The sequence below is a fragment of the Sorex fumeus genome, unplaced genomic scaffold (genome assembly GCF_029834395.1).
Source record: "Sorex fumeus unplaced genomic scaffold, SorFum_2.1 ptg000098l, whole genome shotgun sequence".
Lineage (NCBI taxonomy): Eukaryota > Metazoa > Chordata > Mammalia > Eulipotyphla > Soricidae > Sorex > Sorex fumeus.
Window position 1 is genome coordinate 21373582 of NW_026606155.1, and position 121896 is coordinate 21495477.

General features: G+C 44.4%; 2 protein-coding genes, 1 non-coding gene and 1 pseudogene across 3 annotated transcripts; 3 read left to right on the plus strand and 1 right to left on the minus strand.

Moving 5' to 3' along the window:
* Positions 1-8484: 8484 nt before the first annotated feature.
* Positions 8485-15587, plus strand: PROX2 (prospero homeobox 2). Its single transcript, XM_056133338.1, has 4 exons — positions 8485-9684; positions 12625-12732; positions 13475-13669; positions 15323-15587. The coding sequence occupies exons 1-4, from the start codon at positions 8485-8487 to the stop codon at positions 15506-15508; spliced, it is 1689 nt and encodes a 562-aa protein (XP_055989313.1). The 3' UTR covers positions 15509-15587.
* Positions 15588-40028: 24441 nt separating this feature from the next.
* On the minus strand, positions 40029-121214 carry YLPM1 (YLP motif containing 1). The gene is made up of 21 exons (XM_056133526.1): positions 119996-121214; positions 101193-101429; positions 99668-99847; positions 95774-96768; positions 73779-75884; positions 71064-71181; positions 68578-68995; positions 68161-68253; positions 67370-67565; positions 66353-66471; positions 64733-64887; positions 58391-58453; positions 57985-58104; positions 57571-57747; positions 57404-57487; positions 57039-57122; positions 56284-56364; positions 53143-53194; positions 46962-47092; positions 40407-40587; positions 40029-40136 (listed from the first exon to the last, which is right to left on the minus strand). The coding sequence occupies exons 1-20, from the start codon at positions 120863-120865 to the stop codon at positions 40441-40443; spliced, it is 6426 nt and encodes a 2141-aa protein (XP_055989501.1). The 5' UTR covers positions 120866-121214; the 3' UTR covers positions 40029-40136; positions 40407-40440.
* LOC130042228 (small nucleolar RNA SNORA61) lies at positions 41952-42084 on the plus strand. The gene has a single exon (XR_008795176.1). It is a non-coding gene; the product is annotated as a small nucleolar RNA SNORA61 (small nucleolar RNA).
* LOC130042204 (uncharacterized) lies at positions 115134-115262 on the plus strand (annotated as a pseudogene).
* Positions 121215-121896: the final 682 nt, after the last annotated feature.

Here is a 121896-nt window from a genome sequence, read left to right on the forward strand (position 1 = left end):
GAGGGGGCCTGCAGCCAACCAGCTGCGGCCTCTATCTGCATATTCATCAGCTCCACACAGTTGGCTGTCCCCAGTGCTGGTGACTGCAGCAGGGCTGGCCTGTCCTCTGCTGCCTCACACCCACCAAGAAGGAGGAGACAGCCAGGGCGAGAGGCTTCCCCCAGCCAGCCACCAGACCTCTTGAGGGGGAAGCAGGGAAACCAGAATCACTTCCTGGCCTGGTGAGGGCTGGGCAGTTCCATCTCCCACCTGGCCCCTAGCGGGACCGAGCCCCTGAGAGCAGCTTCTCCGTGAGTATCTCCATCCCCTTTTCTGTGAGTACCCCCATCCCCTACTCCATCCCCTTCTCCATGAGTACCTCCATTCCCTTCTTTGCCCTGATGAGAACACCTGGTTATTGCTGAGGGAATGTTTTTTAGGAACCTTTTCGAGGCTGTGGGAAGTGCTGAGACCAGCACGACCCCCTCTGTGCCTACCCCATCCCCTCAACCATTCTCATGGTGTGGCTGACTTTTCTGCCTCTGTTCCTGTTGGCTGAAAGACTTTTAAGGACATCATGGGCTAAGACCTGAAAACATTTCTCTTCGAATATGTCACTCTTTCAGACCCTGTTCTGCATCACTAGAGATCTTTGATTTGGGGAGGGTGGTTGGGTTCACCCTGGCTCTGTGCTCAGGAGTCGCTCCTGAGGGTGCACGGGGGGGCCTGGGAGGCCAGGACTCTCCTAGGCAAAGTCCTCCCTGCAGCCCTCCGGAGCCAACTCCTGGCCCTGGATCCCTTTGAGGCTCTACTTTTGTTGTTGAATTCTAACTTGTCTTGCATAAAGGGGTGATTCTCATTCACTCATTCCCTTTTATTTGTATTATTTAGTTTTGGTGGGGGGGGGGGGGCATACCTGGCAGTGACAAGGGCTGGCTCCTAGCCCTGTGCTCAGGAATCATTCCTGAAAGGGCTCAGGAGACCTCCTGGGATGCCGTGGATTGAACATCGGCTGGCAGAGCGCGAGCCGCACTGGCTGCTTTAAGGTCTCAGGCCACCTTTCCCCGCCATCCCCTGTTAGAAAAGGCAGAAAGTCTGACTGGGGGAATAACTGGTCAGTGGTAGAGCAAAGGCCTCTGAACTTCCAGTCTAGCCCCTGTCTCTGCCACAGGCAGGAGCCCTTGGTGTGGCCAAGGGCCTCGGTCAAGACCGTACTGAGATGCCCCCGCCACTGCTTGGCCTTGGGCTTGTCACTTCGTCTCTCTGCGCCAGGCTCACAGACCCAAGATTCTCTAACTTGGATATGTGAGATTTTCAGCAAAAGCTATGTGAAGAGTTTTATCCACAGAGCAAAACAGTTTTGGAATTTTTTTGTTTTTGTTCTTGGGTCACAAAGAGTGAATCTGAGTGCGGAGCCAGGAGTAAACCCTTAGCACTGCTGGGTGTGACCCCAAAACAAAACAAAATCACACCACCAACAACAAAGAGAGAACAGTTGGTTGAGTTTTATGGGGAGTTTTTGACTTGAGGGCCACACCCAGTGATGCTCAGAGTCTACATCCAGCTCACACTTGGGGGGTCATTTCCACGGTGCTTAGGGGACTGTGCAGGGCTGGGACTCAAACCCAAGCCTCTTAAAAGCAGAATGTGTGCTCTAGCCCGTTTAAAACTTTCCTTGGGGGGGGGGGGGATGGGGGGCATACCTAGCAATGCTCAGGGCTTAATTTTATAGCTCTGTACTCAGGGATTACTCTTGGCGGTGCTCAGGGAACCATATGTGGTGCCAGAGACCAATCCCAGGATCAGCTGCACGCAAGGCAAGCACCTTATTCACTGTACTATTCTTTGGTCCGACTTTTTTTCCTACAAAATAAAAATGATGGTAGATCAAAATAAAAAGGATGGTAGACCTATGCTATACTTATTTTTGTGCCCTTCAACTGCAAATCAGATGCCAGCAACCCATAAATCACTCTCTTTTTTTTTTTTTTGGCTGTTTTGGATCACACCCAGCAATGCTCAGGGGTCATTCCTGGCTTTGCACTCAGGTATTAGTCCTGGCAGTGCTCAGGGGACCATATGGGATACTGGGAATCGAACCCGGGTCGGCCGCATGCAAGGCAGACACCCTACCCACAGTACTATCACTCCAGCCTCCAAATCACTCATTTATTGTTATTATTATTATTTAAATATCTACAATTAAAATCTCAAAGTCTAGAACTAGCCACTGTGTCAGTGATCCCTCAGCCCCATCCAAAGCTTATGCACCTGCCTTCAGAGGGAGAAGGGAAGGAAATTTAAGAAGGGCCTGTGATCGGTTCTGGGGTGCAGCCACTTGGCATGGGATTCTCACCATAACCCTAGTAAATTCCAAATGGGGTTAGCGATTCCATTTAATTTTGTTTTTATTTGGTGGCCACGCCTGGCAGCACTCAGGGCTTACTCCTGGCTCTGCACTCAGGGATCATGGCTGGCAGGCTCAAGGACCAAACGGGGTGGCAGGGGTCGAACCTGGGTCTACCACGTGCAAGTTAAGAGCCCCACTGGCTGTACTCTCTCTCTAGACTCAGCAGCTCCGTTTGCTAGGAAAAGGGATGGGGAGTGAGGGGCTGTGAGTGAAAGTGAACGTCAGCAGGTCACATCAGAGCAGGTGAGCTGGATCCAGGCCCAGATCCTGGTGGATCCTCTCAGGGACAGCAGTGATGCCCATCAGCAGGGTTTCCGTGTCAGGTGGATCTCTGCCTGCCTGTCTGTCATTGCCCAGAGCTGAGTGGCTGGGCCATCAGTTCCAATCTCCTCTCCCCGTTTCTAGCATGGGCCAGTGCAGCGGGAGACCTGCTCGGGCGGGCTGCCCACAGCCACAGGGAGAGGAAGATGCAGAAGCCGCAGAGCCCCATCTCTGGCTCGCGCTGTGCATGCACACGACTTAGACAAGAATCAAAATGCGGCGGGACCTGGAACATGACACTAACCTGAACAAATCTTCCGTTGGCTGCTCATGTTGGCTGAGCTCGGGTGGGAGGCTCTACAGGAACCTGTGAGTCAGAACAGAAAGGTATTTATGGGGCCAGAGTGATAGTCCAGAGCAGGTAAGGCACTTGCCTTGCATGGAGGCGAACTGGGTTCGGTCCCTGATCCCTAGGAATGCATAAGGTTCTCCAAGGTCCTGCCAGGAGTGCAACTAAGTGTGGCCGCCAAACAAACAAAAAAAAAGGTGTTTGCATAGAAATGTGGGATTATGAGGCTGGAGAGAGAGTACAGTGGATAAAGTATTTGCCTTGCACACAGCTGACCTGGGTTTGATACCAGGTATCCCCTATAATCCCACACCAGGACAGATCCCTGAGCAAAGAGCCAGGAATAACCCCCCGAGTCTTGCTGGGTGTCACCCAAAAGGCAAAAAAAAAAAAAAAAGAAGAAGAAGAAATGCGGAATTATACGATTGCCAGTTTGAAACCCAGAGGGAACCCTTGGATTCTGTGACATCAGCAGAGGATGGTCTATCTGGGGACAAAGCACTACACTGTAGCACTGTCCTCCCATCCCATTACTCATCGATTTGCTTGAGCGGGCCCAGTAAGTTTCCATTGTGAGACTTGTTGTTACTGTGTAACTGGTGAATATGGTCTCTTGGGCTTTGCCTGGGGCATTTAAATAAATTTTTACTGACCTATTTCTTGAAAAAAAATTTTTTTTTGTTTGGTTGTGGGTTTTCTTTGTCTTTGGGTCCTAGACACTCACTCATTGGTGTTCTGGGCTTACTCCTAGTTCTCCACTCAGGGATCATTCCTGGTGGTGCTCAGGGACCCTATAGGATGTCAGGGATTGAACCTGGGTCAACCTTGTGCAAGGCAAGCATCCTCCCTGCTGTCCTGTCACACCAGCACCCTGTTTTTTTTTTTTTTTTTTTTTTTAGAATACTTGGCGATGCGCAGGGGCTACTCTGCTCTGTGCTTGGAAGTTGTTCCTGGTGGAGCTTGGGGGAGAAAGCGTGGTGCATTTTCTCCATGTTCTCCCCGTAACTCACCTTGCTTTGTTGACTGAGCATCAGTGTCTGACTGGTCAGTGGCAGAAGAACTTCTGTCTCTGCTGTCCCCTGGAAAGTGGTCATATCACCACTTGGGCGCTGCTGGTCTCACCTCTACTGACCCTGAGGGCCTTTGTCTCCTGGGATAGGGAGAGCCTCAGATAGATCCTGGCAAATCGGGGAGAAGGGCTCCCATGTTGGGGTGATCTTCGAAGTTGCTGATGAGACACAACTTTCCAGCTCATGCTTGTGACTTGGACCACTTTGGTTGCAAAGAGCAATGAAAGAATTGTATCTAGCTTTCACTGGAAATTCAAGGGCTATCTCATTAGATACTTTGTAGCCATGAAATCCTACCTAACTGAACTAATCTCAGAAGCCCTGTTTTCTGTGTTTATTCCTTTGTTTTGGGGCCACACCCAGCACTGCTTAGGAGCTTCTCCCAGCTCTGTGCTTGGGGGTCACTCTTGGTGGTGCTGACAGATTGTATGGTGCTGGGGATTGAATCCAGGTCTCCTGCATGCACAGTTGTAGCCTCGTCCTCATCTTTGAACTGTTAGCTTTCTTGGTGAAGCTTCTGATTTCTGAAGCCTGAGGGTATGTATCAACCTGAGAGAACTTAAACTTTACTTACTGGTTTTTAAGAGGCTTCACCTTTTAGAGCAGTTTTAGCTTCACAAGGAAACTGAACAGCAGAGAAATCTCCCACATCCTTGTCCCCCCTGGGCATAGCCTCCCCACATAAGTGCCTATTTTTAGTTATCAAAGGCATTTTTGAGTGACCAAAGTTAAAAACATACCCCTTAAAAATGAAGAAAAGTGAAAAGAATAAATAGGGGCTGAAGAGATGCACAGCAGGTAGGGTTCTTGCCTTGCACGCAACTGATCAAGATTTGATCCCCAGCATCCTATATGTTCCCCAGAGCCCTGCCAGGAGTGATCCCAGAGCACAGAGGCAGGAGTAAACCCCGAGCATCACCGTGTATGACCCACAAACAAAAGACGAAATAGAGAAAAAAATTATCCCGGTTCTCTCACCCACAAACAACTCTTGCTAACATTTTACTTGCTATCATTTTCCTTTCTTCATATATCATTTTCTCTTGACCACTTATTAAAAAAATAGTTTTCCATGAATTCCTCTTAAACATGATTTTTACATAAATAGCTGTATAATATAACATCCCACAGATGATACCTATTTCATGATTTTTTTTTAACCAATGTCTACTCTTTTTTTTTTTGCTTTTTGGGTCACACCCAGAAATGCACAGGGGTCACTCCTGGCTCTGTGCTCAGGAATCACCCCTGGCGGTGCTCAGGGGACCACATGGGATGCTGGGAATCGAACCTGGGTCGGCCGCGTGCAAGGCAAACGTCCTACCTGCTGTGCTATCGCTCCAGCCCACCAATGTCTATTCTTTTTTGTTTGTTTCACTTTTGGGCCATACCCAGCAATGCTTAGGGATTACTCCTGGCATCGCAATCAGGACTCACTCCTGGTGGGTTTGGAGGACCATATGGAATACTGAGAATTGAACCCCGGTTGGCTGTGTGCAAGGCAAGTGTCATACTTGCCATATTGTCTCTCTGCGCCCCCACCATGTCTACTCTTATAAATAGAACTCTTTGGGTGGTGATTTTGGGCCGCTCCCAACAGTGCTCAGGAACTATCCCTGGCTCTGTGCTCAAGAGTAACCCCTGACCATGCTCAGAGATCATACGTGGTTAGTTGGCCTGACTCCAAGGTCCTGCTCTCACTCTCCACAGTCTCTGCTGCTCCAGTTGTGATAACACAGGAATGAATATAATTACCTTTCAAAAGGAAATCAGCTGGGTCAGAGAGCTCAATGGGCTATAGTGCAGTGCATGCTTTACCTGCAAGAGGCCTACGTTCAGTGTCTGATGACACACAGTTCCCTGAGTACTGCTAGGAGCAATCCACAAGCACAGAGCAGAGCAGAGCAGAGCAGAGCCCCGTGAATACCACCAGGATTCACCCCCAAACAAAACCATCAACCAAGAAAGGGAATTTATTAACCACATTATGCTATATTCCTATAGCGGAATCTGATTCCACAGTGTAAGTGTAGATTAGTATGCACTGACAGGAGAAAAAAAGAAAAGCTATGAAACAACATACCTTAAGTTCCATTTCAAAAAAATTGTAGAATCAGGCTAAGGACACAGTCCAAAAGGCAGCATATATACCGGGCACATGTGAGGCCCTGATTTTGATCCTTGGCAGGCACTAAGAGACATGGGCCTGATTTCCCCGAGTATCACTGGGTATGGACTCTTTAAAATTATATTTTGAGGGGCTGGAACAATAGTACAGTGGGGAGGACATTGGCCTTGCATGAGGCTGAGCTGGTTTGATCCCAGTATCCCATTTGATCCCCCGAGTACTGCCAAGAGTGATTCTTGAGTGCAGAGCCAGGAGTCACCCTTGAGCATTGCCGGGTGTGACCCCAAAAAAACCAGACCTCCCAAAAATTATATTTTGAGGGCTGGAAAGAGAGCCTGCCCATGGCTGGTCCTGGTACTATGCCTCGCACCACACACAGGCCCCCAAATACCACCAGGAATGATCCTGCCCTGAGCACTGCAAGGTGTGCCCCAACCCTTCAGTGTGCTTCCCCCACAAAGTTAAGTTTTTCTTGGTCTTCCTACCATACCAGACAATGCTCAGGGTTAATTCCCAGCACACTTGGGGCTGTATGCAGTGCTGGGCTTTCTGCGTGTGAAACACAAGCTCCAACCCTTTGAGACATCACCCTGGCCTCAAATTTAAACAATTTATGTAACTATGGAAATTTATCTGCACAGAAAACAAAAAGGCTTGGAAAAAATGACGAATGCCAATATGTTAACTGATTTTTTTTTTCCTCTCTGGGTGGCAACATTCTCGGGGAGTCTTTCTTTGCCTTTGAATAACTCCCTAAATTGGGGGTGGGGGAGGAATGATCCTATCTTGCTTTAATCATTCAAGGAAAGCAGCAGAGTTAATGTGTTTTGGGAGGGGGGCCGTAAATGCTATTTTCCACATTGTGAGCATTGCCACATCTAGGATGAATGTGGAAGCCCGTGAGTTCATTTCTAAACCCAGCCCTGCAGCTTCCAGCCACACCCAGAGGGCAGGGCAGCCCGGGCTTCCTGTGGTTCCGTGGCTCCTGTGAAGAGGCCCGTTTCCTCCAGAGCTTAGGAGTGGGCAGTGTCGCTTTGGCCCCCATGACTAGGTCTGAGCTCTAGGGTCTAGAGCTCAATCTGACATTCCGTGGATTGCTGCTCTGTTAAGACACTGAGTCTGTCTCTTAGCCGCTTAGTTGCTCTCTCCAGAGCACAGACAGGAAGCTTCAGTGACCTAAAGGGAGATCCAGCAAAGTCAGAGGTTCCAGAAGCATCTTCCTATCTCCTTCCCCTCCCCCTCTCCCACTTCTTCCTTTCTCTCTTCCCCCATTCCTATCCATCCACTTTTCAATCTATGCTGTCTCTTTCTTGAATTATTTTTTTTGGGGGGGGGGAGGAGTGCCCCCAAGCAGTGCCTGGGGAGCCTGGAGCACTTCCTGGTAACCTTACCAGGGGGTTCAATGCTCTCTGGTCTGAAGATTCAGAGTTGCTTGGTCTTGGGGTGCTGGGAGCCCACTTTCCTGATTTTGTTTCATATAGGAGCTAGATCAGTATTTCCCAAAGTGGGTGGGTGATGCAGTCCCTCCAAGGCACTGGAATGGTTAGGAGGGAGGAGAGGGTAGAAAGCTCAGGGGCACCTGGAGGGGCCACTTCCACTTACTCTAACCATCCCCTCACATCATCTGGGATGGCCCTGAGGTCCCCCGGTGCCACTGGGCCTGAGGACTGAACCATCTAGTGACCTCTGCCTGGGCCCCCTGAACACTGCTTGGGAGGTTCCCCTCTCCCCCAGTACAGACTCCAGCCCGGGGATGTGGATCGGTGATAGAAAACACACAAGGCCCTGGGCGAGACCCTAGGACTGCATGCCTCCCCTTCTCCAAGTTCCAAGCACCTCTAGGGCTGAGCACTGCAGGGGAGTACCAAGCACTGCCAGGAGCACCCCCTCCCCACTCCAAAAGGAATCCTAGGTCTGCTCAACCCAATACTGCTCTTTTTTTCTGATTTTTTTCTTTCTTCCTTTAAAAAAAAATTCATTTTTGTTTTTTATATCACATTTGACTGTGCTATGGTTATTTCTGGCTCTGTGGCCAGGCCTGACCCCTAGTGGTGCTCGGAGGAATCACATGTGGTACCTGGGATAGAAGCAGGATGGGTGTAAGACCTACCAGCCCTATCCCAAACTTGCATTTGGAAAGCAACGCCCAAGTCATCCAACCTATGATTTTCTGATTTTGAGGTCTGTCCAGGAGACTCGCAAAACCTCCCTCCGTAGACACTGCTTTCACCTAAGGGCAGAGGAGAAATCCCAGCTGAGACCATCCTCAGCACGGTGGAGCCCAGGCATGGAGCCCGACTCCGGCTGGCACTCTCCGCCCTTGACTGAACCCTGCGTGGAAGCTGGAGGAAGCCCACAGGGCGGAGACCCCCGGATTCACTGGAGCCAAGGCCCCAGCTCTAGCCTCGCTGAACTGGACCGGGTCGGGGATGAGCACATCAAGGCAAAGAGGGCCAGAGTGGAGACCATCGTCCGTGGGATGGGCTTCCCTGCCAGCCCTTTGGTGGGGTCAGGCAGCAACCAGGCCGGTGCTGGCCCGTCCTGCGTGGAGAAGGTCCGGGAGCGGAAGAGGAAGCAGAGTGTCCCCATGCAGCAAGGCCATCTGCAGCCAGGCCCTGCGGGAGACCGGGGCAGCAGGAAGAGGGGCCCTCGGGTGAGGGAAGAACTGCAGCTGCTGAAGCAGCAGCTGAGATTAGTGCAGGAGCACCTTCTGCCGGTGGCCCAGCCCGTCAGGCAGACGAATGGCTACGGGCCACGGCCCTGGGCTCAGGGCAACCGTTGCTGGCAGGGTTCAAGCGAGAACCTCTCTAGGGCTGAAGACCGTGGAGACCGTGAGCTGGGTCCCCAGGCTGAGGAAGCCAGGCTCCCGCCCCCCGGGACACAGGCCCTGCTGGCGATCCTGAGCAAAGAGCTGAGCCGCGCCATGTCCCAGGCCGTGGACTCTGTGTTACAGAAGGTGCTGCTGGACCCGGCGGGCCACCTGGCTCGGCTGAGTGCGAGTTTCCAGGGCCCGGTGGCAGAGGGTGCAAGCCAGCCCTCCCCTCCGGAGCGGGGAGCCAGCAAAGACCCCCTTCCTTTGGCTGCCTGGCCCCGGAGGTCTCTGCCACTGACTGGGTCCCCCTTGGGAGACTTTTCCCTGGCCAAGCCTCTAGATGCTCGAAGAATGATCCCCAGCCTCTATCAGGGTCCCCCCGTGAGCCGAACCTTGGCTGTGCCTATTCACGTCCAGGAAAACCAGCTTATTCGCCAGTTACTCGGTAACCGACCCAAGGGCCCCTGGAGTGGTGGCATCCCCCAGGACTCAGCCCCCCAAAGTCATGCCTGCTCTGAGCCGGCCCTGAGGCCTTGGGGGGCACTCCGGCTGCGGCACCCCCTGTCTCTCACGACGCCCCCTGTGTTAGAAGGACTGCCCCTTCTCTCCTCGGTGAAAATGGAGGCGGGAGGTCTGGAGGCGGCAGCCGAGGCTCCCCCTTTTCCTCCGGTCCACATATCCTTTATGCGTGGCTGTGGTCCTCTGTGGCAGCCCAGAGAGATAGGAATTCTGGCAGATGAGGGTGCGGGGCTCCCCACACCAGCGTGGCCCCGGGAAGGGCCGTGTTCCTGTGGCCAGCTCCATGCCTTGCCCAAGAACTAGGTTCCTAAGAGAGTGGGGACCCCATCCGGGTACTGACAGAAGCTGGAGAAGCTTATTCATCTCTTTGGGACACACGAGGTTCTACCACTATGGTAGGAGGGCTCAGTTATTCAGGTCTGAAAGGGCTGCAGATATGAATGGGTAGGATGAACACCCCGTGGAAGGAAGATGCCCGGAACTTTGTTGTCCATTGCTCACAGACCCAAGTGGCAGGAGTGATCTGAGGCAGGGCCCCTCCCCCCTCTCGGCTCCTCCAAGTCCAGATCACTCATGGGGGACAGGGGTGAGGGGTCTGAGGGTCAGAAACCCCTGGGAAAGGAGGACAGGGCAGGGAGCATTTCTGAGAGCAGACCAGAGATCCTGGCAGGACAAGAGGCCTTGGGTTAAGGTATTGCTTCTAAGCAGCAGCTGAGGGGACAGCTGAGGGGAGGGGTGTGTGGTGGTTAGGTAAGGGGCTGGCACTTGGAGGGGGCGGGAGTCCCTTGGGGAAGACTGAGGAACCCAGGCTGGTCTGCAGGGGTTTGGATGTGCTCATCTTATTGTTCCAATCTTACAGTGGAGGCTCGAATGCAGTTAGGAGGCACTTTTCCCCCATTTAGGATAAATTTCCAGGGGTTGGGGGTGGGGGAGGCTGAGTAATTATTTTTTCTTTTTGGGTCACACCCGGCAATGCTTAGGGGCCACTCCTGGCTCTGCACTCAGGAATCACTCCTGGCGGTGCTCAGGGGACCATATGGGATGCTGGGAATTGAACCCGGGTCGCCGCAGGGCAAGGCAAACGCTCTACCCGCTGTGCTATTGCTCCAGCCCAGTGATTTTTTTTTCTTTCCAGAAAGGGGGCTGGTCAAGTAAGCTTGGTCTAAGAGAGGGAGGTTGCTCCAAAGCCCTGTTCCAGTGCGCATCTCTCCAATTCCTGAGAACATATTCGGGATCATGGTCTTTTTAGCTCATGTTATGTCCCTTGGATACTCCAGAGGTGGAGGTGTCTGTGGATTTCAGGGTCAGGCGTGAATGGAGGTGTTCCCTTTGCTGGCAGGACTGGGTGGCTCCTGCCCACAGCACGCCACAGGGACAGGTACCGCTTATTTGAAAACCGAAGAAACAGTGCCCCCTGCTGGCCGCGGGTGCGATGTTCACAACTCCCTCCAAAGCTTGCGCATCCTCCGGTGCTTTCCCGGCTGGCAGCACCAGCAAAGCCACGACTCAGAACTCCTCCCCAGTCACCACCACCTCTTCCGGCGGTAGTGAAGCTTCTCAGAGGTATAGCGATAGCAGCAAGGATGTACTTTCTTGCCATGTGACGATAAAAGGCTAGTGGGTGGGGGGCCCCTGAGGAAGGCCGACTTCCCAATAAAGTCAGACAGCGGCAGAAGAATGAAAACAACTCAGCCCCCAAAGGGTCTCTCCTCTACTTGCCTGGGGAGAGGCCAGCAGTTATCTCCCAGGAGCCCTGTGAAAGTCAGCGGGGCTATCCAGTGAGTCTTGGTTATCCTGTGGCCCTTGCAAGGCTCCTACGGAGAACACTTCCTTCCCAGCGCTCTGCTTTAAGGCTGAGGGGTGTTCCCAGAGCAAGGAACAAGCTGGAGAGGCACTTCTGGATCTGTGTGTGGATGAAGGTCATGCATCCCTGCTGCCAACAGGCATTTCTTGAGCACCTGCAGGGTCCTCAGCACTAGGGCAGGCACACGGCAAATGAAGATGAAAAGCAAATCCTTGTCCTCCAGAAAGTCAGTCTAGCTGGGGTGACAAACATACAGTCAAGGACTGGAGCAATAGCACAGCGGGTAAGGCGTTTGCCTTGCACTAGCCAACATGGCCAACACAGGTTCGATTCCTAGCATCCCATATGGTCCCCTGAGCACCGCCAGGGGCAATTCCTGAGTGCATGAGCCAGGAGTAACCCCTAAGCATCGCCGGGTGTGACCCAAAAAGCAAACAAAACAAAACAAAACATACAGTCGAGATTCTGGTAAAAGTCACAGCTACCATGGGGGGTGGGGTGGGGGAGGTTGAGCCAAGAAGCTTTGGCAGCAGGGGGCCAGGGAGGGCTCCCCAAGGAGAGAGGAGCAAGCAGGATCTGGGAGGGGGTGAGGGGGAGATCCGTCTGGTAGGGAAGACGCAGGTGTGGCCCAGTAGTGGAGCTGGTGGAGAGGGGACGGTGTGGTACCGGCCTCCATGCTGGTCAGCCTCACAGCGAAGGCTGGGGACCTCCTCTCGATTCATAGATGAGGAACCAGGCAGAAAACTGGAGTTCATCTCTGCCGGGGGGCGCTCAGAAGCTTCTCTTCCATCCCTACTCAGAGAGCACAAATTGGTCCTTGTTCTCCTAGATGCCACGGGGTCTCCACATACCAAATGTTTTAAGTTCTGCAACTTCACTGTACATTTGGCGATCTCCGCATCTAGGAGGAAAAACTCTTACCTGGTCAGATCGGCTACAGACAGAAATGGAGCAATTTCACCAGTGTGTGTGTGTGTGGGGGGGGGGGGGGGCGGGGGGAGGGTGAAGAAAAGCATAAGGTGGGGCCAGAGTGATAGCACAGCGGGTAGGGCATTTGCCTTGCACACGGCCAACTTGGGTCCTATCCTTGGCTCCCTACACGGTCCCCCGAACCCACCAGGACTGATCCCTGAATGCAGAGCCAGGAATTAGCCCTGAGCACTTCCAGGTATAGCCCCAAACAAACAAAAAACCCCTGAGATGTTCCCCAAAACATGACAAGGCCACTGTCCACTCGAACAAGTGGAGTTACCTGACAAACTTAGCATGTATTTCCCTTGACGCCGGGTCACATCCAGGAGGGCCTGAACCCTGGTCATCTGAAGAAAGCCAAACTCATGTTTTTCTTCACGCGCTATCCCAGTTCCAACCTCCTGAAGACTTACTTCCCTGACGTTCAGGTAACGATGTCTCAGAGTCAGCGGGGCGTGAGGCGGGCCCCACCGCGCATGCTCGCTCTTCCCCAGCACGTGGCCTCTGTGCAAACTCCCTCCTGGGCGGGGACTCTGCGGTGCCAGTGACCCTGCGGCCGCTGGAGTTTAGACCATCAGCTGGAGAGAAGCCCCTGCAACACGGCAGGGAGAGGGGTATCTGGGGGTGGGGGAAGGTACACGGAAAAGCTCGAACATGCCTCAAGTTTACAGTCATTTACTTTATCAGAATTTGTTTTGTTTTTGTTTGGGGGGACCCACACTCAGCGGTGCTAAGGACTTGCTCCTTGCTCAAGGATTACTCTTCTTGGGCCTCGAGGGACCTCGTGGGGTGCTGAGGAATCAAACTTAAGCTAGCCATGTGCAAGGCAAACGCCCTCCCCGCTGAACTATCCCTTGGCCCCCCTCTGTGGCTTCTTTAGTTTGTTTGTTTTTTTTTTTTTTGCTTTCTTTGGGTCACACCCAGTGATGCTCAGGGGTTACTCCTGGCTCTGCACTCAGGAATTACTCCTGGAGCGCTCGGGGGACCATATGGGATGCAAACACCCTACCCAAAGTACTATCGCTCTGGCCCACCGTGGCTTCTTTAAAGGAAGCCCTTTCGTATACTGGGGGAAGCTGTTCTTACTTATCCTGCTGCTGAACTGAACCCTGACGGTTCACAGCACCTCATGGCAAAACGTCTGACCCGATGGATCCTCTGTTTGTACAGTTCAACCGCTGCATTACCTCCCAGATGATCAAGTGGTTCAGCAACTTCCGTGAGTTTTATTACATCCAAATGGAGAAATCTGCCCGACAGGCAATCTCAGATGGCGTCACAAATGCCCAGACATTGGTGGTTCTCCGCGACTCGGATTTGTTCCGAACCCTGAATATGCACTATAACAAGGGGAATGACTTTGAGGTAAGCGCGCGCATTTAGGGGGATGGGGGGGGGGGGGACTGTGGTGCCCCTGGTCCAAGTGACTGGAGCTTTAGGTTCTGATCTCCTTCTGTGTGTAGCCTTATGCCTGCGACAGGCATGGTGGGTTGGGGCTGGCCTGCAGGCTATCACAAAGGCCACCATCTCAGCAGCTCCCCTTCAAGTGTGCGGGCAGTGCCCCGGAGGGCAAGCCCAGCCAGGCTCCTTCCTGAAACCCAAGCTGGGGTCTGCCAGGTGTGCAGCCACTGAGACTGATTAGTCAGTTACATGACTGTTGGCCCATTTGCCTCGGTGCCAGGAGGCCCACGACTCAATTCTGGGCTCCGCCATCACACCTTGTCTTGGCCAGGGTTTCCTTTACAATAGTATCTGTCCTTGATATCATTACATTCTTGATTTTCTTCTGAGGAGGACACACCTGGCAGTGCTCAAGGTGTACTCCTGGCTCTGTGCTCAGGGAACCACATACGGTGCTGTAGATGGAACCCGGGTCAGGTCCTACAAGGCCACATGCATCTTACCTGCTGCAAATAGCTCTCAGGCCTTCCCCTCACTGGGTTCTTACTTTTTATTCTCACGTGCACAGCTTCATTTGTGGGGCTTCCATGACAGATCCATCTCCGATGCTGGTTTTTTTTGTTTGTTTGTTTGCTTTGCTTTTTTTGGGTCACACCTGGTGATGCACAGAAGTTACTCCTGGCTCTGCACTCAGGAATTACTCCTGGTGGTGCTCAGGGGACCATATGGGATGCTGGGAATCAAACCCAGGTCAGCCCCGTGCAAGGCAAACGCCTTACCCGCTGTGCTATCGCTCCAGCCCCTCCAATGCTTTCTGGAGGTACCGAGTCAATGGTACTCGTGTTTTCCCGTCTGTGGGAGGCTCTTTGTGGAAGGCACCCAGGTTGCAGCTGTAGGGCAAGTCTGTGTGAGGGTCACTGGGGAGAACCCATGTTCCCTAGGGTGGGGTTTTGCCTCTTGTGCCAGGAGGTCGCCCACCACACTCTTCCTCTTGCCTGTCGCTTGACTGTTGACCCATACTCCCGAGAATGGGAAAAACTGCGGACATCCACCTGTGCCAGCAGAGGTCTGGAAGTACGCGGGTGGGCAGAGGGGCTTCACTTCCTCTCTGAGGCCAGGGGGCGGGCTGCCCTAGCACAGCTGCTCTCTGCGGTGCCCAGACCATACTGCAGCTGGAGGACCTGGTGTATGGTTCCCTCTAGCTGCCTCTGTGGGGCGCTGGGACATACACGTGAACCCTCCTCCCTGCCATTCCATTGAGTCCTTGGATCCAGCTCCCAAAGATGGCGAGATGCCACAGTCGCAAATCTCAGGGCACACCTTTCCATGTTAGACACCAAGGGGAAGAACAGAAAAACCTCACAGTGAGTGACACCGGCTCCTTCCATGCAGGGGATTTTTTTCCCCAGGCACTCAGCCAGGGCTGGCTCATCAGTGTCATCATCTGACAGTTGCCTTCTGATGGGGGTGGTGGGTTTGAGAGTGGCACCTCTGGTGGCCAGCTAGTACCGCTTCCTCTGGGGGTGTGTGGTGGCAGACACCACCTCCGGACGGGTCTGAGTGCTGGTCCCCCTGTCTCAGGGCTTCTCTCTCCCGGGGGTATTGTGGGGGATGCAGGTTCCGGAAAGCTTCTTGGAAATGGCCAGCTTGACGCTACAGGAGTTCTTCAAGGCAGTCTCCACGGGGAAAGATGCCGATCCTTCCTGGAAGAAACCCATTTACAAAATCATTTCGAAACTGGACAGTGACATCCCGGAGATTTTCAAGTCTTCTAACTATCCCCAGGAGCTGTTTCGAAATTAAGATCCCCCAAGTGAGACGGGACTGGCCAGGGTTTCCCTGGTTTGTCTTAAAGAGGAGTCAGAAAAACTGAAGTCTGCTTAAAAAAGCACCATGTGACACTCCCCAGGCACTCACACACAATGCTCACACACACCTCACGTACTAGCACCACTTTTGACCATTTATTCCTTTTTCTAGAATCATCAGAGGTTTGACCTATGTATGCATCAACCGTGTGTTTGGGTGTGTTGGCAGCAAGTGTAGAAGGAACTCAAAGGTTGAGAATCAGACTTAAATGTCCATGCCGCTGTTTCCAGAATCCTGACCTTGGAATCTGCAGCTCTCTGTATCTGGATATGAGGTGGTACATATTAAATGATGATGTGGGTCTGGAGAGCTAGTACAGGGGCTAAGGCGTTTGCCTCATATCAAATCCTCGGAACTGCATACCCCCCGAGCAGCACACAGAGCCCTGAGCAGCGCTGGGTGTGGCTCCTCCCAAAACAAAACAAACAGAAAGAACTTCAGCTGCCTGTGAAATTACTCATGACACAAATATTAGCTCCCACATCCCTCTTTGACTTTCAGGTAAGGTGATAGATAGTACTTGGGTTTTCCAGAAATTGCTATTTTCAATCATCCCCTATTTACCTAGTCCCACCAATCTGCTAGATATTTCCAAATGCATTTTTTGAAAATAAAAAATTTGAAGCACTATGATAAATACATTAGGCTAACTCTGAATATATACATTACTATTTTCATTTTCAGAAAAAAACAAAGTTTTAGCACTGTCAGGTGATTCTCTCAAGGTCAGGCTGGGTAGGGTGCTGGGGCTGGTGGGATGGTTAGGAGCTGGAGAGCATCAAGGCCTGCCGATGCCAGAGTGTATGTGGGAACCTCATGCTGCCCTCCAGGGTCTCAGCAGGCCTGGCGAGTGCTCAGCACCCCCTGTGACAATCCCTTCATCACCCAGACTATTTGCTGGAACGGACTGTTCCAGCAAACCCAACACAAACATGTTGCAGCAACTGAGTGCTTGTTCATCCACGTCTTGTCTGCCTGCCAGAGGAGTCTACTGGCTGGACAACACCAACAGTCCCTTGCTGCCCAGCGCAACGGATGCCCCAACCTCATATGCAAAATAAATGGAACTTCAGACCCTTATGGCTTTAGGAAGGACCTGAGGAGATCATCTGGTTCACTTGGGAGGAGGAAACTGAGGCCCGGAGAGCATGAATGGCCTGAGACAGAATCAATCACACACAGGAATGGACATTCTCCTGCTTCATCTTGGAAGCTCATCAAGCAGTCACAGGGGAAGGAATTCTGAATTCACTTCCCCCCCTCCCCTCCCCACACACACAAACTGAGCCTGCAACTGCGCATGACGGCAAGAAGCCTGTGCAGATGAGGTCAGCATCATCTTTATCAGTACTGCCAAAGAGCGCCAAGTTGAAGTAGGCTGGGGGGCGGGATGGTGGGGGTGGGAGAGGAGCAGGTAGGGGTGAAGATCCATGTTCACAGCCTGGACTCTGTCCTTCTTACAAAGGGTTACCTATGGCTCCATTTACCTACGTCTTTCCTTCCAACTAAGAGGAGTTTCCATGTTCCATATCAACGGTCCCACTTGGAACGTTTTTTTATTTATTTTTTTTAAATGAGAATTGGGTCAGATCAGATAAAATCCCTAAACTATTACTAGTTGTATCCACACCAAAAAGTATGACAAGTGATTTTTTTTTTTTTTTTGCCACACTCTGCAGTTCTCAGATCTCACTCCTGTGGAGCTCCCAGTATCACAGGCGGTGCTGGGGACTGGACCTGGGCCGGCTGTGTATAAGGCAAGCACCCTGCTTGCTGTACTATCTCCCCGGCCCATCTTGTGAAAATTTTATTGTATCTTTCTCCATTCCTGTTTTTGGGGGGAACTTTGGGGGTTGTGTCCCAGGGCCTCATACATATGAGGCATGTGTCCTTCCAACTTGAGCTACATTCCAACCTCTTTTTTCTTTAATTTCAAACAGTTCAGAGGAAAAAACAAATATACTCAGTCCAAACCAACCTTTTCAGTTTTTGGTTTTGGGTCACACCTGGTGGTACGTAGGAATCACTCCTAGTGATGCTTGGTGGTGGTGGTGGTGGGGGGGGGGACGACCATGCACTATTGCACTGCTGGGGATCAAACTTGGCTCCCAGCATGCAAGGAATGAGCAGTCCATTGCACTCTTTAGCTCTTAGGAATTTAAAAAATTTTGACCATACCTAACAATGCTTAGGGAGTCTGTGCTCCTGTGCAGAGATTGCTCCTGTTGGTGCTGCTGTAGCTGGAATTGAACCAAGGTCAAACCCATGCAGTGCTGAAATTGAGCCAAGGTCAGGTGCATGTAAGGCAGGCACCTTAAATGCTGCTCTATTTCTCTGGTCCCTTAATGTTATTTAATATTATTATTATTTCTTGGTTTGGGACTACACCCTGTGATGCTTAGGGGTTATTCCTGGCTCTGGACCGGGAATTACTTCTGGTGGGGCCAGGAGACCATACTGGATACCAGGAGTTGAACTGGGGTCAGCCACATGCAAGGCAAGCACGCTACCTGCTGTACTATCTCTCTACTCGCTCTTAATGTTATTTTTGTGTCCTTCAATACATCCAACAACACTCAGATGATCTCCACCCTATTTCCTCCAACAGTGTTCCCTTTACAAAAAGGAAGAAATCTTTCCAAATCAAAGCTGTGCTTTTTGTTTGGCTTGAAGGCCATACCTGGTGGCACTTGGGCTTACTCCTGGCTCTGTGCTAAAGGATCACTCCTGGTGTGGATCGGGGGACTGTATGCAGTGCCTGGGATTGAAACTGGGTCAACCAAATGCAAGGCAAGTGCTTTACCTACTGTACTATCTCTCTGGCCCCAACTCCAAGTTCTTTAAGTAGGCAAGCTCTGAGTACAAAGAACAAAGGCAATGCAATCTGTGTATCTGGAGACAGCAAAAACCCCACCATCCAGAGTAACACTGCTTAGCTATTTAAGACATTCATGGGAAACAATTACAAGTTCACATGATTGTCCAATACAGAGCAGCTGTTTTATGTTCCAAACCTGAAATTCATTAGTGTGGGCTTTAAAGATGGAGCCAAGCCACCTCCAGGGCAGTGAACCCTGTCCCAGGAACCAACCAGATGAAATGTGCAAGTTGAAATTAAAAACATTTGTGTACTGCAGCTTTTCCAGGAAGTGTTCGCTAACCATGGAGCTAAACACAGAAGAATGTATAAATATATGTGCTCTGCCAAAAGAAGAATTCTGTTCTTCTGTTTCTCCCAAATATCTCTCTCTTTCTGTTGGGAGCAACGTTCCCAGTGTGTAAGCTGAGTTGGTTATTATGCTGTTCAAGCTGTCATAATGTTGCCAAAGTCTGGTGAGTCTTTCCACTAAGGTATATCTGTGCACTGTTTTCTCTGAAATGAGGCATGTTCAGAATCCCATCGAAAACTGCCTACCCCTGCAGTGACACGAGAGCCTGGACCGTGGCTTAGGATGCACCGATGATGCGTTAATACTTAATTACTGGGAATGATAGTACAGCAGGTAGGGCTTTTGCCTTGCATGTGGCTGACCTGTGTTCGATCCCTGGCATCCCATATGTCCCCTGAGCACTGCCAGGAGTAATTCCTGAGTGCAGAGCCAGGAGTAACCCCTGAACATCGCCGGGTGTGACCCAAAAAGCCAGAAATAAATTTTTTTAAAAATACTCAATTACTGATTAAAAGCAGTTCACTGGTGTTCCATGCAGAAAAACAAAAAGGTTCATTAGAACCCTTTATTTAAAACATAATTTCCTAGCGCATGCACAGTTCTAAACTGGATTTATAGAGTGAAGAAGCAAAAGGCATCTCCCCGGTATTCTGGGATGCCTGAACCGTTTCCACTGGAGGGAAAGCACAGATGGCGTTTGACCCGAGCCCTGCTCTCCAGGCCCATCACTTTCTGCAAGTCCACTGGACCACTTGTATATATTATCACTGTTTCATGACAAAACACTGAACCTTCAGAAAAAATAATTTAGGACAAGACTTTCCCAACATAACTTTACACACTATTAGAATCCTGCCCTATAGGCCTTATAGAGATAGTACAGAAGGTAAGGCACTTACCTAGTCTGCAGCCCAGCCTGCTCGACCCCTAACAACACATATGGTGAACCAGGAGTGATGCTTGAGCACAGGGCCGAGAAAATGTCGGAGCACCATGGGGTGGGTCCCTGCCTATCCCCCCAAACACTCTTTCTTAGTGCCAGGGATTGAACCCTGGGCTTCATTGGACTCTGTGTATATATAAGCTTGCGCTAACCACTGTGCTATATCCTTAGGCCCTAATGCTTTTCCTTCTGGAAGGAAGTCTCCCAAGCAGGGCTAGGAGCCCTCAGGGCTACCCCCTGAAGTATGAGGCACCCTTTGCAGGCCACACAAGAGCTTCAGCATGCTGAACCAATGACCTGGCCCCATGATGCTTTTCTTCCAACGTTGACCCTTTGCTCTGTAGAGCAGATCAAAGTTTGATGATACATGCATTCAAAACAGAACAGAAACTTAAAAGAATACTTTGATGATTCTGGACAAACTGGGTTAGGCGTCTGCATAAATAGTCCATAGTGTAAGAACATGTAGTAAAGTTGAGTAGCACTGTAGCACTGTCCTCCCATTGTTCATAGATTTGCTCGAGGGGGCCCAGTAACATCTCCATCGTGAGACTGGTTGTTACTGTGTTTGGCATATCGAATACGTCACAGGTAGCTTGCCGGGCTCTCTGAGAGGGGCGGAGGAATCGAACTCAGGTTGGCTGCATGCAAGGCAAATGCCCTACCTGCTGTGCTATCGTTCCAGCCCTGTAGTAAAGTTATGGTAGAAAAGTGATCATGAACACATGAGTTAAACTAAGTTATAGTTTCATGACTGTGTACATTTGAATTTAAAAAGTTTTAAAAAAAAACCCGAGCACCACCACTGGATGTGGCCCCCAAATGGAGTAACACGTACAGCAGGTACAGTGCTTACCTTGCATATGGTCAACCTGGATTTGATCCCTGGCACCCTATATGGTCCCCTGAATACTTCCAGGAGTGATCTCTGGGTATATCATTGTATCACTCTCATCCCATTCATCGATTTCCTTGAGCAGGCACCAGTAACGTCTCCATTCGTCCGAGCCCTGAGATTTTAGCAAGTGCCACATTGGAGGTTCTTTCAGGGTCAGGGGAATGAGACCCATCATTGTTACTGCGTTTTGGCATATCGAATACGCCACGGGGAGCTTGCCAGACTCTGCCATGCGGGCAGGATACTCTCGGTACTCCGAGAGCGAGAACTAGAGGAGAAATCCCTGAGAATGCTAGGTGTGGCCCAAACAACAACAACAACAACAACAACAACAAACCAAAAATAAATAAAAAAATAAAGTGTTGAAAAAATTCTGAGCTACTTCTGAGTTTGATGCTTTGTTTTGGGGCAGTGTCCAGGGTTGCCCAGGGGCTGTTCCTGGACTGTGCAACGCCAGCAACAGAACCCAGGTGTCTCACATGCAATGGGCTTGATGCCTTGGGGAAAATAAAAGTCGCTTTTGGTGGGGTGCGGGTGGATATCTGGGTCATACCCAGCAGTGCTCAGAGCCTATTCCTGGCTCTGTTCAGGAGTCGCTCCTGGAAGTGCTGGGGGTACCATATGCAGTGCTAAAGATCAAACTGGGTGATGGAATGATAGTATAGCAGGAAGGGTGTTTGCCTTGTATGCAGCCGATTAAGGTTCAATCCCCGGCATCCCATATGATCCCCCAAGCACCGCCAGGGGTAATTCCTGAGTGGAGAGACAGGAGTAACCCCTGAGCAATGCTGGGTATGATGCAAAAAGAAGATCAAACTGGGACTGGCCATACACAAGCACCTTAATCCCTGTTACTATCTCTTTAGAACTTAAATATATTTTTGGGTGGGCCAGCAAGACAGTTCAACAGACTAGAGCCCATGCCTCATATACAGGACGCCCAGGTTCAATGATCAGCATCACTGATCCCTGAGCATCCTCCTTCTGCCAAAGAAAAAATACTCCAGAGATATCTTGGTTTTCAGGCTAAGGAGATAGTTCAAAAAGCAAAACAAAACAAACTCCCCAAAACAAAACAAAACAAAAAACCACTTCCTCTACCCTCTCCCCCGGCCCTGCAAACAAGCAAAAAAAAAAAAAAAAGCCCAGAGTTCATGCTTGGCATATACAAGGTACCAAGTTTAATTCCTGGCACTATGTAGTCCCTTGTGTACTCACTAGTGCACCTCTGGGCATGAGCATTGCTGGGCATGGCTCAAAGCCTCCTAAGTGCTGCTAGAGAGGCCCCCGCCTGGCAGCTACTCTTGGCCCGATTTAAGCATATAAATCACACATCCTGTAAAGACTAAGCTCTGATCACCCATTTGAGAATATTTTAACAACACAGATATCTCTAAGATAGTTCATGGCACATACTAAAAACATGTATTAAGCTCTTACCTATAGATAAAGATAATTCACAGAGTATTTTCAGGGGAGGTAATCCCTACAGACCAGCGTACCTCAACTGGGGAGTCAAATGGCTCTCTGGAGGTCCCCAGGATATTTCAAGAAGACCACAGGTGAAACTGCATAAATGGGGGGCATGACACAAGGTTAGGGGGCCAACTGACAGGGAGAGAGACCCGGAAAGGAAACAGCCAGGAGGTAGCCATGGCTGAAAAACAATTACTCTAAACAGTAATCAAATATTATTTCATGCTAAAAAATACAAAAATCTTAAGTCCATGAAGATGGCTCAGAGGGCTGAGCAAATGCTTTTTATATGAGTCCTGGGTTCGATTCCCTGGCACTGCATGGTCCCCCAGCACTGTCAGAAGAGAGCACCATGCTGAGAATAGTCCCTGAGCAATATCAGTTGTGGTCCCCAAAACAAACAAACTTATGGAAATGTTTTCTGAGGTGTGGCTAAAATCCTTGCATTATAAAGTCCACTTTCATCCCCTCATTTGTCCCTCATCCCTCCCCCGCCTGCTTTTTTAATAATTCCATGGTGACACGTTCCTATGACACATGACAATTATTGCCGTTTACTAAGACATGTTTTGGGCCTCACCCGAAGTGCTCAGGGCTTACTCCTGGTTCTGCACTCAGAGATCATCAGGGACCTAGTGGGGTACCAGGGATCAAACCCAAACAGGCCACGTGCAAGCCAAGTGCCTTACCCAGTGTACTCTCTGGCCCGTTTTACCTTTGACAGGACAGGACTTTGTTCTTTGACAACTTCTGAATTGTAAGTTTACTGATCAGTATGGTACTTCTAAAATTATTTTGCATGCCATTATACAACTGCTTTGCCTGTGTCCATGTCCCCTGGAAAGGCAGCCTCTGCCTTCTTGAGATGTTTTGAAATTTCTCTGCAGTTGTTCTGCTTGTTCAAAGAGACTGGTCATTGCTTTTTCATCACTATTGTTTTGGGGCCACACCCTGCGGTGCTTAAGGGTTACACCTGGCTCTGCACTCAGAAATCTCTTCTGGCAGTGCTTGGGGGATCATATGGGATGCCAGGGCTTGAACTCAGCATCCAAGGCAAGCACCTTTCCTGCTGTACTATCACTCCAGCCCAAGTCACTGCTTTTTTTTTTTTTTTTTGGCTTTTTGGGTCACATCTGGCGATTAACAGGGGTTAATCCTGGCTCTGCGCTCAGGAATTACCCCTGGTGGTGCTCAGGGGACCATATGGGGTGCTGGGAATTGAACCCAGGTTGGCCACGTGCAAGGCAAACGCCCTACCCGCTGTGCTATTGCTCCAGCCCCTCGAGTCACTGTTTTCTTGATTGGGTATGTGTGTGGCTTTGATGGGGGTAGAGGGGTATATACTGACACAATCTTCCTTTTCCTTTTTTAACATTTAAATATGTCCAGGATTATACTTCCATAAAATCAAGGTATGCTTTTAAAAAATTGAAACCAATCTGCCCTTTCCGGTTCTTTTCCTTTATAGTCATTAATTGTTATCTTCTTCCTCTGCTCTTCCAGGAGTTGGAATTGGAAGGTTGGTGATTACCCTTTTCAGAATATTTCAGACTCAAACTGTCTTTTTGTTACTTTCAATACACTGACTTCTTCAAAACAAACATATTGGCCAGTGGGATTATCAAGTTGATGCACTGGATTCTTTTTTTTTTTTTTGCTTTTTGGGTCACAACCAGCGATGCTCAGGGGTTACTCCTGGCTCATGCACTCAGGAATCACTCCTGGCGGTGCTCGGGGGACCATATGGGATGCTGGGAATCGAACCTGTATCGGCCATGTTGGCTGCGATGATGCACTGGATTCTTATATTAAATCCGTACCAACACCCCAACATTATCCCTGATAGACCATATTTTAAAGCTGCTTTTGCTGGATTACTGGGCTGAAGTTCCTATTTACTTATTCATTGTTTTTTGGGTCACACCTGAAAGTAGTTGGGTTTACTCCTAACTCCGTGCTCAGGGATCACTCCTGGTGGAGCTTGGGGATGAGGTGCTGGGGATCAAATCCGGGTCAGCTGCATTCACCTGCACTCATAGGCAAGCACCCTAGTCCCTGTCCTGAAGTATTTCAATGTCATTTTCCCTACTCATCAGATCTGAGTTTACTGATCACTGAGCCACTAGCACAATGTCCAGCACTCTTCTCTCATAGAATTCTGATCAGAGCAGAGTGAACATAGGTTTTCTGGATTGTAGATTAAGTGGAGTGCTTTGGACATTTAACTTTTTGTTTCCATCTTGTTTTGGGGCCACATCCAAGTAGTACTCAGAGGTGGTTCCTGGTGGCACTTGGGGTAAAAATCATGTGGTATCAGGGATTGAATTTGGACACAGCTGAGATTAAATTTGGGCTTCCTGCATGCAAAGCATGCGCTCAGACTGTTGAACTGTCTCTCTGGCACTTTGTTCTGTATTTCATTATTTTATGAGATGGGTGGGGGGACGTGGGGAGGAAACGTGTGGTGCTAGGGATCAAACCTAGGGACTTACACATTCCAGGTAAATGTTCTGACACTGAGCCTCATCTCTGGCCCTTTCATAATTATTCTAAGTACACAGAGTAGCCATATGTTGAAGTGCTCATGGGTTCTAAGCAATCATTTAACCAGAACCTTAACCTGTTCTTGGATTCAAGTCTCACCTGTCAACAGTCTTCCCTGAAAATAGTTTGGGAATACTTTTCAAATCCTGAAGAGGGATTTATGACACTCTCAGTTTCACATATACCAGAAGGCACAAATAAAAAAAAAAAATCCTCAAGGCCTGTTTTCTGGCATTATTTTTTGTTTTGGGGCTACATCTGGCAGTGTCCAGGGGATATACCTGGCACAGTGCTTCAAGGATAGTGTTGTGCTTGGGATTAAAAACTGTGGTTTACACATCAAATTATAAGCTCCGGCCCCTCAAGCTCTCCCCAGCCTTTTTGGTTTAAATAGTACAGGAGGTAAGGTGCATGCTTTGCATGAAGCTGCATTGGTCCACCCCGGTTCAGATGCATGGAACCCTGAGCACTGTGAGGAGTCACTCCTGACAAGAGCCAGGAATGGCTCGAGTACTGCCAGGTGTGTTCCAACCCCTTCCCCAATATTTTTGGGCTTTGGAGCCATGCACAGTGGTGCTCAGGGGAACATACAGTACCAGGTACCAAACCCAGGTGTGCAAAGCAGGTGCTCCACCACTGAGCCACATCCCCAGATCTGAAAGTACTTTTTGGGGTGGGGGAAGGTGTCTTCCAGGTAATGGCCCTCCTGGCGGATTTATTTTTTGGGGGGGGGGGTGGAATAATGAGTTGCTCCTGGCTCTGCACTCAGGAATTACTTCTGGCAGTGCTCTGGGGACCATATGGGGATGCCAGGGATCGCACTCGAGTTGGTTACATGCAAGGCAAATGCCTTCCCTGCTGTACTATTGCTTTGGCTCCCTCCTGCAGTTCTTGACCAACCTGGCCAGCTGTACTGTGTGAAGGCCGAGGATGTGGTACTACTTGGGCTGGCAGTGCTGGGGGTTACCATGGTCATCTTAGCCGTGTTTGGGGGCCTCTGGGTCCACATCTGGGTCCACACACTCTGGGGGCTCCAGGACTGCACCCAGTGATACTCAGGTGCTGTCGACCGAACCCAGGGTTGGTTCCATGCAAGGCACGCTCCTGTACTTTCTCTGCAGTTCCTAAAAAATAAAAAAAAATTTTGGGGGGCAGAGGGGTACTCAGGGGATGCTCTTCGCTTTATGCTTGGGGGCTGCACCTGGCAGTGCATGGGGGGCCATATTGAGGGCCGGGTATTGAACCAGGGGTTGGCTACATGCAAGGCAATGTCTTTTTTCTTTCTTTCTTTCTTTTTGGGTCACATCCGGCGATGCACAGGGGTTACTCCTGGCTTTGCACTCAGGAGTTGCTCCTGGCGGTGCTCAGGGGACCATATGGGATGCTGGGAATCGAACCCGGGTGGGCCGTGTGCAAGGCAAACGCCCTACCTGCTGTGCTATCTCTCCAGCCCCAAGGCAAGTGTCTTAATTGTTGTACTCACTCCAGCCCCCCTCATCTCATTTTTAATTTTAAATTAAAATTCTATCATATTCTTTTGTTTGGGAGCCACACTTGGTAGTGCTCAGAACACCCTCCTAGATCTGCATGGGAGACAATATGCAAAGCCAAGGCTTGAACCCACATCAGCCACGTGCAAGGCAAACACCCCACTGGCTCTATCACTCCAGCCGCTCACCTTCTTTTTGAAAGGTATCTTAGGTTCACAGAAAACTGAGTGGAAGGTACAGAAGTTTCCCAATGACCGCCTGCCTTCATAGAAGCAGAGAATCCCTGCTAGACTGTGTATAAAGACAATGCTTACTTGGAAAGACATGGTCAGCTGTCTCCAAAGTGGCTGTTCCATTCTCCATTTTCACCAGCAACTTATTTTTCTGATGCTCCACATTCTTGTCAGTTTTTACTGTCACTGTTTAAGATCTCGGCTTTCTTTATTTAGTTAGTTATCAGGCCATCCCAAGCAGTGCTGAGAGCTTACTCCCGACTCTATGCTCAGGGGACCATATGTAGTGCAGTGGATGCCCACCATGCAAGGCATGCACCTTAACCCTGTATGACATATCTCTCCGGCCCAGATTGTGGCCATTTTAATAGGCGTGTATTATTTTCACTTTCTGCATTTTCTGGATGACATATGATCTTTTAAAAAACTTATTTATCATCTACCTTCTTTGATGAGCTGTGTTACAGCTTTTAAAAACTTGGCTTGCTTTTTGTTTTGCTTTTTTTTTGGGGTCCTACCCGGCAATGCACAGGGGTTACTCCTGGCTCTGCACTCAGGAATCACTCCTGGTGGTACTCAGGTAACCATATGGGATGCTGGGAATTGAACCCGGGTTGGCTGTGTGCAAGGCAAACACCCTACCCATTATACTATTGCTCTAACCCTCAGACATTTTAATCTAAATAATGTCTTAAGTACAAATAATTTTTTTTCATGGACTGGCTTTTGTGATCAAAGTTATCACCAAACCCAAATCATCTGTATTTTCTCCCATGCTATCTTCTAGGATTATAGTTTTGGTTAGTTTTTGTTTTTGATCCACACTGGTCAGTGCTCACAAATTACTCTTGGTTCTGTGCTCAGAAAGCACTCCTGGAGGTACTTAGGAATTTGCAGAGTGAAGGACTGAACCAGAGTTGAAAGCATGCATGGCAAAAGCCTTAACCCCTGTAATGTCTGTCCGGCCCTTATAGTTTAATGGTGTGTGACATTAATGGTGTCTGACACATCATGTGTTAATTTTTATAAAGGTGTAAAGTCTATGTTTAGATTCACTTGCATATAAATGTCCAGTTGGTCCAACATTTGTTGAAAATATTGTCTTTACCTCACAGCATTCTACTGTTTGACAAAGAATAGCTGATTCCATATGTAGTTCTATTTTATGCTCTTGATTCTGTTCCACATGTTAATATGTATTTTTGCATGATTCCTGTTGTTCTACAGTAAATGTTGGCGTTAAGCAGCAGCCTTAGTCCTCCAATTGTGGTCTTTCTTCAGAATTTGTTGATTTTTTTGGATTCTCTGCATTCCAGATAAACTTCAGAGCCATCAGCATCCACACACAAAACGTTGTTTGTTGTTCTTTTGGCAGGGGGTTGAGAGGTCGTGGTGCCAGGGACTGAACCCAAAGTCTCATGCATGCAAGGAATGTCCTTAGGAGCTGCCCATACCCCAGCCCACTTGCTGGATTTCGGCTGGGATTACATGAAATCTATTTAATTTGAGAAAAACTGCTATCTTGACAGCATTAAATCCTCCTATCCATGGACATGCATATGCTATTAAAATATAATGTAACTTATAAAATATATTATAAATATATATTTAGTTCTGTATTCTTTCATCAGAGTTTCGTTGTTTCCCTTATATAAGCCTGGTGTGATTTAAAGCTCAGCATTTTTCATTTTTGGAAGTGCGAATGTAAATTGCTTTGCTTTTTAAATTTCCAGTTCCATTTATTTCTGGTACAGAGGAAAACAAATCAGTGTATAATGTTAGCCTTGGATTCTGAAACCTTCCTTGCTATAATTATCAGCAGTTCTCCAATTTGTTTGGATTCCTACAATCATGTCTGTTGTGATTCACTTCTCCTTAGTCTTTATACCTTTTGTTCACTTACTAACCGGGGCTTCCAAGACACTGTAAGAAAGCAGCAGTGAGGGGTGCTATTTTCACCTGTGCTCCTGACTGCTGAGGGAATGCTACAAGCTTCACCATTAAATATATTAGCCGCAGATTTTTTGTGGATATTCTTACCAAATTTAGGAAGTTCCCCTCTAATCCTAGTTTACCAAGAGTTTTGTTTTTGATTTTTTTTTTTTTTAATCATGAATGCGTGCTGAATTTCTTCAAAATCTTCTGTTCGGGGCTGGAGGATAGTACAGTGAATAGGGTATTTGCCTTGCATGCGACTGACCCAGGTTCAATCCCTGGCATCCCATCTGGTCCCCCAAGCATCACCTGGATTCTTTTTTCCCCCTTTTTGGGTCACACCCAGCAATGCTCAGGGGTTACTCCTGGCTCTGCACTCAGGAATTACTCTTGGCGGTGCATGGGGGATTGAACCCTGATCGGCAGTGTGCAAGGCAAAGGCCCTACCCGCTGTACTATCATTCTGGCCCCACAGAGTGATGCATCACTGGGTGTGACCCAAAAAACAAACAAACAAATCTATTAGTCTATGAATGGAATGCAAAGAAATCATCTTGTGTCCCACTCATCTTGTCACAGGCTAGATAATTAACATCAGATGAGAAAAATATACACATTTTTGTTTTATTTGGGAGCTACACCTAACCAGGGATGCTCAGTGGCTACTCCCAGCACTGTGCTCAGAGGGTCATGTAATGCTGGGTCTTGGGCTTTCTGACCATAAAGCATGTGTGCTCTGTGCTCCAGCCCACTGAGCTATCTCTCTAGCCCAAAAGAGAAATTAATGACATGTATAGTTCATATATAGATACACATGTCCAGAAAAACAAACTCGCCATATATGGTCTGAAATGCTATCTCTCTCTTTTGGTTTGTTTTTGAGCCTCACCCAGCAGTGCTCAGGGGGCAATATGGGATACCAGGAATCAAACCCGGATCAGCTGCATGCAAAGCAAGCGCCCTACCAGCTGTACTATCCTTTCAGGCCCCTCCACCCCCGCTCTCTAGAGGTGCTGGAACTTAAACCCAGGGACTCATTCATGCAAGGCAAGTGCTCTACTGTTGAGCTATACATGCTTCACATGCCTGAACCTGGACATGATTTCTATTTGTTTGGGGGTCACACCCAGCAGTGTTCAGGACTTACTTCTGGTTCTGTGCTCAGGGAATCACTCTTGGTGGGACTGAGGGACCACACGTGATGCTAGGAACTGAACCCAGGTTGGTCACAGGAAAGGCCAGAGCGAGTCCTACCCACTGTACTATTGCTCCAGCCCCTGACACCATCTTTAAATAGCTTAGCAAAACACAGGACATTTGGGGAAATGGGGAAGGTCAGTTAGGAAGGTTCTCCAAAAATTGGAAGAAAACAAAAGGCAACAACTGTAACTATATTCTCCCTTTCTATAGATGATGCTTTCCTTGGAGAGGTTCTTAAGGGATATTTTTAATGCTACGGTGCATCTCTTTCAAAGAATCTGTAAAAGGTAACCTTTTGCCAGACATATTTTGGAATATTTTGCTCCCCATACAATGATTATGCGATTTTACTTTAGATTGTTTAGGTAGATTTTTTAAAAAATTATTATTTTTGGTTTGGAGGCCACACCTGGTGGTGCTCAGTGCTTACTCCTGGCTCTGCGCTGAGCAACAAACCCTCCAGGGTGGCCACATGCAAGCCCAGCCCCCCACCCACTTGTACTATCTCCCTGGTGCTCCAAATCCTTATTTTTTAAATAGTATGTAAATTTATATTTTCTAGAATTATTTAAATAGAATTGAAGATAATGTGATGTGAGAATCTATTTGTGGATCCAATCATCATAATTCCAAAGGTGGGCAGAAAGGCTTGGTGAAAAGAATTTCATGATTCAAGGAGATCATCTTCTCACTTGACAATTTACCTTCGCCTGAAGCAAAATAACACTCACAAAAGCTTCACTGTACCATTTGGACTCTACTTCCTTATCCATCTCAATTCCAAATAACAGGAAAGGCAGAATGAGAGTACCATATAAAAAGTGAATCTCAAAATACCCAGTATTTCTTTTGATGCCTCGACATTAAATTAGCACTCTAAAACACACAAATTATCGCAAGAAAATAAAAGGACAAACTGTTTCTCTACAGTCAAGTAATATAACTCTTATGTATAAATTTTGAAAATATGCCCTAAAGAGGCACTGATAAGATTATTCAACAGTGTAATGGCTGTACACAGTGAACAACTGTCACAAATAAGGGGAAATACATATACACACGTGTGTACGTGTATATACATATGCACATATATGAACATGTGCACACGCACGCACACACACACACACACCCCCCTCTTACATAGTGGGTCTGGCTTTCTCTTCAAGCCCTGTTCTCTTGAATATGTACCTCACTAGATTCTACAGAAACCTGTGTTCTCTCTTGAATGTTATGTACTTCTCCGCCCTCTCTCTACCCTCATGTCTTCCTAAATAAATTTCAATACCTACCTTGCTTCATCCCTGCTCTGCTCCCCCCCCCCAAAAAAAAACACAGGGGTCTGCAGAACAAGTAAAAACTGTCACTCATATTAAAAACAAAACTATATCCTCACAGGTACACACACGTATAGAAAATGCAAAGGAAAGGGTCTGGAAAAGCACATTACAAAGTGTTAAAAATGTCATTCCAATATATGGAGTTTCCTGTTGCTTGGGGAGGGATGGAGAGCGAGAGTCTTATAGTATTTAAACTTTTTGAATCAAGAATTAATTTTTATTTCATGGCTGAACTTAAAAGACAATGCCCCAAGATATGTTATGAAATCAAACACAGCAAAAGCATACCCACCTTGACAATGCCGTAGGCCAACAAAACAGCTTCCGTGACTCTCATCCGTGTTCCCCAGTGGAAACAGCAGAAAGCAGTGGACAGTAAAGAGCAGAATATTCTGGTCAACTCCGCAGCTGGGCACGGCTGTTTGTTCAGATGCTGCACTTAACCAAAGGGCATTCCTGCTGTCTTCTTTCCCTGGGATCCGTGTGTGCTCATGATTTCACTGTACACACACACGGTGCTTACCTGGATCTTAATAAATGTTGATACTGGAAAGATATTACCCATAGAGAAGGGTAATATGCATGCTTTCTTGTGAAAGCAAACAGTGGACAGAAATAAACCCATGGCAAATTCAGAGTCAGCATGTTATGTATGTATCTCCATCTGGCTCCATGAAAACAGAACTGCTCATTCCAAAGCGGTGTCGTCAAAATATTTATACGCGATTTGTGTAATATATCCCAATGCTGCTTCTCCGTTCTGGTACAGGTCAGAACCCCCCCAATGCTGGCCTGAGGCAATGTGGCCTGCAGATAGGATTTGGTTTACTTGGTACTGACCCCAGAGTATTCCCAAATACTTTAGAATTTACCGAAATTTGAGATCCGTGACACTTTCAAATCCTGGGGTAACTCGGGCTCACCTTGCTTCACAGAGTGTCACCGGAAGATGGAAGCACAGAGCAGCACCCTGTTCCTCCCTCCTCCCCGATCGCCAACACTGAGGCTGAGTGTCAGCTGCCTCTATCGCTGCGTTTCTACCGCTGTTTTTCTTAGGACAGATTCAGAAAGAACACGAATACTTGTACACACATCTCTACCAAAGGTGGCAAAGCCAGACTGTGCCAAATGTCTTCAGGAAAAAAAAAAAAAGAATGTATGTTTTCCCAAAAGAATAAAGATTATTCCTACACAACTAAATAAAGTGTGTTTCTGGTGAAAGAACACAAACTAAACATGCCACAGGAAGCTATTAGCAAGTTCGTCTTCATGGTCATTGTAGGCATTTGGACTGGTGATGCCCGATTTATGTAAGACTTACGGATGTGCCTCTATATCAGAACACGGAGAGACACTGGAAAAGCAAATACAAGAACTGGAGTTTGGGGTCAGGGAAATGGTTCAAAGGCAGGAGCCCTGGGTTCCATGCCTGGAACCGAATGGCACAGAGCCCCATGCTAGCTGGGAGCGCATCCTATGTACCACTCGCAGCACCACTGGGTGTGGCCCACAACAAACAGTCACAACTGGAGATTTATGAATTACCCACAGACCATACATTTAAAAAAAAATCTACTGTCACAAATTTTAAATATGCTTGTTGGGCCAACAAGTGTATGTTAGCTATTATACGACCTTCCCTGTGAGGGCTGGGTAGATAGGCGAGTTCAGGAACAGCTTTGGGGAGAAGGAAGCATGTGAGCTGGGTGGTAAGGCGAACACAATTTCCAAAGGATGAGGTCACGGATATATGAAAACAAGTTTGTGCAGGATAGCGAACATATGGTGCCGGGACTAAAAGAGGAAGTAGCTGGCAATGAGAGATTTCATTGTCAAACTGTTCAATCTGTCCTTAAAGAGGTCGGTAACAGGAAAACCTCCAAGCGAAGCAAAGTGCCTGCCACTGCAATTCAGAACAAACAAGATGGTCACAAAAATAAGAAATGATTAACTTACTGAGCTAAGTGCTGTAAGGAAAATAAACATTAGACAGACCTCGTCAAGAAACAGTACCTGCCAGAAATGAATAGATTTGATGCCTTGAAGAGGTAATACATTGGACACGGCACTTGTCTTGTATGAGGCTGACCCAGGTTTGGTCCCTGGCACCACATACGGCCCTTTGAGTCCCATTAAGAGTGACCTCTGAGCACAGAACCAGGAGTAATCCCTGAGCACTGCCGAGTGTGGGGGAAAAAAATCTGAGTGAAGAGATAATGAATTATAGATTATTTTGTAAATTTTCTTGCACGCCTACCTGTGCTCAGGGATTACTCCTGGCAGACCATCTGGGATGCCCAAGACTGAACCTGGGCTGGCTGCCTGCAAGGCAAGCACCCTACCTACTGTACTACACCACAGCCCTGAACAACTGAATTCTTGTGGGGATGGGGTGATTTTAAATAAATATACAAATCTCTTGACTGAAAAAAATTGAGAATCACTGAGAGGGCCCTCTGGGCCAAGGTTGGGAAGCCTTCCTCTCTGTCCCCTCCAAAACACTTGGCAGAAAGTTCAAGCGTCTGAGGTTTTAGGTTTTTTTTTTTTTTTTAATTTTGGCAGAGGGTGCTTGGGCTATACCTGGCAGTTATTCTCATCATGGTTTATTCTTGGCTCTGTGCTCAGGGATCACTCCTGAGCTGGAGTTGTGTAATTACCAAACTATATAATAAAATCCCAGCTTTAATGCACAACACATTTGAGAAAGGGTTTATATCCAAGATATAAATAAAAGCATTAACTTATTAACAAAAAAACTGGGGTTGGAGTGATAGTACAGCAGGTAGGGCGTTTGCCTTGCACGAGGTCGACCCAGGTAGGGCGTTTGCCTTGCACGAGGTCGACCCAGGTTTGATTCCCAGCATCCCATATGGTCCCTGGGCACTGCCAGGAGTAATTCTTGAGTGCAGAGCCAAGAGTAACTCCTGTGCATCACCAGGTGTGACCAAAAAAGAAAAAAACAAACAAATAAAAAAAAACCCTTATTAACAAAAAAAACAAACAACCCCATCAAAAAAGAAAAGCCGAACACTAACTTTAAGAAGGCATAATGAATGGCCAATAGATGGAACCAGAGAGTATCAGGCTCGTGAAGCAAGAGGAAGAGGGACAAACAAGGATTTCTGTCATAAATGGAGAACAAAGCAACACAGCCAGGCACTAATAAAGACCAATGCTAAGAGACTGAGAGCTGGCCTATACACTGGATCTGCCAAGGGTATGGAGTGGAAGTGGTGCTTTGAGACACCAGTGGTGTTTGTGGTACTCTAATGTCATAGGCTGAATCTCTATGATGAACACATCTAAACCATAGTGCGTAAGTGAAAACTGAAAGGAAAGAAATACCCTAGCCAAACACCTGTTACATACGTGGCAGAGTTCAAAGGAGATGGTTTCAGAGGTCACTGAAGTACACTGCTCCTGCCAAATGCATTTATATCAGATAAAAGCTTGGGGAACATAAACGTGCACACACATACCAACAGTGGAGGGTTCGCTGACCTTTAAAAGGAGAGTGATGTTGTCAAGGAAAGAGAAAAAAAAAGTGCCTGATTATGGATCCAGAAACTCAATTCTAGACTTGTTCTGCCACTGAGTGACTGAGATATGGAGCATGTCGCTTTTCCTTCAGCCTCAGACCATGTGCAAAACAAGGGCACTTGACAGAAAGGAGCTCAAAGGTCTCCAGTTTGCATACAGGTAGACCTCAAGTTTGAAGCGGCAAGCAGACTACATTGCCTAAGCATCAGCCAGAAAATGCAAACAACACTGGAGGAAAAAAAGCTACTTTTGCTGACATCTTGAAGATCTTGCATTAAAACTCTACATTCATGCTGTAGAATCCCCAGACCCACATCCCCACAGCTGGTGCTGAGCACGAGCGGTTTCCCTGTTAACGGAACCTACCTTGCTCTCCAATTTGCTGCTCACCCTCTGCCTCTCTCATCTGTTACCTGCCTGAGTCTGAATGAATTCACGACCATTGCCATACACAGACAAGACATGCTTCTACTACAGTATGAGGCATGCGCTGAGCTAGAAGCTGTAAAAAGAAATCGACATTAGATGTACCCTGTCCAGGACCTTCACTTAAAAATAACAGGTTCTGCGAGTGGGATTTTGAGTTACAGTGGAGAAGATTTGCAGGCAAATCTGGATCGATACTGGCTCACAAAAACAAGTACATGGACAATTTGGTTGAACCTTCAAACGTCTTAAGTGAAAGACTCTAGTCTGTCCCTTAGAGAAAAATCTACATGGTATTCATGAGTTCGTAAACGCCAGGTCCTGGGGAAGGGAAGGCTGTTAATGACCACAGAAGCTTGGGCTGTGTCACGAGGATGTTCCCTGGTTGGGATAAAGTCAAGCCAGGGCTCCGGAGGACTGAGACCAGACCAATCTCTGCAGTGCGCGCTGTGAGACCTCCCGAAAGGGGATGGGAGGGAGAGGGCTGAACTCTCGGGCATGGCTGGTCAAGGAAAGTCAGCAGCGTCTGGCTACTCTTGTCCGCAAGACACACCATGGTTTTCTGCACTACTGGACTCATGTTTCCAGGAAACATAAACTGCCTTTGCCATCTTGTTACAGTCGTGTCATGTTCATCACCAGGTTGAACTGGCTTTTATATGTCTCTTGCTCTCTGCAGACATCTACAGAAGGGACCCCATGGGTATGGTGTTTCTTCACTGCGGAAAAAAATGAGGCTAGTATACAAAGGAACAGAGTAAAGGTGATAAACGGAATTCACAATTTGGAGCAAAGACGCACAGATACTCATTAAGATACACCTTACTGATTAACTTATGGTCAAGGCATAAAACGTTTGTAGCTGTTAAGAGAGCATGTTACTGAACAGTAGGAATGGACTATAGACACGCAAAACAACTTGAATATCAAGGAAATTACTGTCACTGTCGCTGTCCTCCCGTTGTTCATCGATTTTCTCGAGCGGACCCAGTAACGTCTCCATTGGAGACTTTGTTGTTACTGTGTTTGGCATAACGAATACGTCAAGGGTACCTTGCCAGGCTCTGCCGTGCGGGCGAGATACTCTCGGGAGCTTGCCGGGCTCTCTGAGAGGGGCGGAGGAATCAAACTCGGGTCGGCCATGTTGGCTGCGTGCAAGACAAACGCCCTACCTGCTGTGCTATCGCTCCAGCCCCATGTGTGTGTATATACATATATGCACATATTTTTCTTTCTTTTTTTTTTTTTTTTGGCAGGATGGATGGCTTCCCAAGCAGAGTTCAGGGGGCTGGAAAAAGTATAGTTGGTAAGGTGCTTGCCTTGTCAAGTTTGATCCTGAGCACCACCAGGAGTGTTCCCTGAGCGCAGAGCCAGGAGTTTGTCCTGAGCATTGCCAGACGTGGCCTCAAACGAAACAATACCCCCCCCCCCAAAAAAAAAAAAAACAAGCAGAGTTCAGAGGCGTGGGGCCACTCCTGATGATTTTAAGTCAACTGGGCTAGAGAATGCCAGCGTCTGAGGCCACAGTACTGTGTGGGCTCTGTCCCTGTAGTGCTAGAGATCACCCAGGGCCATGCCAGCTGTAGTGTTCAGGGGGCCCTTTTTAACTTTTTTTTGGTGTCAGATTGAACCCAGAGCCTCATCTAAGCAAAGCATGAGCTCCCCCGCTGAGCTCTATCACTGAGCCATATCCCTGCTCCATGGTTTTCTTTCTAAGTGAGTGGCAAGGCAAAACCAGTGCTTCCAATGCCCTCACCACTCTGCCCACCAAGGTCTGGAAACTGCCTTCTATCCTTGCCTTCTTACTGACCAACCTTTCTCTACTGCTATTGTTTTTGGGTCATACTCGGTTGGTACTTAGGGCTTACTCTGGGTCTGCACTAGGGACCATTTTTGGTAGACACAGGGACCGTATGGAGTGAAAGGGGTCACAACCGGGTCTGTGGAGTGCCAGGCAAGCACTCTGCTCACTGTACTATTGCTCTGGTCCCCCTAATCAAGCTCTGAACGGAAGACTCAAATAGTTTTGAAGATCAGTGCCACCGATTTCTCAAGAACGCTTTTGAATCATCACTCTTCCAACCTACATGATGCATGCACTATTTAAGATGGCATAGTTCAATCTATACAGTAGCTGGCTGTAACGGGCGACAATTACCTTCAATCAAGCAAACTAAAAACTTCACATTTCAAAAGCACAAAAATGAGAATAAATCAAAAAGAATGCTACTAACTTTTTGAGTTCTTACTGTGCGCTTTGTTCCTCTATAAAATAAAAATAAGTAAGTAAAGTAAGTAAAGGCCCTCCCGTTGATCATCGATTTGCTCGAGCGGGCCCAGTAACGTCTCCATTGGAGACTTTGTTGTTACTGTGTCTGGCATATCGAATACTCTCGGTAGCTTGCCGGGCTCTCCGAGAGGGGCGGAGGAATCGAACTCGGGTCGGCCATGTTGGCTGCGTGCAAGGCAGACGCCCTACCCGCTGTGCTATCGCTCCAGCCCCTGAAATAGAAATAAAAATAAAAATAAAAATAAAGGTAAATTCATTTCAGTTTTTGGTAGCTTTGGTCTTGAAAGTCTACCAGCAATAGGCGGAAGGTCTCTTTGCTGCTGATGTGTCACCTTCCCAGGGTGAGCAGGGAGGAAGGTTCCCAACGTACATCACCAAAAATACCTGCCACGTAGCGGGATCAAATGCTAACGAGCGGTAGCTTCCAAGGTAAGCAATCCTAGTCTTACATTGAAGAGATGGTGTTGACTTTGGCTGACCCAAACAAACAGCAGAATTCCTTCACAAGGAAACAAACCCAAACGAAAAATTTAAGCCTTTATCTTCGCCTATGAACTTCTGGAAAATTACGTGAATCAGATTCATGTTGACAGACTATAGTATTCATGACCCATGATGATGGAACACTGCATTTTTAAATAGGCCAAGTGAATCTGAAATTAGTCCCAGATAAGTTTCTAAATCTAAGCTACCATATTACTTGCACTGTCAGTTTATAACTAAAGCAAAATCACTTAAATAAAAAGTTTTACATTGAATTTATGAGACTGGAAACATTACAGATTATCAGGAAAGTTCCTAATGCCAGACTGTTTTATACTGACAAGACACCACAAACGTTTAAAACACATGATAAAGGTAAAAATTTAAAAACACATACCAGTTTTCTGAGATAAGGAAAACCATGTTAACAGCATAACAGAAAAATGCTAGCATATAAGTGGAACCCAAGTTTGCTCTTGTTTTCTATGAATATCTATCAATAATTTTAAATTATCAGCGTTATCAAAGGATTTCTTTTAACTCATGCCAAATTTCTCTTGAGATAGTCTTGGACTTTCTATCCTATTATGCTTCTAGTAATAATAAAAATTCAAGAATGTCTTAATACGTACCAAAATAGCAAGGTCAAGTTATCAGTTGATCATCTCTATTAATGCATTATGGTTACCAAACTCTAATTTATTTTTTTATTGAGGTTGTTTGTTGTACCAGTTTTCTAAAGTAGGAAATAGTCTGTGTTCATCCCATAAGGTCACATTAGTATTTATCTTTGAAAAACTGACAAGTCATTTGCTCTACTCCTTGGCAACGCTCTCACACACACAAAGCTTTGGCGGCAAGGCCGCATGAGGCAGAGGGGCAGTAACTCCTGGGTGGCTTACCGCTTACTCACTGGCACTCTGAATACTGTCAAGTGAGAACATGAAAAAGTTAAGACAAATGCAGTACAACAGCCTCAACGACAACAAATATGTCCTGTTTTCTTATGAATTAGAGAACATATTCTGGGTGCCTGGTTTCTGATGATGACATGTAGCAGATTCTCAGAAACAGTACGTGGGCTGTCGTACAAACAAAACTTCCATTAGCCAGTTTGTGATGCACTGTCACTCCACATAATAAAGGCGCCTCGCAAAAGATTACGTAAGAATGTAATGCAGGCCAACAGCAACTGAAGTAGCTTATTAAATATTACAGACAGTTGAAAGTTATCAAATTATACATTCAACAGGAACTGTTAACGAACTGAAAGCCTCACATTTAAACACTCAGAATTTCAAGGAAGATTTAAAAAAAGTATAGAACACTGTCAGGAGAATCTTCATTAGAATCTTCAGTTACTATACTTTCAAGTTCCTGAATCCAAAGTGATATTATTTCAATGTTAACAAATAGATGAACTCGGTCACGCAGTACTTAAAGGAGGTCATAAAATTAAAAGTTGCTTTGCCTGTAACCCAAAAGCGAACACTTCAAAATATTTAAGTATTTTGTGAGAAATTTTACAACTTGCTGAGGTGCCTTTTGACAAAGCAGGATGTCTGAGGATGAAGCTCTTCTCTAATGCTAGAAATTGTGTAGAATAAAAAAGAGAAGAGTTCCTTTGCTGTTTTTAAATGAAAATGGTAAATTTGAGTTTTAGCTTTGTACACTTCTAAATCCCACCTGCTAGAAATCTTGCTGGGGAAAAAAAAATCAAAAATTCAGCGATAAGCTAGCAAACTCTTGAGTTTCAGAGAGTCCATCTGTTCTATCCACCAGAAAGCAAAGCCATCATGGGAAAATATTCAAACATAATATAGCATGAAGGCAGAAAATGGAAATAGGAAGGAAAGTAGAAAGAACAGGGGATAAAAAAATGAAACAGTAAAAGAACGTGTTATAGAACGGACATGTACCATGGAACTGACTGATATTTGAGATAGTCTCCACTAGTCTTCAAAACACAGAACGGAGAAAGAAGCTATGAAATAAAGACCAGTGTTTTGAGTGCCATTCTACTTATGAGCTCTGCTATGAAATCATTAAGCTGTATAATGTCCAATGGAAAAGAGGTTCTGAACTGTTCAGGTCATGTGCGATCACAGCACACCACATTAAAAAAAAAGCATTATCATAAAAATAAAATTAAGAAAACAGAAAGGGGCCCATGCTGTATATAGCCCATGAATCTCATCGGCTTTATCGTGAAAGTTTATTGTTTTTTCATTCTAGTACAATCAGCTACCAGTTACATACAGTAAAAAACAAAAACAGCCACAAAGCAATAATGAGAGAGATCGTCTGTGACACTGTACAGTGGAGGAAACAATTCTGCTGGAACCCTCCAGCGGACCCCCACCTGGCGCCAGCCCTTCAGCTGCGCCTCCCTCCCTCCCCAAAAGAGTTTCTTTTAAAAAATTATGTCTTGCTTGGGTAGAGCAAGATTTTAATACCTCTTGGGGACACAGGAGAACTTTAAAAAAAAAAACAAACTAAAGCAGTAGAAACAAAATAGAAACTGAAACGTCGAAGCAAGGTGACACACAACGAAGCTCCAGGAGGCCTTGGCTTCAGATCACCTCCAAGCGAACCATCTGGAAAGAAAAGAGAAGGCTGTCAGGCTAGGAAGGAGGAGGCAGGACACTGAGCAGACGTCACGCCCACACCCCTTGCTCCTTCCCAGAGCCACCGAACTCAGGCAGGCTGCACGTGAACACGGCAGCGAGGCTGCAGGGAGCGACTCCTCCAGAACCACACAAGAACACAGGAGGAGGGGCATGTTTAGCTAGGCATGCGGTCTTCCCCCTCTCAAACCCTCTGCCACCACCACACAGTAAGTGACTTCCATGCCTGCGCAACCTTACCTTAGAGGAATTATGACTCCATTCAAAAACTAAGTCATATATATTTGGTTCGATTGAGGGCTTTTTCAGCCAGGTGACCACTTTCATCTGTGATCTTCTCCCAATCAGTCTGTCCGACCACAAAACCTATGGCCCTTTTCCTATCTGCATCCTTCTTCTCTTCCAGGTCTGCCCATCTCACCTAAAAAGAACACAGCATTAGGCGGGGCTTCAGGAAAAGCAGATATGCACATGGCCTCGTCCCTCTCTACTCAGTATAAGGAGGTTTGGAATCTGAAACCCAGCCAAAACTTTAGAATGACCTAGGAGAGTTGGAGAAAGGGAAACATCTTAAGTTACGGAAGGAAAACTCTGATCAGTTCTAACAAGCCCAGCTCCAGAACAGGGCTGTTCTCAGCCTTCGTTTCATCTGCCACCACACTTTGAAAGTTCTCTGACTTTATTCTTTACCAGAAATCGAGCACTAACCTCTACTCCACCGTTTCCTTTCTTCATTCTCCCTTGCATCTATTCTGCTAGAGTGACCTTCCTATAATACACTCGGCTGTATAGATTTCTCAAAAATGGATTCTTACGTATTATGTCAGTGTTTGCTTTTATTTTTGGGCCACACCCACCAACACTCAGATGTTTCTCCTGGCTCTGCAATCACGAGTTATTCCTCACAGTGGTTGGAGACCATATGGAATGCTGGGGATCGAACTCGGGTCAGCTGTGTGCCTTACCCACTGCACTACAGCTCTGGTCCCAGTAAATGCTTTATTTATTTTTAAAAAATCTGGGCCACAACTGGCAATGTTTAGGGGTTACTCCTGGCTCTGCACTTAAGAACCACTGCAGGTGGTGCCCAGAGGACCATATGGGATGCTGGAGATTGAACCTGGCATGTACTATCTGTCCAATCCCAGCAATGTTTTTTTTTAAATGTAAGCAGTACATCATAGTCTATAAACATTAAAATACTAAGAGACCATGAAATCATGGTTTGAAATATATAGTCCCAAGTCTTCAGAGAATGTAACTATGATTTGTAACTTACTATCTAGGAGAAGAAGGGAAGCAGAGCATGCAAATTCTATGATCTTCACACTAGACTTGAAAACACATTATTGCTTTTAGAGGCACAGTGACCCCAGTGATACGCCACTGCCATTTACAAAACTGCTGGTAAAATAACAAGGCTTTCCAAGCAGCAAGAGAAAGAATATACAGTATGTCACGGCCAAAGAAAAGATGAGCCACGGAGAAAAAGTTACACCATCATCTGATCCTTAAAATCCTTAGAATTTTAGTGTGTGGGAAACATATGGCTCAATTTATTTCATTCAAATTATTCACTGTTACAAGAGCTACATCATTATAACTCCGAGGAAGAGGCACTTATTTCTTCTTTATTTAATTTTTCGTTTCTGAGTCATACCTGACAGAATCCAGGGAGACCATATGGGATACCAGGGATCAAACCCGGGTCTGCTAAATGCAAGGCAAGTGCCCTGCCCACTGATCCAGCTATTTCTATTTCAGTCTTAAGACTGAATTACGATGTCCCTCCAATTCCCTTTCCTATTGGATCTGAACATCAGTTATGGTGGTCGTAAAAGGAGGAATAGTAACACTGAACTGGCCTCACAGGGCTCAGAGCCCACAACTGTAGCGCATGGGAGAGTTTCAAGCAAGTTTGGGGAAAAAAAACCAAAAACAATAAGTGGAGTAACCATATCAGTAGCTCCCAGCGGTGTTGCTGCAGGCTCTTCCCTATGCCCTCAAGAAACACAGCAAGGGCAGGGCCTGAGGAGCACCTGAACTATCTGAAGGTACCTAGAAGCTGGGTTCTTTGAAATAGTAGTACCTATAATTTTTACTGGCATTTTTAAATTTTTACTATATATACATTTTGTTTGTTTGGGGGCCACACTCTGTGGTGCTCAGGGGTAACTCCTAGCTCTGCACTCAGGAATTACTTCTGACGGTGTTCAGGGGACCATATGGGATACTGGGGATCAAACCCAGGACAGTCACGCAAGGCAAATGCCTAAGTGCTGTACGATCATTCCAGTCTGTTACAATGTATTTCTGGATAATATTCTATTAAGTGCTGAGGAAAGAGAAACCTGTGCAACAACAACAACCTTATTCTTAAGAAAAACAAATAAGATGGCTTCAGTCTCACCCCTAGGCCACCACCACCAGGCTGTTAAAATTTTTCTTTTCTTTTTTTTTGCTTTCTGGGTCACACCTGGCGATGCACAGGGGTTACTCCTGGCGGTGCTTGGGGGACCATATGGGATGGTGGGAATCGAACCTGGGTCAGCCACATGCAAGGCAAACGCCCTATCCGCTGTGCTATTGCTCCAGCCCCAGGCTGTTGAAAATTTAGAAGTTTGACAATAGTATCATAGGTGCAACTATTCCACCTAATAGAAAAGAGGCATTTATGTATATGATGGGTTAATAGGTGCAATTTTGGGGCAAAAGACTCTATATAGGGGGTGGGGGGTTGCTTGCCTTGCATGCAACTTGCATGCTCACTTGCATGCTCACTGTATATGGTCCCCTGAATAGGGCCAGGAGTAAGCCCAGAGCAAAGCAGGGGGTGGCACAAACACCATCCTTTGTTGATCTCGTAACAGGGCCAGAGAGAGCTCAACCAGCTGCCTGAAAGTGTGAAAGAGGCCCAGTTTATTCCCTACTGCATCCCTTTCTAAGTATCTGGGCATGACTCCCCAAGCAGAGAGACGCAAGTAGACCCCAAGCAATGGTGGATGTGGTTAAAAATAAAAAATAAAAAGAGGCTGGAGAACAAGGGCTTAATGCAGAACCCAGCAGCTTGGAGCAGAAAAGTGAAAGGACTATGCGTTAATCCAGGCCATCAAGTCTGCCCAGAGGGGAAAGGGTGTTGCTCCCTTCCGCCCTCCTCCCTCTGGAAAGAAAGATGGCGGCCACATGGGAGCCTTGCGGACAGCAGGTATGAGCCGGGGATGTGGGGGCGACTAAAACCTCATGGGAAGGGGGGCGTTCCGGTCCGTCCTTCACGCCCTACCGAGGTCACCAGTCACCCCCCACAAGCGGCTCTTCAGCTCAGCCACGGCCCCAGAAGCACAAGGACTTAATGCAGAACCCAGCAGCTTGGAGCAGAAAAGTGAACGGACTATGCGTTGACCCAGGCCATCAAGTCTGCCGGAGGGGGAAGGGTGTTGCCCCATTCGCCCTCTCCTCTCTGGAAAGAAAGATGGCGGCCACATGGGAGCCTTGTGGACAGCAGGTATGAGCCGGGGGAGTGGGGGTGACTAAAACCTCATGGGTCGGGGGGCGTTCTGGTCCGTCCTTCACGCCCTACCGAGGCCACAAGTCGCCCCCCGCGAGCGGCTCTCCAGCATGGCCATGGCCCCAGAAGCACAAGGACTTAATGCAGAACCCAGCAGCTTGGAGCAGAAAAGTGAACGGACTATGCGTTGATCCAGCCCATCAAGTCTGCCGGAGGGGAAAGGGTGTTGCCCCATTCGCCCTCTCCTCTCTGGAAAGAAAGATGGCGGCCACATGGGTGCCTTGTGGACAGCAGGTATGAGCCGGGAGTGTGGGGGCGACTAAAACCTCATGGGAAGGGGGGCGTTTCGCTCCGCCCTTCACGCCCTACCGAGGCCACCGGTTGCCCCCCGCGAGCGGCTCTCCAGCACGGCCAAGACTCCAGAACACAGAAACCAGTTTCTTAACTATCTGACTTTCAGTAGAAATACTTCCAGGGTCAATAGGTAAAATAGCAGAAATCCAAAACCAACATTTAATTCTTTAACCCAGCTCTAGAAAGCAAATCACTTCACAATGCTTTTTCAGCATGTCTGATCTGGGGGGGGGGGGGGTAAACTCTAAATAATAGTGGTGAATCTTTTATTGAAACAATGAATCTAATCAAAGCAGATAGAGTGTTAACTAGAATTCATCTGCCTCACAGGGACGGGGAGGGGTGGGGGGTGGGGTTTTATTGGGGTTCTTCATGGTAAAAAATAAGTATTGGTAAAGGGAAATGTGTTTGATATTTGCATGACTGAAACATAAACCTGAAAGCTTTGTAACCTTTCCCACAGTGATTAAATAAATAAAAAAAAAAAAAAAAAAAAAAAAGAGGCTGGAGAAACAGTCTCGCCTCAAACACAGCTGACCCAGGTTCCATCCCTGGCATCCCAAATGTCCCCCAAGCAATGCCAAGAGTGATTTCCTGATTGCAGATCCCTGAGCATTGCTGGATGGGGCCCTAAAACAACAACAAAAACAAATACAAAACCAAAACAAAAAGAATCTTAAATCTATCCATGATATATCACATTTTCTAATTTTATAGCTTTAGGGCTTAAAAATTCACCCTAAATAAACTTTCAAAGAGGATCAAGACTTAAGCACCTCAATCTTCACCATACTTTCACATTAGCAATACAAGTAAAATAGCACAAGCATACTTCAGTTGGGAACAGGATAAAGTCTTCTTGTGCAAATAAACTAAGCAGCTATTTAAACCAAATGGTAGCTTTATATATACTTATATTAAAAAGTTAAGCAAAAAATAGGCTGCAAAAAGTTTATGCAGATAATATATGTGAGCTTTTTTTCTTTTCATTTTTGGTTCATCTCTTTTGTTTTGTTTTTGTCACACCTAGAAGCATCCAGGGGACCATGTGGTGCAGGGGTCTGCACGCACTCCTGCCTGTGGATCCATCCTGCTGGCCTAGTGTTATTCTGCCCTTTTTTTTTTTTTTCTGGGTCACACCTGGCGATGCATAGGGGTTACTCCTGGCTCATGCATTCAGGAATAACTCCTGGTGGTGCCCGAGGGACCATATGGGATGCTGGGAATTGAATCCGGATCAGTCGCGTGCAAGGCAAATGCCCTACCCACTGTGCTATCGCTCCAGCCCTCTGTTATTCTGCTTTAAAGAAAATACACAACGCTTTTACTGAATTTGACATCTGTGTGGAAGACCTATTCAATGCCGTGTATTTCTCTTTCATAACAAAACTTCAAAAAGTCCATCAATTTTGTAATTTGATACTTAGTTTCCAATTCCTGCAGTTTGCTACAGACTCACTCTCATTCAAATGACTCAGAAACTTGACTGAGGATCCATCACTAGTGATTCTTTTATGCTGCCATGTTCGAAGGCTATTTCTCTGTTTCCTAAAAATTTACCGGTCTTCTTTGTATTGTTAAGCAATTGGCCCCTCCTTCCCTTCCTTCTCTTAAGTAAAACACTTTTCAGGGGGTATTTGGTTTTGTGGGCCATACCCAGTAGTGCTCAGCACTCCTGGCTTTATGCTCAGAGATCACTCCTTGCAGAGCTTAACGGGCCATTTAGGTGCAGGGGGTCAACCTGGACTGGCAAGGCAAGTGCCTTACCCACAATACTATCTTTCTGGCTCCAGGAAAATAGTTTTATTGAAAGAAATTTGCTTAGAGAAATGTGAAAGGAGAGAAAAAGAGTTCAAGAGAGAACACAGGTTTCCTCATGAGGGAATACAGCAATGGATTAACCTTTTCAACATTTACCTGCGTCTCATGGAAATTTTTTCTTTTTGAGATGCAGTTTTGGACCACACCAGCAATGTCCAAGGGATGGCAATGGACAAGGCAAGGGCCTTAACTGCTGTACTATCGCTCCGGTCCCTCAACTAAATTTGGGATTCTCAAGTCCTAGTATCATTTCTAATTTAACTGGTTCCCAATGAACTGACTTTTCATTCTCAAACTTCTGACTCACCACTTCTCCCTAACCCAGGAAATGGCACCACATATATGGAATGCTTATGGTTATCTGAAGAGTCATCCCTTCCTGGATTAAAACAAAAGGAAGAAATCTCAAATTCTCTTCAACAAGCACTCTTCACTTTCACACCTTAAACAGAATTACCGTAAGTGGTTACTTGCAAGTATTTTACCAGAGACACTGTTTTGGTTTTGGCCCAGGTAGGGTGTTTGCCTTGCACACGGTCAACCCGGGTTTGATTCCTCCGTCCCTCTCGGTGAGCCTGGCAAGCTACCAAGAGTATCCTGCCCACAAGGCAGAGCCTGGCAAGCTACCCATGTCGTATTTGATATGCCAAAAACAGTAACAACAAGTCTCACAATGGAGACATGACTGGTGCCCGCTCGAGCAAATCGATGAACAACAGGAGGACAGTGCGACAGTGCTACAGTGGTTTTGGCTCACTCCCAGTGGTGGTCAAGGCTCATTCCTGGTGCTTGCGCTCAGGGAGCACACCTGGGTGGTGCTGGGAATTGAATCTGAGGCCGCAGTGTGCAAGGCAGAAGTCTATCTCACCTCTGTACTATCACTCCAGCCCCCACAACAGACAACATTCTAGCAGTGTGAGGTTGTGGTCTCCAAGTATTAAGTTACTTGCATGTCTTAATCTACTAATTTGCAAGCTCTGCCTCATTTTCAATAAAATACAGTCTAAACAGAAACATTTCAGAAAACAGAATTCATACTATTATCTAACTTTCCTAAACCAGATGCCTAAAAGGCCCCTTTGCCTGCTAACAGTTACTGGAACAGTCTCTCTCACCCTCTTCTTCCCAGGCTCGGAAGCGCGAGTGTCATAGTCATCAGGGAGCTGAAGGTAATCCTCCATTCTGCTGGCGATCGCCTCCCAGTCACGTTTTCTTTTAGCGCCAGTTCTCAAGCCATCCAATTTGTCTGTGGGACAAACACAGAGCCGCAGCGTTAAGAAAGAGTGTGAGTCTGCACGCAACACACACACAAGGGCAAAGAAGGCTGGAACACTGTGGGGGTGGGGCGGGGATGGGGCACATCCACATTTCTGAAAGCAGCATCACTTGTAGACTCAAATAAATCGTCTAGGCCGAGATAATTAATACAATATTCCACGTTTACTTGAAACCTCAGTTGGCAGCCATTACCTTACGAAGTTAGTCTAAGGAACAGTAGGGGCAGAGCGCAAAAGGCAGCCTCCATGTTCCTTGTCCCCTCCACCCCCACAGTGACACATCAGTTTTCATGATCTGAAGGAAAATGCAAAGGTGTCTTTAGAAAAAGACACTTTCTTCTACTCTTTTTTTCCTCCCTTAATACAATATTAATGTCACTCATTTGATCTGCAATCATGTCGAATACAGCGTCGTGTAAAAAGCAGGTAATACCAGGAACTTAATGAGCCAAGCTAATGTTTAAAAGAGTTCTAGAGAGGTTTCTTGGAATTTTGACCACTGTGAGAGAATTCACCTTAATTTAAACACACTGATACCAGCACATACCACCAGTGGCTCATCCTTAAATGTAGGCTTAATTTACAGAAACTGCAGCCAAGGTGTAACACAAGACATATAAAGTGTTACTGTTTAAGAGTTAGCAGATTCTACAAATCACAAGAAAAGGCTGCCAATCATGGAGGCAGAGGCTCTTGTTAGTCAGCTAAAGTGACCAGGTTGCAATTTTCTTTCTGAATCCTCAATCCAAGGACAAAGAGGGCACAAAACTGAATTAAATGAACAGGGACTGATGATTCAGAAATTATGAGACAAGCATCTTGGAGACTTCAAGAACATGCAAGGAAACTGTGTGATCATTTTTAACTGGTTAATATGATTTTGAATTCTATGTGTGTGGAATACTCTGAGTTACATACAAATACTTTAAGCTACATTACAGCACTAATCTTATGGATCATTTGTAGTTATACAAACACTGTTACTAATCAGAAACACAATACACACACTTCAATGGATTCCACAGAGGGGGTGGAGTGCATATAATAAAAGTCTTTTAGACACCAAGCTGGAAAAAAACTTGGTATGAAAAGAAAAGTACAATGGAAGCAGTGGCCAGAAAGGAGGGTGAGAGTATGCTTCAAATGTAAAAGTTTCACACACAACTAACCACACCATACACGCGTCAGAAATCATAATATTTTGCATTTGTGTCAATGCTTTTATTTTCTAAGCCCATTCCCATAAGATAACATCGAAAAAATCATTAAGATAAACTAACAACACTGTACAATACTCAAGAATACTTGGAAAAAATTTTAACATAGATGAGTTTAACAGAAATGCCTAGTCACCTCTGCAAGTCGCATGTGATTTCAAATGGCTCTATGTAGATGTATATGATGGGTCAGATATAAAATCTTAAAGAAATGATTCCTTGATTGCACACGGGTGAATTAGAAAACCAACAGAGTCTCACAAACAATAAAACAGTCCAGTGGTGTACAGTCTTACCATAAGATGCTCATTTAAGGCCAATATGCTTATTAAATAAACCTCAACAGATTTCTAACTTAATCCTATCAACTTGGATATAAAAAAACAGTTGAAAGGGAAAGCTGCATCACTTCCATTCTAAGAATAGAGCACGGGCAGGCAGCAACGCAGATGGGCAATGTGAGAGTTGCAAGAACTTTTCCTTATACGCTGAGTATGCGACGGGAATTCCGGGCCAGAAGTCCCATATTTACAGAAGAGCATGTGTTTCTACTGAGCCCTCTTGAAGTAGGAGAAGAATCTGGGGTGGCAATTACACAAGACAACTGGTGATCAAAATGCTCATACAAATGATACCCCAAGGTTTGTGTTTTAAGACATGAATTTTTTAAGATGAAGATGAGGTTTAAATATTCAACTTGGGGGCTGGGATTATGTCTCAGCAGCAGACCAAATGCCTCACTTGCTTGAGGCGCTGGATTAAACCCCCAGCACCAAATAAGTAAATACTGGCTTCTCAGGACACAGAATTTTACTGCATCTTCAAAACAGTATATACGACAGCACAACAAAAATGTTTGGTTAACCTATGTTTTCTAAAAAATAAATTAGAAAATTTGTGGTGAACATACAAGGATAAGGTGTCCATAAGAAATGTTTCAACATGCATCAGGTTAATACACAGTAACTCTTAAGGAGGGGCAATGACACTGAGATGCCAAGAGCAGAAGTATATTGATACAGAGAAACTTAAGTTAGAATGATCACAGTCTTCTACATTCTTTTAGTTTATAGTTTGTAAAAACAAAATCCTAGCACTGGAATTTAAGTAGCTTCAATGCTGAGTCCAACGCCTGATGTGGCATTTAATGGCAGCCTGGAATGAGGGAAGGAGCTGTCAGGTAGGTATGAGTTGAAGGGGGTTCACATGCAGTCCTCAACAACACCCCAAGCCAGATGAAACTCAAACTAGTTCTGAAATTCTGTAACTTATATATGTCACTTGCGATTTAAGACGGAGACACAGTTCGAACTGTATAAGAAATTTAATGAATAAAAATTAAGAATCTGTAATGAGATTTAACAAGATGCTTCAAAGACTGCAGGTAAGTAATTCCTCACTGGTTGACTCATCTGTTAATAAAAATCCCTAATTTACAAATTCAGTTTTTTCTGGAGATGAAGAGAGAGTGAGTTTAGCAGGCAGGGAAATAGCCTTGCATCCAAGTAACCTGGGTTCAAGCCCTGGCATTCAATATGGCTCCCTGAGTCCTGCCAGGAGCGATCTCTGAGCTTGGAAAAGCCCCAGGCACCACCATGGGGTCCAAAATCAAAAACAAATAAGTGAACAATTCAATTTTTCTGGTTCAGTGTGTGAAACTGTTAAAGCCAAACATGTTTCTAACCTAGTATAGTCCTGTTATCAAGAATGTTCTCAATTTAAGAATGCCAGTAGATTATAAAAAAAAAAAAAGAAAACCACATCTAGTCATCAAATCTGTTGAATTTGTAATTCCTAAATTTCCTAAAGCAAAATTAAAAAACAGTGAATTGTATGATGAATATCCTTGTGTTTTAGAGAATTTTCTTCTCAATGGGCTCTGTGGACCCACTTCAGAGTAATAAGCACTCAATTATCTTTCTTCTACAGCTTGACTGGCACTCAGGATAACACAGTGGTACAAGATACAAGCTGCTGTGGGAAACATCACTGGCACTCATTAAAAACAAATACCAGGGGCTGCAGCAATAGCACAGTTGGGTAGGGCGTTTGCCTTGCACGCGGCTGACATGGGTTGGATTCCCAGCATCCCATATGGTCCCCTCAGCACCACCAGGGATTATTCCTGATTGCAGAGTAACCCCTGTGCATCGCTGGGTGTGACCCAAAAAGCAAAATCAAAACAAAACAAAACAAAACAAAAACACCAATTGAAAATATGTGGAACTTACTTTCTAGATTCATTCCTAGATATTCAGTGCTTTTAATTAAAAGGTTAATTAAAAGCAAACCCATTTCTGGAGTCCATTTTCTAACATTTGTCTTTAAAATCAACTCACTTTCTGATGAGCAAATGAGTGGTAGACAGGTCAGATTCCCCCCAGAAATTTGTACCAAAATTAGTATCATGTTTTCTTAAGCAATAACTAAATTCTATTTCCTTTCTAGAAAGACAAGGAGAAAACAGATAGACTCAAGTTTATCCTAGAGCCCGGCAAGCTCCCTGTGGAATATTCGATATGCCAAAAACAGTAACAAGTCTCACAATGGAGATGTTACTGGTGCCTGCCCAAGCAAATTGAAGAACAACAGGAGGACAGTGCTAAGTATTATACAAGTCCTCTGAATATTATACGCTTCACTATCTTTTTTTGGGGGGGGGCCTCCCCCCAGGGGCTACTCAAGGGTTACTCCTGACTGTACTTAGAATCACTCCTTTTGGTACTCAGAGGATCATATGTGATGCCACAGATTCAATCTGGGTCAGCTGCATGCAAGACAAGCACTCTACCCACTGTACTATCTCTGAGGCTCCAGTATTTTTTTTAAACAAATCTCTTTAATCTATATTTATGGTCTCTCTTTACCTCCAAAGATAAACACTATTAGAGAATAATAAAACAGGGAAAAGATCTTACAAAATTATAGGTTTTTCTAAAAACATATAACTTCAGAGTTAATCTAATGTCCAAATAAGCATATGTAAAGCATTACTGTTATAAAAGTAATTTGTAATTATTAATTTCCTATGTATTTACTTGTGTTTAACACTTAGAAATGTTTTAATGGTGTAGAGAAGGAGATACTTGATTATTATTATTTTCCACAGAAGAAAGACTAGTGGAAGAACAGGTAAGTAAACACAGTAAAAGAATTTTCATATGACATATACTAGGAAAAAAATCTACACTTCACAACAAAGCACCTATCCCAAAGCTATGGTAACACAACAGTTTATGGAACTATGTCTTTTAATACAGGACCCTGTCAACATAAATTGCTAACGTGATTGGCTGAGCAGAATAAAATGAAAGGCCTTATGTTTGCATAAAATGTACCTTCCCCACCCCGTGCCAAAAAAGCACAAATAATGTGTTTCAGACAGTGAAGCTGCTATATGACTCAAGTCTACTCTAAGAACCGAAGATTTTCAAATGTTTACTTCAGTTTTAGAGTAACAGAATGATAGTGGGAAGAGAAACACAGAAACCAATGATTATACCTCATACATCAGTAAAGTCAATCCTTTCCCCCAAGTCAATATCATGTTTCCTTGTATTTCTACAGCTTAATTAACATGTTAAATCATTTTCCTTGAGTCCAAATAACTGAAAACTTTTTGCAATACCACCACAAAACACTGAGGGAAAAAACCCTATTAGATATGCACGGTCTTTATTTTAGAAGATAAAGTAAAAAAGGCCCTCCCGTTGATCATCTATTTGCTCGAGCGGGCCCAGTAACGTCTCCATTGGAGACTTTGTTGTTACTATGTTTGGCATATCGAATACGTCACAGGGAGCTTGCCAGGCTCTGCCATGCGGGCGAGATACTCTCGGTAGCTTGCCGGGCTCTCCGCGAGGGGCGGAGGAATCGAACTCGGGTTGGCCATGTTGGCTGCGTGCAAGGCAAACACCCTACCGCTGTGCTATCGCTCCAGCCCTTTAGAAGATAAGGCACTTAAAAAAAAAAACTCCTATTTTTAGCAGTACTCCTACATTAAAAAAACAAACAAACAAAAAACTCCTATTTTTTATTTAGACCAAAGGGTCCCCAACTTGTCTGTCCTACTGCCACCCCCGAGTATCTACCTCCCTTACACGAAATGCTCCCAAGTCGTACCCAAGGCTTCTACGGTCCCCACCAGATCCTTCCTGTGCCCGGGGTGCAGGTGGATGTGGTATCACCCACTTTGCGAAACACCAATTTAGACAATCATTTCAACTATTTTACCTTGCAGTCTGGCACTAAAGACAAGTTGAAAGAAAATTTAAACAGAATCAAATAAAGCCGGCTTCTCAGAAACATGAAGTGTACATCTATCTCCCTATCCCCAAAACTAATTTAGAATAGTACCTGCTTTATCATTAGTTCTTAAATCAGTACTTATAACCCAAAGTATTCATAATCAGGTTCAACCATGTACTGCAGCTAATTATATACAAATATTACATTTTTTTTGTAAAGCAGAACTCTCACTGGCATCAACATATCTAGTTAAATATAAAAAATGGTCTTTAGAAACAATAGCACTTTATTACTAAACTTATCAAATTTCTGTTTTCTCAGAAAACTTGAAATGGTACTGAAGGTAGTGCTTTTAAAATACTATTCCTTTCACTCTATCAGAAGATATAACTAATTAAACAGAGAGCTAGCAAAATGGTATGGAAGATGCACTGTAGGCCAAAAATCTTGAATAATGAAGAAATTTTGGGAAGTCTGTTCTTCTCATGGATGAAAGCTCTATGACCATTACCATCAGGTATCACATATAAAAACAGGAAAAAGGAAATACCCACCTAGCTTTGCCTCAGATGTGTCCATCTCCCATTTGCTTTTCGGAATGTAACCCTAAATCGTACACAGAGAGAAGCTCGAAGGGTTAGAAAGAGACACATACATGCATATCACTTTTGAACTGGAAAGCATTAAAACTGGGAATGGATTCAGTTTCCACTCACTAGTAGCAAATATATCGTTAGGGAATACACAGTCTCATTATCTTTGAAGAAGCTGAATTACCAAATTCACCAACTCCACTGCCCAGATTTCAGAGTTGTCACTTCAGAATACTATCGTGAAAGTGTTTGTGGTAGCTATAATTCATGACACACACCTGTAGTTTGATCAATAACCGTAGAGCAAATATGGTAAGAAGGTATGGCAGTTACTATGCTAATATTAATATCATTCAGAGTGGCAGAGGAGTTGTAATAGGTTGTTTTCTGAATACAACTGCTATTCTCAAGTGATAATAATCCTGAGGTCCAGAGAGTGTGCATCAAAACAGTAACTTTACATTCCAATTTAATTTTAAATACACAAAAGAAAGGAAAAAAATATTGGTATCATTCAACAATACTTTAAAGTTCATCTTCATTAAAATAACTCAAACCATTTGCCAGTTATATCTTACAGAGACTAATTTTATTGAATCAATTTCAGAGCATTTCCTTTTCATTAGCTGGGAAATAGATTCTGCTTTCTGGTGTCTTTTAAAATTACACTTTCCTATTATATGTAAGCCCACAAGTCTCCACAGGCAATGTATATCTCATTCAATAATGTAACTGGGTGTTTTATTTCAGAATCCTGTAAGATTTTTCCAATTTCCTAATGTACCTATTAACTATGCAGTAAGCCTTTCAGTTTATTCACCTATAAAGTGTATGCTTGGTTACAAGTAATTTACCATGATTCCCACGCCGCCCCGCCCCTTTCCTTCATTTGAACTCTGTTCTCTATTCGTTACTAACATACAGAACTTGAACATCAGGACTTGTTATAAAAAGACAAATTCATCAAAGGTGTCAGCATCTTCTTTTAAAAGTCAGTATCTCTCACTTATTGGTAATGTCCAAATACACAGAACAGACTGACACATAGAAGATGGAAAAGATGTTGAACATTTCATGACAACAGCTTCTATGGAACCTCTTTTTAATCATCATCATTCTTCCAGGAAACCTACGGAGTTTATACATTTCTAATCCTCAAGCCAAATCAATAATTCAATTTCAGTTTTATAGGTAGTATTTCTAGGTTATAAATTATACCAGATTTCCAAATTCAGTCTGAGAACCAAGGCAAAACTATGCTGAAGTGATGGTGCTTAAAGTACAGATGAAATTTGTCTAAGTTAAAGGGAATTATGTGTTAGGCATCATTAGAATAATTTATTTATAAGTTCTAAGTCTTTTTATTTCTTTTTTTTTTTGGGTTCACCAAAGCACCAAAGAAGGCAAAAATATATATCAATGACATGCCCCTCCCCAAAGGATTCTCTTAACCAAGCAAAGTTTGAATTTTGTCCAGCATCAATACAGAAAAGGTAAAGTTTATTAAGAAGTTTGTTAAAATGGTCTGAATCACACAAGGTTTAGTTCTTAACCCTTTGGTTAAAATTCTCCAAGAAACTTTTACTCTTGGAATAAAATCCAACAATAAAAGTTCTAGATTCTGCCCTTTGGTGTGGGTTAAGAGAAGCTGTATAACATAAAGACAGGTAAAATGAGCATAATAATCCCCCAGCCCCTACTGAAACCACCTATCCTTCCTTGAAGCTTCACTGCCTGCAAGGTTAGACCCTTTGGAAGCCCCCTAGAGAAAGTCCAGGAGGATAGAGTTCTAACACTTCCTTCTCATGTTTCTGATATAAAAATACAAGGTGTTTCATTTTTTAAAATAGTAGTTCATTATATTAATAGTTTGAAGTTTTGACCTTCCCCTAGCAAGAGATGTCATAAACCATGCTCTGAACTGAAATCTTTAGGAAAGGAAGCGGGAAGTTTAGAAAGCTAACATTACAGACTTCTTCGTGATTATGCTCTGGTATACACGCTGCTAATAGCTTAAGAGGTCATTAGCCATGTTCTAGAACAGCGTGGATCTGTAAGTGAATGTCCTGCCTACATTTTAATCACTTAAGAAAAGTACCTTGTTTAAAGAAAAAAAAATACTGAGACTCAAATGCCATTAACTTGAAAGCTTATTTAATCCACATATGAAAACTAGCAATGTAGAGGTTGACACCATCTCTATATAAACACACGGTTTCTGTTCAGAATTCTCTATATACATGGATTTGATGCGACCACTCCTTAAGAGTCTGTATTCTCTAGGGGGTAGGAATAAGGGTTCTCGCTTTTGTACATTTTCAGAATAGTATGAGAAGCAGATTTAGCAAGGGCTTAATTATTAAATAAACCAAGTTATTCTGGGTTTTAAAAAAAGCAACACTATTTCATGGCATTGCTAATCTCTGTGCCTCATTAGCAAACACTAAAGAGTTACATAATTCTATAGGTCACACGTTCTAGAATAACAGGGATAGGAAAACATCTTGACAGAGGTGTGATCAAAAGCATTTACAGCAGGTACATGGGAACTTTGAACTCAGACTATGTCGGCCTCTCATCAGCCTAAGCAAATTGCATTTCCTACAAAGTCAAACCATTTCCCCCATCACTTAAATGAATAAAATGCAGAACAATTGAGAAGTAATGGCAACCCTCTACTTCCTCATCAGTATGTTCTTCTGCCTCGGTTGACAGAAACTCAATATTGAGATCTTGTAGCACAGAAAAGACAATTATGCATAAGTTGGACAGGCTGTATCTCATTATCTGCTGGAATGTAAGAATGCCCTTTCACATGTAATTGATTATCTTAAAAAATACTCCCTTAAAACCACCCAGAAGTAAAGAGAAAGTACACAGTAAGTTTCTTAGCATTCTTATTATGTTCTCGTAACAACACAGTAGAAGTTCTTTTGATCAGGGGAAAAAGTAAAACATACCCAAAAGTCTCCTTGAAGGTGGTAAAACTTTGACCATGAAGGTGCATATCAGTAGCAATAGCCTGACCACAGATTTGAATCTACGCCCTTAAGAATTTTAATAAAGAGACACTTTGTTCAAAGTGGTTGGTCTGTCTCCTACCAGTTCGCTTTCCTCTTCCTCTGCATCTTTTTTCTCGTCCTTCTGTTCTTCAATATTTGCATCAAAGTCTTCCATCTCTACCTACATTACCCCAATAACAATAATAACAGAAAGATGGAGTTAACATTAAGGAAAATGGCAAGTACTTACTGAAATATTTAAGTAATGCATGATTCCAACTTAAGCAATACATGATGCCAACTTTACTCTGAAAAAAAATTTTAATAGTTAAAACAAATTAGGGAGAGGGATACAGAGAGATAGCTGAATGTGCTGAGTGTATGCTTTGCATGTTAGAGGTCCAGGTATGTCCCCCTCCCCCGATACAAACACACTCACTCTTTCTGTTTGGTTTTTGGGGCCACTCTCTGTGTTGCTCAGGAAATGATTCCCATGCAGTGCTGGGAATCGAACCCTGGTCACCCTTATGCAGGGTACGCACTACTTAGTCATTTGAGCTATCTCTTCAGCCACAACACTGAAACATTTATCCTGGGCTGGAGAGATAATAGAAGGGTTAAGACACTTGCGGGTAATTGCATTCAGCTGATCCCAGTTCAATCCCCAGCACTGCACAGGTTCCCAAACACTGCCAGGAGTAACCCTTGAGCACAAAGCCTGGAATAGCCTCTCAAACAACAGTGGCTGTGACTCAATAACAATGCCTGCACCCCCCCCTCCCCAAACACCACTTTTTCTCCCCCTCAAAAAAACGGTTACCACTGTGCACTGCATTTTAGTCAAAGAACACTCACTTCTTCGATTGCAGCGTCTTGCAGCAAAGAACGAATGTCCAGACGCATCATGTGACGAGGGGCTGTTTCCCAGTGATCAGCCATCTATTGAGAGATTCATGAGGTCGAGTCATTCAAACCACTCAAAGACTAGGTGAGCAGCCAAGACAGATTTTAACTGATGGTGCGATACCTAAAACACTAGCTCCAAGAAGAGTTAGACCATTTCTTTCACTTACATACGAGGAGAAAAAACATTACTAAAGCAGGTAAACAAAGATATTCTGAAAGTGAAAAGATAGAGAAGAATTTCTAGACAATAGCTGTGATGGAAACAAGATGAAATTTAGAAAATAATACCTCCAATGCTTCAAAAAAAAAATCACCTTGTTTATTTCTTTAAGCTTCCTTCCATGAATATTTCTTTTGCCACAAGTTTGGTTATCTGCACTCATTTCAGCTAAATATACCTAAGACAGAACAAATAATGATTAGACTAAAGCAGCACTCATATGACGACACAAGGTACTCAAAAGTCCATCTAAGACTATACCTCAAATCCCTTGGTTTTTGCTGCACTCCAAAACTGGTCAAAATGTCTGACTCTGTCATTGATAGCGTCCAGGATGATGAAGGGGAAAAAACCATCATCCAGGGTCTTTTTGAAAGTTTTGAACATGCTGGTGCGGTAGGTCTCCTCCATCTCAGCCTCATACTCATATTCCATGACCTAAAACCCCCCCACCCAAGAGATAAAGGGTTAGAAAAAGCGAACACTCACCCTAACTTTCTGTCCTGGATATGGAAGACTCTGGATAGAAACGCTATGTTCTTTTCTTCTCACCTGAATACTCAAGTTTACATTCACAAAGAAATAGAAGTCTGTCTTCAGAAGAGCCACATTTCTCTCTGATTCTTTATAAACTATTAACCAATCAAGATGTAATCTGAGAGGAATACGCCATACCTTCTTTTTCACTTTCTTTCCAGAATCTGGATCTTTTTCTTCTTTTTCCACTTCAGTGATAAAGTAATCATCCAGGCTTAGCACTCTGGGTGCAGGTCCTCCAAATTCTACCTCCTTATCCTAATAATCATCGGCAAGAAAGTTAAAGAGAATTTATAAAATTTTTTAATGAACGGTCACATCACAGTTCTTTCTTGTGCTTGAATATATGATCTTGTGGTTGTTTCAAAACAAGTAGAAACAAAAATCTTTGTCTAAGCAGATAAAAATAATGCATATGGGATAACATCTATTACACAGGCCAATGAGTATGGATCAAAAGAAAATACCTGTATTGATATCACACCACTGCTAGAAGACAAGTGGATAACAAAAACAACTGATTCATTGGCTTTCTAATACTTACTCGAATAAGTTTTGCGACATGTGTCTTCCCACTGCCAGGCAATCCTCTCATTATGACAACAATCTGAAACACAATGGAAAAAATATCATGAGAACTATTATACATGGTATTTTATAGTTAATGAGACAGGGAAGTAGGGTCTGGGGGCATGCACAGAGACTTGAATTTGATCCCAAACACTGCATGGATCACTGATGTGTCCCTAGTGGCCCCCAAATATTACTGAAATGGCTCTGGTGACCTCCTACACTGCTGGCCCTGAGCACTGAACTGTCTAATCTGATTGGCTGAGTTTCACCAAGAGTGACCCTTGGACTCTGAGCATTGCTTGGAAGGTCCCTCCAAAAGAAAATAACGAGCCATCATTTTCCAGGATTGATCACATATAAGTAATGAAACAAACATTAATACATTTGAAAAGACAGAGCACTGTAGCACTGTCCTCCCATTGTTCATCGATTTGCTCGAGTGGGCACCAGTAACGTCTCCATTATGAGACTTGTTACTGTTTTTGGCATATCGAATAGGCCATGGGGAGCTTGCCAGGCTCCCTGAGAGGGACCGAGGAATCGAACCCAGGTTGGCCACATGCAAGGCAAATGCCCTACTCGCAGTGCTATCGCTCCAGCCCGGAAAAGACAGAAATAAGGCAAAAATATATTTTGGACCATAAAAGAATAAAGAAACGAACGCAGGGGCCAGAGTGACAGCACAGTGCGTAGGGTGCTTGTCTTGCACATGGCTAAGACAGGTTTGATCCCCAGCATTCCATATGGTCCTGAGTACCACCAGGAGTAATTCCTGAGTGCAGAGTCAGGAGTTATCCCTGAGCATCACCAAATGTGGCCCCCCAACAAAACACAACAAAAAATACCCAACATATAAATTCTGGGAAATTCACAAGTATGCAGAAATTGAACACCACTAAACACTCTAAACAATCAACAGATCAATGAAGAAATCCAAAGTTGAATCAGAAATATGCTTTTAAATAAAAAATGAAGCCACAACATACCCAAATTTATGAAATGCAACCTACTGAGTATGTATAAAAAATTTATGGCTGTGCCTATATCAAATAAAGAAAAAACGAATTGATGTGAATAATGAATAACTCCGCCATCCACCTTAAGACACCGGAAAAAGAAGAAATTAGGGACAGTGAGATAGCACAAAGAGCTGAAGCATGTGTTTTTGCATGTAGGAGTCCCAGGTTTTATTCCTGGCATTTACATGGTCCCTAAAGCGCAGCAAAGAGCAATGCCCTGAGCACTGTAAGGTACAGCTAGAAAACATAAGAAAAAGACAAAACTAAACATACAGCAACCAGAAGGAAAAAAAATATCACAAACACTAGAGCGTAGTGATAGCACAGCAGGTAGGGCGTTTGCCTTGCACGTGGCCGACCTGGGTTCGATTCCCAGCATCCCATATGGTCCCCTGAGCACTGTCAGGGTAATTTCTGAGAGCAGAGCCAGGAGTAACCCCTGAGCATCGCTGGGTGGGACAAATGTAATGGACTGGCCAGAGTGATACAGTGGGTAGAGCCGTGCTTTGCACGTGGCTGACCGGGTTCAATCCAGCTTCCCATACGGTTCCCTGACATCCCAACCAGGAGTAATCCCTGAGTGCAGATCCAGGAGTAAGCTCTGAACACCGCCAGATTTCACCCAAGCCCCAAACCCCAAAATAATAAAAATAATTTTGGGGGTCATACCGGCAATTCTCAGATATTCTCCTGGCTCTACATTCAGGAATTACTTCTGGCATTGCTTGGGGGATCACATGGAATGCCGGGCATCAAACCTGGGTCAGCTGCTTGCAAGGAAAATGTCCTATCCACTGTACTATTACCCTCGCCCCTAAAAAATATATATATATGTATGTATATATATATATATGTGTGTGTATATATATATATATATATATATATATTAGAAAAGGACAAACCATTATGTAGGTTAAGGGAGAAAGAGAAGACTCAAATTAGTATAATCAAAAATGAAAGAGTTGACATTAATGTCAATCTTTTTTAACAAGACAAATTACATTTTATTTATTGAATTTTTAAAATAGTTTTTTGGTCACTCCTGGCTCTGCAGTCAGGAATTATTCCAGTTGGTGCTAGGGGATGCCAGGGTTCAAGTGCACCACCTGCTATACTATCTTATCTTTCGAATCCCAATTGTCAATCTTACAAAAATAAAAAAGGTGATAAGGGAATACTAAGAACACTGTATACCAACAAATTAGATAACTTATTTCAAATGAACAAACGCCTGGAGAGAGAGTACAGAAACAGACTACTGAAAGTGACTCAAAAGAAACAGACTATCTAAGTCAACCTATGATAAGGAGATGGAATTAGTAATAATTTTATTTATTGGCTTTTTGGGTAACACACAGCGAATGCTCAGGGGTTACAACTGGCTTTGCACTCATGGAATCATATGGGAAGCTGTGGATCTAACCCATGCCAGCTGTGCTCAAGGAATACCCTATCAACTGTACTACAGCTTTGCCCCCCCAGTAATAATTTTTAAGACATTAACAAGTCTCAGCCCACCTAACATCACCACTGAATCATATAGCAAATAATTAAGGAAGTATTAATATCAATCTTTCACAATTCCCCCCAAATACAAGAGGAAGCAACAACCCCCCCCCCCGCTCCCTGTTACTTTAAGATGCCAGCATTTCAAATGAAGAAGCTACTGACATCAAAACCAGGCATCACAAAAAAAAAAAAAAAAACCTGAATACAGATGCAAAAATCCTTAACAAAATGCTAGCAAAATGTAAAAAGAATCATATATCAGAATCAAGAGGCATTTACCCAAGGATGCAAATATCAAAAATCAACTGATGTAAAATATCAACAGAATAAAACATAATCGTGTATAACAGGATATAATCCCACACAATAAAAAACCAAAAATCTGGGGGGGGGGGGGCGGGGGCGGTGGAGCAATAGTTCAGCAGGTAAGGTCGTTCACATGGCTGACTTGGGTTCCATCCCTGGCATCTCAAATGGTTCCCCGAACACCACCAGGAGTGATTCCTGAGTTCAGAGTCAGAAGTAACCCCCAAGCACTGCCACGTGTGGTCACCCACAAAATACCAAAAGAATATCTGCGCCATATGGTCTCCCAAGCCCTATCAGGAGAAAAGCAGAACCAGGATAATTCCTGAGCAAGCAGGTGTGCGACCCCCGCCCCCCAAAATCCCCACAGCAATCAGATAAAAAACAAAAAAAAAATCACAAAAATCTCAACTGATGCAGAATGCAGAGTAAGCATTCAATAAAACTCAACATTTTTTTTCATGATAAAGCCATCAAACTAGGAAAGGAAGAAAATATCTTCTACCCGATAAAGGACACGCACTGAAAATTCAGAGCTAACATCATGCTTAACGGTCAAAGACTACTTTCTATCTAAGATATGGAATAAGATAATGGTGTCTATTTGGCACCACTAGTAGGCACAGGCGCGCGCGCGCGCACACACACACACACACACACACACACACACACACTCACCCACCCTTATCAGATGTTATAAGATATAACATCAATTCAAATATATCATCTTTCTTTGTTTTTTTCTCCCTTCCTTTTCTTTGTTTTTGGGAAACACCGACCGGCAGTGCTCAAGGGACCACAGGGTACGCTGGGGATCGAACCCGGGTCAGCTGCATGAGAGGCAAGTGCCTTACCCGCTGTACTCTTTCTCTATCCTCCAAATTCAACTGCATTGATCCAAAAGTGAAACTCAGTCAACTATATCACAATAACATTATGAATAACATAATGAATTAAACAACCCAATTTAAACTTTTTGCCTAATACAGTAATATTTAAAAAAATTTTAAAAAAATTTTTTTAGGGGCTGGAGCAATAGCACAGCGGGTAGGGTGTTTGCCTTGCACGCGGCCAATCCGGGTTCGATTCCCAGGATCCCATATGGTCCCCTGAGCACTTCCAGGGGTGATTCCTGAGTGCAGAGCCAGGAGTAACCTCTGTGCATCGCTGGATATGACCCAAAAAAAACACAACTTTTATTTACCAGGGATTGAACTCAAGACCTCATACATGCAAGCCAAGTGTTTTACTGCTGAGCTATATCCCCAAGCAGGTCAGTTCAGCTCAATCTTTGGTTGCCCAGATGGAGAGATATAGGTCCAAGAAAGGAAAGGTGATTTTTCAAACGGCAAGTAAATGGCAGAGCTGGCATTCAAAAAGTTCAGTGTGCTAGTTCCGGCCCAATGCTTTTTGCCTTCCCTGATACTCTACAGATATTCACCTCATCTTCTGATCTGAGCTCTATTATTTCAGTTTGGGCTGGAGCGAGAGCACAGCGGGTAGGGCTGCGCATGCCTTGCATGCGGCTGACCCGGCTCACCTGGGTTCAATTCCTCCACCCCTCTCAGAGAGTCCGGCAAGCTACCAAGAGTATCCCGCCTTCATGGCAAAGCCTGGCAAGCTCCCTGTGACGTATTCAATATGCCAAAAACAGTAACAAGTCTCACAAGGGAGACACTACTGGGCCCACTCGAGCAAATCGATGAACCACGGGAGAACAGTGCTACAGTGCTATATCCCCTAACAACAATTCAATTTAAAGGAAAAATTAGAGACTACATAAAAACACTGACTACAGGTTATCTAACAGGACATATACTCTAGATTAAAAGAAATAATTAGAACAGAAGTAAAACAATGGGAAAAGAGGCTGCGAACAGTAACCTCAGGAAAGCTGGTATAGTTGAACTCTGAGTAGACAAAACAGGCTTTATTTTATAATTTTTTTGGAGGAGGGGGTGGGGTTTACCCCTCTGTTCAGTGCTTGAGGCTGCACTCAGGGATGACTCCTGGTAGGCTCAGGGGACCATATGTGGTGATGGAGAATGAACCTGTGTCGGCAACATGCAAGGGAAGCTCTATACAAAACAGTCTTCAAAACAGTGATTCATAGTGCCCGGGGAGATAATACAAGAGTTAAGGCTATTCCACTTGCATGAGTTCGATCCCTGGTATGACATGGTCCCCTGAATCCCAGAGCACCAGGGGGTGGCAGTGATACCAGTGTCAGCAGAAGCAGCAGGCATCCCTGGGACTTGCACTGAACCCCTGGCCTGATTATCTGAGAATCACTGGGAGAGCTCCCAACCCCCACACAAAAGAAGAAAAGAAAGCAATAATTTATATACATACAAGGAATCAAAATATCTGGTAGACCTCTCCAGTGCTGATTAACTGAAATCGATCTAATTATTTTATAATATAGGTACATTGCAGAATGTATACATTTAGGGTCAGGAAGGTAGTTCAAAGGACTAATGCCATATGCTCAGCCCGTGGGAGGCAGGGTTCAGTCCCAGGCACTACCTGGTGCAGGGCAGCTTGATAGAGGCTCCTGTGCACCTAGTGTAGGGCCCTTTGCCCCCTTAAAGGGGGAGGGAGGGAAATACACTTGAAACCAGTAGAAAAATAAGCCTAAATTAATCAAGCAGCTCAACTGTCCCAGTGTCACATACCATAAACCCAAATCTACTTTTGTCCTTTAGAAAGCACTTACAGGGGGCTGGAAGTATAGTACAGCAGGTAAGAGTGCTTGCTTTGCATGGGGCCAACTTGGGTCTGATTCCCGGCATCCTATGTGGTCCCCAGATGACTGCCAGGAGTGATTCCTGAGCACAGAGCCAGGAGTAACTCCTGAGCACTGCTAGGTGTGGCCCCCAAATAAAAAAAGCACTTCAGAATAAGGAAGATAGTTCAAAGTGCGGGGACATCACTTCTGACACAGACGGGGCCTGGGCTGGAATCCCTGGAGCCGCACAGCATCTTCAGCACTGCCAGGTGTAGTCCTGGTGGCCAGCCCCAGAACTGCTAAGGAGGCCCTCCAAAGCAAGAAAAACCAAAACGGTGCTCAGGGGACCACACAGGATGGATTGGGTCGGACACATCCAAGACAAACACCTTACTCACTGTACTATTGTTCCGGCCCCCATACTCAGGTATCTTCAATCTGGAATCAATCCTATCGCTATGAAAGCAAAGAATGTCTCTTCGGGATACTACGAAGATGTCTGGGAGCAGGAGGTAGCTTGAAGGGCTGGAGTCCATGTTTTGAACATGGAAGACCCAGGTTTCATACCCAGCACCATAAGGTCCCCAGAACATCTTGGGAAGTGTGCCCGAGCACTGAGGTAGGAGTAACTCCAATCCCAACCACTGGATGTACTCCCCCACCTCAACCCCCACTTCTCCCCCACTCCCGCCCCAAATTCTCTGATTAGCTTCTGATTAGCAAGTAAATGAGTAAACTCAATAAGCCTTACTCTCTCAGGTCTGCTCTCCCGACCAGGTGGTTTCAAAATATCATCCACATTCTTGGACTCGGGCTTCTTCTCAACCCGTGGCGCTGGAGGAGGCTGGTGGCTGAGTGAAGGAGCTGGCAAGGGCATCCGCTCCTCTGGGTAAGTTCTCCGTTCTCCTAGGAGCCCAGCAATTGAGCAAAATTATTATCTGTTTAGCAGTAATTTAAAATTTTATTCTTTCCACTCATCCCAGAGAAATAGAATTTGTAATTACTCAGGGCCATTTTAAATATTAAGTAGAGAAAGTTTAAGATAATGTAAAGTGAAATCAAAAAATAAAAAAGGACTGGAGCAACACTATAGCGGGTAGGGGGCTTGCCTTGTATGTGGCCCACCTGGGTTCAATCCCTAGCAACCTACATGGTCCTCTGAGCCCACCAGAAGTGATCCCTAAGAGCAGAGCCAGAAGTAAGACCTGAGCACCGCTGGGTATGGCCCTAAAATCTAAAAACAAACAAGATGAAACAAAAAAAACCCAAAAATACAAAACAAAAAAAGGCCAGAGAGATAGTACAGAGCCTCAGGAAGGGCACTTGCTGTGGGCGGCCAACCTGGGTTCAATCCCTGGCATCCCATATGGTCCCGAGCCCTACCAGGAGTGATCCCTGAGCACAGCCAGCGGTGGTTCCCCCAAAACACAAAAAAACGAAAAGTATTATTTTAGGTAAACATTGTTTTAAAATATAATTAAATAATTCCTGTTTGTATTAAATTTAGGGGGAAGGTTAAGCAATGAGAGAGAATACTGATAAATACTTTACTGGATAGTATGATTTATAGTTTGTTCTGTCCATAAAAAGAAATTTCTATCCTCAAAAGAAAACATGTTCTTATAATCTGATATGAGTTTCTAGATTATAAGTAATTTTCATCAGTAGAAAACTGAAAGCAAACAAAACAAATAAAAAAAAACCTGAAAGCAATTTAACGACCAATAAGAGTTGTATATCTTATCCACAACATGGAATTTCAGAATCCTTATATGAGGCTTATATATGAAAACATGTATATGGTACAAAATCAATGGGAATTAGCACAATAAAAAAAAATCACATTTAAACTTTGATTACAACTTCATTAATAGTGAAGGGGATGAGAAAAAAACCACAATTTAATAGTGATAGTATGGGTGGTAGGATTCTAACTGATTTTGTTTCTGGGGCTGGGGAAACAGCAAGGCTGGAGCGCATCCTCTGCACTGAGGAGGCCCGAGTTCGAGCTGAACAAGGAGCCGGGAGTAGGCCTGAGCCCAACAAGGTGAGGCCCAAAATGAAAACCAACAAGAAAAACTGATTCTGAGCCAAGGAGGTAGTTCAAAGCACTGAAGTACAGGCTTTGCATGCAGGGGTTCAATCCCTAGCACTGCCATGTCATCCAAGCACGCCAAGCATAAAAACTGGGGGGGAGAGCGGGGAAGGGGAGAAGCGCCGGATGTGATTTTTATTTCATCAATTACACTGACGTCCCTGAAAAATGTGTAAAGGCATTTTACTGTTAAGTTTAAATTCACAGAAGGAGGAAAAGCATCTCCCATTATTCACATTCGCAATCTCCTTGTAAGTCAACAAAGCTCTGCCCTACCTCCAAACATGGATGGTCCTTCGTAGGCTGGTCGGTCAGACTTCCGGTCATAGGACGGTCTCTCAAACCCCCCTCTTCTGGATGAGGAATGGTCTTTTTTGTCTCTATATGACTGAGCCCTGGAAGGAATAACAGGAGTGCGTTGGTAAATAAAAGGTATTTGGAGGTCTGCATTATAACACAACACCATTATCCACCCATTTTCTCTCTGGGCAGTTATTTTACATTAATGCTTCTCAACTGTTTTTGTGGTCCCACCTTCTGACCTTGTTTTCTTCCGATAGCTCTCCTGTCCTATCAGTTGGCCTCCTTGTCTTGTGCCATGGTCCCTCATTTATGCAATTTTCATCTGCAGCACCCCTCCTTGGAATATATTGGCTGAGAAATGCTGCTCTACTTAGAAATTAGGTATTTTTTGTTTTTCCGTTTAGATAAGCCTTGAATTTACAAATCTAAAGGACTCATGATTTATGTTTGGTGTGAACCTGCATTTTAAAAATACATACAGAATTGCAAACCCATGTTACCTCAATAAAAAATTTAAAAAAAGTTTTCCTGTGAATTAAGTAATGACGATACCTTTACTGACAATACCTTCCTCTTCTTTCTTGTTACCTCCATTTCCCACTTAATTCTTTAGAATTCAAGTAGTGAAAACTCAAGCAATTAATTTTCTAAAAATTGATATAGGACTATTCTTTTCCTTTCAAATCATATAGTTACATGCATGAGAAGATAGTCTCTTCTAAGTCCTTCAAACAGTGACTTTTGCATAAGAATATTGACATTTGGGGCGGGAGATTTAGTACAGCGAGCAGGGCTCTTGCTTTGCATGGATCTGAGCTAGGTTTGATCTCTGACACCACATTTGGGCCCCTAAGCATGGGCAGGAGCGTTTCCAAAGCATGGAGACAGGAATAAATGTTCAGCACTGCCAGGTGTGGTCCCCAAACCAAAACGAAACAAAAGGGAATCTGGACCTTTGCATATTCTGCAAAACTCCTCTTGATAGCGTACCTATCATCCCGCGGTCGACGGTCTCTGTCAAATCGGTCCCGGTCATAGTCAATGATGCCTCGGTCCCGGTCTCGGTCTCTGTGAACATCCCGATCCCTTTTGAAATCTCGATGATCTGACATGACATTACTCTGACGATCAAAATAAGGCTCACGGTCTCTATCTCTATCGTAACGGTCCCTTTGTCCTATATGATCTACAAAAAAAAAATAAATAAATAAAAAATTAAAACTCTAGGGCTGGGAAATATAGCTCAGTGAAATATAGCTCAGTGATATAGTGCATTCTTCACATGTTTGAGTCCCTAAGCTTTATCCCTGGCACCAAAACTAAGAAAAAAAAAGAAACAGAAAAGACACTGATGTCATCTTCTGAAATAAAAGCAGAAAACAATTTTACAAGTAGTAAAAACTGTTGCCCTAATTTTATAAACATGTTGCTGTTATTAAAAGGAGATCTGGGGCCATAGTCAGTAGCCATCGTACAGCAAGTAGGACATTTGTGTTGCACACAGCTGACAAGGGTTTGATCCCGTCTTCCCATGGGGTCCCCAAAGCCCACCAGGAGTAATTCTGAATGCAGAGCCAAAAGTAAGGCTGAGCACTGCTAGGTGTGCCCCCCCCCCAAAAAAAAAACAAAAACAAACAAAAAAATAGAGAAAATCCAAATAATCACACACACACACACACACACACACACACACACACACACCCCTCATCAAAAGGATAATCAATCATGTGATAACTGGGCTCTAAAGGGTTTAAAAATACTGATCTCTCTGGGACTCCTACCTGTTTCAAAAGTTGATCTTTCTGGTAATGGTTCTGGGCGCAGAGTAATTCTTTCTCCATAGGGTATCTGTTCAACTTTATTACTGGATATATCTGGTAAACCAATAAAGGACGAAACACTTTAAGCATAAAGCTTGAGGAAGCAGGTCAAAGCAAACAACTCCTTTAGATCAAGGTTTCTCAAGTTCTTCAGCTGTGTCCCCTTCCAACCTGGTTTCCTTCCGGTGGAACTGCTCTCCTCCCCATTGGTTCCTTGTGTCACGCTGCAGCCCCCCATTTTCGTGATTCTCACCCATAGCCCCTTAGAATATCCAGCGGATGGAGGTGGGGGGCTCGGGGAGGGGGTGTGCCGTTGGGCCACCAAGTGAAAAAGGCACTGCTTTAGATTTCCAAACACAGCCCGCCACCAGTACTTACCTCGGCCATGGCCATAATCAACAGTCTGCTGCACCGGTGGTGGTTTGGGCATTGGTGGCATGCCCATAGGCAGTGGGCCAGGAGGGGGAATGGAAGGGTGAACGGGTGGGGGTGGTAGCACTGGAGGAGTTGGAAGCGGTGCAGTTTCTGATTTATATTCTGAATTCAATCCTTGCTCATCGTTTGTATCCCAGAGGCCATAGAAAGAATCTTCATCCCAGCGTTCCTGCTCCACACCTGAAGCTTGTGGCTTTATCACGGGGGGAGGAGGTGGTGGTGGAGGAGGAGGAGGTGGGGGTGGCGGTATTGGGATGGGTGGCCGCGTCATAGGAACCGATGATCTTGGTGGAGCAGAGGGTCTTACAAGTGAACCTGGTGGTTTACCCAGAGGAGGTGGTGGCCTGTAGGACACTGGAGGCTGAAAAACAGAACAAACACTTAGCTGACAGATACACCGTGCTGCCATGTATCAAAAGAAGTTCAAAGCTGATTCTCACTTCAATTAAAAAAAATTTTTTTTATAAATTGGACTCCCTCAAATTTCGAAATATTTTTGTTTTGAATTTCAAAACATTGAAAAATATTTCTAGTTCTTTATTTTGAGACTACAGAGGGCAGGGTGCTTGCCTTGCACGCAGCTGGCCGGGTTCAATCCCTGGCAGCTTGTATGGTCTCCTGAGTCCTGCCAGAAGTGACTCCTGACTACAGGACCAGGAGTAAGCCCTGAGCACCACCAGGTATGAGCCCCAAACCAAACAAATAATATAAAGCGGTAGAAAATAAAAATAAAAGTCATAGAAAAAGAGATTATATGCAAAACATGGGCTTGTATTCAGGCATTAAAAATGCATTTGGGGGGGCTGGAGAGATATTACAGAGAGATATTGGTGCTTGCCTTGCATGCAGCTAACTCAGGTTCAATTCCCAGAACCCCATCTAATCCCTTGAGCCTGTCAAGAGTGATCCCTAAGCATAGAGCCAGGAGAAAAGTCCTGAGCAATGCCTCGTGTAGGGGGGGAAAAAAAAAAGCAAAACAAACACAAAAACGGACAGAGGTGGAAAGTTGTGGGCACTCTGGTGCCGGTAGGGTGAAGTAACTCTTTATATCAAAATAAAAAATATAAGAGGGCGGGAGAGATAGTACAGTAGGTAGGGCATTTGCCTTGCACATAGTGGACCCAGGTTTGGCCTGCCAGGAATAATTCCTGAGAGCAATAGCACAGCGGGTAGGGTGTTTTGCCTTACATACAGCCAACCCAGGTTCGATTCCTCCGTCCCTCTCAGAGAGCCTGGCAAGCTCCCCGTGGATATTCAATATGCCAAAAGCAGTTAGCAAGTCTCACAATGGAGACGTTACTGGTGCCCGCGCGAGCAAACTGATGAACAATGGGACGACAGTGCTACAGAGCCAGGAGTAACCCCTGAGCATTGACGAGTATGGCCTCAAAAAAACAACGAAAACAAGATTACAAATGCTAATACTATTGTAATCATGCTACCTAAACTATAATAAAAATTTATAACTCATAAATTAACACAAATATTTTTTTATATGGGTAAAAAGAGAAAAATCTTTTCTTCCAAGGAAAAGAAGTGGTCAATAACACATGAAAAGATGTTCAACATCTTAGACATTAGGGAGATGCAAATTAAAACCAAAATGAGGGCCAGAGTGATAGTACAGTGAGTAGGGCACTTGTTTTGCATGCAGCCAACCCAGGTTTGATCCCCAGCATGCCAAATGATCCCCCAAGGCTGTCAGGAGTGATCCCTGAGCACAGAGTCAGGAGTAAGCCCTGAGCACAGACGGGTATGCCCCCCTTCCCCTAAAAAAAGAATTAAAACAACAATGAGATATGTCCTGTCCAGCTGACTGGCTATAATAAACCAGACTGTAACGAATGATGACAAGGACCCTTGCAACCGCTAGCGGGACAGTAAAGTGCTATAACCACTTTAAAAATGGGTTAGAGCTTCTCAAAAAGTGCTGCTTACTGCCAGGAGTGATTCCTGAGTGCAGAGCCAGGAGGAGTCCCTGAACATCACTGGGTGTGGCCAAAAAACAAAAGCAAAACAAAAGTGCTGCTTAGGGGCCAGGCAGATGACTTACAGGCTGAAGCTTTGGATTCAAACCCTTGGCCCATGTGCTTCTCTGAGCACTGCCTAAAGTGCCTTGCCTCAAAATAAATAAATAAATAAATAAATAAATAAAGCACTTCCCAGATGGAAAAAATGAATTACTTGTACAGAAGTGATTATTAGGGGAAAAAAAACTGTACATTTTAATGAACATAAAGCAGTATAGTTCTGGTATGCTTGGTGTACTTATCAAAACCTAGGGGGGAAAGGAAAAATTTGTCATTTATTTTTTACCATACTCACCAACACTTTTTATGAGAAAGCTTACACTTAGCATAATACCAAATAGCCTATGCAAAACAAAATTAGGAACTATTTTATTATTCTAAGCATACATTTTCCCATACCGGATACATTCCAGGTCTCGACGTATTCTGTAATCTTGAATCCTGGGGCAGTAAATGGTCAGGCATCTGTGGCTCAGATCCAAAATCTTTCATCTTTTGAAGCTGTTCTTTCTGTTCCCTGCAAACAAATAAATTGCCACTGTACTTAAGGCAAGTCTATTCCACTCCTAAATGACTACAGTACCGAAGGGGCAAAATAGGCCTACAAACCCTCTACCAGAGAAACCAATAAACTTCTCCACCTGTGGTAATACATTCTCTCGCTTTTAGCTAACTGATCTATTACATAAGACCCATAAATGATGATGATGAATTATTTAAGGACAGATACACACCACCTGACACGAAAGTCTATTCTAATCTCAGATTTCATCTAACCAAAAGTTACAACAAAAATTCGCAAGTGGTGGCTCATGGATAACATATGGTCTAAAAATCGATCTGGATTGCTTCCGATTGCTTACAAAGCAAACTATTTCACGTGTAAATTCAGATAAAATTTGGTTAACACTGGACCTACATTTTCTCATATCAACAACCAGCTCGGTGGAGAAGTGATTGCCCACTTTCAGGTGAGATCTGGTCATTTCATCCCACTCAACAGTCACACCTGACTCCCTTTCACTTATTTTTGTTATCTGTTTGATTCTCCTGGGCATTCCAGTTTATGATCCCTGATAAATGTGGTCATAACATTCATGTGTAAAAAATTTGAAAACGTTTAGTTTTACATCTTGAAACAAAACTGCCTATTTCTGAAGAGTAACTGTGTAATTCTATAAGCTGTTCCTCTAAGTCGTTGGCCACATTCCTTTTTCATTTTCCTTACAATGCCCATCTTAAATATATCCCACAGCTACCATTAACATCTAGGGCTTTCTCATCAAGCCCATGTTCTCCCTTCAACAAGCATCTCCGGTGCTTGTCTCTATATTTCTTTGCTTGTCTATTTCCACTTTGGCGAAGTCTGTGTTCTCTCTCAAACACGTACTTCTCTCTTTCTCTCCCCTCACATCTTTCTAAATAAGTTTCAATGAAAACTTTCTTGCCTACAAAAAAAAAAACTTAGACCTTTTACAGTTTTCTCCCTACATTTTGTAAAATGCAGTGACAAACACAAATATGGGTCAAGTATTCAAAATGATTAATTTCTGGCTCACATAAATCATATTATTACTGTATACAACATAATATGGCTAACTTGTATCTACTATGATCACTTTTATTACTTCATATAATTTTATCTGATTATGGTCATGGTGCTAGAAAGAGCTCCCCACAACAAGAAGTGTCTTTTATTCAGCGTTTCTATGCAGAGCAATAATGAATGAAGTTTTTTAAAGAAAAGGAAAGAAACCCTAGGAACTTAGAAACACCAGTCAGCATGGTGTTCTCAAAATAGATTTTAGAGTTTGAAAGACGGGGTTCTGGGTTTGCCACTTATTAGCCAAGTGGACTCAACCTCTCTGAGCCTTGTGTCATTTGTGAAGTGGGAATATTACTGATCACTGCAGGCCTTTGAAATTGAGGAATTGAGACAGATTCAGATAAAATATAAATTATCAGCACAGTGACACTGCATAGTGTTAAATTTCAAGTCTATAATTTAAAAGTGAAGAGTATATTAGCAAAATTGTTCTACTGCATACTTCCCATATAATCTTGATAAGTAATCTGGGGGGAAAAATCCAGAGTATATTCTCTATAGGCCACAGAAACAGGTTTGCTGCCCAAGGCGTTTGATCTTTCAGGCCTTTAGTTCTTTTCCCTCATTATACTTTGCTAGCCCCAAACTTGTTATACTTTTTGATATAATCTAAAAACGTACATCAGAGTTGAAAAGCAAAGGAAACATAATACATTGGAATATGGAACCTAACCATTAATGTATTTTCTCAAAACACTGCTAATTCCTAAATAAATTGCTCAAAAAGCTTGCAATCTGTCTTAACTCCTAAACTCCCATCTCAGGATATGGTTAAAGGATTAAATGAATTAATATGTAGAAAGCACTTAGTACAATTCCTGGCACAAAGTAAGCATGCACTAATTGTTAGCTTTTGTTATGACTATTAAGTGTTATGTAGATAACTATATATAGTTGACTGTAAATTGAGAAGTCCAAATTCTTTCCTCATCTCACAAGTACTTGATTACATAGAAATAAGCAACATCATTAAGACACCTGCTTTTAGTTATGAAAGATAAAGCATCCCCAAAAAGAACACAGCAATCATTAGACAAATCTGAGGACACTTCCAGGTAAACCATTCTTAGCTTCGAAAGTTATAAATGACAGCACTTTCCAGAGTTATTTCCAAGATTAGTGAATAGGAAGTCTACCAGATATAATAGTACAGGAAAAAAAACTATCTCCTGGGAAAAGAAGTTGCATATGAACTTTGTGAAATCCAGAGACTGAAAAGTTGAAGTTTTGACACTTGAAACATGCACAAGCATGGTATGTCAGCGACACATCAATAAAAGCCAAGAATGGTTATCAACTTGCACATTTCAGGAGAAGTTTAACAAAGTTCCTAAATAACCCATCGTAGCCCCTAAAACAGCACAGAGTGACCAGAAATAAAAACTTAAAAGCAGATGATAAGATCCTGAAGTAAAAACGATTCCATTCAAATACATCACAACACTTTAAAAAGAGCAGTCTAAAACGTGGTTTTGACTAAAAGAAATGATCTGAAGTGGTCAACTTACCGAAGCATTTTCAGTTCTTGTGCAGCTTTCAAAATGATTTCGTGCTGCCTCTGACTGAGAACCATTACCCCTCCAAGGCCTTGGTCAGAGTCTAAATTTGCATCCGACCCCATCATTTCAGAAGAATGTGAGGAGGGCATATGTTCCGCCATGGGGGAATGTCTATCCACATCAGATGGGTACCATCTGTCTGATAACCGTTCTCTTTCCCAGTCCATTCTGTCAGGAATATAATCTCGTTTTTCCCGCCATGTATCTCCTCTTTCTGGATATTCTCGGATCCTCAACTCACCCCTATCACGGAAATCTCGATCATACCCATGGTCTCGATTTCGTTCTTCTCTCCATCTATCATCCCGATATCTATCCAAAGGTGGAAGAGGCGGAAGGGGTGGTAAAGGTGGAAGAGATGGAAGATCCCGTTCACGAAACTGTGATTCTTGTTCATCCAGTGGTCGCCCATAATCTCTGTCCCACTCATTATCCATATTTCTATCATACATATCCATGGGTCTTCCAATTCGATCCACATCCCTGTCCAAGTCCCTATCCATGTCCCTGTTGTAGTCATCATCCATATCCTGATCTCTCTCCCAATCATCCCACCACGGGCCTCTCCTGTCTCCATCGTGAGACCGAGGTGGTGGTGCCGAGAACCTGTCCTCTCTGTTATATGGATCGACTGTGTCATCTTGGTAGTCACGGTCACACTCTCTCCAGTATCTCCCTCTATCCCAATCATCAAGTCTTTCCCGTTCCACAGGAGCATTTCTACCATCTAACGAGAACTCTTCATGCCCTCTCTCTTCTCCATGGTTCCATGGAGCCCTAGGGAGTTCATCTCGGTGATATGGATACATTTTTTCTCCACCATCTCCTGGTTCTGGCCTAAATGGTGGGCCTCTGTCACGACCAAAATCTGGTCTTCCCAGTCCCCTCTCACGACTGCCAGGTCCTCGGGGTGGTCCCCTCTCTCTGCTCCCAGCTCTTCGGGGTGGTATTCTCTCCCTACTTCCAGCCCTGCGAGGGGGTCCTCGCTCCTGACTCCCGGACCTCCGAGGTGGTCCCCCTTCTCGGCTACCAGCTCTCCCCCTGTCCTGGCTGCCTTGCAGACCACCTGGCACTTTTTCTCGGCTGCTTCCTGGCCTCACCAACCCTCTATCTCTGCTGCCTTCACCCCTGCTCATCTTCTCTCGGCTGTCTTCTCTTCTACACATCATCTTATCCTGAAAATCCTCTTGTTTGACCAACCCCGGGCTGCGGCCCATTGCCTGGCCTCGGCCCCTATTAACTAGTCCTTTATCCCGGGTGTCTTCCATTCTGCCTTGCCCAGAACCTCTGTAGGCAGAGCTGCTGCCTCGATTGCCTTCTAGCCTATTATCTCTGTTCTCCCTGGAGAATCCCTTATCTTGGTTGTTTTCTGAATGGGGCAGACCAATAAAATCATTATCTACTGTTAATGACGATGAAGTTGCCACTGCAGTTCCTCCCTCCAGCCCCCCTGTTTTTGAGGAAAAAGTAGATTGAGCAGACACAGGTTTATTTGCAAGGGGTACAGTCTGAGTAACAGCTTGGGCTTTGTCCATTTCAGTTTCCATACTTTGAGAATTCTGGTCCCAGTCAGAAGGTTCAACAGGCCCTTCTGAGGCTTCACTTTTAGGTGGCTCTTGCTGAGAGTTGCTTACAGTCTTATCTGACTGAGCCGCCTTGGCATCCTTTACATCTGTAGCCACGGGAAATGCAGTTGACTGCATTTTAAAATTCTTCTGCTGGTTACTACTGGTGTCTGCTAGCGGTTCTTTGTTTCCTGAATGAGGTTCTGCTTGTGACTTAGGTTGCTGCTGATGCTGCTGTCCAAAAGGTTGTTTGGGGCCTTTCCACTGTGGTCCACTCTGTCGAGGACTTACAGATGTACTGGGGGTAATATAAAACTGAGATGCTGGCCCCCGGGGAATCATCCCCCATTTGCTTTTAGTGCCCTCTGCTGGGTGACCTTCATATCTGGGTCTTGGCCCATCGGGGCGATTTCCTTCAAAACGAGGCCCTTTGGGTCTCGGTCCTTCACACCTTGACCCTAAATCCTCAAATCTTCGAGGACCATCAAATCTACAAGTAAAACAAAAGATATTACTCAAGACAGTAAAGCAGAAAAAAAAAATCTCCATGTAAGAATACTTAAGGCACTCTTGCCTTGGAATCTGTTTACAACAATGACTCTGTCACTAAACAAATCATGAGTCATCCATTTCTTAGAACCAGTATGCTCGGAAGGTCTCAGGGCAAGTTTTGGAAATCATGTCAGTATCATCTCATTTACTTTGACACATCTCCTGCAGCTGATATTCAGTGAAGTATCAGTCACTGCTACTAAATTGTTAAAAAGCAAATGTAAATATTGTGCCTTGGTAGACAGCAAAGTCCATTCATTTTAAATGAAAAAAAAATTCCACAGCCAACTCTAGCATTAAAATATAACTAAAAACTGAACAAATTAACAAGAAAATGATAGGATGACTGTAATTATTACTGGAGCTAGCACTCTCATCTTGATCGACAAAAGTTTTTAAAAAACAGCCGGCAGCTACATCTTCAGAATGCGTCCTGACATTCTAAAGTCTGGACAGAGATGTTTTCGCTCTGGACCTCCTCCTCTTCATCATTTCCTTTTTCATGCTGGCTCTGACATGACGGTGAAGCATCTTGGACCATGCAGATAAGGGCAACATACTAAGGGTTGGTGAAGTAACAAATCAGAAGAAATCTGGATTCCTGACATTGCAGAGCCATCACATATGTCCTGAGAAAGAACAAACTTCTAACTTGCTAAAGGCATGTGACTCTGGAACTGTTAAAGCAGATGAATTCATTCAGTGGGTTAGAGAACTGGAAATTACTTTGTAAGCATATAGAGCTACTGAATTATGGCCTGACCTTTACAAGACTGCCCTAGTAGATAACTAGCAGATGTTAGGTAGGTGAGAAAGCCTTGTTGAAGAGTATTTGTACAGTTTGAATTAGAAAAGGTGAAGTCAGTTCCAAAGTTGTGACTGAAATGAGACAGTAGATAAGGGGATAAAAGTGAGTGATGTGAAGACGGTAGAACTGCGGCTTTTCTAACATACAGGATTAAAATAATGGAAAGTGAAGAGTTCAGAATGATTTCAGGGCTTCTGGTATGGCTGACAGTGTGGATGGTGAAATAGAAGGGTTTCATGAGAAATAGAAAGGTTTTCTTTCATTTATTCAGAAAATCGATGAAAAGTAACAAATTACATTCCAGCAAATGGAATATTCCAACAAATTAAACTGAAGCATATAGATATTCCAATTATATATCCAGGTGACCTTAGACTAAGCTGCTCTACATGTCTTAGTTTCAAAGGGAGAAATGTTTTCACCAGGGGTCAGAATATGGACCATAAATAACTCAGTTTTGAGAACGCCATTTGCTACTTTGGGTTCTGAATCAACAAGAAGAGAGAGGGATTACTATGCTGGCTAGGCATGACGGGTTTCAAGGGGTTCCACAATACACAATGATGGAAAGGAAGAGTAGTAAGTCTGGATGCTGGAGATCCTCCAGTATTGCTCAATCATTTCCATGTCTGTGATTAAAATGAAAACAATAACAACACAATCCAGGACCGGCAGTCCAGATCTTTCAAGAATGAAGGTTTGGGTCATCCACCAGGCAAGAAACAAGGACCAAGGGAGGTACTTGTTGAGAGCAAAGAGAATAGGAAGAAGCTACTTTAAATACTGAGTGCTCTTGCAAGACCCAAATGACACCACAGCGCCAGAGATCTCTCCCGGCCCCGTACCAAGCCAATATCGCTGGGACACCCCAGACGGAGCAGGTGCAGTCTCTCCACCTACTCCAGATGGAATCCTGGTGATCAAGAGCTTTCAAAGCAAGGCCTAGGTATGCGGGTTCAGGACTAAATCTCCAGGCCGCATGGTGGCAGAGGACCTGGGCTGTCCCTCCCCAGGTCACCACCTGCCCAGAAGACTGGCTGTCACGCCCACAATTTGCCTCCGGATGGAATCTTAGCACACCAACAGCTCTGGCCCAGAGGCTCCCAACTGAATCCCAAAATGGTTTAGTGACATACTGAAATGTCTCTGGAACCCAACCATTTACAATCTAGAAATTTACACTTACAATTATGCCCACGTGAGCTCTGTTGATATTCGAAATGAGCTATGGAAAATACATTATCTTAGAGTCTGCCCCTGGAAGGCAGGCTTGAATGGTAGTGGGAAAATTCGAGCAAAATTAATGCCCCAAATTAGAGAGAGAGTATTGGGGAAATTGACATAGAGGCAGGGTGAGGATTGCGATGTGTATGTATGTGAGGGGGGTGATACTTGGGACAATGGTGGTAGAAAATGTACACTGGTGGAGGGATGGATGTTTCATCATTGTATGGCTGCATTTCAAACATGAAAGCTTTGTAACTCTATCTCACGGTGATACAATAAAATTAAAAAGTAATGTGGAGTTTATGCCCAATTCAATCAGCTTAATCCATGGCTGAAATAATAGCAGTACTCCTACATTATTTAAAAAAATATATTGAGTGCGCGTGCTCTCTCTCTCTCCCTCTCTCTCACACACACACAGAACTGAGGACTATGATTACAAATATTTCTTCCTTAAGTTTGATATACATGTCAAATATTTTGCTAGTTGTTTTTTTTTCAACCTATCTAACATAAACTGTATGTTAGACAAGCTTTTAAAGTAGTTAACTTTATATCTTTGTATTTAAGCTGTAGGGAATCAAAGAAAGAGTGTAAACAAACTGGGGGTCGGAATGGAGGATATTTCCCCCAAAGACAGAAAAAAGGAATTTTACTTACATCCTTTTCTGAGTTAAGATTGAACTTTTTTTTTTTTTGGTTGTCCAAGGATAAATAACTCATTTTAGGCCCCCAAATGGCCTTGTGGTACACCTTCATCAGAAACATCTAAGAAAAGAAACTTTAGCCCCAAGCATTATGGGGCATCCTAAACACAGAGCAGCACCACATTCGCAGGAACTTGCATTGAACTACTGGCCTGGCTGGTTGGGAATCCCGGGTGGGGACCTCTCCCACTGCCTGGGATACTCCCTCCCAAAACTCCAGCCCCAGAGAGAGAGAGAGCTTGGCAAGCTGGAGTGTATGCTGGGCATGCAGGAAGCCCTGGGCTTGAGCCCACAGCACTGCATGGTTGGTCCTCAGAACTCTAAGAGTTACTTCCAACCACTGAAGAGGATGGCCCAAAACAAAACAAAAAAGGAACTCCAGGAAGTAATTCAGTCTAGCTTAGGCCACACTTTTACAGACTCACAAGGGATTTAAAAATAAACTCTGAACCAGAGAAAGGGCTCAATGGGCTGACAAAATGCAAAGGACCAGGTATGATTCCTGGCACCTTATGGCCTCCAGAGTACTGCCATGTGTGGCCCCCAAACTATCTATGTGTATGCACAGATATAAAGACATCTAAACTCACTATTAAAACAGAAAGATGACGATACTAGCAGACAATACGTTTTTTAATTCTGGAAGATAAGAAAATAAACAGGAGTAGTAACATAAGGCAGGATGAAGTTGTGCAAGTTTAGTGTGATAATTAAAATGTGGCAGGCTTACCCACAGAATCCAGATCAGGAATAAGATTAGTGGCTGAAAAACGTGTCAATTAAAAAAAAAATCTATCTTCGGGGCTGAAGCAATAGCACAACAGGTAGGGCATTTGCTTTGCATGCGGCTGACTTGGGTTGGATTCCCAGCATCCCATTTGGTCCCGAGCACCACCAGGAGTGATTCCTGAATGCAGAGCCAGGAGTAACCCCTGTGCATTGCCTGGTGTGGCCCGCCCCCTCAAAAAAACCTATCTTCAGGGGCTAGAGAGATAGTACAGTGAACAGACACTTGCGCCTGGCTGTGTGTAGCCCAAACCCACAAAATAAATAAAATAAATTCTATCGCCAGAATCCTATCGAAGAGATAGAACAGGAGTTAAGGAGTTTGCCCTGCGTGCAGTCAACCCTGCTTCAAATCCAGTTAGATTCCCAGCACTAAATGGTCTCCTGAGTATTGCTAGGTGAGGTTAAAAAATTTTTAAAAAACATTTATTTTTTTTGGTTTGTTTTTGGGTCATACCTGCTGTGCTCAGGGCTAACTCCTCACTCTGTACTCAGGAGTCACTCCTAGCAGTGTTCAGGGGGACCAAATGGATGCTGGGAGATCAAACCTGGGTTGACCACATGCAAGGCAAGTGTCTTACCCACTGTACTATCTCTCTGGCTCTAAAAATGTATTTTTTTAAAAAAAATTTTAAATTTATCCTTACAACCGTCACCCAGACTGTTCCTAGTAGTGGGTGGCCATCTGTTACTGTCCTATTTGAGGGCCTCACAGCATCACTGGACAGAACTTTGCCCTCCTGCCTAAAATAAAATCTGATAGTTGATAACCATGCCCCCTTCCCAAGCACATAGCTGCCTATCAGCTCCCCAGTGTCTCTTACTCTTAAATATAAATGTACAAGGATCACTAAATATTTGAGGTATGTCTTTGAAAATGAGGAAAACAAATAGGACAAGACTCTGGAGGAAATCAAGATAATTAAAAAAATAGAACAGACCTTTAAAAACAAAAAAGGTGGGGGAGTCACGTGGAGTTAATTTAAAGGGATTTGTATGCGGAAACCTGGGGCTCAATTCCCAACACTGTGGGGGCACCAAGCACTGCCAGGGAAGGAACAACTCTTAAGCACTGAGCTTAGAGTTGCCCCTAAACATTGCTGGGTGTGCCCCCGACTGCCCTAAAAAAATTCAAACCCAATTTAGTATCCAAAAATTTTTAAGGACTGTATCTATAAATCAAGAATAATTTTTCCTAGATATAAGTATTAGAACCAGAGGAACTGTAGAAAATATTCTAACATCTCAAAACAACAACAATAAAAGAATCAGAAGTCAAAGTATCTCATAATGTACCAGGGAATGGGGGACAAGAGAAAATGAGGAGACAATTATGATCAATCTAGTGGTCTAAAATACTTTTCTAACGAGGAGTCCAGAAAGAGAAAAAAGAAAAACTAAAAAATGGGGCTGAAGAGATAGTAGAGTGATTAAGGTGCTTATCTTGCACAAAGTCATCCCGAATTTGATCCCCAGCACTACCCTGAGCACTGCCAGGAGTGACCCCAGAGTGCAGAGTCAGAAGTAAGCCCTGGTGAACACTTCCTGGTGTGGTTACAGAACAAAAGAAGAAACAGCACAAAGAAACCTCCCAGTGTTAAAGAGACTCTAATCTCCAGAGGAAAGGAGCCAACTCAAGAACACACCCAGATACAACCCAAGTAGGGCCAGCAGATGGCTCAAGAGGCTGGAACACATGCAAAGCATTCAGGAGGCCCCACTTCATCCATTCCCGGCACCAGAGGGTTCCAAGTATAGCCAGGAGAGGCGCCCAAAATAAACAAAACAAAAACGAAACACATGAAACTTTAAAATACCCCCAATTTTTCTTTTTTCTAGTAATAAGAGGTTATTTACAAAGGAAATGAACCAGAACAGCAAGACAGCTACCATAGGAAACAGCTACAGGTAACAGAAATAGGTAACAGGAAAACAAGCAACAACCATAAAACCTTCCACTTAAAATCCCATATACCAAAATAATCAACAGTGAAGTTAAAGATTTTTCTGACCTGGAGTGATAGCACAGCGGTAGGGCGTTCGCCTTACACGCGGCCAACATGGCCGACCCGAGTTCGATTCCTTCGCCCCTCTCGGAGAGCCCGGCAAGCTACCGAGAGTATCTCGCCCGCACGGCAGAGCCTGGCAAGCTCCCCGTGACGTATTCGATATGCCAAACACAGTAACAACAAAGTCTCCAATGGAGACGTTACTGGGCCCGCTCGAGCAAATCGACGATCAACGGGAGGGCCTTTACCTTACCTTTACCTTACCTTACCTGGCCTTCGGTAATAACAATGAGTTGAAAACATACACAAGGGAAAGGTGGCTCTCAACCATCAACAGAAGTCTTAAGAGTCAATCTACAGGAGTGAGAGTACAACAGGTAGGGTGCCTGCCTTGCATGAAGCTAAATACCCAGGGTTTGATCCCCAGAACCCTCTGGAGTTCCCCAAGCCTGCCAGAGTCAGAGTGCAGAGCCACGAGTAAGCCCTGAGCACTGCCGGGTGTGCCCCCCACACCCCCCTCCAAAAAAAAAACTAGCAATAGTTCTAACCCAGGCGTTAGTTCTAACACAGAGAAGGCTGGAGTCAAAAGGCAGATCTTGAGAGTTAACAAGCAGCTAATTAACTCACGCAGGCAAGAGCGATGGGGGAAAATGAATCTGGGATAAGATACTTCCTTGGAAGAAAAAGAGCATTTTGGGGACTGAGGAAGATGATTGTTTTTAAATTTTTGTAAGAAAGAGCTGGAGAGATAGCGCAGCGGGTAGGGCGTTTGCCTTGCATGCGTCCGACCCAGGTTCGATTCCTCCGCCCCTCTTGGAGAGCCGGGCAAGCTACCGAGAGTATCTCGCCTACACGGCAAAGCCTGGCAAGCTACCTGTGACATATCTGATTTGCCAAGCACAGTAACAAGTCTCACAATGGAGACGTTACTGGGCCTGCTCGAGCAAATTGATGAGCAACGGGAGGACAGTGACAGTGACAGGGTAAGAAAGGAAACTCGAAATTTTAGGGAAACAATTTCACGGGGCGGGAGAAACAGTACAGCAGATAAGGCGCTCGCCTTGCACACAGCTGACCCATGTTTGCTCCCCAGCACCCATAGGGTTCCCAGAGCACAACCAGCAGTGACCCCTGAGGACAGTGCCAGGTGTAAGGCCTGAATACTGACAGGTGTGGTACAAAAACCAAACACACACACACACACACACACTTATAATACACGGCTCTACTGTGTAATCCTAGTATACTGCTTACCTCTACAAAGAACACTGTTCACTGATGTATCTAAAAAGTATGGCCCAGGTTCGACTCAGCATGGAAGGGAACCCAAGCACTTCCAAGAGCGATATACAATGCAGCAGGAGCAGCCCTTGAGCACTGCTGGATGTGCCCCCAAAACAAAGCATAGAAATGATCTAAAGGCAGGTGATGTGGTTCAAGTGGTACAACACAAGTACACTGCCCCACCCCCAGGCCTGCAGCCAGGTGGTGCCCCCAAGCACCATTAAGAGGCCCCCACCACAATAAAATTAATCAACAAAAATAAAACACGGTGATTAAACATAAAGGGTGGATGGAATAGCACTGTAAGAACTTACAGTGAATATAGCACTGTAAGAACTAAACGTTTATCAGAATGGATGTATGTAATGTCAAATATGCAGAACGGATGTATGTAATGTCAAATATGAACTGTCAAGAAAGTAACACCTGGTGGAGGGAGGGCATTTGGTTTACAAGCAGCTAACCTGGGTTCCAGCCCGGCATCCCATACAGTCCCCTGAAACTTCCAGAAGAGACCCCTGAGTGCAGAGCTGGGAGTAAGCCCTGAGCCACACTGGGTGTGGCTCAGAAACAAAATAAACATACAAAAAAATACCCTTTTTAATGACACAAGAGTAACTGCTACAAGAAAGCAGCTCGAGAATAAACATGGACCTGGGTAATATGTCTAGGGTAGCTCAGGGCAGTGTGTAATGGTTTTCTAGACTAATCACTTTCACTTTAATAAAAATTTATCAGGGTACAGAGTGGGTAGCTCTAACCTAGAGGACTGCTGAGGCCACAAGAAAACAGATGATGGTAATATAAAGGAAAGGTAAGGGTGGGAAGTGAGGAGTTTTGCTAAGCTTGATAGCCTTTTTGTTCTTTTAGGCTGAAAGCGTAATACACTGTAAAAAAAAAGGTTACAAGACAGACGGCAGCGAGACACTGGCAGAGCCATAGGACAAGAGAGCTGTGAAGGGACACACAGTAATGCTATGGATGGCCACCACACACCTGAGGGGCAAGGGCCGAAGCGGGGCCGCTTCAGGGCTTGTGGTTGCTTTTCTTTCTCGTGGGGCTGGGGGTTGGAACCCAGAGTCTCCCGGCTCGTGACCTATTGCTGAGCTGTATCACCAGCCCTGGTTCTTTCTCTTACAGTTGTACTTACCCATTTGAAGTACCCAGAATAAGAAGTTCAGCCACTACAGCTATGTAAAATCATTTATTTGTATAAATTCACCAATTACAAGTTCATTGTAAATGATAAGTAAAGTCTATTCTCCACAGCACAAGAGTGAGAAACCTTATCAACCAGTTACCTAGTATCATAATCTTATTCTGAATCTAAAGGAACTGCCTATTTATACCTATCCATAACTGAGACTTTCAGCACAAGATGTGACCACCTATTAACCATCAGGTACTGTGACAGTGCTGGACACAGACCTATGGCTAACTTGAAGGTGCTCTCGGTCCACAGAACAAGACAAGCAACTCATCAGGACAAGCCTTGATAAACAGGGCATGCTGGTACGGCTCACAAAATATCTCCAATTTCTGATTTACTAAAGGATCTCAATACATAATTATTTAAGTGTCACCCCTAGAGTAGGAAGTGAGAGATTAGCAAAGGAAAAATGGACAAGACAGGGATTTCAGACAAAGAGAAGAGCATGTATAAAAGTCTGAGGAAAAAATAAAGGAAGCAGGAGGCATTAAAAGGTGTGTGGATAAGGAGGAAAAAAGGTAAAAGGTTGCACAAGACAGTGAACTCATTACTGCATAGCCTCATAATAACTGTACGTGTAATGTGCAGTTTTCATATTACAGGTGGCTTTCCTTTCAGAATAAACTACTTGATCAACAGTCAAGGGTCATATTTTACTTTTATTGGGGGGGGGACAGTTTATATTAAACCCACTGAATATACTTTCAGCATTATAAATATACTTTCAGCATTATAAATAAAAGGTAATTACTTATGAATACTGAACTTTCAAATTTTCAAATATCAAGATGTTACAAAGTGATAAAAAAGAAAGAGCATTTATGCCTTTGGAGTAAACCTAGCAAGAGACTACATATCAAAGCATAAACAAAATAAGCCACTTTTACATAAATACAGTAAAATTACTCTTTTTAACATAAATTAAGTAGAGTATATTCACTAATTACAATCACATAAAAATGCAAGCAAACATTGCACATTGATTAGATGAAAATAAAGCAAATACTGATATTTAAATATTTAGAAAATTTTCATTTGTAAAGTATCACGTGAATATTTAAAAAAATTAAAAACCCTAAAACAAGCATCAGAACTAGATATAAAAGTGTCATTATATATAATGTTATAAACCAATCAATACTCCATAAAAATAATTTCAAATTTTTATATAAAAACTGAATTGGGCATAAATACTATAGAGATATGCAGAAATTAAAAACGCCCTTAAGAGATCTGATATCACAATATTTACACAAGTATATTAAACCAGTAGATCATGGGAACTGCAAGTATTAAATATGATAATCAAACCATTGCCCTTTTAGTTTCCATATAAAATAATAGCTATTTTTATTGTGCATAAACAAGATCTTAAAATCAAAATTCCCAAACTGAAGAAATCACTATAATAATGAATAGCCATGACAAATGAAAGAGCATAAACAAGAACTAGACTGCTCACAGTTTCTTGAATCTAAGCCCAGTAAAAGAGCGACACATGGAATAGGTTCCCATTTCCAAAACAAAACAAAAAAGGTGTGACTGATCAAAAACCTTGACATTAAGATGTCCATTTTCCCTTAAAATGATCGATTCTATGCAATGCACATCAAAATTCCAGCAGGTTTGAAACTTTAACTGAGAATAGAAAACCTATAAATAATCAAGGTTTTATTAACTTGATAAAAATCCCAGCTTCTTAAACCGTGGGTAGGGATCCATGGTGGAGTCATGAAAACCTGACCAATAATAAAAGGCTTCTAAACATGCAATAACCAAAACTTAATTTAAAATTTAAAAAAAAGATGAAGAGGGCTGAAGCAATAGTACAGCAAGTAGGGCCCTTGCTTTGCACGGGTTTCATCCCCAGCATCTCATATGGTCCCCCGAGCACCACCAGGAGTAATTCCTGAGTGCAGAGCTAGGCGTAAGTAACCTCTGAGCATCGCTGGGTGTTCCAGCCTCAGATTCCGACCAAAAAAAAGAAAAAGACAAGCGAATCCAAGTGTTTCTGGCAGTGTTGTATTTCTCAGATAAAAAAAGCGTTCTGAGTGTAAAGTTCTGATGAAGGGTTGGAGACAGTACAGCAGGTATAGTACTTGCCATGCAAGCAGTCAATCACTAGCACTGCTTACGTTCTCTAGAGCACTGCCAGGAGTGGTCCCTGAGCACAGAGCCAAGAGTAAGTCCTGAGCACCACCAGATGTGGGCCCCCTATGCCACTGCTAACCCCTCAAAACAAAAAACAAAAACAAACAAACAAAAAACCCAACCCTGGTGTGAATTGGGGCAGAAAACTGTGGCCCATGGATGAAATTCAGCTGAATAAAATTTTTAAGGTTTAAAAAGAAAATGAAAATATTCCACAGTAGAAAGAATTATCAGATTTAACAAAAGAAAAATTATTCAAAAGATGAAATATGGCCTGCAAAACCTTCCCACAAAATAGTGTGCCAACCTTTCTAACACAGAATTGGATATTAATAGCTATCAAAATTGATAATAAAGTTACAGTAATTAAAGCAGTATGACACTGGTTCAAGGACAGACAAACCAAAAGAACAGAGACCAGAAAAAAATCTCACACATACTGACATCAGACTGATGATGATTGAAACACACACAGAGTTTGGAAAGGATGACCAAACTTGACCTCTATCACATTACGCAGTAGCTAACAATTCTATTTGGACTGCTGATTTCAAAGCAAGAAGTAAAACAATAGAAGATAAAATAGGATAATACATTTGATATTGGAGTAAACAAAAATTTCTTAAACAAGGCACAAAAGAGACTAACCATAAAAGATCAATAAATAGATTACTAAGTTTAAATAATGAATTTTTATTACTCAAAGGGCAATGAATAAATTAACTTGCCATTTTTTTTTTGGGTTTTGAGGGCCACACCAAGCAATGCTCAGGGGTTACTCCTGTTCTCCACTTAGGAATTAACTCCTAGTGGTGCTTGGGAGACCATATGGGAAACCAGATTGAACCCAGCAAGTGCCTTATCCACTCTTCTATCTCTCTGGCCCTATTTCTTTTTTTTAAGTAGAAAAGTTTTATTTAGAAAACTTGAAGAGAGAAAAAGAGATGTAACTTAGAGAAATCACACACATGCCTGTGCCAGTGACTCCTAAAAGCAGTCACCCCCTCCCCCCCCACCATAATCCTGGAGATCAATCTCAGTTCTCACACATGGAAAGCAGCACTGCACTGGGCAATACCTCTCCCCCACGCCCCATCCCTGCTATAACTTTTAAAATTTAAAAAATACTCATTTTGATTTGGTTTTCCAGGCCACACCCAGAGGTGCTCAGAGAGTACTCCTGGCTTCCTTACTCAGGGATCACTCCTGGTGAGGCTTGGGAGATCATAAATGGTGCCAGGGAGCAACCAGGGTCGGTCATGTGTGTAACACAAGAGCCCTACCTGATGTACAATCTTTCCAGCCCTTTTGGGGGTTGGGGGCCACACCCAGTTTGTGCTCAGGGCTTACTCCTGGTTCGGTGTTAGGGGTCCTGGTAATTCTCATGTGGTACCATAAAGCCAAGGTCGGCTGCATGCAAGGTTAGAATCTTAACCCCTGTACTCTATCTTTGGTCTCTTAAAAGTTTTGATGGTTAGGATTTTGCAATGTACAGGCCTTCCCAAAGAAAAAGTACACTTACTTTTTTAAGAATCTAATTTTTCTCCCCTGATTTGGGGACCACGTCTGGTGATGCTCAGGGACTATGCCTGACTCAGTGCTCAAGGATGCAAGCCAGGCATCCCATAGCTATCTCCCTGACTTGAAAATTCACTTTTTAAAAAGGAGAACAGAGGTCGGTGAGTCTGGGGATGTGGATCAAGTGGCAGAGCACATGCCTTGCATGTCTGAGACCCTAAGCACCACATGGCCCTCTAAACACCACCAGGAGTGAGTCTGGGCTCCTGAGCACATTGAGATCCCCACAACGATAAAATGATAAACAAAACCAAGAAGGAACAAAGAGAGAAGGAGGTTAACATACTCTTTCACAGAAACAGAGAGATCCTGTAGACCCAAATCTGGAGCACTTTCAAGGTAAATAATGGTCTTTCAGTCTACAATAAAAAAAATGGTCCCCCAAACAAAAACTACACTGAAAATAATGGGAAAGAAATGGAACAAAAAAAAAATTACAACTGTTGGAGGACCAGAGGTACAGCCCTTGCTGTGCATGTATTGGGCCTTGGGTTTGATTCCAGGCCCAGCAAAAAACAAAACAAAACAAACTAACAAAAGACACCCCACTAAAACTATAAAATTCAAAGATGCATACCTATAGAGGAAGAATCTGTGGTAGAACAAGTACCAGACTGGTCACTATGTACCAATGAGAAGACACTGGGGATATGAAGAAACTAACCAGAGTCAACTGAGACATTTCTTAATTTTCTAAAAGCTGGTAAAGAAAAAAGGAAAAGAAAAAAAGACCTTTATGTGGCAGTGAATCTGATGACAGGAAATCAAGCAAGCAAACAGACGCTCCAACTACCCAAGAGGCTGTCAGAGGTCTTGATCCTGAGCAAGTAACCGGAGTCAGAAGCAGCACAAGAATCACCATTTCTCATGAAATGCAAAGACAGAGAAGAAAGAGGAAGTAATGGTACTAGCAAAAGCAAATATGAAGTGTTCTCAAGTTGTCAATCTCTTTATGGAAAGATTAATGTGAGGTTTTTTTTTTGGGGGGGTCACACCTGGTGATACTCAGGGATAAGTTACTCGTGGCTCTGCACTCAGGAGTTACTCCTGGCAGTGCTCAGGGGACCATATGGGATAGTGGGACTCGAACCTGGGTCACCTGCATGCAAGGCAAACACCCTACCTGCTGTGTTATTGTTCCAGTCCCTAATGTGCCATTCTTGTCCAAAAGATGATGTGCAGTAATTGCACGTACTACCTTATAGATATTATTTACATTATATAGTTTTAAAAATATTTGTGGAGAATTAAAATTAAAACTTTGATATCTCATTTTGAAGTATTTTGGGAGATGTTGGGGGTGGGGCGTGATGTTTTGTTTTTGATTTCCCATCTATGAAACTGGTTACTTTGAACAAATATGTGCAGCGGTCTTCTTTTTTAATACTAAGCCAGACTGAAAATGGTGTTTCATAACCATGAATTAACCCCATTTCATTTTGAGCAATTCAAGAAAAAAATCACTTTCGATTAAACTGGAAGTTTTCCCGAAGCCTTTCAAATTAAATAGGTAATGCTGTAACTGATCAGACAACTTAGCACTATAGCACTGTCCTCCCGTTGTTCATCGATTTGCTCGAGCGGGCCAGTAACGTTTCCATTGTAAGATTAAATATAGCCAAATCCAGGTTGGGGATGGGAGAGAAAATAGGCATACTAGTGAAGGGAAGATCACATTGCTGGTGTTGGAACACTAAATGCTGGAAACAACTATATAATGAACAACTTTGCAAATCACAATGTTTTTAATAAAAATTAATTAGGAATAAACAAAGAGGGGCTGGAGCAATAGCACAGCGGGTAGGGCGTTTGCCTTGCACGCAGCCGACCCAGGTTTGATTCCCAGCATCCCATATAGTCCCCCGAGCACCGCCAGGAGTAATTCCTGAGTGCAGAGCCAGGAGTAACTCCTGAATATAGGGCAGGAAGAAATAAATGGGTGAGTGGACTAACTTTCATAATCCAAACTCTTCCTCTGCATGTTTTTCTTTACCCCAACTCACTCCTCATATAAAGACTTAGTGTTTATAGTACTTGAGTTACTAGTTAGATAGAAGCCAAGAAAAACAGTTAATGTTATAACCAGAATATTATCCAAATGTTTAGTGCTTACTTTTGTTATATAAACACTGGTGAAAGGTAATCAGTAAATACTTTTATGTGAAATATCCTCATATGAAAAAAAAGGTTAGCCTAAAACATTATATTGCAATTGATATATAGACCCATTAACAATTTTCCTCATAACCTAAGAGCAACTTTTCCCCCCTGTACCTTGAAATATTTTTGAAAGGCTCCTAAACTGGAATTATTACTTATCACTTACTAATCATGCCCAAATATTTTGAAGGGGGCACCACACCCAAAATGCTCCGGGACTACTGGTGCAATGCTCAGAAAATAATTTAGGGCCAGAGACTGAACCCCAGGCTCCTGTGTGCAAAGCAGGCACTCCAGTTCTTTGAGCTATCTTTCCAGTCTCCCAGTATCCTAGCAAAAACTAGAAGATGATGCATCTGTCTTGCATTATGTGAAACCCTGGGTTTAATCTCTGGAATAACAACCACTACCACCAATGCCAGGACCAGGATGCAGTTCAGTGACAATGCATGCTTCACATGTTATAAGGTCTTCAATTTGACCCTAGGAATGCTCCCCACTACCAAATAAGAAAGTAAGAGACAAAAGACTGGTGAAGGATGACAAAGATGAAATAACCTGCCAACCCCTACCCCTTGCATTAATCAAAATATTGAGGCCCGGTTTTAGACTTTGTTGAGCACAAGAGTATTTCTGAATTTTTTTATTTACTAAAAAAAAAAAAAACACAACACAGGAGAGAAAACAGAAAGAGTTACATCAAAGTTATTAGATGAAATAAAAGGTAAGCAAATACAAAGAGACAGCAATACTCAGGTTCTAAAAAAGATATCAAATTGATCATTCATGTGAAAGCCCCAATTATGAATCCTTAGAAAACAATAACCTAGATAAATATCTTCAAACTCAAGACTGAAGCACTCTCTTCCTAAAGGACATAATTAAATGTAGTATTGTCATCTCTTTAAATAGGAAGGACTTTATCACAATATTCTGTAACAAGACATGGATTGTCCTGCCTTGCTAAAAAGGATATAGAACTGAGAGAGAGGTACAGTGGGTAGGGACTTTGCTGTACACATGGCTCTGACGTAGGTCCAATCTCTGGCACGCCATATTGTCCTTTAAGCACCACCAGGAGTAATTCCTGAGCACAGAGTCAGGAGTAACTCCCGAGCTTTCCAAGTGTGGCCCAAAAATCATTAAAATAAATAAATAAATGAAACTATACCACAATACCACTATAAATATCCTCCAAGATTACTAAAATTTTAAAATTTAGTAATATCAATTTTTGATGAGAATGCAAAAAAAAAAAAACCCAAAAAACAACCCAACCCAGAACATATAGAATTACTAGATAAAAGAGTAAATGGAGGGGTCAGAGTGATAGTAGAGTAGGACATTTGTCTTGCACAAGGATGACCCAGGTTTAATCCCCAGCAGCCCACGAATGCTCACGTGAGCCTCGCCAGGTATATCTCTCTCCCTTACTAAAAAGGTGAGCTAATGAAAAGAATAACTTTATAAAACCTACATGATCAAAGAACAAGCACACACATAATAAGCAATTCTCATCTTTAGTACAGCCAAACTTAAAACACACACACACACAGACACACAAACACACACACACAGAATAGAGTTTATCATCACGGTCACGGTCCTCCCATTGTTTATCGGTTTGCTCGAGCGGGCCCAGTAGCGTCTCCATTGGAGACTTTGTTGTTACTGTGTTTGGCATATCGAATACGTCACGGGGAGCTTGCCAGGCTCTGCCGTGCGGGCGAGATACTCTCGGTAGCTTGCTGGGCTCTCCGAGAGGGGTGGAGGAATCGAACTCGGGTCGGCCATATTGGCTGCGTGCAAGGCAAACGCCCTACCACTGTACTATCGCTCCAGCCCAGAGTTTATCATACTAACCATAAAAGTTACTTGAGCCGGGAGTGAGTTCAAAGGGCTGGAACACATGCCTAGCATATACTGGGCCCCAGATTCTATTTCCAACACTGCAAGATCTCTCATCACCAGGCGTGACTCTGGTGGCCCCCAGCAATGCTGAGGAAGATCCACCCCCTGAAAACGCAGCCAACAGCAAATAACAAAAAACTAACATGGCATTATTAGATGGATAAACAGACTGCAGCATATTCTTTGCAACAGACTATTGTATAGAAATGACAATAAACAAATTACAATACAATACAGGAGAATCTCACAATATCATGCAAAAAATGTTAGACTCAAAATACCACACAAAATATGACCCCATTTATATAAAGTTCAAACAGGCATTATTGGCTCATGTTATAAAAAGTCGGCACTGAGGTTACAGCTTAAGAGAAAACAGAAAGAGTATGAGGGGGACTTCTCAGACACTACTACTTTTTATTGGGTTGGGTCATACATAGCCTGCAGTGCTCAGGGGTCACTCTCCCAGCAGTGCTCAGGGCCATGCAGTGCCAGGGACTGAACCCACGGCTCCTGCACACAAAGCACATGTTCCATCCCTTTGAGTTATCTCTCAAGCCCCTGATTTTTATTAGTAGTGATAACAAGGAGATCTTCTGTGTGTGTGGGGGGGGGGGAGGGGGCTCACCAAAAGGTGCTTAAGGGACTCACTGATTCTTGGAAAACTGGATTGGTGGTTCAAGGCAAGGAGCTAAGAAGGATGCAATGTTCTGTAAGGCCTTGTGGTGCTAACCAAACCTAGGTCTGGTGCACATGCTCTACACCACTATATTATGCCCCAGACCCGTATCCTTTTTAATAAACATGTCTTATTAATGGGGGGGAAACCAACATCCACTGACATAAGACCTTATTGAGGCAGGGAGTGTCTGAACAAAGGATTCACACCAACACATCAATAGTCTCAAATCACTGCCCTGATGATCACTAATGGGGTACATGATCCACACATGATGCAGATCTGTCATCCAATTTTTTTTTTTGAACCTTCAGATTTTAGAAAGCAGATTAAATCCGGACTTTGTAAATACTAAAAGTAGTTTACGGTACTGAAGTTCCTTTTCTTTTTCTTTTCAGTTTTTGGGCCACATCCAGCAGTGCTCAGGACTTACCCCTGGCTCTGTGCTCAGGGCCTGACCACAGTTCAATTCCCAATATCCAATATGGTCCCCCTAATCTGCCAGGAGTGCACAGCCAGGAATAACCCCTGAGCACTCCCAAGTGGGGCCCAAAAACCAGACAAACAAAATAAAAGAACGTGACCCAAAGCTAACTAGATGAAATGTAAAGATAAATAGTCTTCAGAAGAAAAACAAACAATTGTACAAGTTCAGGGTGAAAGAGACTTAGGTCACTTAGCAATTTAGCAATTAATAGCTAATGTAAAAAAAAAAACAACACGGGAAGCCAAACTGACACTAAGCTCAACATGAGTCAATGCTGTGAGAGTGGAGACAAAAAAGCAATTTGTTCAGGCAGATGAGAACATACTACACTGTACGCAGGAAACAGGTCTATGGCATGGGAGGAATTCATTCTGACGGAGACTAACAAACCATAGCAGGAGATGTTGAGAGCGAGGTAAGCATGAATAGGCCAGAGCTAGGGTTTAAGAGAGAAAAAGGAATTTAACAGTAAGGACACGCTGCAGAAAACGGACAGGATAATTCATTCTGTGCTGTACCACAGAGGCAGCTCTACAAGCAACAGGGACTAGTGATAGCGATAAACTCAGGCTGGAGCTCAGGTGGGCTGAGCACATGTTCTGAATATGGGAGACCTAAATTCAATCCTTGGCACCCAATCCTTAGCACCTTGGCACCCTGAGCGCTGCCAGGAGTGAGCGCTCAGCACTGACCCAGAAACTGCCCCAACACCTAGTGGATAAATCCCCCTTAACCCCCCACCAACCCTGCTTAAAAAACAAACCAACAAAAAAACATCAACATCTGTGTATGGCAGTGTTCTTACCACAGTGCTAAGAAGAGTCTATTTATTTACCACAGGAAGTACAATGGGCTTAAAAATGAATCAGAAGACTATGGATTCTAATCCCATCTCAATCACTTGATAGTCATATGGGGTAAGTTATTTATATATAATCTTTCCAAATCTCAGCTTTCTCTATTTCCTCATGAGATCACTAAGGGAAACAAATAAGGCAACATGTACAAGACCCAGGATGACCACAATATAAACTGAAATACAAAGGTGAGTTGCTATATGGAGAATATTGCTCTAGGGAATGAGAAGATTCTCAGAGCACTGAAACAATTAACTGCACTTCTGAGGCAAGAAAAAAACTGAAAATAAATCCTAAATTTACAAAGTCAAGGTTTTGTGGACAAAAACAAGAAAACATTAATATGATAGGAAAAATGAAGTAGGAGATTTGTGTTTCATGAAGTGTCAAGAAAGTACCTCACCAATAGCAAATTAAGACATCAGATCTAAAATGCAGCAATCAACTAAAGAAATAACTGGAATTCAAACCAAGAAAATACACATAATATAAATCAAGACTACAAATAAAACTGAAATCACCAACATTATGAATAACACTGAATCTTGGCATTATTTTCAGTGCTTAATGAGTTTTTGTTCTAAAGGATCATATGCTTTCAGTGTCTACTGCATACAGACTTGAGTTCCACTTTCCCAGCTACGTGATGCTGTGACAGTTTCTCAAGCCTCAGTTCCAGTTGTAAGTCTAAAGGTGGAATATGAACCTGCCCAGTTTATAGGATGATAAGTGATGTTATAATAGTGCAGCCTTTGGCACGGCTTTTGGTACCCAGAATTCATATTAACTGCCTATGCTAATTCATGTTAACTTTTTGTTGGACTGACTTCGGATTTGGCGACATACTGTTTTCTTTTTTGGTGGGGAGGGCTCTCCAACAGTGTTCAGGGGGTCCAAAGGCCACCAGGGCCATGTCAAGCAAAGATCTCTTGCGAGGAACTGGACCCAGGGTCTCAGCAAGCCCGGCATGTGCTCCAGTCCTTTGAGCCATTTCCCTGACCTCCACACTGATTTTATAAGTATAAACTTAGGAGAAGAGAATATTAAAATCAGGGTTAAAGATTTCATTGTAAATTATATCTCAATATTGCCATTTAAAGTAAACCAGATGGTAATGTCAAGAAACCCTTGTTTGTATAATAAAAAGTTCAAAGAATTGCAAAAAATAAATAAATAAATAAAATTAGGGTTAAATTAAAAGTGATACAGATCCACACAAGATGAAAATGTAACCTATCTACTGATAAATGGGGGAAAAGTAGAAATATGAAAAAACAGATTATGCCTATAGTCAAGATAACTTAAAGGGCTGAAGCACAAGCCTTGCATGTCCAAAGACTCCCACTGGTTCCCCCAAGCTCACCAGGAGTGATCCCTGAGTAGGAGTGATCCCTAAGCAGTTACATGTGGCAAAATAAATAAATAACCAAACAACCCGAAAAACAAAACAAAAATTAAAAAAACAGTAAATTTAATTATTTTGTTTCACTGGAAACTAGCTTATTCATCTTCTTTTCTATAGCTAGCATATTAACTAACAAAGAGAAGTCACCAATTCAGGTACTTGCCAAAGAGAAGTTAATTAAACGTAATAAAGATGACTTTTGAAGCTGAAAAGTCAGTTAAAAAACTGATATGCATTCACTGTGGACTACAATCTCTGTAGATTGGATAAAAGCAGTGACATCAAAGAAATGGGGGACATGTGATCATTTCTAGATTTCATTTTTCACATGTCTAGAAAGCAAACAATAACAACATTCATTGTGAACCAGTGAACATATATAAAGGTACAGAGAGAATAAATAATATTCCTAAATGAAGTTTTTTTTATTAAATATCATAAAAGAAGGCCAACTTGCCTATATAAAAACAACAGAAAGCCAAACCAACACCCCCCCACCATGCCCACCCCACCACCTTGTAAAAAAAAAAAAAAAGAAAAAGGGAAAGAAAAAAAAAGTCAGACCTACCTTGGGCCTCTGGGACCTTCCATGTAACTGCTTCTAGGAGGGTCAGGAAGCAGTCCACCTGACCTCACTGGCATGTCCTTGATCATAGACATCGACTGAGATGGAGCAACTGAAGACTCCCCGAGTCCTTGCTCCGACGAGAAGGAACTGTACGGCAGAGCAGACTTGTTCAGAGGAGCCTTGGAATTCATTTGTTCTGATGGGCCATGAGCTGACTGCAACGGAGGGTGGTAAGCGGAGGGTGGAGCTGAACCAAAAGACACCGGAGTGGGAAGCAGTGCTGGTCTGGGTTTCTCTGGGATCTGTGAGCTCTGAGAGCCGGAGGCTGGTGGAACTGGGGCGGTGGGTATCTGAGGCGGCATCCCCTGGGGAACCCCCGGCGGGGGCATTCCTGGAGGAGGTGTGGCTGAAGACAGCGGTGGGAGGGGCAGGACGGGCGGAGGTGCCGTGGATGAGAGAGATGGTGGAGGCAGAACAGGGGGCGGCCCAGCGGAAGAGAGGGAAGGCGGGGGGAGGACGGGTGGTGGCCCTGCGGAGGAGAGAGACGGAGGCAGCACAGGTGGGGGCACTGAGGTTGGCAGAGAAGGTGGCATCACGGGCGGGGGCATGCCAGGCGGTGGCAATGAAGTCGGTAAGGCAGGAGGCATCACTGGTGGTGGCAATGACGGTGGCAATACCGGAGGAGGCATTGTTGGTAGAGGGGGAGGCATCTGGGAATACGGAACAAAGGGAGGTGGCATCGACATGTTCCCCATATACTGGTTCTTCATGTTCTGAAAGGAACTGACTTTCTCCTGGAGGTAAGTCTGAGTGGCTTTCATATGTCCCTGCCATGTTTTCCACTGCTTCTCATACTCCTGAAGTTGATCTTTATGCGGGTAAGAATGGAGCTGCTCCTCCCACAGCTGGAACTCGCGCTCCCACTCTTGGTAGAGATGCTGAAACTGTTGCTGCTGCATTTCGTAGTGCCGCAGTTGCACATCTACAGACATGGTCTATAAATAAAGGGAGAGAATTATTTCTGGAGACTCGTACGAGAATTAACCATAAGGAAAAGGTTCATAAGTCAGAAGCATCTGAAGCCTTAGGAAAACCAAAGCACAAAAGACTTCATAAGCCTGTGAAATAATCTCAATAATCACCATCTTTATCCCGCTGACTTAATTTAGAAGTTAGCAAAGAGTTGGGAAGATCAACTAAACACCAAGGCAGAGGCCTATCTCAGCAATAATTGCAATAATTAAAAAATATAAAATATAGTGGAGTTCATGCTCAATTCAATCAGCCTAATCAGTGGCTGAATAAACAGCAGTACTCCTACATTTAAGAAAAAATTTTAAATATAGCTATAGACCATTTTGTTTTTCTTTTGAGGGTCACAACTGGCAGTGCTCAAGGCTTACTCCTGGCTCTGTTCTCAGGAATCACTCTTGGCAGTGCTTGGGGGACAACATATGATACCAAGGATTGCACCTGGGTTAGCTGTGTGCAAGGCAAGCGACCGACGCACTACTTGTAAAAACCTGGGCTGCTCTATGGCCATACTCTAAATTTCAGAGTTCCTGGAGCATGTGGCTGCATTAGCGGTCGCACAACCTCTTATGCTCTAGCCTTCTGATATACCAAAGGTAGCACACATCTGTTTGGGTTTAACATACATGCTTGTAATCTCTTATACAAGGGCTTAAATGGCTCCAGAATGAAATACAACAATCTTCATACACTTTCCTCTTATGGTGGTGGGAAGGTGCAAGGTGGGATTGGTGTTTGAATATTAAATGTAATGAATTACTTTGAATCATATAAAATTAAAAAAAAATCTGGGCTGTACTATCTCTCTGGCCCAGATTCTTAAAATAGTTTGTAGTAGGACTGAAGCAATCCCTGAGTATGAAAATGGAGTAAGCCCTGAGCACCGTCAGTTGTGGATCCCCCCAAAATAAATAAATAAAGTAAATCTAGGGTCAGAGAGATAATCTTTTGTTACAGAATATAGATCCAAGTTTGCATTTAAAAGATACAGCAGGGGCTGGAGCAGTAGCACAGTGAGGAGGGTGTTTGCCTTGTATGCAGCCGACCCAGGTTTGATTCCCAGCATCCTATATGGTCCCCAAGCACCGTGAGGAGTGATTTCTGAGTACAGACCAGGAGTAAGCCGGGTGTAACCCAAAAAGCCAAAAAAGAAAAAAAAAAGATTTTCTGGGAGTGGCACTTGGGTGGGGAAGGCGTAAGATGCCTGGCACGGAACCGGACACAAAGCCTTTCCAGACTTGAAATAAAATTGAGTCTAATAAAAGATACAGCAGTGGGGCCTGGAGGATGCAGCTCAATGGTAGAGTGCCAGGCATGCAGCATGAGGCTGCTAGTCTGTTCCCTGTTACCACTCCACAGATAATTCCAGGTACCACAACCAAGCAGACAATCTCCAGCACATTGCAACTTAGTGTATGCAACTTCTGGCCATCATCACATTAAAGGAAAAGGAGGGGAGAGAATAGGACACAAGACAAACAAGTATCTCTGTCACTTCAGCTCTGAGGTATACATGCTTAGGTTTTTTAAAATTAGATGCTTTGATTGTTCTGGTGGAGTTTTACTTCTCTGTGAACGGGTTTGTAGGCTAATTACAGGTGAACTTGAAGCTATACTGTAAGAAAGAATCCCTGGCTCTGGAATGGATTTCTGGTATTCTGGTGGTGGTATAACGTTGTAGGTAGAAAGTATGGGTAAACTTCAGGCAAGAGAGATAGTTAAAGGAGCTGAGCACAAGGCTTTACAGGTAGCCAATGTCCTGGGTTCTGACCACATAATCCCCCAAAGTGACCCCTGAGCTCAAAACTGGTAGCAGACCCTAAGCACTATGGGTTTCCAAATTAAAAACCATAAAGAAAACAAAAGCATAAATATTATTGTAAACTCGGTCACCATCTTATAGTAATATATAAGTAGTTTATTGGGCTGGAACGATAGCACAGCGGGTCGGGCATCTGCCTTGTACGCAGCTGACCCAGCCGACCCGAGTTTGATTCCTCCGCCCCTCTCGGAGAGCCCAGCAAGCTACCTAGAGTATCTCGCCTGCATGGCATAGCCTGGCAAGCTACCTGTGACATATTCGATATGCCAAACACAGTCACAACAAGTCTCACAATGGAGACGTTACTGGGCCCGCTCGAGCAAATCGGTGAACAACGGGAGGAGACAGTGCTACAGTGCAGGTAGTTTATTATTATTAAATAATCAATATTAGGGCTGAAGAGATAGTAAACAGGAAGGACGCTTGCCTTGCACGCGGCCAACCCAGGTTCTATCCCTGGCATCCTATATGATCCCCAAAGCAATGTCAGGAGTAATTCCTGGGTCCAGAGCCAGGAGTAATGCCCCCAAAACCAACAGAAAAATCCATATTAATCTATTCCATAGGAACATTTAATTCCTGTTTCCTAAATCCCTGAGCAACAATATTCCTTTCTCTTTTTTAATTTTTTCATTAGTGAACCACCGTGAGGTACAGTTACAGACCTACAAACTTTCGTCCTTGCATTTCAGTCATACAGTGGTTGAGTACCCATTTTCTACCACCAATGGTCCCAGCATCCCTCCCACCACCCCCCCCGTCCCCCCCCCCCCCGCGACCCCACCCTGCCTCTGTGGCAGGGCATTCCCTTTTAGCAACAATATTCTACCACTCTAACAGAATTGACCGAATCTGGAGATGCCACTGCCCCTTCCCAGGAGCATTTCCCAAACACCCTACTTCCCAAGCCCTGGGTAATGTGAGATGGCTCCCTGGGCATCCCTTGGGGAAATGGCTAATTGCCATACTTCCCGCTCAGGTCTCTTTCAGCAACAGCAAGTGCTGCTGGATCTCCCGCGTGCGGGCTGGGGAGCACTCACCTGCATGTGGGGGGGCTGCTGTATGATCTGCTGGTACTGCTGTAGGATCTGCTGTAGCTGCGTGTGCTTCTGCATGATTCCCTGATACTGGAAGCCGACGCGGTGCTGCTGGTGCTGCTGCCAGTGTGCGGCGGCAGCTTGTAGCTGTTTCAGCCGGGCATCTTCCTCAGGGTCCTCAGACTACAGACAGGAAGACCCGCTTACGTCACAGAACAGAAACCAGCTCAAAGAGAAGCTCAGTCTTTTAGAAACATATGGTAAAACTCAGAATTCCTCAAGTCTGGCGGAGAGAGAGACTTTCTTACATTTAGATAAAAATATCAAAGGTATTGGGCTGGAGCGATAGTATAGCGGGTAGGGTGTTTGCTTTGCACACGGCTGACCCGGGTTTGATTCCCAGCATCCCATATGGTCCCCCGAGCACCGCCAGGAGTAATTCCTGAGTGAAGAGTCAGGAGTAATCCCTGTGCATTGCCGGGTATGACCCAAAAAGTAAAAAAAAAAAAAAAAAAATCAAAATCAAAGGTATTAATAAGTAGTAAATAGGACAACCACTTCTTCAGCAGAAAGTAGAGTACAGGAACTATAGTACAGCGGGTAGGGCACTTGCCTTGCACACAGTCAACATAAGTTTGATCCCCAGCAACCCATATGGTCCCCGAGTACGGCCAGCAATGATTCCTGAGTGCAGAGCCAGGAGTAATCCTGAGCATCGCCACAAAACAAAAGACAAACCCAAAAATTATATTTAGCTGTGTGTGGGTATGAATGTATGTGTGTGGTACTAGGAATTAAACCCAGAAACTCAAACACAGAACACAAGTGCTCTACACAGAGCTATGTCCCTGAGCAAGGACATTGTATTTAATGCCATAACAGCTCAACAGTTTTAGCACTACCATATTTCATGCTGAAAAAGGTACCAGTAGAGTATATCCATTTAGCAAAAGACACTGAAGCAAAAAATTGATTAACTCACTTGCTCGGAGCTACGACCAGCAAGCGGCAATGCCCAGACTTGAGTCTGGAGAGCTGGACTAAGAGTTGAAGTTCTCAATTATTGTCCCCTGTTGCCAATAAGAAAACACCCTAATATCCCTTCACTGGTTAGAAACATTGAATTCAAAATTGAAGGTAATTCTTCATTCTCACCTAAGATACACACACGACTTTTCTACGCCAAACATGGCATATACCTGACTTGTCCGCAAGTGAAATTTCACCTACACTTCAAAAGAAGAGGGGCCAGAGGGATAGTACAGCAGGTAAGGCACTTGCCTTGCATGCAGCTGACCCGGGTTCAATCTCTGGCATCCCATATGGCTCCCCAAGCACCACCAGGAGTGGTTCCTAAGTGCAGAGCCAGGGATGCAGAAATAACCAGAGCATCACCAGGTGTAGCCATAAAATAACACACACACACACACACACACACACACACACACACACACACGAGAAAGAGAGACAGACAGACAAAGGGAAAAAGTTGAACAATTTAATAAAAACCGAGTAATTCTATGGTTACCTGGGGTTCCTCAGGAGGGAGAGGAGGTACTACCTCCTCATTTGGAGGTGGTAACGGGGGTTCTTCAGATGGCAAGGGTTCCGACGCTTGACTGGTGCTAGCTGCTGCGACATCCTCCTTCACAGGCTCAGGTGCGTCCTTTGCTGCAGCAGGACCTTTTTTGTGACCTGGCAAATGCACTTTTGTCCTCTGCTGCAAACTAAGCAAGTGCTGTCGATACCAATACTGCTGCTGTTCCTACAACAGAAACCATTTTTGAGAATTTTCACTGACAATCCCGTATCTCTGTAATCTGGAGTTGACAAGGACGCGTGTGTAACTGTATTCTTGTACCGACGTAAGAAAAGCTGGACTAAGCCTTTCAATTCCTCCCCAGATGTACCTATTTGCTAACCCTACAAATTATAATTCTCTACTCTAGCAAAATATATGCTTTTTGTTTGGGAGCCACACATAGAGGTGCTTAGTGCTTACTCCTGGCTCTGCTCAGGAATCACTCCTGGCAAGCTCAGTGGACCATGGGGTCCCTGGGATCAAACCCAAGTCAGCTGCATGCAAGCCAAATGTCCTGCCGACTAGACTACCTCTCCGGTCCCAAAACACATGCTTTTTGGAAATTCATCAGAGTAAATCCTTTCAGTATCCACTGCAACTTGTTTTTTCAACCTGTTTTTAACTTGTTCAGATTTATCCACAGGGGTCTTGTTAATAAATGAATGTAACAAAATAGCCCCACTTCTGTTCTCTCCCTTCTCTCTCCTCCAGTGCTGAGCTCTTCAAAAAACCCGTTATATCATTAGCCATGTCCAGATACATATATATAAATGAGAAAACAACTTTTAAAATGCTTTCTATTTTTGTCTTTCCATTATAATGTAGCCACTTTCTGGAAGCATATTTTGTGCTTCCTTTTCATTTTTTGGAGGGCATCTCCCAAGTGGTGCTCAGAAGACCCAGGGGCCCTGCATGGCGATTCTTGACCAACCTGGGCCAGGGACCAATGAGATGGCCTATGATGTCCTGTGGTGCTAGGATCACCAGGTCAAGCCAACATACTCAGGCTCTCAGGCAGAACCCTGCAATGTTCAATGCTTGGAGGATCACGTGGTGCGAGGGAGTGAACCTGGGTCAGGCATGTGCAAGGCCTGTGCCCTAACCTCTATACTATCTCTGCAATCGATCCCTGTGCTCCCATTTCAAAAAGAGTTACACCACCAAGCACTGCTAGGAGTGATACCTCAACAAAAAGCAAGCCCTGAGCACTATAAGTGTGGTTCCATCCCCCACCAAAATTGTAATTGCAACAACGACAACAAAATTCAACATGGAAAACAAATTTATTTATTCTACAATTTATTTATTTGTAATTTCTAAGTCCAAATGCTCAGAGAGCTCTGGTGGTCATTTGCGGGCATGAATAAAGCAGTGAACGCTCAGTCATGGACTCACCAGTCCCATTTGACAAATCAGTTTCTGCCTTGTTTCAACACTCATCCCACAAATATCATCAGGGAATCTAAGATCACATTTTTCATATCTCTGTGTCTTTTGATTTTGTTCTCTGGAATTTACCCCCAAGCGTAGTGAGGAAGTGCCACTGTGTGCTTTTGGGTATGAAGAAGCTATGAGATTCTACAGAAACAGGCATTTAAGCTTCATTCAGGTCTGTGTTATGCTATTGTCAGCCACATGTTCGATGTTACAGAATCAAAAAACATAACAATGTCGTTAACAAACACAAGTAAAATCAGACTATGTATTCAACTGATAAAAAATATGACACAGGGGCAAAAGAGTTCAACAGGCTGAGTGCATGCTCCGCATGTGGGAGGCCAGGATTCAATCTCTGGCAGGGCATGGTCTGCCAAACCGGGAGTGGCAAGAGCCAGGAGTAGAACCCAAACAAAAATAAATAATATAAATAGGTCACCCTCATTAAAAAAAAAATACAACCAAAGGTTCAACAGCATCTAACCATTACTTCCTCTAGGCATAATATATAACTAAAAAATTAAATTTAAATAACTCATCACTCAGGCTGGAGCGGTAACACAGCAGGTAGGGCGTTTGCCTTGCACGCAGGCAGCCAGACTGACCCGGGTTCGATTCTTCCCCCCTCTCGGAGAGCCGGGCAAGCTACCGAGAGTATCTCGCCCACACAGGCAAAGCCTGGCAAGCTACCCGTGACGTATTCGATATGCCAAACACAGCAACAAGTCTCACAATGGAGACATTACTGGGTCCACTCGAGCAAATCGATGAACAACAGGAGTACAGTACATCTCATCACTTAGAAATAATAGGGTGTTCCAGTATTCATATAAGTCCATCAGTTCAAAGTTCCATAAGAAAAATAATTACAACTCCAAAATATTCATTAATGAATTGCCAATACACTTCAATTATTAATAATAGCAAATACTCCTACTATAATTACAAGGATGCAGGAACTTATAGAGAACTCCCAATCTCATTATTGATGACTAAGGATCTAGCACAAATCATTTAAAGATCAAAAGAATTTTTATAAGAAAGGCGAAAGAAAATGTGAATACCAAAGATCGCAAAATAACCATTGGAAAAAATGGACATATCCCTAAAATATACAATATACAATAGATACAAAAAAACAGAACTTTGTTAAACAAATCTGTCACTGAAATTATAGTACAGAGCCAGACAGATAGTATAAGAGGTAAGGTGCATGCTTTGTAAGCAGTTGTACCAGTTTGAATCTTGGCACCACATGTGATCCCCTGAGCTTTGCCTGGGGTCACTCCTGAGCACAGAGCCAGGAATAAGCCCTGAGGGCTGCTAGGAGTGGCCCAACCACCTCGTGCCCTGCACCCCTCACCAAAAAGTAAAAGATCACTTAAGAAAGACATTACAGAAGTTAAGGCACTTGCTTTGCATACTGCTTACCCCCTGGTACCAACTGGGGGGTACTGTCCCCCAAACAACACCAGGCATGATCCCTAAACACAGAGCAGGAGTAAGTCCTGAGCATCACTGGCTGTGGGCCCAAAACAAACATTAAGTACAGAAACGCAGCCAACACTGTTCATTCTCAGATTCCTTATAAGTTTGAGCCGTGTTTTTAAGTGTCTCAAAAGTTTTTACATTTTATGTGATCTACGTAGAGAGTTAAGTGGAAATCTGCCACACAGGTGGGGGGGATGGGGAAGGGGGTACTGGGGTTCTTGGTGGTGGAAAATGTGCACTGGTGAAGGGATGGGTGCTTGATCATTGTATGACTGACCGAGACTTAAACTGAAAGGCTTTGTGACTGTTCTCATGGTGATTCAATAAATAAAAAAATTTTTTTAAAAAAGTTTTTACATTTTAAATAACCTGCAGTTCTTGTGTTAAATAGATTCATTTTAGTTGCGTTAATTGGGTTCATTATCTCTGGATAACCAGAACTTCTTTAATAAAAATGTTTACTTTTTAAATAACCTTATGGTCCTTGTGTTAAATGGGTTCAATTTTAGTTGCATCAATTGGGTTCATTATCTTTGGATAACCAGAATTTCCTCTCCAATCTATTTCTCTTAAAAAAAAGTTATTGGGGTTGGGCCACATATGGTTCTTTGCTTAGTGACCCTTGGAGATGCCTCAAGAGACCATAAGTGGTACAGGGAATTTCAACCAGGATCACAGCAAGTGCCTTATCTTCTGTACCATCTCTCTGACCTTCCTCTCCAATTTTTCTATATGCAAACAGATGTTTAAAATACTCTTTTTGGGGGCTGGAGCGATAGCACAGCGGGTAGGGCATTTGCCTTGCACACGGTTGACAGCGGGTAGGGCATTTGCCTTGCACACGGTTGACAGCGGGTAGGGCATTTGCCTTGCACACGGTTGACCCGGGTTCAATTCTCAGCATCCCATATGGGCCCCCAAGCACTGTCAAGAGTAATTCCTGAATGCATGAGCCAGGAGTAACCCCTGTGCATCGCCAGGTGTGACTCAAAAAAAAAAAAAGCAAAAAGCAAAAATAAATACATAGATGCATACATATATACATACTCTTCTTAGACCAGTAGTACAGTGGCAAAGCTGCTTATTTTGCACACAGGTGACCCAAGTTTAATTCCCTGAGCCCGCCAAGAGTGATCCCTGAGCAACACTGGGTGTGATCAGAAAACAACAACAACAACAAAACAAAACAAAAACTCCAAACTAAATAAAATACACTGTGGACTGAGCTGGAGTAATAGTACAGCAGGGAGGCTGTTTGCCTTGCACATGGCTGAGCCAGGTTCAATCCCCAGCTTGCCATAATAGTGCCCTGAGCACTGCCAGGAGTGATCCTTGAGCACAGAGCCAGGAGTAAGCCTGCACACCACCAGGTATGGCCTAAAAACAAGTCAACAAAAATACTCTGGGCTGGAGCAATCCCCAGCATCACATATGGTCCCCCAAGTCCACCAAGAGTAATTCCTGCATATAGAGCTAGGAGTAACCTCTGAGCATCGCCAGGTGTAACCCCCAAACAAAATCCAAAAAACAATAAAATCTCCTCATTAACTATACTGTCTGCTATTTGTATTTTCACTCTATTATAATTTTCTTGGGAGGAAGATGTCAAACTTTTTTTTTTAAAGGAAGGGGAGTGCTCAGGGAGGCCAGAGCCAGTTCCAGTGATACCGGTTCTGGTGGTGTCGTCCTGATCCTTCAGTGTTTGGTAGAGCAGTGCTGGGGCCACCAGAGCTACCCTGGCAGTGTTACTAGGGGTCCCAGGGCACACCTAGCCGTACTCAGGAGTCAGGAGGCTGAACTCAGAGCATCCACATGGAAGGTATGTGTTCTATCATTGCTGCCATCTCTTTGGGCCCTTCCTGCTTTCCCTATATCCTCTCTGGGTCTCTTTTGTTTTGTTTCTGGGCCATACCCAGTGATATTCAAGGCTTACTTCTGGTGGGGATAGGGGGACTGAATTGAACCCAGGTCAGCAGCCAGGAAGCACAATGCTGGAACACAATAGTAGAACATCAATACCCAAATGGTTGTTGGTCAACCAACAGATTCCCTTTTAGGCCACCCAATTCTGTGATCTGAAATAAGCTCCAATCCACTGGGAAGAATTCTATCTAACTCCACCTTGAAGTTTGAAACATGATTTTTTGGTTTGGGTTGGTTTTTATTTGGGTTTGTTTTGTTTTTGGTGATGCCAGGGATTAAATCCTGAGCCCCACACATGCTAGGCAAGTGCTCTACTGCTAAACTACATTCCTGGCACCTAAATTTTGTTCTGTCAAACACATCAGCTCCCAGAACAAGACTGATAAACAAACAAACAAAAAACCACTTTCACTATTCTGCACAATAAAACAGCACACTGGGGCTGAGTGACAGAACCACAGGTAGGGCTTTTGCCTTGCACACAGCTAACAGGGGTTTGATTCCCAGCATCCTATATGGTCCGCCGAGCACGGCGAGGAGTAGTAATTCCTGAGTGCAGAGCCAGGAGTAACCCCTGTGCATCGCTGGGTGTGACCCAAAAAGCATAAACAAACAAACACAGCACACTGACCATAATAGTCAACAGTAACATGGTATGAAAAATTTTCAACATTCTCCCATCATTTTGTAGTGAAAATGGGATCAGATTTAGTTTTTTAAACAAACACTGTCCTCTCGTCGTTCACTGATTTGCTCGAGCAGGCCCAGTAACGTCTCCTTTGTGAGACTTGTTGTTACTGTGTTTGGCATATCGAATACATCACGGGGAGCCTCCCAAGCTTTGCCGTGCAGGCAAGATTCGAGATTCTCTCGGTAGCATGCTGGGCTCTCTGAGAGGGACGGAGGCATCGAACCCAGCTCCGCCAGGCTGGCTGCTTGCAAGGCAAACACCCTACCGCTGTGCTATCTTTTTTTTATTTTCCTTGTTTTTTGGGCCATACCACACTAGGGAATATCCAGTGCTCAGGGCTTTACTCTTGGTTCTATGCTAGGGATCACTCCTGGCAGGGTTCAAGGGAGAAATGTAATGCCAAGTATTGAACCAGGATTGGCTGCATGCAAGGCGACCACCTTATGCACTATCCTATTTCTCCAGCTCAAGGCTTATCTTTCTGCTGAGATAAGCTTGGCTGGGGCTGTAACTCAGTAGTAGAGGGGTTCACTTTATATCTAAGAGCCCTGGATTGAGTCACAAGCACCACCAAAAAATAAATCTGGGGGGTGGAGGGTATGGAGCCACATCCAGCTGTACTTAAGAGTTTACTCCTGGTCCTCTGCTCATGGATCATTCCTGGTGATATCTGGAACTGAACAGGAGTTGTCTTTGTGTAAGGCAAGTGCCTTCACTCCTATAGTACCTTTCTGCCTCCACACCAAACAATTTTTAAAATTGGAAGTTCCCTTATTTAATTTTTTAAACATCTGTTTAATGGGGGTGGAGGAGTGACTACCCTGGGAGTGCTTAGGGGGCTACTTGGAGTGCTGGGGCCTGAATCAATCAAGGTTAGTAGCAATCAAGGCAAGTGTCTTAACACCCTGTACAATCTGTCCGCCCAAGCTCCCCTATTTCAAATAGAAGCTAAAAGGTTTCCTTCTTCTTCTTTAATTCATTAAAAAAATTTTTTTTAAGTTTTTCACAATGATTACATTCAATATTCCAACACCAATCCCACTACCATTACACCTTCCCACCACCATTATTTCCATTTTTCCCAACCACCACCCAAGACTTTATTTTTAAAGATGCTCTAAAAGCATCACTAAAAGAAACTAAGAGGCAAACTATCAGCAATGCTTCAGATATGGCCACTGTGCAGGCTTACTGTCTTCATCAGTCTGACCTACAGGTTTCTCCTGCTTCTCATCTGTTAGATTTAGCACAGGAGAAAGATCTTTAGAAGCTGGGGAGAAGGCACAAAGGTCTGGGAACATGCATGCTCAGGACCCTGGTTTGATCCCTGGCATTATCCGGCACCCGCCCCCTCTCAAGCACCACTGGGTGGAGGCCTACGGTCCCTGAGCTCAGGCAGCCCTGGCAGTCTCAGCACCCAGACCTGAGCAGCGCTGTACTTTCACACTCTAGCACTAAACTGCCCGCCTGGTTGGCAAAGTATTGCCAGTAGCCCATGGCCTTGCCCAACAGTAATCGCTCCCCAAAATACAACCTTATTAAGGGCTCAAGTACTTGTTGATTCGCTGACAATAGGCACTGTAGCTCAACTTCTACTTAACATAAAGTCAATCAGCAGAAATCGTATTCAATACAATCCTAGGCTCAAGTTTTGGCATACTTCTAAAGTACCACAAGTTAAGGATGATGATGTCAATCAGAGATGTGTCCAGTGACTTTAAAAGAAGGGTGAATTATCTCTGTTACAGAAAGGAAAGAAGTCAGTCTGGCCTTAAATGAATCTGGACTCATTCACAACAGTTCCAAGGTCTCCATGTTATCAGACAGCTGCCTTCATGTGGGACATGAGTTCACAAGCAGAGAAGAATCAGGACACGCCACATTCAAAGAGACTGAACTGGAACTTTGGTGGTGGGGTCAGAGAGACACATACACATATAGAGGTCGAAAGCTCTATACTACAAAGCCTAATTGTACTTAATGATAAATCAATTTTAAAGATACTGAACAAAGTTTTTTAAAAAGTGGGGCCAGACGACATTAGTACCAGGAATCTTACTCCATGGCTTGGAGGCCAGCCACACATGCTAGGGGAAAAGGGAGCTCAGATAGAGAAGGGAGCACCAAAGAAAGGGTGTTGGGAGGATCCTCCCAGGATGGGAGAAGCATACTGAAAGTAGACTATAGACCGAACATAACTGCCACTCAATGCCTCTTTTGCAAACCACAGCACCCAAAAGGAGAGAGAGAACAAAAGAGAACAACCCTGCCACAGAGGCGGGGTTGGGATAGGGAGGATGGGGGTGGGGGGTTGAGGGGTGGGAGGGATACTGGGATCCACGGTGGTGGAGTGGTGGAGAATGGGCACTGGTGGAGGAGGGATGGGTATTTGATCATTGTATAACAGAAACACAAGCACAAAAATTTGTAAGTCTACAACTGTACCTCATGATGTCTCACTAATAAAAATTAAAAAAAAAAAAGTGGGGCCAGAGCAATAGTACAGCGGATAAGGCGTTTGCCTTGCACATGGCCAACCTGGGGTTCTACCCCCAGCAAACCCATATGGTTTTCCAAGCACAGCCAAGAGTAATTCCTGAGTGTGGAGGCAGGAGTTTTACAACCTCTGAGCATTACATGGTGTAACTCAAAAAAGTAAAAAAAAAAAAAAAAAAAAAGTTTTCAAAAAGAATGTAAGAACTACTTGTCATAAATATCATTAACAATAAAAATGCTAGCTTAGTCAGCAAGTGCTTGGTCAGTAATTAAGGAATAAATTATTTTCCAGGTAGGAAACTATAAAGAAGGAAGTATATGTGTGAAAGATTTAAGGATTAACTCTGGGAGATGAGTTTTCCTATCTAGTGGTAGGGCATTTGCCTTGCTCATCAGGTTCAATCCCCGGCATCCCATATGGTCCCACAAGTCCCACTAGGAAAAATTCCTGAGTGCCGAGCCAGGAATAACCTCTAAGCATTGCTGGGTGTGACCAAAAACAAAACAAACAAGTATTATAAATACCCATAAAGCTAAATGTTCTAGGTATTCTAAAGAAAGGAGACCAAACAAACCTGACAAACAACTAACTGACGCTCTACTCTTTAAATCTGTTCAAGAGCTGGAGATGTAGCTCAGAGGCGGGGTATCTGCAGACTATGTCTGAGACCCTGGGTTTGATGCATGGCACTTAACAAAAACAAAAAAACTTACTCAAGATTTACTCCAAGTGTATTTTAATATTTTTTAGGTTCACCATTTATTGCAGGAACTAAAGTCACCAGATAATCCTAGTCAAGTTTCTTTAAAATACAAAACCCTTTAATTCCTTGTTTCACAACTTCCTTCAACTCCTGCCCTCATTTCTCTCTATCCTTTGGCCAAACTTCTCTAAAGAGTTGTCTATACTCACCAGCCCCATTTCCTTACCTTCCATCACCCCTCAAATCAATGCAATATGGCTTCAGTCACTACGAAACAATTCCTGCCAAAACACTGTCAAACACTGTCCTCCCGTTGTTCATCGATTTGTTTGAGCGGGCCTAGTAACGTCTCCATTGTGAGACTACAAGTTACTGTGTTATTGTGTTTGGCATATCGACTATGTCACAGGTAGCTTGCCAGGCTTTGCCATGTGGGCGAGACACATTCGGTAGCTTGCTGGGCTCTCCAAGAGGGGCATAGGAATCGAACTCGGCTCGGCCGGGCTGGCTGTGCGCAAGGCAAACGCCCTACCGCTGTGCTTTCGTTCCTGCTAAGGTCAACAATAATCTACATGTCAGTTAGTGCAAAATAAAACTCAAGTCTTTATTCTCCTTGACCTTTCAACCAGTGCATGCAGCTGGCCATACCCTCTAATTAAAAAAAAAAAAGGTTAAAGAGATCTCCCCTTCACTCTAGAATTTCACTTCTGATTTTTCCTACTACCTAATTGGCCTCTCTACATTTGGAATTCAGTGCAGATGGGCTCAATAACCTTTAGCTCCTATTCTTATTCTACACATACTCCTTAGGAGATATCATTTATTTCTATGCTTTCAAATACTATTTTTATGGTAATGATTCAAACTTATCCCTTCTCCAAAATCTCACTTTCAGATTTTAGACCTATATCTAATACTTGCCTTGCACGTGGCCAACACGGGTTCAATTCCCAGCATCTCTATGATCCCCCTGAGCACTGCACCAGGAGTGATTCCTGAGTGCAGAGCCAGGAGAAACCCCTGAGCGCCTCTGGGTGTGGCCCCCAAACAAACAAACAATCAAATATATATCTAACTTCTGATTGGACATCTCTATCTCAAGGACCTCAAACTCAGCATGCCTAAAATTCAACTCATCATTTCCCCCTCATCTTTGAGTCTACTCTCTTAGTTCTCTAGGCTCACTTATTTTAGTAAACGGGTCCACCTTCCAACCAGCATCCTATCCCAGGGACCCAGGAATCTTTCTTGATCCCTCTCTTTCAACTTTTACTTTCAATCTCCTTATGGATTCCAGCATTAAGTATTTTTCCAGTCTTTCAACTTCTCTGCACCTCCGCTATCACCATCCGAGTCCAAGGCACAATCACTATCGCCTGCCTGACAGTATTCTGTTAACTTTTCTCTCTACACATCACTCTTGCTCCTTTTGATTCCACTCTCCACACTGCAAATCGAGTGAGCTTTCAAAAGTCCCACTGTCACATGCACTGCCGTGGGATAAAGTCCTCACAGACGTCCCAGATCTGGTTTGTTACCATTTTTACCCTGAGCTTCCAGTAAGCCTTACAGAACTTAATTCCTTGAACTCTACCTGGTTAATTCCTGCCTGTTCCTCAGGTTTCACTTATGCCACTTAGGGAGACCGATTCAATTAGGTTAGTGCTTCCAGCTCTATGTTCAGTCACTTAAAAAGGGTTGTTCTTGGGGCGGGCTGGAGCGACAGCACAGCGTGGCCCACCTGGTCGGCCAAGGTTCGATTTCTCTGCCCCTCTCAAAGAGCCCGGCAAGCTACCGAGAGTATCTTGCCTGCTCGGCAAAGCCTGGCAAGCTACCCGTGACGTATTCGATATGCCAAACACAGTAACAAGTCTCACAATGGAGAGGTTACTGGGCCTGCTCAAGAAAATCAACGAACAACGGGTGGATAGTGCAGTGCAGTTCCTAGGGCAGAAGGCATAAATCAAGACAAAGGGGACACAGGTGCTGATTTTCAAGCAGGCACACCTGAAACCCTCGATATTATAATACAATGTACTTCAGTTAAAAAGAAAAAAGGGGATTAATGTTGGAACACCGTATGCCTAAAACAACAATTAGTAACTGTAAATCACAATGCTTTAATAAGACTTCCCTCCCCTCCCCCATTTTAAAGGAGCAGAGTAGGGAAGAACCAGAAACAGCAGAGCAGGTCGGGTGCTTGCCTTGCAGGAACCTGACCCAGATTCAATCTCCAGCATTCTATATGGTTCCTCAAGCCCCATCAGGAATGAACCCTGAGCCAGAGGTAGGAGTAAGCCCTTACCTCCACTAGATGTGACCCTCCCCCATAAAAAGTAAATAACCAGGGCCAGAGAGATACTATGGTATTAAGGTACTTGCCCACAGACCCTGGTTCACCGACCTGGCACCACATAGATCCCCCAAACACAAGAGTCAGGGACAGCCCAAATAGCCCCTGAGGATCACTGGGTGTGCCCCCCCCATAATAATAACAATCATAATAAATATTTGTTCTTATCTGTGTTCTCCATTCAAATTAAGGCATTACGAATATAACAGTGAGATGGAAAAAAAGTTCATCTTTTTCAGTTCCTTAAGGTACAATTAGGGCATAATCTAAGAGCATCCTGTGCTTTTCTTAATTACTTAAGTGTCAGAACAAGAAAATAAGGGCAGATATCCTGTCTAGTCCCTAGATATGCCCTATCTAGTCCACTATTTTGTCACCAGCACTAAGCACATTTATTTGGCACATAGTTGCTACTCGGTAAATACTTGAAACTTGCAAATGATAAGGGGCCAGGGATCAGAGCAATAGTAAGGCAGGTTGAGTGTTTTTGCCTTGCATGCAGCTGAGCAGAGTTCAATCTCTGGCAATCCATGTAGTGTTCCAAACCCATGAGAATGATTCCTGACTGTAGAGCCAGGAGTGACCCCTCGGCATTACAGAGTATGTCCCAAAAACAAAATACAAAGAAAATAAAAGAAAAAGAATATCAAGCATTTATCCTGTCTTTCCTATATCATTTGTATTTCCTATTAAACAGCCACTGGGCTGCAGAGATAGTACAGTGGCTAAGGCACTTGATTTGCACACCTCCATATGATCCCCCAAGTCCACCAGGAGTGACCCCCCAAGCAGAGAGCCAGGAATTAATCGTGAGCACCGCCAGGTATGCTCCCCCGCAAACCAAACCAAAACAAAACAATTAAATACCTGAGTTCACAAACAAAGTTTTTCTTTATAGAATTCCAGAGTAAATATCTAAGAAATGGCAAGGGGTGGGAGGGGATCACCATGTCCCAACCTCGAAAGAATTAATTGGCCGAGGCATTGATCATGAATGGACAAACCACAAGAAAAGGCCTTAGACACAAGTTCGAGGGAGCTTTACAGTGGCGGGTCTGGACTACCACTCCCTTCTAAGTGCTAGCACCAGGCACAGTGGAACATCTGGCACTGGGTGGCAGATGGGACGCAAATAAGAACATAGACCTGCCGATGTTATGAAATACACTTGCCAAAAGCAAGGTGAACTTAAACCTAGTTTTCAGAGTTAACTTCTACTTTACCAAAAACACAGAATAGTGAGGAATGTTTTTTGACACCATGAGACAATACATAAAGGACACCTTACAGAATTTTTATAGGTCCCAATGGCATGAAGCAGAAAAATAAGAGACAGAGCTAAATCACAACTAGGGCTGCATCCGATACTAGTTAGGTAGAAGCCTGAGATGGGATTAGTATTCTATATGCAAAGGGCATCACGCACAAGAAATAATTTTCCTGTCCAATACTATCTATATGGTATCCTTAATTTGATCAAACCAACGAAACATTCCTGAATCCAATGAGATTTTTAACATACCAAAGAACTGTTTTAATTCCTGAAGTTGAGTGACACAATGAAGGATCTCTGAATGGATCAGTTATTTGATAATACAAAAGTTTGTTCTGGGGCCGGAGCGATAGTACAACAGGTAGGGTGTTTGCCTTGCATGCAGCCGACCCGGGTTTGATCCCTGGCATCCCATATGGTTCCCCCAGCACCGCCAGGAGTAATTCCTGAGTGCAGAGCCAGGAGTAACGTCTGAGCATCGCTGGGGGTGACCCAAAAAAGCAAAAAAGAAAAAAAAAGTTTGTTCACTTTTTGTTAATGTTTACCTAGGAAAAGGTCTTTCTTTAGGGCCAGGGAAATGGCTCAGAGGACTGGAGAACATGCTTTGCATGTGGGAGCCCCAGCTGATGCTTGGCACTGCATGGTTCTCCCAAGCACTGCCAGGTGTGACCCCAAAACAAGAAGAAAAAATTCCTTTTTCAAAAATGTTTAATGATAAATATAGGGAATATAGGGATAGGGGCCAGAGCAATAGTGCAGAGGGTAGGGCAATTGCCTTGCATACAGCTGATGCAAGTTGGATCTCCGGCACCCCCCATGGTGTGCTCCGAGCACCACCAGGAGTGATCCCTGAGTGCAGAGCCAGAAGTAAGCCCTGAGCATTGTCGGGTGTGGCCCCAAAATAAAAAAAAAATAAGTAAAATGAAAATATTGGGATAGGTCAAGATTGAGGCTCAGTGGGAAAGTACTTACCTTGTACGTGAGAGGTTCTAGGTTCTACTCCTGGCACTGACCCCAAGCACTTCAAGGAGCAACTCTACAGTCAAGAGTAGCTCTTGAGAAAGACATATATATGTCTACTATATCTGGTGCAAAAATATAGAAATGTATATATATATAATATATATATATAATAAAGTTTCCTTTAGGGGCCAGGGAAATAGGTCCAAAGGGCTAGTGTGCATGCTTTGCATGTAGGAGGCTGGGGTTCGAGCCCAGCCACTGCATGGTTAACTCAGCACAGCTGGGAACAAGTCTCAGCAGCACACAGGGAGTAGCTCCTGAGCACCGCTGAGTGTGGCACAAGAACAAAAGAAAAAAAATTTAAAAATAAAATATTCAGGGGCAAGAGAGACAGAACTGTAAGTAGGACTGCTTTGCACGCAGCCAACCTAGGTTCACTCCTGGCACCATATCCGGTACCCCTGAGCAACGCCAGGAGTGATCCCTGAGCATAGCTGGGTTTGACCCCAAAATACCAACGCTACCACCAAGAAGTAAATAAAATATTCATTTCATTCTGTAGCCAATTAAACCAACCGCGCTCTTTTTCCCATGAGGCCTGATGTGATGGCTGCAAACAACAGCCTCTTGGGAGTGTCACAGCCTGTTGCTTGCATAGGTTGCCCTAAGGCCTAGCTTCTCACACCGTGGGAAGTAGAAAGCGGAGTCAGACAGGGCTAAGGGCTTGCCTTGTATATAGCTTACCCCCATTCAATCCCTGCCACCATATATGGTCCCTTGGGCAGTGGCTGTGTATCTTCAACCCTCCGCATGCAAAAAATGGCCCAAAACTACAGTAAACTGTGGAAAGCTACCCAACAACAACATTATAAATAAAGACTTCATTTGTATGTCTATGTTATGTAGCTATACATCCAGGGTGGCATAAAATTTCTTGAATTAAAAGTGCTGCTGGGCTGGAGCAATAGCACAGCGGGTAGGGCGTTTGCCTTGTACGTGGCCAACCCCGGTTCGATTCCTAGCATCCCATATGGTCCCCCAAACACTGCTGGGATTTATTCCTGAGTGCATGAGCCAGGAGTGACCTCTGTGCATCAACGGTGTAACCCCAAAAGAAAAAAAAACAGTGGTGCTGATGAGAATAATCACACTGGACAGGGATTTCTTAATAGCCTTTCAGTATCAATATTGCAAACCATGCAAACCACAATGAGACACAGAGACAGAGACAGAGAAAGAGAGGGAAGGAGAGAGAGAGGAGAAAGAGAGAAAGAGAGAGAAAGAAGGGAGGGAAGGAGAGAGAAGAAAAACACCTGCCATAGAGACAGGGGGTGGGGGTGGGGGTGATGGGAGGGAACCTGGGGACACTGGTGCTGGGAAATGTCCACTGGTGGAGGGATGGGTATTGTAACACTGTATGACTGAAATGCAATCATGAACAGTTTTGGAAGGGCCTATGTCACAGTGATTCAATAAAAAAGTTAAAAATAAAATAAAAGTAGTGCTGAGGGACCAGAGAGATAGTACAGCAAGTAAGGCACTTGCCTTGCAAGTGATGACCTAGGTTCAATCCCCAGCACCCCCTTTGGTCCCCAAAGTCCCTCCCACAAGGAGCCCTGAGTGCAGAGCCAGAAGCAGCACCTAGCACAGCAGGATGTGGTACACAAACAAAATAAACAAAAACAAAAAGTAGTGGTGAGCAGAAAAAAACCTAAGAAGTCTGCAGTCCTTTGCAGTGGACATTCATGTCTGGTCATTTGCTACTTCCAATCTTAGTCTGCAGATATGTGGGTGCCTTTAGAAAGCCCCAAGGTATTGTGGTCAAGGCCCACGTTGGCCTAGTCATGTCAATTTGTACCAAGCTGCAGGACGGTATATGACGAGACTCCACACCAGTCAAATTCAAGTTCCCAGGAGCCAGCTCCACATCCCCACGTTTAATGTACAGGAGCAAGATGATAAGGGAGGTAAGATGAAAAGCAGCTCAATCCTGACAACCACGGAATACACTCCAACTGTGAACCCCGTAAACAAATGGAAGGTTCTAAAAACCTCAGAGCTTGCCCCCTACCTCCTAAGATCTCCCTGGTCCCTCACAACTCATCCTGCTTCCAATCCAAAGAAAAAAAATATTTCTGGGGCTGAGGTTGTGGCTCAGTGATAGAAGGACATGCTTCTCATTCATGAGATCTTGGATTCAATGACAGCACCCCAAAAATAATGAATTCAGCAGCAAAATTAAAAAAGGTCTGGAATTATGGCTCTTGCCTTGCATGCGGCCATCCAATCCCTGACACCACATATGGTCCACAGAGTACTGCCAGAAGTGATCCCTGAGCACAGAACCCCAGGAGTAAGCACCACCAGGTGTGCCTCCCCACCTTCCCACTGGAAACAGTCTAAGTGAAGTAAGAATGGCAAAATCTCATTAAACCTAAATTACTGAAGAACCCTACCACTAAGGGAATCGTAAGCCAAAAATAATGAATCAAAGAACAATAAATATGCCAAAGGACTAATTGACAAGGAATGGCACTGACACGAAGAAAATATCTATCACCTAATAAGCCAAAGTATGCCAAATCTAAATCATGACAACTTTTGCATCATATTCAACAATTCCTCTTTGGAAAGTCTACACTTTTGTAAGGTACTGTCCTAGGTGCTATGGGGGATGCTGGAGAGATATTTCAGTGCATGCTTTGCATGCAGGGGGCCTGGGTTCTATCCCTGGCACTATACGGTCCTTCGAGGCACCAAAAGGAGCAACCCCTGAGCACCACAGTGGTGAGGTGGGATGGGAAAGATGAGCAACGTGACCTCTGTCTGCAAGGGGCTTACCTGAAGAACAGAACCAAATAGGGGAACTCAGGTAATAATGTATACAACACCCCTGATGGAGTCAGATAGAGCTCAACAGGCTGACCACATGTTTGCATTCAAGAGCCCTGAGCTCAACCCCTGGGAGTAGCCCCTAAACACCATCAGGTGTGGCCCAAACACCCCACTACTGCCCTCCCCACCAAAAAAAATCCACCATCTGAGTACTGCGAGTATAGTCCAAAACAACAAAAAGAGTATCCTTGATTATCTGAGATGTAACTAAAACATAAGGTGGAAGAGAAGGTTGAGAAAGCTGAGATAAATTCCAGTCAGAGATAAGAAAACCTAAGTAGGCTTACAAGGTTCTACTACAGGGGTTGGAGCCATAGCATAGCGGGTAGGGCAGGTAGGGCGTTTGCCTTGCACATGGCTGACCCAGGCTCGATTCCCAGCTTCCCATACGGTCCCCTGAGCACCATCAGGAGTAATTCCTGAATGCAGTGCCAGGAGTAACCCCTATGCATCACCAGGTGTAACCCAAAAAGTCAAAAAAAAAAAAAAGGAAGAAATCCAACAAGGTTCTACTAGAGCTGGCCCACCTCTCAAATCTCAACTTCCACCACTCTTTCAAATTTCAAAGAATTGGAGCCACAGGATACTCATGAAATAGGTCATGATAATAGAAGAGTAGGAAAGCAGAAAAACAAAAGAAAGTAGTGTCTACGGTATTTCTATTAAGGACTGGTCTGATTTTTCCCTCCTCCACTCCTTGCCACCCAAAAGTTAAAAATAGATCACATTTATCTCTAAAAGACCAGAAAAAAATAGTCTAGGAGAGATGAGGCTATGAAGGTCACATTTTGATTTGGACTAACTTGTACTATTTGACAACAAAACGACTCGGAAATTTCACAGTGGAGTGGAAAGGAGGCAGAAATTCTGCAATCTGGGTAAATAACCTGATGACAGCCAATTGATTCTCAGGAATTCATTCTATTGTATTACTCCAGGATCTCAAGTCTCTCTTCCTAATGCTATGCAAAAATACCTTGCTTACTTGTTTTTAATTTCTAATGTCAAACCACTGTGAAATGAGAATACTGCGTTCCTATTCTTTGGAAATTTGTTCATGCAAATCTGAACTTATGAGGTTAAAAGATGTTTTCTCCTTTAAGTAATTCATACGCATGGATAGTGTCTATTTTAAGAAATAACAAATGAAGGGCTGGAGAGGTAGTACAATTGGTAGGGCCTTTGCCTTGCACTCGGCCGACCTGGGTTCAATCCCTGGCATCCCATATGGTCCTTATAGCACCACCAGGAGTGATTTCAGAGCCAACAGTAACCCCTGAGCATCGCCAGGCGTGGTCCAAACACCAAAATAAATTATTCTATTTTAGACTTACCTTCTTTTCCTTAAACTCCTCTTTTTGGGTGGTATGGTTGAGGGGCACATACAACTGGCTGTGCTCAGGGACTAACTCCTGGAGATGCTGGGGAGGAGGGCCATATGTAGTCCAGGGATCAAACCAGGGTTGACTACCTGCAAGGCAAGTAGCTTACCCTCTGTACTACTCTGTACTACTTTTTTTTTTTTTTCACTTTTTGGGTCACACCTGGCGATGCACAGGGGTTACTCCTGGCGGTGCTCAGGGGTCCATATGGGATGCTGGGAATTGAACCCTGGTTGGCCGAATGCAAGGCAAACGCCCTACCCGCTGTGCTATTGCTCCAGCCCCCTGTACTACCTTTTTAAGGGGGAATTCATTTACTTCTGGTACTCAATCAATTCTGCAGCATCACTTCAAACAAATGTTCTAGAAGAGACTGATACCACTTTCTCAGGAAGGAAAAAGAAATCACAAATTTTCTTTTTTTTCACCTTAGCCAAGATCCAAAACAGTCCCTCGGAAAAAGTAACAACAAAGCAATGGAACACACTGGCCAGATCTTAAAAATTGCCTTTAAATGACAATGGGTCAACTTCTTAAATGATCAATAGACCACGCTCTCCCCGCCCAAAGGGTCAAATGTGTAGTCTCACCTATGCACTGGCGGGTGTATCTCTAAGCATAATCAGGGAGCTCCTGATCAAGATTTCCATCCTTCATTTGCTGAGAACTCCCAACTCACAATGCTGACAGCTATCAGTGATGCCTAACGATTTTCTAAAGAAGCTAACAGGTCCCACGATTTTATATACATGATGGCCCTCCGATCTTAGGAGATCTTCGTTCAAAGCACAATTTTAAAACAAGATTCTCCCCCTAACGAACGACAAAAATCTCCACTTGGTCACAGGAGACCAAGGCACTCAACTGAATGAAAGAACCATCCTCACGCCTCCGTGGAGTCTATAAGCATCCTTTGCGCCCTGGTCCATCCACACTGGGCTCCTTGCACTGCGGAGCGCCCAGACCTCTCCGGGGCTTCGGTGGGATCCGCTGGCGTGTCAATGGGTGGTGGTGTGCAGCAATCCTTCACCTCCTCGGGGTTAAGGCCCCGGGTTCGGCTCGCTGAGCCCCCCACTCCCACCCCCCCCATCCCCCCCCCAGCTAGGAGGAAGACAAGTCTCGGGCAAACGGGCTTCCTTACCTGTGGAGTCATGGTCGAGGGATCCGGCTCCGGGGCAGCCTGCTGCTGGTCAGTGCTCTTGTTCTTGGCGCCACTCTCCAAAGTCTCTGGCTGGGCAGCGGCCTTACTCCCCGAAGGGGTGGACGGCGGAGGTGGAGCTAGGTGCTGGGGCTTAGGATGGCTCTGGGAGGGGCGGGAGGGCGAGGCCTGAGAAGAGGGCAGGTAAGACTGGGAATGGCTCAGATAGGACTGCGAGGAGGAAGAGGAGGAAGAGTAGGAAGGGGTCGGGGCCAGGTAGGGCTGGGAGGGCGGCGACTGCGTCGGGGAGGGCTGGGCCGGGGGCAGGTAAGGCTGGGACGAGGCCGGCGGGTAGTAGGAGGGGGGCGGCTGCGGCGGGGGCATGTAGGATTGCGACGGGGGCAGGTAGGAGCCCGGAGGGGCGGGGGATTCGGGGGGGGAATCCAGCTCCATAGGCACCAAACCCGGAGGCCCGTCCCGCTGGTGGTGGAGCATCTGGTGCTTGTACTGCTGCTGCTTCTGGTAGCTGAGGGCCGGCCCGGGCGGCGGGGGCATCGGCGGCGGCGGGGGCTGCCAGTCCCCGTAGCCGCCCCCCGGCATCACCGGCGGGGGCGGCAGGGGGGGCGGAGGAAGATGATGGGGCTGGAGCACGCACTGCATTTGCTTCTGGTGCATCTGCTGCAGCTGCTGGAGCTGCGCCAGGTGCTGCTCGCGGAAGCTCATGAAGCCCGAGGAGGAGGGGGCCGCGGGAGTCGTCGAGCTCGAGTACCCCGGCCCCGGCGAGGCCTCAGGAAGCGCCACCGGCGGCGGCGGCGGGACCGGCGGCGGTGGGTAGTGGCTGCTCCCGCCATACCGGCCCCAGTTCGGGTACATAGCGGAGAAGAAGGCGCAGGGCTCGTCCCCGCGCCGTTACTCGTCGCAACCGACCTCCGGGAGCTGCGGCGGCGACGGCGACAGCCGGAACTCGCGGCGCCTACAGGCCCCGGAGCGTGTAAACGGAGCGCGCCAGGGCGCCTGCGCTCCCGACCAGGGCCCGCGACCGGGAAGGCGGGGACGCGGCCCGCGGAACTGCGCCTGCGCAGTGGCCACCGAGAGGAGAACAAAGGCGAGATAGAGCGGCCCCCTGCTTGGCGACTCTCGGTTGCCATCTTCCTTCAGGTTCGGACGATGTCAAAGGGAGTCGAATGTTCTTATAGAACCGAGAAACCATAGAGTGTCGTAGCCGTGAAGGGGGGGGTAGAGATCCTATTGCTTCACGGGTTCATTTTTGAATGAGAAAAAAAAAAAAAGGTTCCAATTCACAATAGCAACAACAACAAAAAGAACAAGATACAAGTAGGAATGATTCTGATCCAAAACCAGTGGAATATACATAATATACATATATATATATTTACACACACATATATCAAGAAAATTCCTGAACCATCGAGAATCATTTCCAATAGAATTAAAATTAGAATAATGGACAGGCTTATCATGGTTTTGAATTAAAAAAAGGAATAAACTGTAAATATGTTCGTTTCTTAAAAATGAATAAATTTAAAATTACTTCTATTCAACTGGGAACTAATTTGAGAAAAATAAAAATGTGGTTTTAAAGTCAAGCTAAGACTGCACACATTCTTATAGGCATGGAAGAGGCAACATCTGCAGAAATTGTGAATGGGAATAAATGGGCTTTTAGTTTTTGGAATAATTCAACACTTACAAATTCATGTGGGAGAATCTCAGCTGAAATGCGGATAGCAAAAAACAGATGCAAAGACTGAGTAGAGAGGACAACCAAAAATTAAGTCAATCTTCTTAGCCTAATGCTAAATCTTACTCCTCCGGCTTATGTGAATCACAGAAAAAAAAAAGCTGGTACACACTGAGTTCTGGAATAAAATTATCTCTGAAAA

Bases quoted from the DNA above. Each gene is read 5' to 3' on its own strand.
- PROX2 (XM_056133338.1), top strand. From the start codon at position 8,485: ATGGAGCCCGACTCCGGCTGGCACTCTCCGCCCTTGACTGAACCCTGC. The intron at 9,685-12,624 runs ATATCCTTTATG...ACGCCGGGTCAC, and splicing joins CCCCTTTTCCTCCGGTCCAC to ATCCAGGAGGGCCTGAACCC. The intron at 12,733-13,474 runs GTAACGATGTCT...CTGTTTGTACAG, and splicing joins CTTACTTCCCTGACGTTCAG to TTCAACCGCTGCATTACCTC.
- YLPM1 (XM_056133526.1), bottom strand. From the start codon at position 120,865: ATGTACCCGAACTGGGGCCGGTATGGCGGGAGCAGCCACTACCCACCG. The intron at 67,566-68,160 runs GTAGGAGTCCCA...TTTTTTTTGTAG, and splicing joins AAGATCAACTTTTGAAACAG to ATCATATAGGACAAAGGGAC. The intron at 56,365-57,038 runs GTGAGTGTTCTT...GGGGTAATGTAG, and splicing joins AAGACGCTGCAATCGAAGAA to GTAGAGATGGAAGACTTTGA.